The sequence below is a fragment of the Phyllostomus hastatus genome, unplaced genomic scaffold (assembly GCF_019186645.2).
Source record: "Phyllostomus hastatus isolate PE091 unplaced genomic scaffold, TTU_PhHast_1.1 phas_scaffold_93, whole genome shotgun sequence".
NCBI lineage: Eukaryota > Metazoa > Chordata > Mammalia > Chiroptera > Phyllostomidae > Phyllostomus > Phyllostomus hastatus.
This window is the reverse complement of record NW_025334042.1, coordinates 22633483-22738364: the sequence shown is the minus strand read 5'-3', so window position 1 is coordinate 22738364 and position 104882 is coordinate 22633483. Positions and strand designations below refer to the sequence as shown.

General features: G+C 50.0%; 6 protein-coding genes, 1 long non-coding RNA gene and 1 pseudogene across 7 annotated transcripts; 3 read left to right on the top strand and 5 right to left on the bottom strand.

Annotated features, from left to right (window-relative positions):
* Nucleotides 1-16335: 16335 nt before the first annotated feature.
* Nucleotides 16336-19476, bottom strand: LOC123812367. Its single transcript, XR_006784590.1, has 4 exons — nucleotides 19352-19476; nucleotides 19100-19212; nucleotides 17580-17602; nucleotides 16336-16461 (listed from the first exon to the last, which is right to left on the bottom strand). It is a non-coding gene; the product is annotated as an uncharacterized LOC123812367 (long non-coding RNA).
* A 2629-nt stretch (nucleotides 19477-22105) lies between these two features.
* On the top strand, nucleotides 22106-34484 carry CCDC65 (coiled-coil domain containing 65). The gene is made up of 8 exons (XM_045829781.1): nucleotides 22106-22413; nucleotides 22979-23146; nucleotides 31323-31492; nucleotides 31967-32105; nucleotides 32846-33043; nucleotides 33242-33460; nucleotides 33819-33971; nucleotides 34098-34484. The coding sequence occupies exons 1-8, from the start codon at nucleotides 22282-22284 to the stop codon at nucleotides 34413-34415; spliced, it is 1497 nt and encodes a 498-aa protein (XP_045685737.1). The 5' UTR covers nucleotides 22106-22281; the 3' UTR covers nucleotides 34416-34484.
* A 612-nt stretch (nucleotides 34485-35096) lies between these two features.
* FKBP11 (FKBP prolyl isomerase 11) lies at nucleotides 35097-38568 on the bottom strand. The gene is made up of 6 exons (XM_045829668.1): nucleotides 38340-38568; nucleotides 38104-38169; nucleotides 37614-37701; nucleotides 37053-37086; nucleotides 36587-36657; nucleotides 35097-35335 (listed from the first exon to the last, which is right to left on the bottom strand). The coding sequence occupies exons 1-6, from the start codon at nucleotides 38463-38465 to the stop codon at nucleotides 35118-35120; spliced, it is 603 nt and encodes a 200-aa protein (XP_045685624.1). The 5' UTR covers nucleotides 38466-38568; the 3' UTR covers nucleotides 35097-35117.
* Nucleotides 38569-42208: 3640 nt separating this feature from the next.
* Nucleotides 42209-42829, top strand: LOC123812617 (annotated as a pseudogene).
* Nucleotides 42830-49948: 7119 nt separating this feature from the next.
* ARF3 (ADP ribosylation factor 3) lies at nucleotides 49949-67957 on the bottom strand. The gene is made up of 5 exons (XM_045829140.1): nucleotides 67763-67957; nucleotides 54850-55087; nucleotides 53909-54019; nucleotides 53551-53675; nucleotides 49949-52827 (listed from the first exon to the last, which is right to left on the bottom strand). Exons 2-5 carry the CDS (start codon nucleotides 54995-54997, stop codon nucleotides 52666-52668), a joined length of 546 nt encoding a protein of 181 aa, XP_045685096.1. The 5' UTR covers nucleotides 54998-55087; nucleotides 67763-67957; the 3' UTR covers nucleotides 49949-52665.
* A 4337-nt stretch (nucleotides 67958-72294) lies between these two features.
* WNT10B (Wnt family member 10B) lies at nucleotides 72295-85988 on the bottom strand. Its single transcript, XM_045829553.1, has 7 exons — nucleotides 85833-85988; nucleotides 78103-78232; nucleotides 77624-77833; nucleotides 76590-76709; nucleotides 76200-76462; nucleotides 74090-74463; nucleotides 72295-73470 (listed from the first exon to the last, which is right to left on the bottom strand). The coding sequence occupies exons 4-7, from the start codon at nucleotides 76661-76663 to the stop codon at nucleotides 73012-73014; spliced, it is 1170 nt and encodes a 389-aa protein (XP_045685509.1). The 5' UTR covers nucleotides 76664-76709; nucleotides 77624-77833; nucleotides 78103-78232; nucleotides 85833-85988; the 3' UTR covers nucleotides 72295-73011.
* Nucleotides 84961-89019, top strand: WNT1 (Wnt family member 1). Its single transcript, XM_045829554.1, has 4 exons — nucleotides 84961-85222; nucleotides 85954-86207; nucleotides 86877-87142; nucleotides 87613-89019. The coding sequence occupies exons 1-4, from the start codon at nucleotides 85119-85121 to the stop codon at nucleotides 88099-88101; spliced, it is 1113 nt and encodes a 370-aa protein (XP_045685510.1). The 5' UTR covers nucleotides 84961-85118; the 3' UTR covers nucleotides 88102-89019.
* A 9133-nt stretch (nucleotides 89020-98152) lies between these two features.
* DDN (dendrin) lies at nucleotides 98153-102256 on the bottom strand. Its single transcript, XM_045829571.1, has 2 exons — nucleotides 102048-102256; nucleotides 98153-101650 (listed from the first exon to the last, which is right to left on the bottom strand). The coding sequence occupies exons 1-2, from the start codon at nucleotides 102254-102256 to the stop codon at nucleotides 99736-99738; spliced, it is 2124 nt and encodes a 707-aa protein (XP_045685527.1). The 3' UTR covers nucleotides 98153-99735.
* Nucleotides 102257-104882: the final 2626 nt, after the last annotated feature.

Here is a 104882-nt window from a genome sequence, read left to right as displayed (position 1 = left end):
TGTCCCGGCTGGTGTGGCTCAGTGGATTAAGTACTGGCTCGCAAACTGAAAGGTCACTGGTTTGATTCCCAGTCAGGGCACACACCTGGGTTGCAGGCCAGGTGCCCAGTTGGGGGTGTGTGAGAGGCAACGAAAAGATGGGTCTCTCATACATCGATGTTTCTCTCCCTCTCTCTCTCTTCCTTCCCCTCTTTCTAAAAATAAATAAAATTAAAAGATACATATATTGTATGATTCCATTTTTATGAAATGTCTAGAGTAGACAAATCCAAAGAAGCAGAAAGTAGGTTAGGGGCTGTCTAGGACTGCAGATATTGAGGGGAATGGAGAGTGACTGCTTTTTGGGATGATGAAAATCTTCTAAATTTGATTGTGGTGATGGTTGTAAAATCCTGTGACTTTACTAAAAACCTCTGAGTGCCCAGTTTAAATTGGTAAATTGTTTGCTATGTGAATTATATCTTGATAGAGCTGTTACTTTGAAAAATAAGGTTACAGTTCCAAATCTTCTTTATACAATCCCCTTTAACCTGTTTTTTAAAAAAGCTTTTTATTTTTGGTGGTGAAATGAGCAAACATTTTAAAGGTAGAAAGAATAATACAATGAACCCCTATGTATCTATTATTCAGCTTCAACAATGATCAACATAATTTTACTTCATCTATACCCCAGCCTACTTCTCCCCACTACACCTCCTGGACTGGATGAATTTAAAACAAATTATAGACATCATATAATTTAATCCATAGATATTTCAGTACTCATCTCTAAAAGAAAAGGGCTCTTTTTAAACATAACCACAATACCATTATTACAACTAAAAAGAAGTAACTCAATATCCCTAAATATCCAGTCAGTGTTAAACTGTCTCTAATTGTGTCATCCATTGGTTCATTCAAATCAGAATCTAAACAAGGTCCACACATTGAATTTAACTGATATGGCTCTTATGTCTTTAATTTCATAAGTTCCACCAACCCCTTCCTTTTTTTCTTGCAATTTATTTGTTAAAGAAACCAGGTTGTTTATTCTATGATGTATTCCATATTCTGGATTTTGCTGATTACATTTCCAGGATGTTGTTTACATGTAGTAAAGTCCTTGACAAATTAAATCTTATGCAGAATCTCAAAACACACCAAAAAAGATGCAAACCAAAATCACTCTGGTTGAAAAAAAAATTGCTCTGGTTGAATTAGAATGAGGGACTTGGAGAGAGGCTCACTTAACCCTCAGCTCGTGGAACAAACTCCAGGGATCACAGTTTTAAAACCACTAGCTGAGAGCCCCAGCTTGTGTAGGTCAGTGGATTGAGTGTGGGCTGTGAACCAGAGGGTTGCCAGTTCAATTCCCAGCTAGGGCCCATGCCTGGCTTGTAGGCCAGGTCCCAGTAGTGGGAGCATGAGGAGCAACCACACATTGATAGTTCTCTCCTCCTTTTACCTTCTCTTCCCCTCTCTCTAAAAATAATAAATAAAGTCTTTAAAAAAATAAAGACAGGGAGACACTGAAATAGAGGACAGACTGACAGTGACCAGAGGGGAGAGAAGAGGGAATCTCAGGGGAGAATGGGTAGGGTTTACAGGAACAAATTTAAAGGACACATGGACAAAAACTAGGGGGAGGTGGTAATGGGAGGGAAGTGGGGAGGGCTGGGTGGGTGGGCTGGATTGGGAGTAAAAGGGAGAAAACTGTACTTGAACAATGATTAAAATAAAAAGGAAAAGCTTTAAAAAGAAAGAAAGAAAGAAAGAAAGAAACAAACAAAGAAAATAAGAAAGAAAGAAAGAAAGAAAGAAAGAAAGAAAGAAAGAAAGAAAGAAAGAAAGGAAGGAAGACAAACCACTAACTGAGAGAGAAAGATAGAGAGTGAGATGGAGAGAAAGTACCACACGTTCAAAACTCGGGGCTGCCCTATCTATTTTTTACTCCGATTACTCTGATAAAGCCCTAATCTGGGACAGTGACATAGCACACAAAGGTGTTCAGGGTGATAGCAAATTCAAATTCACTCAGACTCTTACCAAAGAATACACAAGCCTGGTACTTTCTGTGCCCTAGTGATCCTTACAAAGAGCTTCCAGGCACCGTGCCACCTGTGTCTCCCAGGAGTCTGTCAGGGCAGGGCCAGGCCCATTCTCCTTTAATATGACTCAGGTGCTCCACTCCTCCCTCCCAAACCATGCTCTTCTCATATTTCAGGAATCTGTGGCTCCTGGCACTTAAGAACACCAGAGATTTTAATTGGTCATTTTTAGCTGGAACAGCTACTAGAGTATTAACCAAGTTTTTAAGGCTCAGTCTGTCTTCAGGGAATTTACAGCTATGTGGGGAGATAATGCAAAAGCCTTGAGGGTAATTACAACCAAGGGCAGTGGGAGTGCTGAGGAGGGAGGAGGTCAGATCTGGTTAGGGGATTGTGGAAGCCTTAGAGAAGAGGGTAGTTTCACCTGGGTTCCCATTGGTGACACCAGATTAGTTAGGGGAGGGTATGAATACAGGAAAGTGCTAAGCACACCCAAGGGCTAAGGGATCAATCCAATCAGCTGAAACAGACATGGGGAGGGCAATTTGCCCAAAAACATACTTAGGAAAGGAAATCTGAGGCTATAATAGCATAAAATGCAAAAAAATAGTATTAAATTCCAAAATATAGGCATTTGTAGTTTAAGAGAAAACCATTGGCACAAAATGGTGTTACTCATGCTAAAACCCCATGACACCAAACCTAGATTTAATATCAGATCTAATTACAGTTTCAGCTTCTCCCAGAAATGGTATCATAATCAACCAGGCTGGGCTTTTCTGGTCAACACCAATGAAGCAATCTGTCCTGTGGGCCCTCTCCATCCTCTCCCCCATAGAAAAGAGAGGGAATCTGCATGCTACAGGCCCTCCCCATTCTCTCCACCACTGCCCCCCACAAGAAAAAGCTGTCTCAGCCCAAAATAATCCTGTCTTTTCTTTTGTTAATAGCTGCTTTCCACAACCCTTCTTCCTATAAAAACCTTCTATTTTATACAACCTTTCTTAGCGCCTTCTAGTTGCTAGACAGGGTTTAGTCTGATTCATGAACTGCTTAATAAAGCCAATTAGATCTCCTGAAATTACTGGTACTCAGCTGAATTTTGTTTTTTATCAAGTTTTAAAAATACATACAAGTATACCTATATGTTGTTTATTTTATTATTTTTAAAATTCTAGTTTTTAATTATTTTATTGTTGTTCAATACAGTTGTCTGCATCCCCCCCACCATTCCCACCCCCCCCCAGCCAAACCCACCTCCCTCCTTTGCTTCCACCCTCCCCCTTGGTTTTGTCCATGTGTCCTTTATAGCAGTTCCTGAAAACCCCTCCCCCCATTGTCCCCTCCCACCTCCCCTCTAGTTAATGTCAGATTGTTCTTAATTTTAATGTCTCTGGTTATACTTTGGTTTTTTTCTTTTGTTAATTATGTTATGGTTAAAGGTGAGATCATATGGTATTTTTCCCTCACCACCTGACTTATTTCACTTAGCATAATGCTCTCCAGTTCCATCCATGCTGTCACAAAGGGTAGGACCTCCTTCTTTCTCTCTGCTGCATAGTACTCTGTTGTGTAAATGTACCATAATTTTTTGATCCACTCATTTACTGATGGGCACTTAGGCTGCTTCCAGCTCTTGGCTATTGTAAATTATGCTGCTATGAACATTGGGGTGCAGAGGTTCTTTTAGTATTTATTTATTTATTTTTAGAGAGAGAGGAGGAGAAAGAGAGGGAGAGAAACATTTATGTGAGGTTGCCTCTCAAGTGCCTGGCCCGCTATTCAGGCATGTGCCCTGACTGTGAATGGAACCAGCAACCCTTCAGTTCACAAGCCGGTGCTCAATCCACTGAGCCACACTAGCCAGGGCTTTATATGTTGTCTATAATTGTCAATGCCCTCCAGCCAAAGACCACCAGCAGATACTAGCAGTTGGACAAAACTGGGTTTGTGTACTCATTTCAACAAGGAGAACACATGCCATGACAGAACTCTAGAATATCCAGTGGAGTGTTAGAAAGGATTTAGGATTTGGATTTACACTTGGTGGTTTGAGGAGAGGTCAAAGAAGAAGGCTTTGCTCTAGGTAGGATGCTATCAGGAAGCTAGGGAATTCTACAATTGGGTACCTTAATAAGTTTTATATAGCCTTAGCTGGTATGGCTCAGTGAATTGAGTGCCTGCCTGCAAACCAAAGGGTCACCAGTTCGATTCCCAGTCAGGGCATATGCCTGGGTTGCAGGCCAGGCCCCAGTAGGGGCAGATGAGAGGCATCCACACATTGATGTTTCTCTCCCTCACCCTCTCTCTAAAAATAAATAAATAAAATCTTTAAAATATTTTTATATTGAAGGTGAGAGGAATGAAGCAGAATGAAAGGTCTGATAGGTAAAGAGGCAGCAGCCACTCATATTAGCTAAGAGAGGGGGGTGTTTAGTCATTTTTGTGGCTTGGATAATGTTCTTATTTTTGTCTGAGTTTTGGACATGACTGCAGAGTGGTCTCATTATTGGTCTATCATTATCATGGTCACAGAGTGGCCTTGCTTGATGGCGGTGTTCTGTGAAGTTATTTATGCTCCACAGGAGAAAACCAAGGTCTAGCTATGAGAGCCAGGCCGGTTCCTGGGGCTTTTCCTTTCTTGTGCTTTTCTTCTGCTCTTCATCCTGGGAACTAGGTACTGTTACATGAGTCTGCTGAGAAATTGGAAGGGGAAAAAAAAGCAAAGAGGAGAATTTTCCAGAAAAATTTCCTGAAGGAATAGGATGCTGAGAGGTGGGCCAGGGTACAGGGAATGCTCTTGGGGAAGGGAATGGCATGGAAGCAAGAGATGGAGGCCTGGGAAGAGGACCAGTGAATGCCTCTGTGTGTGTGTGTGTGTGTGTGTGTGTGTGTGTGTGTGTCTGTGTCTGTGTGTGTGTGTGTGTCTGTGTGTGTGTGTGTAAAGGTGTTTAAAGGAAGAGAAGACACTTCTACCACTAAAAAAGCAACCTGAGCTAGACTAAGAATTAGAAAGAAAGTATGATGACCGGTGAGAGTGGACAGGAGGGGAAACAGAGGGAGGCATTAGTAAAGATGGTGGTCCAAAGAAGCCCATGTCCTGTCTGGTGCAGGCTGAGTTGGGGGGTGGGAGAGGGGAGAACAGAGATGTGGAATGTAGCCAGTGGGAACTCAACAGCAGCTGTGTGCGGAGCAGGCACTTGGAGGGCCAGGGTCCGGTGAGACCACAGCACGTAGGCCTTCCTGCCTTCTCTTGCCACCACCCAGGGTTTGGTCAAGAACAAGGTGGCCACTTGCAGGGTGAGTGGGAGGGGTCCTCATACTAAGGGGAATTCTAAGAGAGGAAAAGACCTCAGGGATTTGGAAGTCAGAGGGGAAATGATGTGGGCCTGGAGCCAGACCTACTTCCTCTCCAGTTTCCCAGCCCAGATACTTCCTTATCCTCTTGTGTAGTGACTCCTACACTCTCCTCTCCACTCTGTCCTTCTGCTCACCCTTCGTTACAGCCTCCCTGGGGCTCTTTGTGCTTCTACTCCCCTGGGCCCCTCCGGGAGGTCCTTCTTCATCTGGCAAAGATGGAGATATAAATATAACTGTCCCTGCCTGGTCCCAAACTTCTTGCCTGTGAAACTGAGGCAAACCTATTAAAGTAGAAAAATGACTGTAAGGAGATATCCAGGGTCTAGCAGAAGTAAGGCCTGTGTGAGTGTGGTTGGTAGGGTAATAATATGGGTGTGATGATATATAGTTTTAATTGGAACATTTCACCTAAAATGGCATATCGTATGCTTGAGTGTGATACTGTTATATTACAAAATTACACGCTTATGATTTTATAATAAAAGGGGGGCATTATTTGTGCTGGATCCTGTAGTTTCTCTATTTCTAAATGGCTAGATTAAAAACAAAGACAAGAGCCCTGACTGGGGTTGTGTGGTCCAGCTGGTTGGTTGGGCGTGCATTGTTCCACAAAGTGAAAAGCCTCCAGCTCAGTTCCCAATCAGCGCACACACCTGGGTTGCATTTGGGTTCCCGGTCAGGGCGCAAGGCAACCTATCATGATGTTTCTCTTGCGTCAATGTTTCTCTCCCTCTCTTTTTCCTTCCCTTTCCCTCTCTCTAAGAGTAAATACGTAAAATCTTTTTGAAAACATTAAAACAAGCACAAGAAACTATGTAGATTATGCTCATCCTCTGCTTACGTCTTCCTACATAGTCAAGTCCACTTAGGGAAAAATCTGACTGGTTATGCTGGCTCAGAGAGCCATAGCTGCCCTGCCACTGTCCCGGCCGACCCAGCTCCTACATTCTTCCTATCTCCCACTGTGCTTCAGTGACATGCCTCCAATAACGGCTTTCAAAACTTTCTGTCCCCAAGAATACATGCTATATCACCACCTCAAACACACATGCACTCACACTTTATACACACACACACATATACATATATACAGTATACATACACATATACATATATTTACACTAAAATTAAAGTTTCCCAAAACATTTGCTTTTACTACATAACAATGTCCTCTGATTATACTCAGAGCCTTTTCACTGCTTTCCCTCTGCCAGGAATGCCCTTCTCCTGGATCGTCCCATCGGGCACCTCTTCACCCCTCAGGGCTCAGGTTAAGAGTCCCCTGCCCAGAGCGTTCCCCTAGACTAATGTGATCACTCTCTCTCATGTTCTCTGCCATTTGCCACTATGATATTATTCTGGGTTGTGTTTTCTGTTTACCTATTTCTTTGTTGACTGTCCCTCTCCACTCTGATGAAGTGAACTCGGTGAGGGCAGGGCCATATTGGTGTCGTGCCCTGCCTTGCAGGTTCAGCGCCTAGAACAGTGCCCAGGGCACGGCAGCTGTGCAGTGTCTGAAGGTTAAAGGAATGGCCTTACTCAAGATTCTTCACCTCTTTGGGCCCCAGTGTTCTCATCTACAAAATGCGAGGTCAGACTTCGCTGCCTGAATGCCCTTCTAGCTCTACCTGCAGCACAATTTTCCAGAGCACTCCAGACAACCAGAGTCCAGCAGTGAGTGAAACAGAGGGTCAGACAGTCACCTGTCTACCGGTAAGGCTGCATACAATCTGAGAACAAATACTGAGAAAGAGCTTTGTTCCCAGTCTTCTGAAGGCCAAGGGTATAAACACAGGCACAGAGCAAACAATGGAAAGGCAGAACTGGAGCAGCCAGACATAATGAAAACAACCTTGGTGGTGTGCTTCCTGATCGCTGCGCTCTGTCTCACTCACTCCTCAGTGCTCTGAGGGTGGAAGAGCTGGCACAGAACACATCAGCATTCCGGCTCAGGAGTCTGCTGGACCAGACTCAAAACCCGACACTTCCAGAAGCAGCACAGGTGGAGAGTACAGGCTCGAGCCACACAGGCTGGTCTGATCTTGGCTCTATCGGTTATTAGTTGCATAACCTTGGGAAAATTGTTCAGCCTCTCACTGAGCTTTCTTACGTCCCAGACAGCATTGATTGCATCACCTCTGGTACTTGCTAGCACTTCCTGGGACTTGGGAATCTTAAGCAAATTAGGAGTGTCCCTGGGGCTGCCATCCCACCTGACCCGGTGGGGCATCCGACCACATGGAGCTCATGGTCTCCAGGTACAGCATGGCTCTGAAAGCCTTGGCTCCTCACCTTCAGCAGGCTGAGATACCGGTGCAGGGCCCGGCACTTACCGACCTGTGAGTTTAAACAAGCTGCAACCTCTGTGCGCCTCAGTTTCTTCAGTGAGAACTTGGGGTTTCCTGAGCCAAGGTTTCATTCACAGCTGGGTCTGTCTTCAGATGGCCAGCCTCAGGCTCTCCAACCCCACACTTCCTCTTTCCTGAGGCAGAGGAAAGAGAGTGTCCAGAGGGAGTCCTGAGCTCTGGGATTACTGAGCCTTTCCTTCCCCCTTCCCATTTTCTCCGGATTAAATAACCCAAATCCCTTTCTTTGCCCTCACAAAATAATTCTCAGCCCTCCGCCCAGTGTCCCCTTTACCACCTGTGTCTTCTCACACTGAGGGCACCGAGTACAGCTCCTGACTCTGGCTGGGGCGTGAACAGAGTTGTGCTAAAAAGGGCTGAGAAATCACCCTGTGTCCTCAGGACCCTCTGGCCCAGAGAGCATCACCTCAGTTCCTGACGCCACCACCTGCAGGGCGCTGTGCTGGGCACTCTCCTCTCCTCGAACTGTTTCCCTGGCACCTCTGATACCGCTGACACCTCTGTGAGCTAAGTACTGTCTTACTGATGATAAAACCTGAACATAGTCGGTGGGCTTCATCTGGCTCCTCAGCTCCTCCTTGGAGTTCGGGGGCTATCACAGTGGGGCAGGCCAACACCTGCAAATTAGAGTTGCCTCTTCTGAAGGGAGGGAAAAAACGCCACAGTGGGGGACATTTCCGGGAGGGAAACAAGATAAAAATATAAAGAGAATAAAAGGCCCAGAGACACATCCAATTCAGAATCGTGTTACAATCTTCATTTATCAGTGCAGAGGGGGTGGGAGAGGCAGAGTGATGAGAGATGGGTGGGATGAGTCTGGGAATTTTCAGCAGAAGTTAGGATGTGGGGGACAGTCCAGGGAAAGAAATGAGCCCCTCCCCGCCCCCCCCCCCACCATCCTGTGAAAAACTGAAAGATCAGGAAGGTGCTAGTGTGTGAACTGTGTTTATTTTTTCCAAAGTCTAAAAATACCATAAAAAGGAAACACACACATACACACACACAAACTAACATAACCAGAAATGGGGAAAAGTGCTCATAGCAACATGATGAGAAATCAGAGACAGGAATTTCAGGAACTGGGAAAACTCTGTGACCGGAGCTTGGAAATTCCACACCCCGTGACGAGGTTCTTGAAAGGTGCCAGCTTCCGATCAAAGTCTGGAGCACTTTCCAGAAGCCTGGGGTGGGGCGGAGAGGCGGGAGGAAGGAAAGGCCTCCCACTGTGAAGCAGACCTGGGCGGGGCCCGGGCAGCTGTGAGGAATGGGTGAGCTGTGGGTCCCCCATTTAGCCCTCTCTCACAGCGATAATAACTGTAGCAACGACAATCCCTTACTGAGATACCCGCAATCTCATGCAGTATCACCATCCACAGTTTATAGCTGAGGACTCAGAGGCACAGAGAGACTAAAGAATTTGCCTTAAGTCTTCCAACTGGCAGAGGCAGAAATTAGGACCTTTTTGAGATCACTCATCCCTTTAGTGGATCTGATGAAAGTTACCTACCTTGTATCCAAGAAAAACTTATAATGAATTTATAGAAAACATTTGACATTCAACTTCAGGGGGTTCAAAAAGCTCCCTCAACCCCATTCCATGGTAAAGCAATTGGGAGGCCAGTGCTGAATAATCTGTCACCCCACCTCCAACCTGATAGATAATCCAGTAAACAAATCAACCATGTCTATGAGAGGGGTTTACAGTAATTGCCTATCACCCCTCGAAACCCCTGCTGTCCTAGGACCCTGAATTTGCCCTAGCTGATTTGAGAGGTCTTCCCAGCCTGCTCTGATGTGAGTTTGGGATAGGGGTGGCAGGTGGGAGGGGGCTGGGCTGGGCAAACTATATAATGGGCTCTGTGGAGAAGCCAGAATTAGAGGACAATGCTCTTCCCTCACCCCCTCAGGGTATCCTTTTGGGTAGAGATTTGGAACTGCTGGGACCAGAAGAGATGAAGGCCTCCTCCCTTAATTAAATGCCCAGGGGTTGCTATGGAAACCAGAGCTTCCAAATCCTGGCCAGACAATGGGGAGAGGAGCTGCCTCCAGCCTAGACAAGTGAGGCTTCAGGGGCCTCACTGGGGACAGGAGTGGGAGCCGGAGGGTGAGAAAAAAAGGGGTGTCAATCGAGGATCTCAGCCTCCCCTCTCCCTGGAAGTGTGGGAAGGGGCCTCTTGGAACCAAGGGGGTCTGCCTGAGACAGGACGGGGGTGACACTCCTGGGAAGGGAAAGGGAGTGGGGGTGGGGCAGCTGGAGCCAGGCACTGCCCAGAACTGAACACCTCCTTTGTTCCCAGAGGAGAAAGCCAGCCAAGTTGGTAAACAAAGGGAAGAGGCCAGAGGGCAGACAGCTAAGCGATAAGGCCTGAGACCGCAAAGAGCTGAGTAATGAAGCCCAGAGAGGGAGGGGAATCTCCTGAATCCCAGTGACAGGCAGAACATTTCCATATACTGACACATTAATACACACAGTTGCCAGAGCCACACCGGAGCCACACAGACCCACGCCCCTACAGAAACGCTGTGTGCTGAAGCACCTGCCTTTGGGGACCCTCCGGGTCCCTCTTCATCCCCATCCTTTGGAACGTCTCTGTAGGGAAGGCAGAGGACAGTGTAATCAGCTCAGCCATGTGGCACTTCAGCAGGTCACGAATCCTGTTACCTCACGTCAAGGACAAAGACCCGATTTTGAAGGCCTGATGATACATAACACCCAGCAACACTCATGTGCCAGGCCCTGCACTCAAGACATCACAAACACTCTCTGTTTAGCAGCCCCTCCGACTCTGCAAGTAAAAATGATTGTCTACTAGAGAGAGGAATCTGAGGGGAAGTAGGTAAAGCCAGCAAGCCTCAGAGCCAGTAGTAGCAGACCTGGACACTGAACCCGGGTGGGTCCGCCCAGTGCCCGTGTGTCTTCCCACTTTCCCTGCCTTTGCTACAAAGACTTCCTGGAAACTTTTCCCAGCAAGCCCACTCTGTTCTCATCCCTTCGCTCTCCCACTCGGTGTTACCTAAATACTTCTGTAGAAGCAGCTCCCGATTTGTAAGCTGGTTATCTAAAGGGTTTATATATAACTTGGCTGTTTGGAACCCAAACACATTTTTTTCCAGAGAAAAGGTATGGGCCCGAAAAGCCACTTGACCCAGAATACAGCTGACAATGGCACATCTGGTTCAGGACTCTCCTGGGGCCCAGCCGTCATTAGTAGTATTATTTCCCGGAGAAATACACTCCCCAGTTGCTTTCAGGAAGAAGAAACAGCTTTCTTTCCTCCCTCTCCTCCCAGACCTGTACTGCAGTTTCTGGAGTGGCTCGGAGGGGTGGTACTAAGTCATAATTCAGGCTACATTCCGGGTGCTGACAAAAGCCACGTGATTCTTGCGGGTGGAGAACCGTTAAGGAAGCCAGCCTTCCAGAGCTGGAAGAGTGTTTCAGGTGGCCGAGAAGAGGCCTGAGGGCAGAGGGGCGGCAGCTGTCCGCCACTGTGTGTGGGCTGCCTGGACTTCATACAGCTTCAGAGGGCCACACTAGGACCAAGAAGTACCAGCATGTCCGAGTTTCGTTTGGGGAGAAATAACTTTCTAATTATTAAAACTCTTTAAAAGTGGAACGGGACTCTTAATAAGGTAGTGAGTTCTCTGCCATTGGGTATTCAAGGACAAGGTACGTGACCTCCTATTGAGCATACAGAAGAGGGAAAGAAGCACTGGACAAGTGGACCTCTGAGATCCCTCTACATTCATATACTCACTTAGCAAAATACTATGGAGCATCTGTACGTGCCCAGCCCTGTGCCAGGAGCAAGGCTGACAGTGGAGAATAAGATGGGGCCCTTGCCCTCAGGAGCATATATTCTAGTGGGAGAGTCAGGCCTTAAGTAAATAAATACGATTGAATATATAATTTCAAATGATGAGCTAGGTGATTAAGGAAAATAATAGGGTACTTCTGTGAGAATAAGAGGAATCTAATTCAGAGATTGGATTCAAATGGGTCTCTCTTAAGAACCCACAGTAAGGCTGAGATTTAAAGGCTGAGGGGGAGTCCTGGCTGGGTAGCTTGGTTGGTTATAGTGCCATCCCGACATGCCAAGGTTATAGGTTTGATCCCAGGTCAGGGCACATACAAGAATCAACCAATGAATGTATCAATAAGTAAAACAGCAAATTGATGTTCCTTAGGAGAGGGGAGCTGGGTGGAGAAGGGCAAAGGGGGGGATTGGGACAACTATAACAGCATAAATAGTAAAATATTTTATTTTATTTTTTAAAATATTTTATTTATTTATTTTTAAAGAGAGGGTAAGGGAGTGAGAAAGAGAGGAAGAGAAACATCAGTGTGTAGTTGCCTCTTGTACACCCCCAACTAGGAACATGGCCTACAACCCAGTCATGTGCTCTGACTAGGAATCGAACTGGCAACCCTTTGGTTTGCAGGTCAGCACTCAATCCACTGAGCAACCCCAGTCACATCATAAACAATAAAATATTTTAAAACACCCACAAAAATTGATGCTTCTCTCTTTCTCTCTGTCTAAAATCGATGAATAAAAAATTTGTTAAAAGCACCCCTGGCTGGCATAGCTCAGTGGATTGAGTGCGGGCTGCGAAACAAAGCATCGCAGGTTCAATTCCCAGTCAGGGCACATGCCTGGGTTGCAGGCCACATCCCCAGTGGGAGCCACGTGAGAGGCAACCACACATTGTTTCTCTCTCTCTTTCTCCCTCCCTTCCCCTCTCTGAAAATAAATAAATAAATAAAATCTTTTTAAAAATTTTTGTTAAAAGCTGCTACTGGATAGCATGTGTAAATGAATAAATAAGTAAATGAAGGCTGAGTGGGGGCCAGCCTGGGGAAAGGAGAGGTGTATGTGGACTCACAAGGGTATTCAGGGCAGAGACAACAGCAAGTAAAAAGTCCCTGGGAGAAGAAAAAGGAGTGTGACTAGAAAATTGTGAAGAGAGAATGGCAAGAGATGTCACTGACCAGAGAGGCAGGGGCTCGGTATCATGGGCCCCTGGCAATATATTTTTTCTTTTTTTTAAATATATTTTATTGATTATGCTATTACAGTTGTCCCATTTCCACCCCCTTCATTCCCCTCCACTCTGCACACCCTCTCCCACCCACATTCTCCCTCTTTAGTTCATGTCCATGTGTCATAAGTTCTTTAGCTTCTACATTTCCCATACTGTTCTTGCCCTCCCCCTGTCTATTTTCTACCTACAATCTATGCTACTTATTCTCTGTATCTTTTCCCTCTCTCTCTCCTCCCACTCCCCTGTTGCTAACCCTCCATGTGATCTCCATTTTCATGGTTCTGTTCCTGTACTAGCTGTTTGCTTAGTTTGTTTTTGTTTTAGTTTTAGGGGTGGTTGTTAATAATTGTGAGTTTGCTGTCATTTTACTATACATATTTTTTATCTTCTTTTTCTTAGATAAGTCCCTTTAACATTTCATATGATGAGGGCTTGGTGATGATGAACTCCTTTAATTTGGCCTTATCTGAGAAGCACTTTATCTGCCCTTCCATTCTAAATGAAAGCTTTGCTGGATAGAGCAATCTTGGATGTAGGTCCTTGCCTTTCATGACTTGGAATACTTCTTTCCAGCCCCTTCTTGCCTGCAAGGTCTCTTTTGAGAAATCAGCTGACAGTCTGATGGGAACTCCTTTGTTGGTGACTGTCTCCTTATCTCTTGCTGCTTCTAGGATTCTCTCCTTCATTTTAATCTTGGGTAATGCAATTATGATGTGCCTTGGTGTGTTCCTCCTTGGGTCCAACTTCTTTGGGACTCCTTGAGCTTCCTGGACTTCCCAAGAAATCTGTTTTCTTTGCCAGATTGGGGAAGTTCTCCTTCATTATTTGTTCAAATCACTTTTCCACTTGTTGCTCTTCCTCTTCCCCTTCTGGTACCCCTATAATTCAGATGTTGGAACATTTAAAGTTGTCCTGGAGATTCCTAAGCCTCTCCTCATTGTTTTGAATTCTTGTTTCTTCATTCTTTTCTGTTTGGTTGTTTCTTTCTTCCTTCTGGTTTACTCCATTGATTTGAGTCCCACTTTCCTTCCCATCACTATTGGTTTCCTGTACATTTTCCTTTATTTTACTTAGTGTAGCTTTCATTTTTTTTCATCTAATTTGTGACCAAATTCAACCAATTCTGTGAACATCCTGATCACCAGTGCTTTGAACTGTGCATCTGATAGGTTGGCTAGCTCTTCATCGCTTAGTTGTATTTGTTCTGAGCTTTGATCTGTTTTCATTTGGACCTTTTTTTTTTTTTTGTCTTGTCGCACTTGTTATACATGAGGGGCGGAGCCTTAGGTGTTCACCAGGGCGGGTTAACCCAGTCACTGGGTTGTGACGCTGTATGTGGGGCAGGGGTCAGAGAGAGAATAATGGTGTTTGCTCTGCTCTTTGTTGGATTTCAGTCCCTTCCACCACTTCCCCCAAGCAAACTGGGCCCTTCTGGTGCTGATTTCTGGGTGGGTGGGCTTGTGTACATTCTAGGACCCTGTGGGTCTCTCCAACAAGCTCTCCTGTGAGGCTGGGAGTATCTCCCTGTGCCTCAACCCCCACAGGTGTTTTCAGTGGGTGTTTTGAGGCTTTATTTCCTCAAGCTGGAGCCCTGGGTTTCGTGGTCTGTCTTGCTCCCCAGTTTCGCCTTGTTTATCTGTGCGTGAATGTGGGACCGCCAGGTCAGCCAGCCACCTTGTGTGCCTCACTGGGGTCTGCCCGCTTCCACCCCACACTCGGGGTCTGCCAGCCACCATCTTGCACACCCAGGGTCCACAAGCCATTGCTTTTTTTTTGCCACAACCCCTCTACACCCAGCCGCCTGGCTCCTCCCCTCCTACTAGTCTGGATGAATGTGTCTATTTTAACTTCTTGGTTGTCGGACTTCCATACAGTTCAATTTTCTGTCAGTTCTGGGGTTTTTTTGTTTCTAAATCTTTGTTGTCTTTATTTTGGTTGTGTGAGAAAGCAGTGTGTCTATCTACACCTCCATCTTGGCCAGAAGTTCCCCCCTGACCTTATTTTTAACTTGTTTCCCCTCTCTAGTCCTGGATCCCTAGGCCTTGGTCTCTGGCAGCTCCCTCAGGTACAAGGCCTCACCATTCCCTAAGGCTCCTCCCACTGACCTGGGACCTCCCACTTAGTGGTGCTCCTCCTACTTTATCAGTGTCCCAAGAGGTGCATGGTAGAATTCCACATCTGTCTTGTGTGGAAGGCCTGGGTTCAATTCTTAACGCTTGCCTTTGGTCTCAAGAGGTAGCCGAGTTTAGTGGTGAAGAGCCCCACCTCTGGAACCAGATTGCCTGGGCTCAAATGGTGGCTCTGTCACTTGCTGTTTGATCTTGCTAAGTTACTTCACTGCCCCATGCTGAATTCACCCCATGTGTAAAACGAGGAGGATAATCACACGTCACTCCTAGGAGTGTTATGGATTAGTATTTGTTAAGTGTCTAGGCCAGTGTCTGGCATATGTAAGTGCTATATGAGTGCTGTTAAATAAGGTAAATCACTGGCAATCGATCACTGCAACATCTACTCCCCTTTCTCATCCCATGTTCCCCCAGTTCCACCTCTAGGCCCACAGCGAAGAGCCAGGGGCCAAGCCTACTGGTCTCCCTCCTCCGCCACTTTTCTAGCCAAGGCTGCCTTTGGCCACAATTCTTAAAAAGTACACAGAGCTGAGCTCACCGCAGCATAGCCCTCCTCACCTCCAGAGTAAAAGATGTTCCTAATGGGAGGGGCAGTCAAATCAAGTCGTACTGCTGGTTCCTCCTTCCCCTTCCAAATGGTTTCAGAGGCTCAGGGTATTCTGGATACCCTGAATGTATCCATGAGACTCATTTCCTGGGTCCTGGGCCTGATCCCCAAAACTGAGTTTAAAGCTCCTCCCCTATGCTCCCATACCACCCATATTCATTTCCAATGTCTAACCCACACTTCCACAGCATAACCACTCACTCTCTTGTCTGTGTCCTTGAGGACAGCAGCTGCCTTCTTGTTCTCATTGCCTCCCAGGGCCAACATATGGCACTCAGCTCTCTTGACTCTCCTCTCACCGGTCCTCCTTGTATCTCTGAGCCAGCCACCCTGGGATGCTGTCAGCGTCTCAGGTTTGCTGTTCTCTCTCCTCAGGGCCTTTACTTGGGCTTTCCTCACTGCTCAAAGTGTTCTTCCTCAGGTCTTTGTGTGGCTAGCTCCTACTCTTTCTTCATCACTTCCTTACCCATCACTTCCTCTGGGAAGCCTTCTGTGAGGCCCCAGATCTAGGCAGGTGGATCTAGGTAGGTGGATCTCCCAGCACCTGGATATCCCACTGTATTTTAGGCATCTCTGTACTTATCTGTGTCTCCCATTAGCCTGTCACAAGCTCAGGCAGGGAAGGGGGATGTTGATCTGCCTTATTATTGCATCTTCAGTGCTCAGCATGGAGCCCATATTAGGCCAGGAGTTTATGCCCTGGGGCCCATGGATAACCTATGCCCAGGCATTCATGAGACTCCCAGAATCATACAAAAATTTTTGTAGATTTGTAGTGCATACTTTCTTGGAAGACAGTCTGTATTTTTTATCAGAATCCCATAGGATGTGTAACATCCCTTCTCCCAAGAAAAGACCATGATGGTCAAGAACCATTAAGAAATGTGTAGGCACTTTATAAACACTGGTTCTTGATTGGATGCATCCACCTGTAAATATAAGCATTGATATTCAATAGACAGTTATTGAATGGATGACTTAGCGTCTGCTTTGGGGATGGGGGGTTTTAAATGTTCTCAACAGATCCAGAAAAACCTCAGAAGAAACCTTTGCCAGTAAAAGCTAAAGTGCCCCCTACTTCAGCCCCTGACTCTTTGGCCCTAAATACCCCTCTCCCCAGTGGGGCCCGCGGCTTAAGACCAAAGCTTCAGAGGCTCACAGCCCCGGCCGCCAGAAGCCAGCTCCTTTTCCTGAAATCCACCTACTGCACCTTTGCAGCTTGTAAACTGAAAATAATCCTGGTGAGAGCAGGGGTGGAGAGAGCTGAGGAAGGAATCTTGCAGCTTTGAATGAGGGAGATTCTGCCCCCTGCCGGCTTCCCCGCTCCCTTTCAGCGCCTCGGCCGCGAGCCAGGCGGGCACAAAATGAGGTCAGAGAAGAGAAGAGCTGAGGCAAGGCAGGGGGGCCAGGGAAGGGGGCGGCCCCCTACTGGGCAGGCTTTCCCATCAAGATTAGGCTTTGTCTTTAAACAAGTCAGGGGCGGTAGGTTATGCTTCGGAGCTCATACCGTTTCCCCTCCCAGGGCTCCCAGCTTCTACTCCAAATTAGGAGTTTGGGGAGGGCAGGGGGCGTGTTGGAGGTGGAGGTTCTGGAGCTTGAAGGAGGTCCAGTCACTCAGACTTGGCTTTCTCATCGATCTCTTTTCCCTGAGCCTGGCTACTACCGACACCTTTGGATCCTGAGCCAATTCTTTGCATCGCCTACACTTGGCTGTGGTATACCAGCCTTCCCACATCACCATGGAAACAGGAGCCTCTGCATCCATCCCAGAACTGATTTGTGAAGCTATGAGAAGAATCGGAATTTCAGGGTGTGGTGCATAAGAGGGGCAAAGAAGAAAACCTTTACAGAAAGTATGGAAAAGGGCGGGGAGAACAAGCACAGCAGGGTGGGGGAAGCGCTATTGGAATAACTTGCACCCTGTGAAGACGGGAAGCTTCCCCAGCAGGCCAAAAATGCGGTCCCTCCATGGGACACTGGTCAGTCCAAACTAACCACCCCTCCCCACCAGCTGTCCCTCAGGAGCTGTATAACTTGAGTTACTTACCTCCTATAGGCATCACTTCCCATCTGTAAAATAAAAATAATAGCAGTGCTTACTTCACAGTGCTATTATAAGAATCCAGTGAGGTAATGCATATATAGTATGGTGCTTAGCACATAGGGAGTTCTCAGAAATGTAGTTGTTGTACTTGCTTATGGATCTGTATTTATTATTTATGTCTCCTTAAACTAAATTGCCAGCCCTTCAATAACAATACCTTGGTAATACTTGACAATTTTCAAAGTTCTTTCACACACATTCTCTTATTTGTCTCACCCCAGTCCTAAACAATAGACACTTGACAGACAAACATGCAGATTCAGAGCTTAGCTCTGACCGGGTGCCAAAACTGTAGAGGGTTCTGTCGAGTTTGGGCTCGCTGCTGGATTCACCCATCTCCTTTCTGCACCCCCATGCCCAGCATGGTACCACAAACAGTCAGCACCTCGTGTTTGCTGACATTGATCCCGGAGCTGGAGTTTCAAGGAAGAGCTAATCCTGAAGGGTGGGCCCTGGGTTTGACCATGAAGGAAGCAGAAAACTCTGAAATGAATCTATAATTAAAACAGTCCTACAAAAGGGGCGTGGCCACTTCTGGTTTGGGGTTTCTTTTGGGGATGGCGAACTGTTCTAAAATGGATCGTGGTGATGGTGGCACAACCCTGCGAATGTACTGCACTAAAAACCATTGAGTCCACTTACATTTTAAGTGGATGAGTTGTATGGTATGTGAGTAAAATCTCAATAAACCCTTTATTTTTAAAATTCCCGCAACTCAAATAGCAAGCCCAGGGGTGGCACCATTGAATTTGACCACACATTTAAGAAAGAAATAGTGCAGATTGGACATAGATTCTTCCAAATAGTAGAAAGAAAGGCTATATTCTCCCCCGCTCACTTTAGTAGGCAAGCATAGCCTTTACACCAAACCCGATGACAACACGGTAAGGAAAGAGAGTTACACTCATGACCGCAGGCGCAGAGTCCTGTGTTCGCTTACACTGTAAGCAAGTGGTGCCCAGCGGTACCTACTTAGTCAAAAATGCAAAGTTACTTTAACATTTGAAAATCAATGTAATTCACTATACGAGCCAAACAAATATGCAACAAGAAAATCAAATGGTTTTTGTCCTCATATATGGACACTTGATTTGTGACAAAAGGGGCCGTGAAGAGCAGCAGATGCAGAAAGGCTAACCCCCTGAGCCAGTCTCCATGGCCCCTGCCCCCTGAATCTGCAGCGAGCAAACAGCAGCCCTGCCTTGGCTCACTTCTTTCCTATAACATTTCTAGGAAGCCAAAGCAGCCTGCCTAGGCTCTCCTGTTACTTCTTCCACCCTAAACCCTTCCTTGTTCCACTGTCCCCAGCCTTGTTCCACTGTCCCCAGCCTACTCTCAAAATCACCTGAACTTGTGCTGTGAAATCTTTCCTACATGAAGTCGAGAACCCACACACTACAGGTCAGCCCAAGGTAGACCCACTCTGGGCTGGGTCCCTTTCCAATGACACCTATTTAACTTACCTGTTTGGCCTGTGCTGAAGGGAGATGGATCTTGGAGAATGACAATGGATTATTTTCAGCTTAACCAGGAGGTAACTCCAACTGCAACCACTTTGCCAGATGTGGTTCCATTACTTGAGCAAATGAACAAGTCCTTTAGTGCCTGGTATGCAGTTATTGATCTGGCAACTGCCTTTCCCCCTCCCCGTCAGTGAGGACCACCACAAGCAGTTTGCTTTCAGCTGGCTCAGCCAGCAACTCTCACTGGCCTACCTTAGGCATGCATCAGCTCTGCAGCCCTATGTTATAATTTAGTTCATAGGAATCTTGACCTCCTGTTGGAAAACTTGTGTTGGAACAGGTCATCTCATGCCCACAGTCTTTCCACCCCTGCTCCGCCACGTAAGGATGGACCTTGGACTTGGAAAACTTTCTTACCAAGCGATAAAGAGCCCACACAGTCTGTGCTGGGCTTATCACCTCGTGTGGGAAAGCCTTTCCCTGGCTCACAATCAATGTGTACTCATTTGTTCTACTTGAGTGTGTACTCAGCAGCTCTCAGGCATACCCTCAACTATTCCATATTCCATGGGGGCGAGAGGAGAGGGGGCCCTTCTATTAGGGCACCAGAGAGGTACACGTAGGCCAATTGCCATGCATCGGATTCCAGCAGGGCTCCTGGCCACTGGGGAACCAATGCCCATTATTGGCCTGATCTAGCCATAGTTGAGGAGCTTTCCAGCTCAGTGAAATTTTATGGAACCAGTGGTGTGAGGCATGTTAAGATATTCCTTCTAACGTGAAAGACATATTGTTGCATCTCGCCCCTCCTACAAGCAAAAAAGAGACATATCACCTTACTGGGCCTTTTTGAATTTTGCAGCATATTCCTCATTTGGGTGTGCTACTCTGGCCCCTTCACCAAGTGACCTAAAAAGCTGCTAGTTTGGGGTGGGGCCCAGACCAAGAGAAGGCTCTGCAACAGGCCAGGCTGCTGTGCAAGTTGCTCTGCTGCCTGGGCCACATGACCCAGCAGATTCAATGGTGCTTGAAGCGGCAGAGGCAGATTGATATGCCGTTTGGAGCCTTTGGCGGGCCTGTATCAATGAATCACAGTCCAGGCCCTTAGAATTTTGGAGCCAAGTCCTGCTGTCCTCTGCAGATAACTACAATACTCCTTTTTAAAGAAACAGCCATTGGCCTACTACTGGATCTCAGTAGAGATTGAATGCTTAACCATGGGCCACCATGAAGAGCTCAGGTCAGCATGTTTCTCTGTGACCTGAGCTCTCCGTCATAAATGGGCTGTCACCTGGCCCATCAAACCACACATGTGGGCAGGCACCACAGCACTCTATCACCAAATGTATGTGGTATAAACAAGATGGGGCCAAGCAGGTCCTGAAAGCACAAGAAAGTTACATGGAGAAGTAGCCCAAATGATCATATCTTCTCTCTTTCAATCTACACCAATGGCCTTAGGGGGACTCCCTACAATCAGTTGACAGAGGAAGAGGAGAAGCAGGTTTACAAATGGTTCTTCATGATATGCAGACATCACCCAAAAGTGAACAGCCCTTTTCTGGGACATCTCTGAAGGTCATTGGTGAAGGGGAATTTTCCCAGTGGGCAGAACTCTCAGCAGTGCACCTGACTGTTCACTTTGCATGAAAGGAGAAATGGCCAGATGTGTGACTACATATTAACTCACGGCTGTGGCCAGCGGGTCAACTGAACGGTCATGGACTTGGAAGGAGCATGATTAAAAAAATTGGCGACAAGGAAATTTGGAGAAGAGGTATGTGGATGGACCTCTCTGAATAGGCAAAAAAAAAAAATGTGAAGATGTTTGCGTCCCATGCAAATGCACATAAAGGGAGACCTCAGCAGGCAAGAACTTTAATAATCAAGTGGGTAGCATGAGCCATTCTCTGGATATCAGTCAGCCTCTTTTCCAAGCCACCCCTGTCATTGCCCTATGGACTCATCAACAAAGCAGCCATTGTGGCGGGGATGGAGGTTACACATGGACTTAGCAGCATGAACTGTCACTCACCAAAGCCCAGCCGGCTATGGGAATCACTGAGCACCCAGCCTGCCAACTGCAGAAACCAACACCGCTTCCCCCCACCCAACACAGTACCATTCCCCTGGGGGAACAGGTTGATTACGTTGGACCACTTCTGTCACAGAAGGGCAGTGTTTTGTTCTCACTGAACTAGACATTTACTCTGGATACACATTTGTCTTCTCTGAAACAATGCTTCTGACTTTTCTGGATATTCCATACAAAGGACACTTCCCACATGTGGTGTTTTGTGCCTGACTTTTTTCACTGAGCATGTTTTGGAGACTTGTTCATGTTGTAGCATGCATCCATAGTAGACATCTTAGACTGATATCTAAGAGTAAACTGGCTACAATGCATAATAAATGTATGTTTAAAATTTTAATGAGCTGTTAGAGCAACTCTGTTTACTAGATGGGATGCCGCCTGATTTATTAATTGTTCAACAAAGCCAACCAGATGGGTGAAAATGAGGAGGGAAAATGAAGAAAGGCAGAAAAAGGAGGGAAAGAAGGAGAAGGAAGGTAGGAAGGGAGGGATAAAGGAAAAGAAAGAAGGAAGGAAGATAGGGATAAAGGAAGGAAGAAAAAAAGAAAGAGAGAAAAGAAGAGCGAGCGAAACTGCCAAACTGTCTTCCAAAGTGGCTGCACCATTTTACATGACTACCAGCAAAGCGTGATTGTTCCCATTTCCCCATGTTCTCTTCAAAATTTGTTATTATCTGTATTTTAAAATATGGTAATTCTATTAAAACAAACAAAAAATATTTTTAAGTTTCAGTTAGGAGGCCAGAGATTTTGGTAGGTAAAACAACCCTCTCAAAACAAAACAAACAACAAAAAAAACTCACTGCGGTCCTCCAGGCGGCAGAGGGCGCGCCAAGCCAGGGTCTTCCTTTGCAGCTTCACAGCGCCTTCTCAGCGAGATCCTGTTGCTAGGAGACGTAGACGCATCTTTCAGCCGTTCCTCCCCGCTATCTCAGGCTGTCTTGCCCTGGGACTGAGATCTAAGGTCCCACTACCGTCCAGGGGCAGTTTCAGAAGCCCTCTTTACGGAGGCGTTTTCTTTCTAGTTCCCCTAGTGCTGGCCGTTGCAGGCCCAGGGTCCTGGCCCAGATCCAGTTCTCTAGCCAGCTATGTCTAAGAAAGGGAAAAAGGCCAAGACGCCCCTGTCGGAGGAGGAGCAGATGCTTCTGTATCAGCAGAAGTTGCTGGCAGAGGAGGAGACGGCCAAGAAGAAGGAAAGGCTCCTGAGCCAGTTCTTGAAGGTGATGGCTTTCTGCATTATTCCCTGCCCAAACCCACCTAACTCCCCGCATTGACCCTGCTGTCTTAACACTGTCATTGTAGCAGCCTCATTTTCATGCTTGCCTCCTGAAATCTTGAGACCCAAATATTCTTAGATTTCAGACAGCCGTGTTTGGGAGGAGAGGCAGTTCTCTGTGAAGCATGTGGGAGGGGCGGTGGCATAGAGCTAGGCCATCTCAGCTGAGCCCCAGAACCGGAAGAGCAGGTGCTATCGGTCGTCCAAGCATTTTGAAATTCTGATAGTCTCCCTGCAGATGGGTCATTACAAACAGCATCCTGCTGTGATGCCTCCACCCTAAAGGAAATTCATCCTTCCCTTCCTTAAAATGCTATCAGGCAGTTCCTGTTTTGCTTGAGACCCTCCCAAAGCAAGAACAGGAACTCCCTGAGTGTTAGCCATCAGAGATGTGGTCCCTCAGAAAAGGCAAAGGGTAAAGATGTCAGCTGGTGAACTAAGTGTGATCTTGGACTGGGCGAGGGCTTTTGGCTCTGACCCCCTGGAGGGGTGTCTACTCCTTCACACAGGACAAGCTGGCCAAGGAGGAGCACAACAGTGCTCTGAACCTTAATAAGATCAATACACAGTGGAGAACTGTTCTTCGAGAAGTTAAGACCAGAGAGCTCCTTAAGGACATTGAGATCCTCAGCCAAACATTTGAACGAGTGGTGGACTGCAAGGACAATGTCATCAAGGTGGGTGTTCATCCCAAGGAAACACTTGAATGTGGCTGCCTTGATCTCTTCTCTTCATAGAACGGGCCTAGAAAATCACTCCATCTTAAAGCAGCAGGCTGTGATGAAGCCAGCCTATTTCGAATAACAGTTTTCACTGAAGTGAAAAATAGAATATTGGGTAGTCATCCCTCTCTCTCAACTTAGAGGAGCCATTCTTTTTAGTCATCTACTGCCCCAACCAGTACTGTCTGTTATCAGAGTTATGAGGCCCTGTAGACACAGTCCTACATCTTCATTTCAGCGTGAGACTACTCGGTTTCAGAGGGAGAAAATGGCTCACTCGGGGTCACACAGCTAGTCAGTGAGAGAGCTGGGACTAGTGCACGGGTTTCTTGACTCGCAGTCCAGTGCTGTGTCCAACCAAGTTCTGTTTGGCCTCTTTGATTCCACTCCAGTGGCCCTGGATAAGGTTGAGAAGCTCTCCGTGGGTTCTGGATCTCTAAACAATTCAGTCAGCCATCCTTATGCTCTTGGAAGGTTCTGGTGTCCACACCACCTTTTTTGCTAAGGAATTCTGCTGTATCCCTTCTTTCATTCAACTTTTAACCTGTTTACTGACTCCATGTCCTTAGGCTTTTCTACCTTAAAACAAAGCAAAAAACTCCACAATAATAGCAGAATATCCATAGACAACCTGGCATTCCCCTTCTATAAAACACATCTCTTTCCTTCACAGCTTAGCCCCTGGGGGGAAAAATTCAGTAGACCTTGGGCAGCTTCAAGTGATAAATATTAAAAATTCCAAATCTGCAAAACCGTTGTACCTTAGAATTCCTCAGCCCACCAGTTATACTGTATGGTTTTTTAAGTGACATCTTCAGATCCTTATTGGGGAATTACCAAATACTTGCTGAGAAGAGAACCAGCGGTGTTCACTTAGGGATGCTGAGCAGCAGCCAGGCTCACCCTTGAGTGAATTAGCTTCTTCATACACAACAGTCTTGCAGCTAATGATTAGAGTCCCTGCCATAGGTAAATCACATATTGCTAATATTAAGCACATTGGGGTCATTCCTGAGTAACTGAAACTACACATTAAATGTGGAAATATTAGTTGTCCTCACCTGCTACCTCCACTTCTCCACTTCCCATTTACCTTGAATCTCGCAACATCTGATTTCTACCCTTCTCCAGGAAACTGCTTTTGTAAAGACCACTAGGCCCAAATCAAAGATGCTTTTCATCGCTTAGTCTTCACCTAAACTAATTTCTGTATAACACTGACACTCTCGGTCATGCCCTCCTTTTTGAAACTCCCCTTTGGTTTCCATGACACCCTTCTTTCCTGGCTTTTCTCCTGCCTCTGGGATATGTACATCCAGTCCCCTTTGTGAGTTCACCTTCCTCTCTCCATCCTCTGAATTTTAGCATTTCCCTGGGTCTGACCTTCTTACTCTTGAATCAGGTGTCTGGAGGCTAGACCATCTTACTCATTACCCTGGCTTTAAATACCACTTATAGATTATGACTTCCAGGTCTGTAACACCAGCTTGGATTTTCTCTTGGGTTTCAAATCCTTACATTCAAGATTCCTAGATATCTGTTCCTGGATGCTGCTGCACTTTCCTCACAAGTGAACTCATGGGCTTCCCCTTCCCCAGCCAGCCCCACTCCCCATACTCCACTCTCTGGTCTTCCTTATACTCTCTATTCAGGTGGCTGCTGCCATTCACCAAATCACCCAACCCAGAATCCTGGCAGTCATCCTAGATTTTGCCTCCATTCCTGAATTCTGTTACTAAGTCTTGTATAAATCTTCTGCTTAAGTATTTTTCAAAGCCATGCTCTGTTCTCTTTCCCCACTGTCCTGTTGTAACTGAGGCCTGAGCATTATCTCTCATGTGAACTATTGCAGTAGTTTTCGGTATTCCAGCCTTCACACCCAGCGGCCTCCAGATAGATAATCCTCTACACAACTACCAGATTATCTTTCTTATGTTTTAGATCACATAATTTTATTTTTTAATTTCATTTATTTTTTTAATCCTCCCTGAGGATATGTTTATTGATTTAAGAGAGAGAGGAAGTGGAGAGAGAAACATTGATGTGAGAGAGAAACATCAGTCGATTGCCTCCCACATGTACCCCAACCAGGGATTGAATCCGCATCCTAGGTATGTACCCTGACTGGGAATTGAACCTGCAACGTTTTGGTATATGGGATGATGTTCCAACCAACAGAGCCACCCAGCTAGGGCCTTAACTTTAAATAATTTTTAATTTTTTAATTACAGTTGACATACAATATTATATTAGGGTTTTTTAAAGATTTTATTTATTTATTTTTAGAGAGAGGGAAAGGGAAGGAGAAATAAAGGGAGAGAAATATCAGTGTGTGGTTGCCTCTTGCACACCTCTTACTGGGGACCTGGCCTGCAACTCAGGCATGCACCCTGACTGGGAATCCAACCAGCGACCCTTTGGTTCACAGCCCATCCTCATTCCACTGAGCTACCCCAGCCAGGGCCAATATTATATTTGTTTTGAGGTGTACAACCCAGTGATTAGACTTTATATAACTTACTAAATGATCACCCTGATAAATCTTGTACCCATCTGATACCATACATGGTTATTACAATATTATTGATTATATTCCCTATGCTGTACTTTACATTCCTGTGACTATTCAGTAAATACCAGTTTATACTTCCTAATCCCTTCACCTTTTTCACCCACACCTACCCTCCCTCCCATCTGGCAACTGGCAAAATGTTCTCCGTCCTTACAAGTCTATTTCTGTTCTGCTTGTTCATTTATTTTGTTTTTTAGATTCCAAATATAAGTGAAAAAATATATCATTTGAATTCCTGTCTGACATATTTCACTTAGCATATTACCCTCTGGGTCTATCCATGTTGTTGCAGATGGCAAAATTTCACTCTTTTTTATCATATTCATTGGGCATATGCACTGCTTCTTTATCCATTCATCTATTGATGAATACTTAAGTTGCTTCCATATCTTGGTTACTGTCAATAATGCTGCAATGAACATATGGATGTATATACCTTTTTGATGTAGTGTTCTGGGCTTCTTCAGATAACTACCCAGAAGTGGAATTGCTGGGTCTTTGTCTCTTGTCATATAGCCTTTGTTTTAAAGTCTATTTTGTTGGGTTTAAGTATTGCTACCCCAGCTTTTGTTTGTCTGTTTGTTCCCATTTTCATGGGATTTTTTTCCCATCCCTTTACTTTCAGTCTGTGTGTGTCTTTAGATCTGAAGTGAGTGTTTTGGGGTTTTTTTTTAAGATTTTATTTCTTCATTTTTAGAGAGGGAAGGGAGGGAGAAAGAGAGAGAGAGAGAAACATCAATGTGCAGTTTCTGGGGGGTGTGGCCTGCAGCCCAGGCATGTGCCCCAAATGGGAGTCGAACCTGTGATGCTTTTGTTCGCAGCCCGCGCTCAATCCACTGAGCTATGCCAGCCAGGGCCGAAGTGAGTGTTTTGTAGACAGAATATGTAAGGGTCTTATTTTGTTATTCTTTTAGCCTCCATATGTCTTTTGATGGAGAATTTGATCCACTTAGATTTAAAGTAATTGCTGATAGGTATGTTTATTACCATTTTATTATTCATATTTTTTATCTTTGTTCTTTTTCCTCTTCAAGAGCCTTTAACATTTCTTGTAATATTGGTCTGGTGGTGATGAACTCCTTTAGGTTTTTCTTGTCTGGGAAGCTCTTTATCTGTCCTTCAGTTCTAAATGATAGCTTTGCTGGGTAGAGGAATCTTGGTTGTAGGTCCCTGCTTTTCAACAATTTGGATATTTTGTTCCAATCCCTTCTGTCCTGTAAAGTGTCTGTTGTGAAATCAACTGACAGTTTTATGGGAACTCCCTTGTAGGTAACTAACTGATTTTCTCTTGTTGATTTTAAGATTCTGTCTTTAACCTTTGGCATTTAAATTATGATGTGTCTTGGTGTGGGGCTTTTTGGGTTCATTTTATTTGGGACTCTCTGCACTTCCTGGATGTGCATGTCCATTTCTTTCACCAGGTTAGGGAAGTTTTCTGTCATTATCTTTTCACATAGGTTCTCAATTCCTTACTCTCTCTCTCCTTCTGACACCCCCATGATGTGAATGTTGGTATGCTTAAAGTTGCCCCAGAGGATCCTTATACTATTCCTCATTTTTTAAATTCTTTTTTCTTTTTGCTGTTCTGATTGGATGTTTTATGCTTTCTTATCTTCCAAATCTCTGATTCGATTCTCTGCTTTACCTACTCTACTGTTGATTCCCTGTAAATTAATCTTCACTTCAGTTAGTATATCCTTCATTTCTGACTGGTTCTTTTTCATATTTTCTATCTCTGTTTTTATGTTTCCTATGTCTTTGTTGACATTTTCGCTAAGTTCATTTATTCTTCCCCTAAGTTCACTGAGTATCTTTATAACCAATATAATCTAGTAGATTGCTTATCTCCATTTTATTTAGTTCTTTTTATGGACTTTTGTTCTGTTCTTTAATTTGGGCCATGTTTCTTTGTCTCCTCATTTTGGCTGCCTTCCTGTGTTTGTTTCTCTGTATTAGGTGGAGCTGCTATGTCTCCTGGTCTTGGCAGAGTGACTTCATGTACTAGGTTTTCTGTAGGGTCCAGTAGCACAGCCTCCCTGAACACCCAAGCTGGGTACTCCAGGTATGCCCCTGGTGTGGGCTGTGTACACCCTCCTGCTATAGTTGAGCCTTGATTGTTGTTGGCACCTCAGTCAGAGGGATTTACCCCCAGGCTGATCAGCTGTGAGGACTGGTTGTAACCACTGTGGAGGTTCAGCTGTGCAGAGTCTGACCCCACTGAGCACAGCTTATTTCAGTGAGCTCTGGTGCTGCATGCTGAATATGCCCCTAGAGTATATCCCTTGTAGAAGAGGTTGGGTGGTTCCTCCACCTGGTCTGAAGCTGTCCACTGGTTGCACTGGCTCTGTAGCCTCCTGGGAGGTACAGGTCAAGGTCACCGCCACCTGTGCCCTGCCTGAGGCCACTCTACACGAGCTACAAAGTAATCTGCAGGTGGCTGCTATTTGTGCTGGGCTTGGAGGTGCCCAGGAGAGGCCAAGCTGTGAACCAAGGCCAGCTGCTGGTAGTGCCGGGCCTGGAGCTACTTAGCAAGAGATATGCAGCATGCCGCTTGTTAGATTTTAGGAAAGTCCAAGACAGGTCATTTGTATGGAAAAGCCACTGGAAATGGTTTGGGTTGGGTGGGTCAGGGCCTCAGGGAACTGGCAGGGAAGAAACAAACAGTGTTAGCCAAGTCTATGGGGACTCAGATATGGTGCCCATGCTCTGTGGGAGAAGGGCCCGGAAAATGAACAATGGCCCCTGCCAGCACTTCTGTCTGGGAGAAAGCTGCCCCTCCAACTCTTGCCCCAATGCCAGACAACTCAGTTACTTGCCAGACAACTCAGTCCCACCCCTTGCCCCCATAAGTTCCTGGTGCCTTTTGATCTACAGTCCCAGTGTTGGAGCTCAGAACAATTGAGTCCAAGTAAGTCTGTGGGCTGGCCCTTTAACAGGAACGTCTGAGACGCCAGTAGCCCTCTGTGTCACTCGGCCACAGTCTTCGCTGGTTTTCATAGCCAGAAATTATGGGGACTTCTCTTCCTGGCACTGGAACCCTAGGCTGGGGAACCTAGCGTGGGGCAGGGACCCCTTACGCCTCAGGGGGGACCTCTATGTCCAATCCCTCAGTAAGTTCCGATCCCTCAATAAGTGGGTATGGGACCAGCCTGTTCAGTGTCTTTGCCTCTCCCACCAGTCTCTGTGTGGCTTCCTCTGTATATCCTTATTAGTTGTAGGACTTCTGTTCAGCTAAATTTCAGGCCATTATTTTTTAAAGATTTTATTCATTTCTTGTTAGAGGGGAAGGGAGAGAGAAAGACAGGGAGAGAAACATCAATGTGTGGTTGCCTCTTGCCTGTCCCCTACTGGGGACCTGGCCTGCATCCCAGGCATGTGCCCTGACTGGGAACTGAACAGGGACCCCTTGTTTCACAGGCCCGCACTCAATCTACTGAACCACATCAGCCAGGGCAAATTTCAGGCAGTTCTTAATGATGGTTGTTCTGTAGTTGAGTTGTAGTTTTGATGTGGTTGTGGGAGGAATCAGGTACCACTTTTATCTATGTCACCATCTTGCCCTGAACCTCCAGATTATTTCTCTGAAACAAAAATCTGATCCTGTTATTCCACTGCTTAAATCTCCTTAGCGACTCCCCTCTTCTACAGGAAAAAATTGAACTCCACAGAAAGAATGTCAAAGCCCTTCATGATCTTTCCTCTACTCACACCTTGCATACAGCCAGCCTTGTTTCTTACCTGTGCCTTTGCACATGCTGTTTTCTCTGTTTAGAACTGCCGTTGTCCCATCTCCCCAGTCTCCCTGGCAAACTCTTACTCCTCCTTAAAGAGTGATACAAATGACACATTTCTGTGAAGCCTATCCTAGTGCTCTTAGTTAGATGTAGGCACTCAGTCCTTTACATCCCCTTGTTACTGGTAAATCATTAACCTCAAAGCAATTTCCATGTTAAACTGTAATGTTCCGTTTATATAACTCTTTTCTTACTGCAAAACTGCAAACTCCCTAGAGGGCAGTGAGCATGCCTTTTAATCTTTGAATCCTCAGCATTCAGCACAGTGCTGGTACAATAGCAGGTTTGGTAAACATTTGTCAAATGACTGAATAGTCATCCATTATCAGAACCTATTGCATAAAATCCTTTTTCATGTAAACATATAAGGTAAAAGCTTGTTTATGTAGAGATTGTGGTAGTTCAGAATGAGTGGACTTAAGGTGTCTGGATCCTATGGGAACTCAGTTAAATGCTGTTTTGTTTTATTTTACCTTTTTGAACAGGTAATCAATTTCTATTGTCCAAAATTCAAAATATAAAAGGTTATATAGTGAAGTTACACCCTGGCTGGTGTGACTCAATGGATTGAGTGCTGGCCTATGAACCAAAGGGTCACAGGTTCAGTTCCCAGTCAGACCACATGCCTGGGTTGCAGACCAGGTCTCCAGCAGGGGGCACGCAAGAGGCAACCACACATTGATGTTTCTCTTACTCTCTTTCTCCCTTCTTTTCCCTCTCTCTAAAAATAAATAAATAAAATATTTTGCCCTGGCTGGTGTGGCTCAGTGTATTGAGAGCTGGCCTGCGAACTGGAAGGTTGCTGGTTTGAGTCCCAGTCAGGGCACGTGCCTGAGTTGTGGGCCAGGTCCCCAGTTGGGGGTGTACAAGAGGTAGCCAATTGACATATCTCACACATCGATGTTTCTCTCCTTCTCTTTCTCCCTTCCCTCTCTCTAAAAATAAGTAAATAAAACCTTTAAAAAAAGAAAAAAGAAAAGTTCCTTTCCACCAGTGCCTTCCAGCCACGCAGTGCCCCTCTCAATAATTTTAGTTTCATGAGTAAACCTCTTTTTACACCAATGGTAGTATTACATACTGTTCTGCCTCTTGCCTTTTTCACTTAACAGTATGTCCTGGGGACATACCTTATTCCACATTAGCCCATAAAGAGCTTCTCATTTTGTTTTTACAACTGCACAGTATTCTGCATTGTATTTTAACATGTTACTTTGTCCCTCCTCTATCCTGATCACTGGATCTAGAATCTTGGAGGTGTGTATTCTTCCATCAGGAGGCACATAAATGTCTCATTATCTCTCTTTTTCTAATGGTATCATTCCTCTTTAATATATTAGCTTAAATACTTCTATAAAGAGATATTTCCCATCATTTACCCAAAAACATAGTTTATGTAAGAAAGGCAGGACCAATGCTTGATTCCTTCTCTTTCCTGACAAGATACCCTAGATTCAACTTGTTTATTTTTGCCTCAGATCTCAAAACAGCCATTTCTCCAAGAATCCCTAGTTCCCTTTAGTTTTAGCCCCATCAGTGTAAACATTTGTTTCCCCTGGGACGCTGGCCGGCTGGATGGGGCTCTCTGACGTCACTCTGACTTTACATTCAAGAGTGAGAGAACCAGCACTCTTAGAGCCGGAGAACCGGCATTAGGAACTAGGGGAAATGCCACTTGTGCCATCCAGCTACCCAGCTGAATACACTTTTTTATTTTCTCACACAGAAGCCACCTAGCCACAACGGTAACTCTCTGTTTCCTGCCTAGTCTCTAGCTAAGGACCTGTCAGAGGCCGAGGAGCAGTACGCCCACGCCCTGCGCAACCACTTGCACAACATTGACCAGCTGCTGGCGCTGCAGAGATACCGACTCAGTGTCTTGGAGGAAAATTACAACATGGAACTGGAGACCCTGACCAAGGAGTTTGAAACTGAAAGGTGTGGGGTTTTTGGTCCAGGGGAGCATATAGACCCCGTGTCAAAGAGCTGCCTGTTGGCAGGTGGCCAGAACCCTGGGGCTCCCCACCTTGCCTATGATGTCACCCCCAGCAGAAAAGATCCCAACTTCCTTCTAAACTAACTTGGGTTTAAGCGAGTGGCTTCAGTCTTCTTTTGCCCATGCCAGGTCCCTATTTGTAATGTCCTCACCCTCCTCTTTCAACTATCCAAATCCTACCCATTTGGCAGTGTAACCTTTTGTACTTTCTGATTTTTATATCATATGAATATATTAACCTATTCAAAAATCAAACTAAAATAATCTTATTCATTCTTTTGAGCCTAAAAAGAGTAAAGTCCTCCCTCCCTCCCTCCCTCTGTTCTCCTTCGGTACCTAAGAGTTGGTACCGCTCATGCAGTTCTATTACATACTGCTTTGAGTTCCAAGCAGGGACAGTGTCTTATCTCCCACAGGAAGACAATTATTGACCAACATGAAAACGAGATTCACTACCTACAAGAAGTCTTCATGGCCATGGAGCAGAACTATGTAGATGCCGAGTACGAAAGCAAGCTGGAGTTCCAGAGCATGTGGGATGATCTCAAAAACAAGGTACAGAGGGAAAGTAATGGGCAAGGGCTGGGAGAGAAGTGAGAGAAAAATGCTCAGGGCTAGTAGAGCTGGAAGAGATCCCTTTAACCAAAGTAATCAATAAAACCCATTGCCATTATAGGTGCCCCTCCTGCCTTTTGTGTCTCTGTGAAAATTGGTTAGGAGGGAAGATCATTCTGAAATATCAAGACAATGCATTTTAGAGCTAAAAAGCAATGAGATCATCTGGCCTCACCCCTGTGATTTGCAGATGAAGAAACTAAGGCCCCCCAAAATAAAATGACCTGCCAAAGTCATACTGCTCATTGGTGGCAGAGCCAGAAAGGAACCCAGTCTCTGGCCCCTTGGCCCAAAGTGCTTCCCACCATCTAAAGGCTGCAAACTTTAGCTAGCCTGCAGACCTGGTCTTGGGCATGGGGCTCTTTGTTTATAGTCTGCCCTGTAGTGTTTTGCAAGATCTGGTATCACTGGACCAGTATTTCCAAATGGAGACATTCGTGTGGAGCTGAGCAGCCGGGTCCCCGCCCATCAAAGAGCAGTTCCTCTCTAGTTCACCACAGGCCCCATCTAGCCCACAGTACTTACTTATATCACCTGCCCAGTCTCTGTAGGCATTTTCATTGATGGTCCCTGCACTATACCATGCTATACGCAGTGTAAGAGTGTGAGGTTGCTGGTGGAAGTGAAATAGCATCAACAGGGTAGGTCCAAGCATTGGCTATTTTGGGGCCGCTCCCTAGAATTTAGAAGAGAAGCACTTTCTAAGACTGCAGCTAGAGAATGTAGTAGAAGATCTGTGGAGAAGGTTCCAGAGTGCACTCAAGAATTACACTGATGCCACAGAGGATCAAAAGATTGCCTTCGAGACCCTGAAGATGAAGGACGAGAAGAGCTCCAAAGAGATTGAAGTGCAGATGAAAAAAATACAGAAACTACAGGTTAGTGAAGCCAACCAGAAATACTCACTGCTTCACCTGCTCCATCATCCCCTGCTCATCTTCCCCCAGTTTCCCCTGGGCCTCGTCCCTGGTGGGGGAAGATGATGTGCTTTGACTTCAGTCCTCAGTCCTTTTATCTGCCTCACTGAAGACCTTCAGCTAGTCAAGTACTTCCTCTAATCTACTCTGTTCTCCTAGGATTCTGTAATTGTTTTAAAAGGCAAGATCATGGCACACAGCCGTGAGAGTGACGAACAGAACCAGTGCGTTCGTGATGACAAGGAGTTGGTCCTTGTACAACTGCGAAAACTTAAGGCCCAAAGGACCCAGGGCCGGGAAATAGCACAGGAGAACTTAGTCAATCTCACTTTGGAGAGTAATGCCACCCTCAAAGCCCTGAGGAAGATTGTCAGTAAGGTAACAAGGGGGGAAGGCGGTCCAAACAAACCAAGGAACCTGCTCCATGCAAAGCGAAAGGGGTTTGAGAGTGGTGGAGGAAACTTCCTCCTGTCTACTGCCTGAGTGGACACTTGGAATATCTTTTTTATTTTCATATTCCCTCCTCGCTCACATTAATGAATAAATAATGAATTTTATAAGCACATAAAATACTTGAGGAAAAAGAACGTAAAATACTTGGGACAGTGCTTGGCACAAGGTAGACACTTTTCTCTCCTACTTGGATGAGTAGCTTTCCTGGTTCAAGCAGGGAACAGACTCCACTATTCCCCCTCCCATCACTTTCCTGATAAAATGTGTCTTCCTCTTTCAACAGGGTGAAAAGATCCTTAAACTTGCTGAAATATGTAGGAAATTTGAAACAGAAGAAGAAAAAGTGCTGCCTTTCTATTCATCAACATTGACTCCTGAGGAGCAGAAGGAGATAGAGGAGACTGGCCCGGAGGAGGTCACCGAGGAGCTGGCAAAGGTAAAGTTCCTAGTGCTCAGGGGCCTTGGCTCAAGGTTGGGGATGATAGGGCCCCGGGCCGCATTCGCTAATGGGCCCCGCCATCACCTTCTCCCTTCCCCCTTTCATCCTTAAATCAATTCCCAGGTGATAGCAGACTACAGAGGGTTGGAGAATTTCTGGAAAAGGTACAACAAAGTGAAACTGGAGCAACTGAGCCTCCAACACAGACACGCCCAACTGTCAGACATCAATGGGAAGCTGCGGGAAATGCTCAAGCAGTACTTGGATGGCATCTCAGTGAGTGATGAAGTGCTGAGCCAGCTCAACCCACTCTTCATCGTCAACCACCGAAGCAACTTGCCCCAGCCCTTGTCCACACCTACAGGCCAGACAGGTGACAAAAAACCTGCAACCACTTACAACATCATTGAAGCAGCCCATGTGGTCTCCCACATCTTGTGATACAAGGAGAAAAATCTCTTTTCAATCTCCAGAGAATTTTTTGAGATATCTGAGGACTTTGCTATTAAAAAATTCCCATAGCTCTGGCTGATGTGGCTCAGTTGGTGTGGACTGAAGGGTCATGGATTCGGTTGCTGGTCACATACCCAGGCTGCAGGGTCGATTCTTGGTCGGGGCACATATGAGGGACAACCAAGTCTGTGTCTGTCTCTCTCTCCCCCTCTCCCTCACTCTCTAAAAACAAGGGAAAAAGTCTCCTCAGGTGAGGATTTAAAAAAAATTCCCAAGAGTCCACGAGCTCCCTGTATCTTTTCTGTATTGGACAGAGTGGCCTATCTACTTCGAGGGCACCGGGACTACAGTGGCCACAGGGAGTGGAGAGAATAGCTAGGTGATACCAGGAGGCTTACCTCTCAGGGAAGCATTGCTCCTGGAGTCAGAGCACCATGGGGCCCAAAGCCCCAACCCTCAGAACCTAGAGACCCTATGGGAAGATTCTAGAGCAGCCCCTGAGGTCAGTTAGGACAGGAATAAGAGGCCGTGGGAAGAGGTGATCCAACATCTCCAACCGCCCGCACGCCAGACAAGATCCAACTCAGAATGCCTTCTCCCCAGCACCTGCACCTCAGTCCCGCTTACAAAAGTAGCCTCAGAAAGTACCAGGTAAAGAATGCAAAGAAGTTTTTTTTAAATTAGTATTTATTATTTCTTTTTGCTCTTGTTTCGTTTCTCTTCCTTGAGCTTCTTTTTGGAGACTTTAGGTCTGTTGGCCTTTTTGTATAGGTGATACCCAATGAGGCTCAGGAGGGCGGGCACCATGGCCATGCCCACCAGAGGCAAAAGGCCCTTCACCAGCTTTTGCCAGTAGTTGGCTCGGATCAGTGCAATCAGCTCCACGTCAAACTGCAGCACTGCATCCGCTGGAGGCAGAGGAGGGGTGAGGGTTAGAATCTCTGTCCAGTTTATCCAGGACTCTAAGTCTGTATGAGAACAGAGGAGACAGGCCACACCAGAGCAACAGCTATGAAGCTGGCAAGACTTGAATGTGGGGCTGAGGTCCCTGAGACAAAGGCAGAGACAGGTTCTGAGCAGAGCCTGTGATAGTTGTGTTTACCCCAAATATGCATGTGTGGCTTGGTTTGCATGACAGGTCTTTGACAGCCCAGAAAAACTTTCTGTGGATCTGGAATGTACATCTTGTTTTCCACTTATAAGTGAGAGAGACCTCCATACTAACTATACTCCATTTCCAAACAGCCACGTGGATACAATCTTTGCAGAGTGAAATTAATTGAATTTAAACTAGACTTTTAAAAATTCCACCAACCAATGGTCATAGTCAATGTGATTGGTAGAGAAGATAGGTGTTTTAGCATAAGAGTTGGAGAGGAAGAAGGATGTTTCTTAAGAAATAAGAGGTGGGGGAATGAGTAAGGGGTGGGGAAAGAAACGCAGATGGGAGCAGCATCAGAAAGCAGAAGGTGACACAGCTTTGGGAAGGAGCTTGTTTCTCTTTAGTCCCCCATCCTCCTTCCAGGTCTCCCTCTAGGCTGGAACCGGGATAAGCACTTTTACCCCAGTCCTCTGAAGCACAGCACATTTTAGCTAACAGAATCCAAAGCGAGAAATACAGATCTTGGGAAATCTGTCCAATCTCAGGCCTTCAAGAGATGTCAGCAGTGACCTGTGAGGGCTTTTAAAGTTATGGGGTGAGCCTGGCTTTCAGAAGTTGTTTTCAATTTTGTTTTGAATTTCTTGACTGTGATCATTTTTACTACCTCTTCCTGGTGAAAAGGAAGGGTGGAGTGTGAGAAGGGTGAGAAGCCGTGCCAACTGTACAAACGACAGGGTTCAGAATTATAGGAAAATGGCAGGAAAGAGTTCCCCGGTTCTGGGAAAGGTGGCATGGGCAGCAGACCCCTGCGGCACAATGAGGCATCGCTTCCCTCAAAAGCTGCTGGCTGCCAGGGAGCACACCAGGTGACCTTAACACGCTCTCTAGTCCCTGTGATGACCTAAGCAGGAAAAATGTGGCCGTGCAGGAGGAGGCCCCAGCCACTCCTGTCCCTTTTAGCAAGCTGGGTTCAGACCTTCTCGAGCTCCAGACAAATGGTGTAGCTCTTAGGGGCTAGGTATTTTAATGATCTGAGAGACAGGTCTAGTCGGGTTACCTGGAATAGATGGTGGAAATCCCCGTTTTCCATAGGCCAAGTGAGAAGGAATGATTGCCCTTCGCTTCTCTCTACGGGAAAGAATGCAAATCACAGCCAGAGGTGGTACCAGGTGGGCCAGCAGCCTCAGTCCACCTGAAGCTCCACCAGCAAAACCCTCTGGGTATTCACACCCGAAAGGTGAATTTTCCCACCTTGCATCAAACAGCTTGACCAGCTAAGGTGTCCACCCTCGCCCCCACCCCCCAACACACACATGCCTCATCTCCTCCAACAAAACCCACAGCCAGAGGGGCACAGAGGCCTTGGATGTCCTCAGGAGTCCCAATGACCTGGACCCAATGACCAATGCAAGGTCAGAGCCCTTTATCGCATATTCTCCTGCCTCCTCTAGGAGCAAGGATAGACGAGAAAGGCCTGCCCACACAAAGGGAGTACCCAAGCCCATCTCTGCCCAGATACTCACCCCACACACATGTCTAGAAGGCTCTGCTCCAGACCTTGAGGAAGAAGACATAGCTGAACAGGAAGCTACCTACATTCCCCAAATCCCAGGAGAGGAGATCAAAGGCTCCCCCTTAACCCTTAGTTGAGCTCCCCACTTCTCGAATCTCTGGCTTCCAGTAGGGTATGTGGCAAGAGGAGTATTAGAAATGAGCTTTGAGCCCTGACCCGTGTCACTCAGTTGGTTGGGTGTCATCTCACAAAGCAAAGGGTTGCTGGTTCGGTTCCTGGTCAGGGCACAGGCCTGGGTTGCAGATTCCATCCAGATGAGGGCTTGTATGAGAGGCAGCTGATCTGTGTTTCTGTCTCACATCAATGTTTCCTTCCTTCTCCCTCCCTCCCCCTCTTTCTAAAAATAAATAACACCTTAAAAAATAATAAGTGGGGTATGAACCTCAGGAGGTGGCTAGTAGAAATGGGTGTCATACTAATTCAAGAGGGCATTTCTAAGGTAGCTTAGGAGTTAAAGGCGTTAAGAAAACACTTCTGTTGGGAAAAGGAGTGGGAGGCACAGGTAACATACCTGGAATCACCTGCTTTTGGCCAAGTTCTATTACCAGAGGGTCTCTGGTCAGGGAAGTGTCAATTACTCGTCCATCTACCAAGCTGCCCTGGGGGGAGAGAGCATCCAGGCTGCACACTGAGTACCTCTCCCTCCCAGCAGGCACGCTACACAACGTGGGCAGCTGGGCCGGGCCACCCCTTAGCCGGGGCCGCCTAGCACTACCCTCGGGGCAGAAGGGAACAGGAAGCCCCTAAGGTCTGGCACTTCTCGGAGATCTCGCCGCCCTTCACTTCTCAGTGCCCAGGAGGAACTGGCAGAAAAGCGCGTTGGGGGTGGGGGGGGCGGAATGGGCAGGCAAGAGGAACGTCCCTCCCCACGCCACGTGCTTGAAGACCCCAGAGCCCAGTTACTCCCCGAACTGCTTGCCACGTGTCCAAGCCAAAGCTGACGTGTTTTATCAGGGCGCCGCCCCCTCCCAGGCTCCGCCTTTGTCCCCTAGACCCCTCACCGTGTAGTGTATATGAAGCGTGTCTCCAAAGGCAGCGGGCTCCGCACACGGTTCGGGGGGCTCCACCTATGATCGGACTACAGGAATCACGGAGGATCCGCCGATTCCGTTCTTGCCCCTAGACCCAGCACCCCCCAGCTCAGTCCCCGTACTTCTCTGGGCTCGCAGGTTCTTTTAGACCTGTGTGCGCGTACAAGGCCCTCCCCTCCCTCTGCAGCCCGGGACAATCTCCTCACCAGGGTCTCCACTTGGAGGGTCCGGACAGGACTTTCGGTTTCGAACCCCGTCTCAGTCTGGCATACCGCCCCACTGAGCAGCAGCAGCAGCAGACAGAGTGGGAGTGATGACGGGCGCAGGGTCATTACTGGACACTGGGTAGCGCACGGGGCACCAGGACCGGCTGCTACGGTGGCGTTGGCTAGGACAGCGCCCAGGCCAGACTGGACTGGACGGGGCGGGTCGCAACGCACCAGCTCCTCCCCCTCCTACAGCCCTCGCTCCACCTTGTCCCCACCTCCTGGAGGGAGGAGGCCCCAGGGAGCCCTCCCTACCCTCTAGGATCGGCAGGTCTCGGATTCTAACCAGTCTGTCTGTTAGCCGTTCTGTCCCATAGTGAAGGGCTGGGTCACACACTAGCACTCTTTTAGGATTACTACGATGTGGCAGGCACTAGTCGGTAATACTCAAAAACCACGCTGAAAGGTAGGCATCGTTGTTTCCATTCTACAGATGGGAAACTAGGTGCTCAGGTTAAGTAACTTGCCCTTGTTAAGTAACAAGGTCATCTAGCTAGGACCTAGCTGCTAGGTGGTGACAGAGACAGAATGCAAACCCAGGGCTGCTTGAGTCCAGCTTGTTCGCTCTCAGATCTTGCCTCACAGATAGCCTCTCCTCACAAACACCTATCCTGGCAGTGTTTGGCTGGCCCCTCTCACCCCAGCAGTTGCCAAGGCAGCATCCCTCTCCCACTTCCACCTTTTCAGCTTGAATTTTTGCAGGTCATATGTCCAAAAGGAGGCAGGAAGCTATCCCATCCTCCTGTCCTCTAGAAAGCAAGTTGAAAAGAGCAAGGGGCTATATTACCCTGTAAGGATGAGGTGATCTCTGATCTTCTCCTGATGCTACCATTCCCTTTCTCCTTTCATCAAAATGCTTCTCAAAAGGGCCTCTGCCTACTTTATGTTTGTGCACGAACTTCAGTTTTTAAAAAGGTTTTAAAATTAATTCAGGTGACTACCAGTTCCCCTTCTGCATGACTCGAACCCTCACTTCCCACTCAGCCATTGGTATCTGGATTCTGCTCCCACAAAAGTCACCAGCAAGCCCTGACTGACATGGCTCAGTTCCTTGAGCGTTGTTTGGCAGAGCAAAAGGTCGCTGGTTTGATTCCTGGTTAGGGCATGTGCCTGAGTTGCAGGCCTGGTCCTAGGCTAAGGTGCCTGTGAGAGGTAACTGATCAATGTTTCTCTCTCACCTTGATGTTTTCCTCCCTCTCTTTTCTCCCTTCCCCTCTCTCTAAAACTAAATAAATAAAATCTTTCAAAAAAACCTCACTGTCAAAAATCACCAGCGAGCTCACAGTCACCAAATTTCTGGGTCATTTCTTAGTGCCCTGTCCTCTTCAGCATCTGTGTGCTATTGAGTTCTCTACTGAGTTCTGACCGCCCTCCCAAGCTGTAGGTACAATTCCAACCCCTCAAGTGAACACACCCAAGAGGTACCCATTCCTCTTCCTCCCTCCATCTCACCAGCAACAATCTAAACTTCCCTCCCAACTTCCTGTTTCTGATAGAGGCTCTGCTGTCTACGTTCTTTTTGATTTTTCTCTCATCTTCCACATCCAGTTTCCTTTGGATTCTCCACAGCCTTTCCTTCCATTCGTGTGCTGCTACCCTAATTAAGGCCTCATTATCTCTCTTTTAGGTTGTTAAAAAAAAGTGCCCCCCCAGGAGGGACTTGCTGGGAATAATGGGATGCTTGATATCTTGAAAGGGGTGTGAGTGGCACGGGTATATGCACTTGTCAGAATATAGGGAGCTGTGTGCTTAAGATCTGTGCATTGCACTGCGAGCAGATTACACCTCAACTTTTTACAAAGGGAAAAACTTCAAAAAAATATATGCAAAGAATACTACTCTTCAAGTCTCCCTTAAAGTTGGATAAGTCCCTGGCCAGGCAGCTCAGTTGGTTACAGCATTGTCCCAATACGCCAGAGTTGCAGGTTTGAATCCCAGTCAGGGCACACAGAAGAATCGACCAATGAATGCATAAAAATAAATGGAACAACAAGCTGATGTTTCCCTCTCACCCTCTCTATCTCTGATATTTTAAAAGCTGGGTAAGGCCATGTGACTCATTTCCAGCCAGTAAGACATAAACAAAAGTGTTAGACATATTGTCCTAGACTTCTAGGAAGGCTCTTAAAGGAAGTTAATTTAGCTAGAAAAGCGTGTTGTTATGTGCTCCTCCCCTTCCCCCAACCTCCTTCCATTCCTTCTTTCTGCTACCACCAGGAATGTAGATGAGACTGATTATGCTCTAGCAGCAATGTTAGGCCACGGGGCGACCATGGTTTAAGAAGGATAGAAGCTATGTGCCAGAATGGTGAAGTGAAAAGATCAAAAGATAAGAGCCTGAGTCCCTGATAACTGTAGAGCCATACATACAAGTCCTGGATTGCCTACCACCTTTTAACTGAGGTAGAAATTAACTTCTATCTTGTTATAGAAAGGAAGGTCACAAACTCCTTACCCCCAGCTTCTCCCCACTTTAGCTCATTCTGTATGCCTCTCCATCTGCTCAACTCATCATGGCATCTGCCTACTAAAAGCATGCCCTGGCTCCACATTGCCCAATAAAAAATCAGACTCCCTGACATGCCAATTGAAAGCTTTCATTACCTGGTCCTAATCTGCCTTTCCAAACTTGGCTTTTATTCCACCAGCTGAAAGCCTTTTAAAGATAAGACCTTCATCTTTCCCATTTCTATATTCTCAGTGCCTACTATAGCATCCGACACAAAGATGCTTGACAAATGTTTACAAATTGAACCAAAGCCCCTTCCTGCTCATGGACTGTAGTCTGACATCGAATGAACCTGCATCATGTGTTTTCATCCCGTGCCCTGGCTCATGCTCTTCCTTCACCTGTCAAGCTCACCCTAGGCAAACGCCAGTATCATTGATTCTTGGAGCTAGAAGTGACTGCACTTATTTCTGAACCCCAGGAATACACTCAGGGATGTTATTTCCCTCTGTGCTGTGTTTATGTATGTTCCACCCTCCCCCCATCTCCTCTAAAGAGTCAGCTCACTGATGACAAGAACAAGGGTATGATCATGTCTGGAGCCCCCCACATACTAGCTGAACAATACCCTCCATATAACAGACTCTAGACAAGTTTTATTTTGGATAAATAGGTGTATACCATGCAATACTAAAAAACTGTTAAACACAAAGACCTAACTACACTAATATGGAAAATCTGTAAGACAAATGTATACATTCTTATGTATAAAAAAGCAAGAATAGCCCTGGCTGGGTAGCTCAGTTGGTTAGAGCATCATCCAACAAGCCAGAGTGGCGGGTTTGACCCCTGATCAGGGTGATGCAAGTGCAAATAAGTGGAACAACAAATCAATATTTATCTCAAATCAATATATATTTTTTAAAAGCAAGAATAGCCCTGACTGGTTTAGCTCAGTGGGTTGGGTGTTGTCCTGCAAACCAAAAGGTCACTGGTTTAATTCCCATTCAGGGCACATGCCTAGGTTGTTGGCCAAGTCCCTACCTTGGGGGCATGTAAGAGGCAACTGACCCATGTTTCTCTCCCTCTAAAAACAATCTCTTTTTTAAAGCAAGAATAATAAGTGTGAGGAGCCCCTTTACATTTTAACCTCTCTCCAAACATGTGTAGTATATTTAGAGAAGGAACTAGAAGGATGACACCAAATAGCTGAGGGTGGTTGCCTTTCTTTGGGGCCAGGAGAAAAGTAGAAGGGAACAGGTTTCACACATTTTGAAATATATTTATATATGGCTTGGATGTTTTATAAGAAAAATTACTTTGGTTACAAAATTTTTAAATTAGCCTGTAACCTGTGAAGATGTTGTCACTCACAATGTTCACCCAAGTCATGGACAGGCTCCCACTGGCCACCTCAATACAGGAGGACAGTCTGTTCAGGGCCTTCGCAGACACCAGAGCCAGGCTAAGCAGCTCTGCAGGAAGTTGAATGGGCAGCCCGCTAGCAGACAGAGGCACCTTGGGAGCTGGCACTGTGACTTTTCAGTGCATTATGCAACAAAGGGTGTCATTCGGTGTTGTGTGAAGCTACCTGGCCTAAGATGTTGGCTTTTGCCCATCTAGCAGATTTATACTCAGTTTGATGGACAGCATGGGAAGAAGTTGCCCACTGTATCTCCACCCTATTGCCTTATTGTGTTTGAGACCTACATTCAGCAAACCAAGAAGCTCCACATTGACAGTCACACTCTGAGAAAATTAGGCTCCATCAACACTGAATTCCAAGATGTGCAGAGGCTCATGGTGGCCAATACTGAAAAAGTGTTATGATGAGTACTTTCAGCATTGGATTCAAAGGCCAACAATTTGTCCCAGCTGTCCAAGAAATGCCACCAGGATGTCAAGTACTTAACATGCGGTCCACTTGTGCCAAACTTGCAGTAATAGCTGTGTTTTCATCATGTTACTAGTGTACGAGTGATTCTGATGGCTGTGAGGTAGTGGAGCCGGTCACTGGCAAAAGAGAACCCAGAATTCGGCAGGTGTGTGTTTTCAGGAAGCTGAGCTCACAGAGATATATGTGTATTAGAATCCAAGTGTATCTTCTGCCTCTAAGGGCCTTGCAAGAAAACACATATCCTGAAAATGAAAGATTACACCTTGCCCTGGCTGATGTGGCTCAGTGGTTGAGTACTGGCCTGTGAACCATGGGGCTGCAGGTTAGATTCCCAGTCAGAGCATATGCCTGGATTGCAGGCCAGGTCTCCAGCTGGGGTCATGTGAGAGGCATCACATATTGATGTTTCTCTCCTCTTTCTCCCTCCCTCCCCCTCTCTAAAAAATAAATAAGATCTTTTAAAAAAATTTTTTAAAAAGATTACACCTCATCTAATAAAACCTAACCCTATGTAGAAAGTCCCTTTTGGGTGCAGAGGCTTTCTCTGGGTGCTAAGCCATGTATGTTAGGGAACAGTATATATTTTTCTCTCTCTCCCAGTTGTTTTACATTTGTAAAACAGCACTGACTGGGCATTCTCATTCGCTAACAGAGCCATCAGTGAGATTTAACTTAACCATCCTGTGCTAGCAACAGTCTGAATTCCTTCAGAGAAGGCAGACCTCTGGGAAGTTTTTCAACTCTGTCAATCAACATTCCTTTTGTTGATGACATTTGTGATTTTCAGTAATCTGATCTTTTGATGGCCTTTTAAATAAGACTCCGGTATGTGAAAGTTAATTGCTATGCTGCAAAGGTCTTGCTTCTTGGCCCTTGTAGGAAGTTAACCTTTGTTATTTTCCTTTTATGTTCTGCTTTTTACACAATTGCTTTAGGGTTAAATGAATTATAATAAGATGCCTTGAAATTATATTATAGCACTCCTTGATTAAGAAGCTAAAATACTTGCTGTCATTTATTCTTTACAATACTTAAATTAATTTAGGACATTCTTAATTTTATTTTTCAGCACCTGGTTTATATTAATGAGTAAATATAGCATACACATCGGTCCTTGACTTAACAATAAGAAAGGCCCAGCTTAATCCTGCCCCTCCTTTGCACTCTCCACTGTGGTTTTCCCACTCTCTTTTCCTCCTGCCACAATTTGCTAACATTTTAAATGTGTTAGCAAATTGTGGTCCAAGAGTTTCATGTCCCACAAATATCCTCTCAGGACAGTCTCAAATTTCAAAATGGGGAATTCAGCTGTGTAAATTTTTTTGCAGAGTAACTACTCAAACTACTACATACATTTATCTGAAGTCTCTGAGAGCACCTCACACCTGCTTCAGTTTACAGAAATTCTCTGAGAATGACAGCTGCATAACTCACAGTGGCTTTTATTAACAAATAAAAGTACCTATGATTTTCCTCTTTTCTGCTCAGGGATAGTGGGGATTTCCTTTTACCTTCTGAGATAGAATTTTTTAAAAAGATTTTATTTATTTTTAGAGAGAGGGAAAAGGATGGAGAGAGGGAGAGAAACATCTGTGCAAGAGAAACAGCAAGCTGCCTCTCACATGCCCCCAACTGGGGACCTGGCCAGAAACCCAGGCGTGTGCCCTGACCTGGAATGGAACCAGAGACCCTTTGGTTTGCAGGACAACACTCAACCCACTAAGCCACAGCAGTAAGAGCTGAGACAGAATTTTTTAAATGGAAGAAGATATTAGATATGAATAATATTTATATATTAATATTATCTTTTAAATATTGTCACAAGGGTCTGCAGTATCACCTCGAACTCCTACAAATACTGCAAATATTTCTTTAAATTGTACAGGTGAACAAGCCAACTTCTTTCTTTTAATATCTTTGGAAAGAACTTTACCTAATTAAGTAATTTCATAACTATGGGGTCATCAAAGCTACTCTCCTGATTCCTGATAGAGAAAAATTCTATTCCTTATAACAAGGCAAACAAAAATGTTGGTTTTATTCCTGATAACTTACAGAACTAGAACAAAAATTTTTTCTTTCCATTTTGGACCTAAACCTACCAATTGGCATTTTGTGTATGAAATATGAAATGACTTTTGTATAGAGTATAAGTCCTTTTAAGTCCCTACAAGGCTGTCCCTAAGTAATGCCGTTGGCAGTAAAAGCCTTCGGGAGGCTGAAGCGCTGGGGTGGGCAGCGCGGCCGGCCATGGGGCTTCTGTAGGAGTGGGGCGTGGCAGCTCGGTGCTGGGAGCTGCACGCTGTAGCCAAGCAGTGAGCTGTGAGACAAGTACTTCTAGAATGTTTTTAAAAATGTAAAGTTAGCCCTGGCTGGCGTAGCTCAGTGGATTAAGCATGGGCTGTGATCCAGGCATCACAGGTTCGATTCCCAGTCAGGGCACATGCCTAGGTTGCAGGGCATGACCCCTGGCAACCGCACATTGATGTTTCTTTCTCCCTCTCTCTCCCTCCCTTCCCTCTCTAAAAATAAATAAAATCTTTTTAAAAAAAAAGTAAAGTTAAATATCAAATGAAGGAAGATGATATATAGCTCTGTGCTGTATGATGTCTCAGTCAACCATGGACCACATCTGCAATGATGGGCTCACAAAATTAATTAATGGAGTTGAAAAATCACTACAGCCTAGTGACATAGATTTGTAGCTGTTCTAATGTCATAGCCCAGTGCCCACCTCGTATTTGTGTTGATGCTGATGTAAATGAGCTGACGCACTCATCATATAAAAGCATACGTACGACTTTGTACAGTATGTAATACTTGGTAATAAATGTTACTGGTTTATGTATTTACTACACTATATTTTTTATAGTTTTTAAACTACTGATTTCAGAGAGGGAGAGAAATAGAAACATCAATTTGTTGTTCCATTTATTTATGCATTCATTGGTTGATTCTTGTATGTGCCCTGATTGGGGATTGAACCCAAAACCTTGGCAAACTGTGACAATGTTCTAACCAACTGAGCTACCCAGCCAGGGCTTTCTCACAATTTTAGTGTGCTCATTCTACTTATAGAAAGCGTTTGCTGTAAAACAGTATACTGTTACGCCCACAGCAGCCTCATACGTCTCCTGTTTACCATGTCTCTTGGTTGCATTATCCCGTCTTGTGCTTGAATCAATCTTGTGTCGTTCTGTACAGTAACATGCTGTACGGGCTTGCAGTCTAGGAGTGACAGCTTAAACCATACAGCCTATTAAGTGGCACATGACTGTAGAGCAATACAAGGGAATGTGTGGGAGGCACTGCATGAGCTGTGCTAACAGAGCTAAAGGAGCCAGACCGGGGGAACAAAAGTCCTTATAATTAGAGAGGTCATAGACTTTGTAGATTTTAAAGGAAAGTGATATTTTTAAACAATGGGAAATGAAATAAAGGCAGTGAGCCAGATATTTGGGACAATGAATGGACCAGTATGGTTAGTGTACAGGATTTAGCCATGAGAGCAGAGAGGAAGGTAGCTGGAAAGGGACCAGCTACCCCAATTGCTGCAGCTAATTGTGGGGAGCCTTCAACGTTGGACTGAAACAGTGGGAACCTACTGAAAAGTTTACGAGCAATGGGGTAGCAGTGCATACTGCACTGATATATATATACATCGGCTGACTGGGATGATGTCATGAAAGAGGAAGACTAGTGTCCAGGTCTGAGGCTTTGTTTGGGAATCTGATGGAGGCAGGGAAGTGGGGGTCAAGTGAAGAGGGTGGGAGCGGGAATGGAGAGGACAAAACTAAGACAATAATATCACCCACAGAGGGCAGCACAGGGAGCCCTTTCTCCTTGGATCAAATTAGGAGGCACCTGAAAGACAGAGAAAGATGAGCCAGTTCTGGCCCAGCCCTGACTGAATAGACAACTTAATCAGAGACCCACTACTGGAAAGGCCCCCACCCTCAAAGGTGTCTCTGTCAGCAAGTAGAGAAAACTCTACCACTGCCCCCTGCTTTCCAAAACTCACTGGGTACCCACCATACCCACCCTGATTAAGGATAGTGATGTGTATTCATTCCTCAAGATGAGTGCCATTATGTACCAAATAGTAAGCAAGGCACTGCTTTTTAAATGTTTTTAATGTTTATTTTAAACATCGTTAATAAATAAAAAGCCTGTGAGTCAGCATATGCACATCTGGGCTCAAAGTAGAATGCCATATTTTCAAGGACATGCATACCCTGGCTGACTATAGATGTTTTCTTTTCAGGTATGGCCATGCGCTCATCCACCCAAGAATGAAGTGCTTTCTCCCTCCCTGCTCTCCCCAGCGGCTGTTCGAGCCAGGGAAGAATCATCCTTTCAATGCAAGCTCTGGCACAGGCAAAAAACAAGATGCCCCATTGCTTATCTATTACCAAGCACCAAGGGAGCACTCCTCTTTCCTATATTCAGAACTTGGAAGTTAGCACTCAAATGCCTGTGGCTCAGAGATCCAAGCTAAGCCCCCAACACTTAAAAGGCCTCATACTCAATTCTGTCCTAGGACAGCTCTTAACAGTGTGTGGGATGGAACAGTGGAAGTGGGAGGTGGGTGGGAGGAGGGTGCCAGGTAGACAAGTTCATCCTGAAATCTTCCGCTGGGCCTGGACTAACTGGGCAGACCTCCTCAGAGACAGTTCTCAACACCCGGTTCGGAGGGAGGGTGGTGAGAGGAAGGCTGCATGGGTGGAACTGCTCAGTTCTGGGCACAGATGGCCCGAGTCCGGCCTTGGGTGCCCTCTCTGCTCCACCACACCCAGTTCAGCAGCCCGATTTGCTCCTAGAGCCCAGACTCCATCTCCTGCAGCCCGTGGCCGAAGTGACACACAAGTGAACACTCACTGCTTGGAGCCCTGCAGGGGAACAGTCCTGACCCGAGTCCCTCTCCTCCAGACCTCCAACCACTGCCTTCAGTGGCCCTGCTGCCCCCTTACCGTTCTCAAGGCTCGGATTTCCTCAGCCCTAACCCGTTTCCCAGGATCTCAGGGTCATCCTCACCGCCACTCCAGCAAACAGGGCCAGGAAACCCAGTAAAAATGAAAAACCTGAAGAGGAAGGAAGGCATCTGGATTCTATCACTCCCCAGGGACCAGCACAATACACCATCCATCCAATTGCCAGGTTAGAAAGCAGACGACTGGACTTTGGCCCTCCTACCTCCACATCCTTCAGAACTGGAAAAGAGGCTGCTCTCAGCATTACCACTGCCTGCCTGGAAACCCCTCCCTGCACTAAAGCAGCAGAAGCAAGGATATCCCTACACAGTCACTGCCCCACGTGGTCCACTAAGGACTCCAGAGCATCCCAGAAAGAGGTTCCCAGATTTCTCCCTCAGTACAGTGGACTGACTCTACTCTTAGCACAGGCCTGGAAAAAGAAGGTTCTAGATAAATACCTGTCAATTTTCTGGTCTGACCAATCTATGTCCTTGGACTGGAAGTGATACAGTGAATCAAACCCCAGAGCCTTCCGGCCTTACACCTCTAGTCTTAAGAAACTCAAACACACCCATACTTCTCCTCCCTATCGCTGGGCAGTTTTGTCCTTCATCCCACCTGGACCCATCCAAGGTCTTCCACTGGCTTTCTCCAGGCTCATTTTGGAAGCTCCCTTGCCCAGATGATCCTGAAATGGACCCTGGGCCCAGCTCCCCTGACAAGTCATGACTGAAGTGTTATTCATGTTCTGACAAGATGGGGTTGCTCTTTGTCCTAAGAGCTGGGTGCTAAGCATTTACCTTCCAAATTAAGTCCCCACCTCATTCCCGTGACTCCCCCAAAGAAGCTAGAAGGTTTAAGTAACTGGCACAGGAAGACTCCCTCCACCTCCTTGCTGGCACCCTAAATTGAGTGCTGAGGCAGAAGGGACTAGGTTATCTTCTTTCCCATTTGTTCAGGGGCCTGCCATCCAGCTGACGTCCTCTCCATTATCATTATCTTATGAGGGGTTGTAGCTCTAGAAGGTGTCTACTCATCATATAAATGAAACACTTGGAAAAGGAGCTCCTAGCTTATCAATAACCTCAGTCACCAAGTAGGACTTTTGAGGAGACTGGAGGGAAAAGTATCATCAGATTTTGAGTATAAGCAGGTGATGTTTAAAGTTTATGGGATTGATAAAGGAATGTCTGGTTAGAGCAGTTTAAGGGTTTTATAAGGGCAGAAGCACTAGCCCTTGAGGTGATGGCTTACTTTAATAACAGGAGAGGGGCTGAATAGGAGAACTGGAACAGGGATGGAACTGGATATAAATAGTGTACTTCACACTGGAACTCAGGGCCCCCAAACTCATCATATGCCTAAATCCTTTCCCTTCCCCACAGCACCAGGATGGGAAGACCTCCATCCTCAAAACTTAAGAAAGTGGTAACAAAGTGGAACGGCTCACCCAGACCTCACCCACCCTGAGGGCAGCACCACTCCATTCTTCGCGTGGAGCCAGACACTAGCAGCAGGAGAGGAAGTAAGTAGGGTACAAGTGGGTGGAAGGACAAAGGCTGTATGAAAAAGGTCCCCCCCCCCGCAAAAGTCTGTGGAATCTCTGGATGAGGCTGGAATCCCGATGATGGGGAACCACATGCTTGAAGTAGAGGGGATGCGGGGCCATAAGCTGTAAGGAGGATCAAGTCCATTACACAACCCAGAACTTAACTCTTCATGCTTACTCACTGCCAGAGTCCAGAACTAAATGGGTGTGGGGACTCCAATATGTGGGCGAAGGGACCCTGTTCCATCCAGAAACACCTGATGCACAGGGCTGGGGAGATCTGGGAATGCAGGTACTATGGGGCACTCAGAGCTCAGGGCCCTCTAGCCACTGATGTCCCCAAAGTCTACCAACAGGTGATGAATGTGGCTAAGCAGCTGATATACATGGCTAAGTTCAGGGTTAAACCCTTTAGAAATAGAGCAACAGAGTCACAATGCCCTTACACTCTGGTGCCCAATTCAGGCCTTCCTCTGGGGTGTGATGGGAAGAAGCAAGCAGTGTGGAAATGAGCTTATGTTCCTCCATAGGCTCACTCCCCCCACCCCACCCCCTCAAGTGCCCTGTACCCATCTGCTGAAGGGGCAGTCTGGACAGAGGCACCAGAGGCAGAACTACCCTCATTATCACACCGCTGCCCCACAGCCTCTGCACGTCAAGGATGAAGGTCTGCGCCAAAGCTGCATAAAACATGTTTAATTTCCAACCGTGGTCACAGTCATTGCGTACCCCGCATTTAGAGCAAGGAGAGAGAAGGTGAGTTATTAAATGTATACAGTCTACATTCCAGAGGAGGAAAAAAAGAAGAGAAAAACCAGTTCAGAACTGCAGTTACCACTATTAACACCACAAACAAACTTTGGGGGAGAAGTGGGAGAGTCCCCAGGGAGAAGAAAGTCTGGAACAAAGGAAGGCATAAAACTAAACCCACCAGAGGAGACGCAGGGAGGGAGTAGGCAGAGATGGAATGAAACACCCTATCCCAAAAGAACTTCTAGGTAAATGGGAATGGAGAAAGGTCCACCCCTGCCAAGGGCCTAGCAGATCACTTACTGCCAAGGATACTAGCAAGATCACTTACTGCCCCCTGCTGGACATATCTTAAGCAGCACCAAGGCAACCTCCAAGGCTGCTTCCTAACATAGACCCACTGGTCCCTGGAGCCCCCAAAAGGAGGTAGAGGTGGGCCTGAAAAGAGAAAAATCTATTTGGGACTGATATCTAACTAGGGAAGGCCAGAGAGGGAGTGAGGTGGGAGAAGAGGCAAAGTCCTCACCAACCACAAAGACAGAGAGTGGAGAATCCTAAGTAGGAAAGAAACAGGGAAGGGGAGACGAATGGGCAACAGCACTGAGTGAGTCAGAAGGCAAAGGGAAGAGTTCAGGGAGAGCAGCAGCAGGAGCAAAAAAAGTCCAAGAAAGAGAGACAGAGGCAAAAAAAGGGGGTAAGGAAGCATCTGTGGGGTCAGGGGAGTGAATACATGTTGAAATAGAAGCTCCAGCACCTCGCTTCTCCCACCACCAAACACACACAGACACACAAAGGCTTAGAGAGCAAGAGAACTGCACACACCCACTGCATCTTGGGTAAGTGAAACATCACTAAGGAACTGGCACTGAGGGAGACACCCCTGGAACCTCTCTTTCACAATTCAACCAGGATGGAGCAAAGGGTACTAATCTGCCTGTTGTAGACAAAAGTGACAGGAAGCCTGGCCCCATAGGATGGGGCTTGGGACAGCCCTTCTGGGAAGGGGTCCCTCAGCCAAGCTGTGGGGGGCCCTGGGCCCTGACCTTAGCAGAAAGGTATGGGCGACCATCTTGGAGCTCAGGGTGCAGTCAGCATACACAGGAGCCCAGAGAAAAGCCAAGGCTTCACAGATACCGTAGAAGTCAGGACCTCAGGGATGAGCGGCCCCTGTAGACAGAGAGACTCTGTAGCAGCAGCTTCTGAACAACTACATAGTACTGATAATAGGGGTAGGACCCTGAAGACCACCGCATTGCACCGCCAACAACAACCACTTCAGAGTCTTAGTACCTCCACCCCAACCCACAGATCCACTTATGTGAGTGGGTGAAGAGTGCAGGGGAAATCTGTTGGGATGAAGTTGGAAGGGATGGCAGGATGGTCTGAGGATCTGGAAACAATAGGAAATTCCCATCCCTCAGCACATCCTGAACTAGAAAAAGAAAACTGGAGAACAGGGGGATTGATATTGAGGTCTACTATGCTACCCCCAGTCCCCCACTCCCCAGTCAACCACCCGGCCAGCCTGGGACTGCTAGGATGAGGACACTTCTGACAAAGGACAGATGAACCACCCAGCCCCCAAGGTCAGAAGACTGGGGGTCGAGAAGATGGGGAAGGCAGAAATAGGACCAACCCGTGCCTCACTTTCTCCTAAAAATCAACAGGATGGAAATGGAAAACCTGAGGCCCTCCCCTGGTACCCTGGCACCCAAACACACAACGTGGTCTTGTAGCTCTACCTCCCCTCCAAGCTCCTGAGGGATGGATCTAAGGGGGCGGGGGAGGATCGGTTGAACTCTCTGAGCTGATAAGAGTGAGTGGGTTCCTCTCTCCTTCCCACTAACAAGGCAGGGCAGAATGGCATCTCCTTGGGAACAGTCATCTAGAGATAAATGCCACCCTCTGCCCTAAGCAGGGTGAAGAGAGGTAACAAGGAAGATGGTGGTGGAAAATCCATCATCTGTCCTATCATCCAGGAAAACCTACCTGCAGAAAAGAGAGGAACCAGTGTAAGACTGGGGAAGCCTTCCCTCCACCTCATTCCCTTTATCTCACCAACATGGGAGGGGCAGGTGATAGGCTAGAATGGGCAGTGTCCTGGCTCCCAGCCCTGAGCTGCACTCCACCCCCTCCACCCTTCTCCCGGCCCCTGCATACATATCTCTCTATACATGCATATACACGCGCACACACGCACGCACACAAAGAGAGGCCCGTGCAATTTCCACATAGAACAGGGAGAGGGTGGTGAAGGAAAAAAAGATGGTAGGAGAGGGGCCTGTAGGGAGAGGGAAGGGACTCAGATGCCAAGAACACAGCAATCAGAGCCAAACGAAGCAAAAAGATGGGCTGCCCGCCCCCCGCAACTTCCTGAACCTCAGAGGAGGGGGGAGGTACCCCAGGAAACCATAACAACCTTGTTTTGTTTTAAATCTGTTAAATTGGAATGATTCATCATCAGGACAGCATTGGGGACTAGTCATGGACAAGGGGAAGTGGGGAGGCAGAAGAGACAGGCTCTTGTTGGGCATGCGGACGTGATCCCCAGGGCCCTGGCCACGCTGGCAAGGAAGGGGGAGGGCTGGGCAGGGAGACAGTAGGTATGTCAGGGGTGGCTGGGGTGGCTGGATAGGACTGCCTGGCTCTCACTTCTTGTTTTTGAGCTGGTTGGCCAGCCAGTCCAGGCCTTCATATAGCCCATCCCCGCTGGTGGCACAGGTGGCCTGAATGTACCAGTTGCGATGACGCAGAGAATGCAGGCCCAACTTGTCTGTGATTTCAGCAGCATTCATAGCATTAGGCAAATCCTGGAGCACAAGGGAAACACACAAAAAGTATCCTCAGGATCTTTCAAAGGCTTCTAGAACAACCACTACCAACGAGATGTGTATCAGTACCCTCTCTTCCTCCTCCACTGTAGGGACCTACAAGATCCTAGGGAGCTGCTTTGGATTTAGACTTCCCAGGACCCCAGAGCTAAGACATTAGAAGTCATTCCAGCTCTGGATGGTATAGCTCAGTGGACTGAGTGCTGGTCTGCGAACCAAGGGGTCACCGGTTCGATTCCCAGTCAGGGCACAAGCCTGGGTTGTGGGCCAGGTCCCCAGAAGGGGGTATGCAAGAGACAACCACACACTGATGTTTTTCTCCCTCTCTTTCTTCCTCCCTTCCCGTCTCTCTAAAAATAAATAAATAAAATCTTAAAAAAAAAAGGTCATGCCATTGGGTTGGCAGGAACCAAATATAGGAATAGCAGGAGGGAGGGCAGTCCCACAGAAGTAGACAGCAGGGAAGATGAAGAAGGGATTTGAGGTGATGTCTACCATACCAATCCCTGCGGATGGAATGTTGCTAATTAAAGCTGTGGTGGGGGACAAGAAGAGGAGCATAAAAAGCCAACTAATCCCATTTCCCACACTTCCAAAATTGAGCGTATAGTCACAGGGTTTCCTGTACAATGAGCTCTAAGGACCTTCACTTCTGAGGCCAGGTTACCCTCTCTCAAATCCAGGGGTGGAGAGAAACCTCACCTGTTTGTTTGCAAAGACAAGGAGCACAGCATCCCGGAGCTCATCCTCTGCCAGCATCCTCATCAGCTCCTCTCGGGCCTCATTCACTCGCTCTCGATCATTGCTGTCGACCACAAATATCAACCCTAGGGAGGCAGAATGTGGGCTGCACAGAGACGACAGATGAACTTCCCTCCCCACCACCAAAACACAACACCCTCCTTATATCTTGTAAATGTTTGCAACATATTCTCCTCTTCTCCCACCCATAGTAGCTGCACCGGGCCCAGGGTTGGCTGCCCATAACCAAGAAAGACAGCCACACTTTGCTCACACCCAACTAACTCCTGCAAGTCCCTGGGCAATTCACATGGCATACCTTGGGTGTTCTGGAAGTAGTGTCTCCAGAGAGGTCGAATCTTGTCCTGGCCGCCCACATCCCAAACTGTGAAGCTGATGTTCTTGTACTCCACTGTCTCCACATTGAACCCTTTGGAAAAAATAAACAGGCAATGGACCGTTGGAGTCAAACATCAGGCTGGCAAATGATGCCAAAATGGGTTGATTTGTTTCCTCCAAACTGGGTCATGATTCTAGCAAGGGAAAGAAAGCTAGGGCTTCCTCAGACCTGGTATTCATTGATCTTGTATCCTAAAGGCCAAAAAGAAAAACTAAGGTAAGAAGTGAAAAAGGATGAGAGGAGCCAATCAGGAGGTTCATGATTGCATGAGTAATGCAAGCCAGCCTTCCCTACTCATTCTCAGTCTTTGGCTCTCCCTCCTACAAAGAAATGACTCAGCCCCACTCCGGTACATTGGCCACCAGAGTCTTTCTCAGCTAAGAACTGGGGCCTGCGAGGCAGAATGAAGGAAAAGAAGTGAGCTATATTCCTGGAGCCCCAAATGCAGAACCACCTACAGATGATGATCTGGATCCCCATCCACAAGCCAAATGTTCTCTCTCCCACAGGCACGTCTTAACCAGATTCAGGGCTACTGAGGATCTAACTGAAGCAAATACAGGCCTCTGGCAAGAACGTCAAAGCCCTTCACCTGCTTTCCAAATAACACAGAGAACAAACCAGCTCAGTACCTGAGGGCAACTGTTGAGTGCCAGGCTGCAGAAGTTCCCCCATCAGAGAAGGTCAGGGTAGGTGGGCAAACAGCAGCCCCAGCACCTGCTAGTAAGCTAAATAACCATCCTTTCCAGAACCCCAAATTGCATGGACTTGCCTGGTGGCCAAGTGGAGGAATCTAGGAACAGGCCCCCTGCCTGGCTCAGCTGTTGGCATGAAAACCTACATCCAAGCCATGCCCTTACCGATGGTGGGGATGGTGGTGACAATCTCTCCCAGTTTCAGCTTATACAGGATTGTGGTCTTTCCTGCGGCATCCAGGCCCACCATCAGGATGCGCATCTCCTTCTTCCCAATCAGGCTCTTGAGGAGGTTTCCAAAGATATTACCCATGATCACAGCAGCTTTCTGACGACAGCAGGGCCCAGGTGGGGGCAATGGCAATCTGGTTTTGGCCTGGTTCCTGGTACGGAGGACTTGATCCTAGGCAAAGAAATGTAAAGTCATTGCCACCATCTGCTTGTCAGGATTTCATGTATACGGGATTTGTCAAAGTCAAGGCTGGAGTCCATTCACAACAAACTTAGAGCCTGAGGGGGCTATGAAGACTAAGGCCCACTCAGACACACCCTGAGCCTTTGGGAGCAGGGACAAAGCAGTGGACACTCAGGACCCCTGCTCTGCCGGCAATCTACATTGACTTTGGACAGTTTTCTTTCACCTGTCCATATCTGTACCTGTAAACAGAGGGGTGTCAAAATAAATGATTTTTAAAGTCTCTTCCCTTCTGACAATCTACATTATACCCCAAGGTATTGCAACATCATTAATGCACCTCCCAACATTACCCTGAAACTTCTGGAAGGGGTGGGAGAGGAGGGAGTGGAATGAGGAGTGGCTCTTTGTGAACCCCAACAAAGTTCAGGCTTGCCGAGTTCCTAAGGTTTATGCTATTTTAACCAAGAGACTGCTTCAGTCTTCCTGTTTCTGCAATCCCGCCCTCCTTCTGCACGCCAAAATGGATGAGGAAGAAGGAAACAGCACGCCTCAGGTCTCATCCTTCCCACCCTGGGGGATTCTGGCCGTGACAGTGGTGCCCAGCACTGAGGAGTGGGGAGAAGGAGACCACCCCTCACTCCTCAGCCAGGTAGACCCTAGGCTTGCCACAGCCCACAAGGACAACTGCTCCTCGTGGCCACTTGCACCAAGGCTTTCTTCCCTAACCCCTTTCAGTCTATTTTAAAATCAAAATTAGGTCATGCTGCTCCTCTGTTCAAAACCGTCTTGGCTTCGTATCTTCCTTTCAGTAAAACTGAAAGCCATCCTGCAAGGCACTGCATGATCTGCATTCCCCGTTTCCCTCATCAGATCTCCTACTACTCTTCTCTTTGCTTACTCCACTTCAATTCCCCACTTTTCTGCCTCAAAGCTTTTGTAATTGCTATTCACTCTGCCTGAAATGCTTCCCCTCCCAGACAACCTTCATGCAGTACTCCCTCACTTCCTCAGGTGTCTGTTCAAATGCCACCTTATCAAAGAGGTTTTCCATAACCACCTATAAAACACACACACATGGGGGCGTAGAGGGGTATAAGGCGACTAAATGGTAATGAAAAAAATAAAATAATTTTAAATAAACACACACACACATACACACACTCTGTACCCCATTTATTCCACTTCTCTTCATAGCATTTATCACCATCCGACACATCACATACTTGTTTCTTGCTGTACTGTTTTCCTCCTCCTACTATAATGTCAGCTCTTTATCTATTTTGTTCACTGCTGTGTTCCCGGTACCTTGAATAGCACCTGGCACATAGTACTTGAATAACTAAACTAACTCCCAGGATCTCTACTGCCCTCACTAGCAGCTCACTCAGATCAGATGCTTATGCCTGGGACACAGTAGGCCCTTAACAAACACCTGCTGAAAAAATCAAGGGAGCAGTAAGAACCACTATAAAGTACAAAATGCCCACCCCAACCACTGTTCCCAACAGACAGGATCATAGTCATTCATTTATTCTCTTCTTCCCTCCCTTCTCTATGACACAGGACAGCCACAGAAATGCATCTTAAAAACAATGAAATGGGGTTCAGAATCATGCCTGCCAGCCAGTTCTCTGTGCCTGCGGGAGACATGCGTCAGTGGGCACCTTATTCAGTGATCACCATATGCCAGAGCTGGCATTCTCTACGGGGTCTGGGAACACCCCCCCCCCAACACACACACACACAAACAGGTGCAGGAACAGGTCAAGACAGAGTGCACCCAAACTCAAGACTGTGAAAAGAGGATGGGGAGGAATCCTATTTACAAGCTAAAGCATGGGGGTTTGGTGGGAGTTTAGCTGTTTTGGTTTTTTTTTTTTTTTCCAAAAACTATTTCAAGTTTATTCATTTGTTTTTTTTTTTTTCCTAGTCTCCTCAGTTTGCAGCAAATTCCAGAATAGTACAAAGGGGCCAGATCAACAGCCCCTGGAGACTAAAGTACTAGTTTGCCCAAAAAACAGAGTGAGTGCTTATGGAATGTTTCATCTTCAAAGGCTTCCCCAGACATTCACTAATGAGCCAGGCGTGGTGCTCCTGGGCAGGTTCCCCAGATGAGCCCTGCCCCTGACCCAGAGGGCTCACACCCCAGGGACAGGACCTGGCTCAACCTTAGGGCTCAGCTTCAGCCAAGTCGCCCACTAGCCCTCCTCCCTGCCCATCCTACCTCAACACACCCAGGCAGACCAGACAGATTCCCGAGGATCCCTGAGGCAGGTGGGAACTCCTGCCCAGCTTAATACAATCAGATCCCACCAACCTTGGCAATTGGTGGTAGTCATACTGCTGGTTCTACCACTATCACCTCCAGCAACTTAAACCTTCCTCAGGTCTTCCTAGTTTTCATCTTGTCTCCTGCTCAGGTAGGCTTTCCTTCTGCTCCAAATGCTACTTTGCTTTAAAGGCTAGATAACAGAATTTGGCCCAATTTCTGAACTGAATTTATACAATGCATTTATTTTCTTGTCCTTCATGACTGGAACTACTGCTGATTAAATGTTTACCAACCATGAGTACAGCAGTGGCTGAAAAGTATCAGCTGCCTTAGCCCTGGCTGGTGTGGCTCAGTGGACTAAGTGCAGACCTGCAAACCGAGGGGTCACTGATTCAATTCCCAGTCAGGGCACACACCTGGGTTGCAGTACAGATCCCCAGTTAGGGGTGTGCGAGAGGCAACCACACATTGATGTTTCTCTCCCTTTCTTTCCCATTCTCTAAAAATAAATAAAATCTTTTTAAAAATATATCTGCCACCTCAGAACATGCATACACTGTCCTTTGGCTTGCTACTTTACTAAGCTATCAGGCTAAAGTCTTGGCTCAAAAGCTGATCCCAGTGTTACTCTTAATTCTGTTTCCTGGCACACCACACGGGCCCTGGATTTCTGAACCATTTATGTGGCACTTACCACCTTATGGAGTTTTCTTCTTTTCTAAATCTGCACATGGCCTGTCTCCCCAATTTAACTGTGCATTCCACATGGGCAAAAAGTATGCCTTTTATTTCTTCTGTATCTGTCCTTATTTTCACTCCAACCCACGGTGGGAGTTCAATCAAGCACACTGGCTGGTTTCAGCTACATCTGAGGGTGCCCTTATACTACTTCTGCCCTACAGTACTTGGTATCTGTGGGTGAAGCACAGATACCAAGCACAGATAGCTGCTTAGATATCCTGTCGACGCTTGGCCATTTCCCACATGCCTGACCCAAGGACTGGTTTGAGAACACCATAAAAGGACCAGAAGACCACAATTGATAGACTTTTCTCTTGCCATCTGATATGCAATGGGGCTGATGGATAACTGACGAAAAATTCAAGCGGTTATCTACCACGTGTCCCCTGAGGCAGCCCAGGGCCTTGAAATTAATGGACAGTATGACTCCTCTTTAATATAACCAGGAACATGATTCAGCCGAGCGTTCCAAAGTGGGTGTTGGCTTTCTTGTCTCAGCTTTCTCTGTCCCTGCCTGCTACCCGAGAGCGTGCTGCGGCCACCACCATCAGGGGAGCAACTTTTAGCTGTGTGCTGCAAACACGAATCTTTGGCCATGTAGCCAATTCTCACTTTTACCATAAAGCATTTCTAGAAAAAGCTCTGGGAAGCAGAGGGGCAAAAATAAACCCCCCAAAACCTTGGAATGATTCCCTGCACACTGCATGGCCTGTAGTTACTCTCCTCTACCACAGATGGTGCCCCTGTGTGGACAGGGCAGAATGCCAGGGTTCCACGGGCTGGTGGAAACCAGGAATCAGCAGTTTAAACTGAAGGTGAGTGGCTCAAGATGAAAAATGGAATACAGTAGTATCTCTATTAACAAAGGGGCAATCTCAACATTCTATGCTATAGTCACAAACTTCGTTATCAGTGGTATAAAGCAAAAAAAAAAAAACAAAAACAATAGGAGCTATAAAAGTGTGTTTCCAGTACAATCTGTGCAGGAGTTCAATCACGTGCATTGGACAGTTTAAGCTTCACCCGAGGACGTCCTCACTGCGGACCATGCACTGTCCCCAGTCTCCCCCAGCCCCCACCACCAGGAGAGTCAGGTTGTTGCTGTAACTGGCTGCTCAGCCACCCTGGCTTATGTGTTGCAGGAACATGTCTGCCTCACTCTCCAAGTGACTTTGAGAGTCATAGCTCAGCCTGCCACGCACACTCCCCCCGCCTGACTCCAGGAACTGGCTCAGGCATGTGTTTTGAGACAGCTCTGAGGAGATTCCTGATCTAGCACCACCTCTTCCTCTCTAGGCTACATGAGTCGAGGGAAAGGAAGACCTGTCTCCCCTAAACCAACTGCTGCCAGGCAGGGTACACTGAAAAGCAGCTTTGTTCCCAGATAATTTTCAACCTGAGGTATCGCTAATAGAGATGCTATTTTTAGCACAGCCAATGGAGCAGACCAATAAAATTTAAGTAAACAAAAGCAAGATCTCCCTGTATTTAGTTTCCTTAGTGTGGCTGGCTTGTGACTGACCTCTGTAAACTTTTCCAAGTATTTGTCTCAAGAGCACTGTAATCAGCACATAGGAACTCTTACATTAGTATCTCAATGACTTCTACTGGACTCAAAGATTTCCCAAAGCCAAGACATCGCTTCTGATGTCAGCTTCCACCCATTCATTAAACATTTATTGAGTATACTGAGCTAGGGATACAGAGAGGAAGACAAGTTTCTGCCTTCAAAGAACTCAGTTGACAGAAGGAAAAAACTAGTGAACAGAGGCTTACAAAACAGTGTGAGGATAAGAGCAGGGTAAGCACATAGTATTACAGGGACAGGATGCTGGAGCAGTTAATCAAGACTGGGGGGTAAAGGATGATTTCCAGACATGATGTTCAGATCTCACCTGAGCTTACTCCCAAAGGAAAAACAGGAGTAAGACAATACAGAGGGAATGGGGCAGAAGGGAAGGCACAAAGACTTGAGTTAGAGATGGCACTCTTTATTAGGAAAAGCCAGATGCAACTGGGAGATAGTGCACTTGGATGCAGCATGGTGAATTAAAAAATGTGATGAGGCTGGAGAGGTAAGGGCCAGATCATGAAGGGCTTCAAAAGGCCACACCAAGTAACATGATCAGATATGTGCTTTAGAAACACCATTCTGGCAGTTTAGGGAATAAATTAAAAGGGGGAAACTAGAGGCAGAGAGAACACTGGGGAAACACAGTAATACAGGTGAGAAATCACAAGTTCGTAACTAGAGAAGACATATTGGAAACATCAAAACAGCAGAATCCACAGGATTTAATGACGGATTAAACATAGGAAGGAAGAGTAGAAAAGTCAAAGGTGACTCTCAGGTTTCTGTCCTGGGTGATTCAGTGGCATGTCTTTAGACAGGAAATAACAAGAGGAACAGGTCTGAGAGGGACAATGTTTGTTTTTGGATTAAACGCTGATTCTGAGGTACAAAGGCATGAAGCACAACAGAAAAGTCTGGTCTGGATACCTGGGAATCATCTGTGCTGATGATAGAAGCCACGAAGGAACCAAGACGACTGATGATCCGGGATGGCTGCCTACCCAACAGCCATTCTTCCCCTTCTTTCTTCAGACAGAACCTCTTATTCGTTCAGATGTTGGGGCAGAGGTATGAGATACCCTTCCTCAGCCCTAAGGTATTAAAACCGATCAGCCTAAGGTCTGTGGGCATTCCATTTCCCTTGCCAGTGAATGAGTCACAAATGGTCATGTCCTAGTTATAGCCAATAGGATGTGAGAAAAGTCTTCTGGAAGCATCTGGAAAAGTTTTCCACAAGCTTAAAAAAGGACATATGGTAATATTCTTTTGCTTAGCCTTTGGATGTTGATATAGAAGGATGTGATGCTGGAGCAATCTTGCAACCTTGAAGGGACAGACAAAAGAACTCAACAACATAAGAGGAGAAAAACGGAGAAAACTTGGGTCTTTGAAAACACCATCAATGCCCTGAATGGTGTGGTTCACTTGGTTGGGCGCTGTTCTGCAAAGCTACAGGTTGCAGGTTCGATTCCAGGTCAGGGCACATAAGAAGGTTTCAGGTTCAGTCTCTGGTTGGGGGTGCATATGAGAGGCAATTGATCAATGTTTCTCTCTCACATTGACGTTTCTCTCCTTCTTTTTCCCTTTCCTCCCCTATCGCTAGAAATAAAGTCTTAAAAAACAACAAAACAAAACAAACAAAAAAACACTGTCAAGCTGGTGGATTAAAAACAAACAGAAAACAAAGTGCTCTAACTCTAGATGTTTTTGTGTGTGGTAAAAAAATATACAAAAAAATCTACCATTTAACCATTTTTAAATGTACAATTCAGTGGCATTAAGTACATTCTCACTGTTGTGCATCCAGAAGCTTTATATACCTATTGAAGAATAACTCCCACTCCCTCCTCCTCCTGCCTCTGGCAACCACCACTCTACTTCTGCCTCAATAAACTTGACTCTTCTAGGTATGGCATGTAAGTGGGCCCACACAGTGTGTGCCCTTTTATGTCTGGCTTATTTCACCTAGACTTCTTGTTATATGCTGTAATAAATCCTCTTCTTGTTTGAGTCACAGGTGTGTTTCCTGCCTTTTGACAGCTGCCACATTCTAACTGGTACATCTGGAGAGACTGTGTGCACACTGAGAGAGGAGAAAAGGCACATCAACACTTAAAGCACTGGGCAGAAAAAAAGGCCAGGAAAGAGATGAAGAAGTAACTTGAGGGATAGAAAGAAAATCTAGAGAGTAAAACATCACAGATAACAAGGAGGAAAGAACATTTAAAAAGGAAGACCGAAGGGTACAGAAAGGTCAAATTAAGCCCTGGCTGGTATGGCTCAGTGGACTGAGTGTCAGCCTGCAAACCAAGGGGTCCCCAGTGGGGAATGGACAAGAGGCAGCCACACATTGATGTTTCTCTCCCTCTTTCTCCCTCCCGTCCTCTCTGTCGAAAAATAAATAAATAAAATCTTTGAAAGAAAGAAAGAAAGAAAGAAGGAAGGAAGGAAGGAAAGAAAGAGAAAGAAAGAAAGAAAGAAAGAAAGAAAGAAGGAAAGAAGGAAAGAAAGAAAGAAAGAAGGAAAGAAGGAAAGAAGGAAAGAAAGAAAGGTCAAATTAAGATAAGGCCTGAAAGATACCTATTGAATTTAGCTACCAGGCAATCAAGGATAACCCTGTTATAAATGAAAACATATCTAGCTAAAATTAGGCTCCACCCGCCCTGGCTGGTGTGGCTCAGTTGGTTGGAGCATTGTCCCATAAACTGAAAGGTTGCAGCTTCCATTCCCATTCAGGACACATGCCTAGGTTGTGGGTTCCGTTCCCTGTTGCAGTGTCATGGGAAGGCAACCCATCAACGTTTTCTCTCTCTCTCTCTCTCAATCTCCCTTCCTCTAGCTGGATATAGCCTCAGGTGATAATTTAAAAAAAAAAATCAGACTCTACTTAACTCAATTAGTGGTGTTTAGGCTCAGGTCAGTTTACCTTCTAGTCCAAGAAGATGGCTCTAGGACAGGATGAGCTGAAGGCCACACGACAAGCAGAAAGGACCCTATATCACCACGACTGGTTGAGCCCTTCAGAAGGCTTCCCACAGGCAACACTCAGCAAGGGAGTCGAAACAGAGCATCCAGTCTGTTTCAGAATACATGGACTATCCAAATCAAAGTGATTGGATATTTTTTAAAAACAACAACAACAACAACAACAAAACTAGACTCATTTGTTTCTTTGGAACATTCTGTGGTACTGCTGGTCTCTAACCAAAGCTTTTAGTTTGCCCTATTCTTAAAATCTGACCAGCTTACAGCTAGCTCTATCTCCCAATATTCTATGGCTGCTCCAATGCCCACATTTAAAGCTTGAATACTGAGAACACTATACTTTCCTAATTACAAAATCACTGAAATTCCACCAGTAGTCAGCCTAAAGCCCTAATAAACCTTTGTCTGCAATCTGCTCCCAACAGCACAGGTCAAGATGGAGCTGCCAGCAAACAGAAGAAATAGGGAACCAGGATTTGAAGAAGACCAACCATTGTAGAGCACCCTCAGGGCACAAGACCACAGGCAACTGACTACCTTGGGGAACAGGAGCTCTTTGAGATCCCTTATCACCTCAAACACACTTCTCTAGGATTTACCACAGTATGTCTTACTCACATTTGTTTCCTTCTCCAGAGCTTCAGCTTCCCAAATAGTTTGCCTTAAACACCTTACAGGCAGCTAGAGATACTCATCCCATCAGTACTATGGGGCTAGGCAGAGCTTAAAGCAGCTAGAGCCCTTGGGCTGGCCATGTCAGGTTGCAAGCAGCTGTCTGTCTCACTGTTACCATTTTCTGTGTATGCCATGGTGGGAAAAGGTTTGGGAAGCACTTCACTAGACTATGAGCCCCTTGCCAACAGGTACCATGCCTTACTCATGTTTCATGTCCCCAGCACCCAGCCATACAATCTGTAGCAAGTGATTTGATGTTTATTATTGAGAAACACAGTACTACTGATGGTGGCAACACGTTTGTGAGGTGAAGGAAGGCATTATTTCAAGGTAATCCCCAGTCCTTTTCCTGTATCTGACAAACTAAAGAAGTGGTTTCTTTCTTCTCAGAGCCCTAGGGTTCCTTGGATAGGATTCAGAGGCTGCCTGGGGGAAAGGAGAAACTATATGAGAGGCCCTAATTATGCTCCCCGACTCTCCTCCACCGCCAGAGCAGCCCCACTTTTACCCATTGTATGTATTAGACTGCAGGTAAGATTTTACATAAGGTAGCACTGGATTGCTTTAAAAAAATGTGGCAGGGGACAGGGTACAAAACAACAGAGAGCAAATGTTCTCCTGGGTCATATCTAAATCATGGTAAAGTTTAAACATTTGTGCTGGACACTCCTGTGTATAAGCTCATAAAGGAAAAGCTATACCTCACCGGTAACGGGACAGCTAAAATGTACCATGAGGTCTCTGACACCCAATCATCTCACCTTTCTTCAGGAATATGGTGATAATGGTGGATCCCTGAAATCTCAGCCAATTCCTTTCTGGTCCTTCTGGTATAGAAGATCCTTTGCAGAAGTCCATGACAAAGCTCTCACATGTTCATGGAATCCCGCCTCAGTTCTTTCCCAGACTATAATACAAAGCCTTCAAACACTTGTGGACCTCTTTCCAAATGTTCCCCATGTCGTTTCATTATTAAAAAGCTTTATGGGCACTCTACCTACATTAGTGACAGATGATGAGAAAGGTATAGTAGACAGAATAATACAGATATCATAACTGTGGACCTTAATATAGTACATTCTGAAACATACTTAAGTAGATGTTTAAAAGAGATAGGATTAAACGGAAAGTGGCCCAGAAAATGGAGGATGCTGAAATGCTCATCAAGACCTAAGTTAATGGAACCCAAGGATCTAAATCCTGACCTAAGTCAATCAGGGTGCACCTGTATGGAAGAGTCAACCATCACCGCAGTCACGCTGACTTGAACACGAACACTACTTTCCAGCCCCCACATCCTCACCCAAGCTGATGGCTCAGGGCCTCTGCCTTGCTCCAGCTTCACCTCCCACTCAGGCAGCAGGAGCTGCCTCTGTGAAGCTGATGCTGAAAAAAGATTTCACTGCTCACAAGCCCAGAGTCATGGTAACAATCATCCCTCTACACAGGCACCTCGGGCGGTAAGCTGTTCTTTTGCAAAACTTTAAGGCAGCCCGGAGTGCTCACATTATTATGACCATTGTGATGATGAGTATTAACAGCAGTTAACATTTACTCGGGGCTTACTATGTGCTTTGTACAATACTAAGTGCTTTGTGTGTATTATCTCATTTAATTCTCATGCCAACTCTAGGAAGTAGGTACTATCATTATCATACTCTTTACAGATGAGGGAAATGGAGCTCAGAGAGGACGAGGGAAATGGAGCTCAGAGAGGACAAGTAATTTCACCAAAATCATACAACTAATAATAGCAGAGGCAGGATCCGAACCCAATTTTTGTCCAATTCCAAGGTCCACACTCTTAATTACTGTACCATTTTACTTGTAAATTCACCTGCAAAAAAATGTTGAGGCATGCCACACACAGCAATATACTTTGAGTCTCAGGCCTCTTGGCATCCATTTGTAAAGGTATATGGGGAGGCAGATTCCACAATTTCCCTCAGTTATTTACTCAGCTTTAACAAACCTGGTTTTAAAGAAGTTCCTTCTTCTTACCAACAAATCCCGCCCACTGTCCTCTGAGTCCATTTCCTCTTATGACTCCAGTGGAAGAGAGTAGCAGAGATGAGCACACACAATATGACCCTTTGTGCACATAACACTTCACTTCCACCCTTTGCAGCCTGCTCTCTGCCTGCCTTTATACTTGCATTCAGTTTATAACAGCAGCTACGACTCACTGGCACCAATTCTGTGCCAGGCACCACATACATACATTGGCTCCCTCCTCCATGATCTCCAGGATTCCAATTGGCAGATGATACTTTGAAGGACTTACAGCTAATGAAGAGACCCCTTTGCCTAAAATGCAGGGGTGGGGTGGCGAAGCAGGAAATGTGGGATTTCTGATATATAATGACTGTGTTTTATTAACAGTTTTCTTCTTGGGTCTTAGTTTCCATTTTCCATGACTGTTTTGTGCCTCTTAGGAAGTTGGAGCGACCAAGACTTCTTAATTCGAAAGGCTAAAGGCCTTTGTATCTTCACTCAGCTCTCTCCAGGCACTCTCCCTGACAGCCAAGCCATCTCCTTCTCCTTAAACTGCAGTCAAAAAGTTTGTTGAGTTCTATACATTCACATCTCCTGTATTCATCACGAGAGCCTACTATGTGCAAAGGCTTGCGGGAGATGCAAGATTGGGCTCCAATTAATTCCTGCACTCAAAAAAACTTAGTCTCTCTAGAAAAACAAGACATGCACATAAAAATTTTGACTATACAAAGTAGTAATTTCTATGCTAGGAGGCAGGAGGTATGTGAGTGTGTGATACATGAAGCTCTTTCCCAGATGAATCCAAGGTCAATGATTCATTCTGTGAAAGGTGAACCCCATGGATCAGCTTCTTTCTTAAAATGAGCTTTAAGAGACATGTTATTCAAACTCAAGTCTAGCCCTGACCAATGTGGCTCAGCTGATTGTGCATTGTCCCACAAAACAAAAGGTTGCCCTTTGATTTCTAGTCAGAGCCCATGCCTGGGTTGCAGGGTCGGTCTCCTGTCTGGGGCGTGTGCAAGAAGCAAGCAATCAATATTTCTCTCCCGCTCTTTCTCCCTCCTTCCCCCTCTATCTAAAAATAAGTTTTAAAAATCTTAAAGAAAACCCCTCAAGTCTATTGTGCAAAGACCAACTTACTGCCCCACTCTGGTCATAGCAAATGGACACACCCCAACAAGCTCAAGAAAAAATGTCAACAAATTAGGGACAAGGAAGAAAGTATGCAGAGACTAGACTCTGTCCTGTTGCACTGACCCAAGCAATCAGACTCCTGTGGCAGATCTCCTACCAATAAAACTTTCATGCCATGGACCAGGGGTGACCCAATCCAACAGCAGCAGAAACAGGTTTTAAGTTTCACTTCTCCCTCAACTGGATGACCTCACTATTTCTTCTCACTCCTGACCACATACCACACTGCTCCTGGCCTGGCCAGAGGAAGACTGGCAGTAATACAACCCAGAAACAAGGGAACTCCCCAAAAAGAGGAGCTACCACTTTGCTAATCAAGAGGCCTGTTTTAACAGGGAACTCCACCTCCCTCTCCTTTCCCCAAACATTGGTGTAAGCAATGGCTCCATTTTCGGTTCCGGGAATCCTGGTACTTCCTAAAGAAAGAAAGCGGATTGGAAGACACAAACTCAGAGCCAGAGACAAGACGCTCCCTCCTCCAGTGAGACCGCCCCGCCCCCGCTTTGCCTAAGGGAGGAAGGCACCACCTCTCTTCTTGAAGCCAGATTAGACCCCCCATCCCCCTCCTGCCTCCTCTCCTCCCTCTCCCCACCTGCTGCCCTCTTCCAATGTGCTGTTTCCAAGACCCGAAAGCGCAACCTCCACTAGATAGTGCCCAAGGGGTGCTCCACTAGATTGTCCTGCCGGCTACTCCCTAAACCGCCTATGCACCCTTGTCCCATAAGGGGTGAGGGTGCCACCAGCAAGGCTTCTCTCAGCTCTTATTACTAAGGTGGAGGGGAAGAGAGGGTAGAAAAAAGCAGCATTCCCTAGCCCTTTTTCAGAAAAAGGACACAAAACATCCATCACCGCCCCCGCATCACCTCTCCCTGGACTGTTTTCCACCTCCTCAATCCCGACCCCTTCAAAGCCCACCTTCTGCAGGCGAGGGAACCTAACAGCAGCCCAGGTCGCCCCCTTGTGCGAGACGGAGGACAAATCCATATGCGCCCCCCGCCCCGCCCCGCCCCCACCCCCACCCCCGCTCCACGTCCTTCAAATGCGGGGGCCTCAAATGCGGGGGCCGGCATGAGGCTGGCCCAGCGCCCCTTCTACGACCTCTCGGGTGGGAAGGACCACAACGCCCCAAGCCGGGCAGTGCCCAGCAGGGGGCTCTAAATCCTCAGCCCCCACCCTGAGCCTCTCCTCTACCAGGAACCGCCTTCCCTCCCCGGCCCCTCACCTGTTCCTGCTCCCAAGCTTCGCCGCTGCGGCCGCCGCCTCCGCCTCCGCCCCCGCACGTTCCGCTCGGCTCCCTCCGGACCCCCCAGCCAATTTCAAGGCGGCTGCTCCCCTTGCCCCGTTCCCCGACTCCCTCCTTCCTTCCCTCTACCTAGCACCGGAAGCCGCGACAGTGACAAGAGCTGCGCGGCGAACCCCCACCCCCAGACCGGGATACTTCCCACCTCCTTGATCACGCGAGAGCTGCGCGGTAGCGAGCGGCAGTTCTCGCGAGAGCTATCACCATGGCAGCGGCTGCAGCAGAGGCATCCGGGTGCTAAAGCTGAAGCCGGTTGCTGTGGTAGGGGCTAAAAGCTGTGAGCGGTGGAGGCTGAATCTGCGAGCCAGGAAATAAGAATAAAGCAGTGGGTACTGAGGTGACAATACGAAGCTCCGGAGCCATACCTGGAATTTAAGGATCGGGGCCGCCTGCTGGCCACAGTGGAGAGCCCCGGGGGCTCCTTGGGCAAAGCCAGGAGGAAGGATGAGTGAAGAGGCCTCGCTCTAGCCCACCTAACTCGTCCAGACCTCATCTTTCTTTTTTAACCATGGCTAACAGCATCCCCCTGAGAGCTCTGCTACACCAGTGTTGCTGCACAACTCCTAACCTAAGACTAGGTTAGTCAGGGGTCTGAATCAACATATCGTTTCCTATAGGGAAGAGAAGGGAGAGTGATGAATTTAAGAAACTGAAGGCAACAACTCTGGGCCAGTTAGGAAGTTGGAACGTTGAAGGTTAAAACCTAATATCCAGAGGTGTGGCTTGAGGAAGTGTTCCTAAATGATTATGAATTTTAGTGCCCCAAGGAAAGAGAGACTTTGCATTCAAGTTTCTCTATTCCTGCCCACCCCCACTTTCCTCACACTCACTTCTGCACCTGGTCTAGACCTGCAAAGCTGCATTGGAATACGCTAGGCTGTCACAGATGAAAGGCACTAGAAACGCTAAGAACAGAATAAGGTTCTCTAAGTGCCCTCCCTCTGCGTTCACAGTAGCATAAGGGAACACATGGCTGTTCCTTAAGCCCTGGGCCAAAATTACTGCTTTTCTGGGTTTGGTTTTTGTTTTTTGTTTTTTGCCTTATTTCTTGTCTCCTTGCAAGAAGTAGGCTGGTAGATAGCCACACTATGTCTACCTCTTATCCCCATCAATCTCTGGTGCATGCATTCACCAGTCTCTTCCTCTTATTCCTATCTGTTTTCTTTTGTATTGTCACCTAGAGAATAACATGACCCTAGAATCTGAAGCCAAAGAGACCCTAATTTAAGATGGTGAGGGAAAAGATGAATACAAAGAACGTGTTTATAACAGAGTTGTATCTGTCCTGGGCTGTTGCCATTAAGGGCCTTCACCCGCTAAGTTTTTCTTTTCTTTTTTTATCCTCAACTGAGCACATGCTTATTGATTTTAGAGAGCGGGGAAGGGAGGGAGAGAGAGGGAGAAAAACATCTGTGTGAGACAGAAACACTGATTGATCAATTGCCTCTTGCAAGCTCCCTGACCAGTGACCGACCCTCGCAAACTAGACCCTGACCAGGAATTGAACCCTTGAACTTTCAATTTACAGGATGACACTCCAAACACCTGAACCATACCTGCCAGGGCTAAGCTTTGTGTTTTAAATGGCAGAAGACTCCTTCAGTGTTATTACAGACTCCTAGAGTGGACCCTGTGATACCACCACATGATTACTTCAGTCTTTACATTTCTTTTCCTAGAATTTTCTAGGAACACTACACCAGGTTATGTCCCACACTGGTCATGAAAATTAGGCTTTATACCACTGCTTCCCTAGTACCCAACCATACCAACATGACTTGTGGTATTCTTACAGGAACTGGAACCTATCGGTGTTACTGCCCAAGACTTCAGATACTCTCAAGGTTGGGTCCCAGGCGTGACAGAAGGATGAAGAGGGTGTCAGCCTAACATGGTAAGCGGCAAGTACCATGGTATTTGAGTGAGAGCTAATGAATGGGACTGGAGAATCTCCCAGCCCTTCCGTCCTTCACCCGTTTGGAGTCTTGAGAGGAAAGTGTCTGTTGCAGCATCACTGGGTGCTTCCCATGGAGCAAAGAAAAGCAAAGATAGGAGGGGTGCTGCCCAGCTGGCAATTAGCCAACCACTGCCACTCCCCAGCTTCCCAACCACTTGAAAGGCTAAGGAAGAAGAGCTCATCCACAGCTGAGGGAGGCAAAGAGGCCTGACTTACAGTTCATTGGTTGTGCTCCCTCCCTCTGGCTTCCACTGGAGCTAAGTAAAAGCTGACATTGTAGTCACCCGCTCTGTGGGTTGCACACTCCCACCCCTGCCACTGACCCCAGGCCTGGGCCTGAGCCCAGCTCACGTGTGCCTAGAGGAGCAGGGGTGGGGAGGCGGGGGGTGTTGGCCTTGCTGACAAAATCCATTTGGAATTTCTCAAGGTTGTGGTTTGGGGCTTAAGTTTGCCACAGAGTGTGTCTGACGAAAGAGGAGAGCTAGAAAGAGAGAAGGAGCCAAAGGGAGTACAGAGGAAGGAAACCAGAAAGAGCTGAAATATTCTTACTGTGACTACTCCATTGGAGATTCTCCTCACTCTTTGAGTGTGCAAAATTCCCATTCTGGATATTCCTTGTCACTATTCTCTCTCTTATCCTGTGTCCCCTCTCTCCGCACTCCCCTCATATACTCACTGGACTCAAGTCAGTGCCTGAATGAGGATGAGATCGCTTCCTGCCTCCATCAGACTTCCAAGCCCAGAATTCTCAATGCTCGAGTGGAAATTTGTGACATAAAATTTTGCCATAGAGTACTACCCTAACTCAACATTCCTCAAATGTTCTTACTGCCCTGGTGCTACCATAGTTCACCTGACTCTGAGGGTAACTTGGGTTACAGGTCTGTCTATTGCCTAGAGCAGCGGTCTCCAGCCTCTTCATCTCATGGCACACGGGAACTAATTACTAAAGTTCTGCAGCATACCAAAAAATAGATTTTTTGCCAATCTGCAAATAATAGGTATAATTTTGATCTGGTTAACACTGGATGGTTATTGTTGTGTTGGCTGTTGTCATTTTTTAATTCAGCAATCTAAGGGAAAAGAAGTCAGTGCCTCTGACTAAATAGTTGAGATTACTGTTGAGATTTTGGGTCTGAGTGAAAAAAAAAAATTCTTGCCCTGGCTGGTGTAGCTTAGTGGATTGGGCACAGTCCTGCGAACCAAATGGTTGCTGGTTCGATTCTCAGTCAGGGCACATGCCTGGGTTGTGGGCCAGGTTCCCAGTGGGGGATGCATGAGGCAACCATACATGGATGTTTCTCTTCCTCCCTTCCCTTCTTTCTAAAAATAAATAAATAAAATCTTAAAAAAAAATTCTTGTGGCACAGCAGTGCACCTCTTGCTGTGCATTGGTTGAAAATCACTGGCCTAGAAGAGTAGAAAGAACTACTGCTCTGTATTCTACATTCTAGATGTACATTCCTTGGCCAAGGAAAAGACCTATTAAGAGTTAGTATCTTGTTGCCTGTAAAGTTCTAAATGTGTGGTGCATGTCCTTTTTTCCAAATTAAAGATGATGGTTTGTTTTACAAGATAATGGAACTAGGAATAAAAAGAATGGAATAGAAGTTATTCTGTTCTCTCTAGTTATGGTTATCTTCTATAAGATAAAGGAATTATTTCACTAAGATTAAAGGCAGAAGAGTTCTGAATAAGAAAGGATAAAATACACATGCAAATGTTCAGTGGAAGAGCATGCTGGTTTTACTGGTTTCCAGAGCAAAAAAACTCCCCTTTTGAGCACAGGAATCCTTTTTATATGTTTCCAGTTAGTCTTGTATCTACCTCCTGAGTTCTCGCATCTGGAGCCAGAGAGGAACTCAGCTGCTCTTTTGGTTCCAGGTTCAATGTTGAGATACCTTCAGGATTTGAAAACCCCAGAACAGAGATGACCTCATGGTATGGGGCAAGGGTCAACAAACTACAGCCAGATGATCAAATCTGGTCATGCCGTCATTGCTGTGAATTAAATTTTATTGGACATCCTTTTGTCCAATAAAATTTGTTTATGTATAGTCTGTGGTTGCTTTTGATCTACTCCAGCAGAGTGGAGCAATTATTGCAGGGTGAGCAGTTGTGACAAAACCCATAAGCCTAATATATTTTCTATCAAGATCTTTACTTGAGGTCGGGGAGCCAACCCTTGTTCTAGGGCAGTGGCCAAGGCAAAACCTAGAGCTGAGGCACATAGAGAGTAAATAGAGACTATATTTAGATCTCTAGCCCCTCATACCTAGAAGTCCCCACTGGTTTTTCACACTACAAGTTGCCAGCTAAGTCACTGAGGACATTTCAAATCCTTTGCGGAACCAAGCAGGATACACATAAATAAAGTCACTGAGTGTAGGAGGGTAGGAGAATTCACTTGGAAAAGAAGCCATGGACTGGGATCCCACATGGGCAAAAATATCACCATCTGTATCCACCGGTCCAGTAATTTAATTTATTTTAGTTACAAACAGGAACCAAGAACAAGTCTCAGTACAATAAATTATCCACTCCCACCCCTCCTGCTGAAGAGAGAAAGAGAGAGTCTCAGAGAGTTGTAGGTAAAACTCTTCTTTTGGAGGGTCCCCTTTAACATCTGAATGGAGGGCAGACAGCTTCCTTATGGACCTGGACAGATGGCTCTGAGGACTCAGCCAAGAGCACCCCCTAGCACTCTGTCCAGTCCCCAGAAAAACCTCTCTACTGCTGTCTTCCATTACCCCACAGGAGAGGGCTCAGGCTGCAGTAGAGTTCTGGAACAGCAAGTGGAGCAAGTGGTTTCTTTCTTTTGGGATACAGGTCTTGTGGCTCCACACAATGCCTGGGGCTGACCCTCAAAGGAGAAGAGTGGTCAAACTATAGGGACTCCCCAGCCAAAAGGAGTATGAGAAAGGAGAGTTAAAGGGACCCCAGGGTTGGGAATAGGAGAGCAATACAGTGCATTTCATCCTAGTCCATCCAGGTGATAAGGAAAAGAAGAGGGATGCCATCTTCCCCCCAAGACCTTTCAACTGTGGGGGAGAGGGCCATACCTCATAGACTCCTCCTGACCCCCACCATCTCCAAAGCTGTCTCCAGGTGGATACTCTGAGTTTTTCAGGGACCAAAATTGACCTCAGACAAATTAGAGCAAAAGGCTGAAAAGGCACCCCTCCCTTTCCGCAGCCTGCTGGGAGGCCGACCCTCACTTGCACACATTGACCCACTCTGTGACCTTGCACTCCTCACACAGCACGTAGCAGCACCAGTGGAAGCGACAATGACAGCGCTCAACTCTCGTCTGCCGGAGCACGTTGTGCCCACGGCCGCAACACAAGCTGCCGCAGCCATCCAGCAGGCGACTGGTCTTGTTGCAGGCCCGGCCCCGTGTGCCCGGGGAGCCCACAGTGGGGTCTCGCTCGCAGAAATCAGGAGACTTCTCGAAGTAAACCAGCTCTCCTGAGAGGCGCCGGGGACGCAGGCGGGGCTGGAAGGCTCCGGAGTTGCGGTTGTGGGTATCGATGAAGATGGCCCTACCGAGTCGCTCCCTCAGTGCTGCCCCCACTGCCCGGAACTCTGGGGCCGCCCTCCAGCAGGTCTTGAACTGGCAGCTGCCTGACGTGCCATGGCACTTGCATTTCCGCTTTAGGTTTTCAGTTACCACCTGGAGCATTAGAGGGGGAAGAGGTGAAGGAAAGGGCAGCAAGTGGATGGAGCACAGAGGCACAGAAGAGGGGAGGGGACAGGGAGGCACAAGGAGGGACAAACGGGGCAAGAATGACTAAATGACTGGAATATCAGAAGAAAAGCAAGCTGGCTGATAGCCAAACTCCCTCATTTTATTGTTGGAGAACTGAATCCAGAGCAGAGGGATTTGCTTGTCTTCAGTCACCAGCTGGTAACAGGACTCAAATCCAGTTGTCCTGACTCCCAGCCCAGTGCTCTTCCCAGAGTGAGCACTGCTAAAATGGGGGATCTGGGCCCAGAGCACTCCTAAATTCCACAGGGAAGCAGCTGTAATAACAGCTGCCACATGCTGAGCACCTGTCAAGAACAAGGGACTCTGCTGGGGGCTCTGTTTGCTAGCTCACTCTTAATGACATTGCAAGGTAGGTATCCTTAGACTCTTTACAGATGCAAAACTGAGGTTAAATACGTTGCTCAAGACCACCCAGATGCTGCCCATCACCTCCCATATCCCATCCCCTCACTCTGCTGTGCCTCTCAGACTCTAAGCAGGCCCAGAAAGCTAGGGGGACCCAGGACAAGTGGCACATACATACCTGTCGCCCCACCCTGTTGTTGTGGATTCGCATCCGTGCCTGGATGTCCCGGGGAGCTTCCCTGGAATCCAAGAAATCCCGAGAGAACTTCTCTCCAAAGTCCATGTCATGGTTACAGCCACCCCATTCCCACGTGTCCTGGGGGCTAGGGCTGGGGCTCACGCTGGGGCCCGGGCTGGGCAAGGAGTGGGGGAAACTCTTGCCCCGGGACAGTGCCTGCAGCTGCAGCAGTTTGGCCCTCAGCCGATCCTGCTCACCACTGCCCTTCAGGCCGCAGCCACAGCTCACCAGCTTGCCCAGGCTGCAGGCTGTGGCCACCGCGTGCATGACCCCAGCAGCCAGCATGGAGAAGGAAAAAGCACTCTCACGGAAACCTGAGGGTGAAAGGGTGTGATGATGGTGAGGGTCAGCCTGATAGGCAGTTGAGAGTAGGGAGGCAGAGGGAAATAAACAGCCACCCTCTGATTCCAGGAATTCCAAGCTGAATCCTGACCCTGCCATTACTAACTGAGCAATCTGGGGGAAAGTAGGAGAAGAAGAAAGGAAACTGAACGCGCAGAGCCTCAGTTTCCTCATCTATAAATCGAGAGGATGGGTGGAGATGATCCCTGCAGCCACTCTTGCTCTGCAAGTCTGGGATTTTCAGGTGTGGATGAAAGAGCCAGCCTGGAGGGAAAGACCCCCGGGGTTGGGCGATGACTGAAAGGGAGTCCCTACAGTCTTTGAAGATGTGTTCGCTGAGCTCTGCATCTGAAAGCCTTAGAAATTCCCCAGCCCTTCAGGGAGCTTGGATTGGTTGAAGCAGAGCCATTGGGGTTTGTTTTTTCCCTTCTTCTTCAGGGTTATTTTAATCAGCCTTTTCACAACCTACCACCACCCCCAAGCCCCCAAAGCACTGAAGCTGTGGAGCTGTCCTTTACCTTTCCAGTTTCTAGTTTTATATTTGTCCTTAAGAGTGCCCTTTATGTTTATCCTAACCTGCTGTTACTCCACAAAATGCTGGGAAGGGGAGAGAGGTGGGGGTGATTTTCCCTAAGGCACTCTTAAAATGTTGGCTCCTTGTTTTGTTTTGGGGGTTACAGAGGCTCAGGATGACAAGCCTTTCCTAGCCTCAGACAGATGTGCTTCTCATTTGGGCATCAAAGCTTTCCCCTATAGTAGTTCTGTGGAGAAAAGGGGGATCCCTCACTTCCTTTTAGGCAGGGGCTCCCTGGAGCACTGAGAGGATGAGGAACCGCAGCTCCTTAGGGGCCAGGTCTTTCCCACCCCAGGATGCAGGGCTCCTGGCCCAACCTCCTGATACCACCCCCCCAACCCCAACCCTCCAGGGGTGAAGCTGTTTGCACACGTCTTGGGAATTCCCCCACAGGTGGCAGCTGCTTATTAACCCTGTAGTCCCCGAAGTGCTGCCCCCACCCTGAGCTGAGCCCGGGATGGATCATTACTCCTCCAAGGAGTATACTCAAGAATGGCCTGGCAAGAGGCAGAGATGCTTCCCAGACCAGGCCAGCAGTGACCTGCTCTCCACCCTTCCAGCCATTCCTCACCTGCTCAGGTGAGAGCCACCTGGGGCCCCCACAGCACAGAGGAGGGGGCTGCTCCCCTGCTTCAAAGCCACCAGGGTCTTTGTTCCCAGCCTCAGCTCCTGGGAACCCCAGCAATTAGGAGAGTAGGTTTAACCCTTAAACGGTTAGGGGCGGCACCCCACCTCCACTGAGGTTCTGGGGACACCAGCCTGGGCTTGTCCCTCTGAAAGAGAGGGGGGTGAAAATTGGGGGAGTGACTGGGGGGTGTTTGAAGCTCCCAGGGCATCTCTTGCTCAAGGCGCAACCCAGATCCAGCTGGGTGGAAGCAGGAAGGGGGGCGGGGGCTTAGGGTAGTGGAGCAGAGACCCAGCTGCCTTGCCGGCAGCGAGCAGGTGGAAGTCAGAGCGCAGGGCCCAGACGGGTGACCACCCCAGCTCCTAGAGGCTGGGGGTATGGGGCTGGGGGGAATTCCCGGAGAGGCGCCTCCGGGAGCCGTGAACCCGTCCCCTCTTTGCCTCCGCTCGCCTTGGCCTGCCCCCCACCCCCACCGCCTGGGCGGCCCAAATCCACCCCGCCAGGCTCACCGCGCTTGAGGATGGCGCTGTGGTGCGGCAGGCGGCCGCCGCCCTCGAGCGCCGAGCAGTTCCAGCGCTGGTCTCGCAACTGGTGCTGACACTCGTGGACCGCGATGTGCAGGCCCTGAAGCGCCGACGCCGTCACGTCGGGGCTGCGCAGGCACAGGCCCAGCTGCCGCTTGCTCAGGCCCGACAGCGTCAAGCACACGGTGTTGGCGGTCAGCGGCGGCTCGCCCGGCAGCTTCAGGCCCAGAATCTCATTGCTTAGGGCCCTGGGAACCGAGAACGTGTTTCTGGGTCTGTGGTCCAGGCCTGCGCCCCCTCCGACTCCTCCCGCCCAGGGGCGGTGCTTCTAGCCCGGGGGGGGGGGGGAGGCCGGCGACAGGGGGAACTGCTCACCGACTGCACACCGCCAGGAACAGAAGACCCGCGAGGCCCCAGGGCGGAGGCCGCGGCCGGGGCTCCTCAGACATGTCGAAGCCCGGGCCCGAAGGCCCCGGTGGGCAGATCGATCGGGGCCTGCGGGACAGGGAGGATTCAGGAGGGTTCCGGAGTAGGGCGGCTCGCCTGGCCAGCCGAGGGATGCCCAACCTCCGGCTCCTAACTCCCCGGGGTCACCCCACTGACCGTCTCATCTCTCCCTAAACGACAGTAAGAATCACCCCCCTCGATGCCTAGAGTCCCTGGGCCCTGGAAGAGGAGTCGGGGCCTCGCAGCTGGAACTTACTGGATCGCCCCTGGAGCCGACCCAGCCAGACATAATGCCAGGCACACAGACACACTCGCGGTCAAAGTCAGACACACGTACTCACAAACACCGCTCCACCACCTCACCCACTGCTCCCTCTTCAAGGGCCCCACGACTCACTTCCCCCGCCCAGCACAGGCTTCACGCCCTCACAGGGCTAAGGGGTGGGATTGGGAGGGGGTTCCCCACCACCTACGGCTGGCGGGGTGGGGGTGGGGAGAGCGTCGCCTCCAGGTGCCGTCGAGGGCAGGCAGCCTCCTCCGGAAGGGTGGGAGAATGGGCTCCCCACCGGCTCCACCCGCCCTTCCTCTGCAGTAGGGGAAGAGGGGAGGCTCCAGGTGCGGCGAAGACGGGGAGGGGACCTGGTTCGCGCCTGAAAGGGGACGCGCCGCGCAGGCTGAGTCTTCTTCCTCGTCCGCCACCGTTCCTAACCACACGTTCCCCGCCTCCGCGCGGCGCCCACCTGGCCCTCATGGGTCCTAACCTCAGTCCCCACCCCTTTGCTCTCGTGTTAAAATCCGGGGACACTCCTTTATCTGCCGGGTCTTTATCACCGGCAATATCTCTGGCTCTCTCTGCATCTCCGTGTCCCTGTAGGCGGATGCGCGTCTGTCTGACTACCCATGTGCCTGTTTCGGCCCCGTGCGCGCGTCCCTGCCCTCCCCGCTTTCCCGGTTCCGATTACCTCCAGCTGCTCTGGTGCGGGGTTGGCCGCGGGCGGGGTCGGATGGCCTCGGCTCCGGCTGCTCAAACCGTGGGGAGAATGCGTCGGGTTCTGCCCCCTCGGCAGAGCCGCATTCTTCCAGGGCAGGGCCACTCCTCTTCGCCGCTTTCCCAGCGCCGCCGCGGCCGCCGGGAAGAAGGGAGGGAGGAAGGGAGGGAGCGCTCGAGAAAGCTAGGAAGAGGGCCAGCGAAGAACTGGGGGCTCTGGCTGTGCTCGCGCGGAGCGCACGGGCGGCTCCTCCGCGGCCGACAGAGCTGCAGCCCCTCCCCGAGCCCGGGGCATCCCCACCCCGCTCCTCGTCGCACCCCCCCCTTGACCCGGGGAGCGCAGTCGCTCCCCCTCCTCCCAGCGTGCACACACACACACACACACCCTCTCCCCCGACGCCCGCGTTCATTCTTGGCCCCACTGAAGGGGGAGGTAGCCAGAGTTCCTCTCACCTGCTCTGGAGTCGCCAAGGCTGCAAGGAGGGTGCACTGACCCAGACTAGGGAACCAGGACCCTGGTCCCAAGTGGTCATGTCTCTTTGCCTCAGTTTCCCCACGGAGCACTGGATGGCCCTGGAGGATGCTTTTGACAAGACAAAGAGAGAGCTGAGAACTGATTTCCCTGGTAGGGCAGTTTCCTGTAGAGCCCTCAGCAAGAACGCACCACAGGGCACTGGGAGCCAGCGGGAGTTCCCTTCTGGGTGGCTTGGCTTCCGCCCACCTCCCAGCCCTGAGCCTGCCCCTTGGGAGGGGTCAGCTTTGGCCTCAGAATTTGGCCCTAGCAGAGGCTCCAGGATCCCCAAAGATCTTCTGCTGCCCCATCTTTCCCTTGGCTTGCAGGCATCCTTGGCCGAAGAGGTCTCCTTCCCCTTCCCAATTCCAGGTCTGCTCTTTGGGTGGCCCATATTCCCGCTCGGCTCACAGACTTGCTTCACGTGAGGTGAGGAGGACTGCGGGATCCCCAGCTGAGCTCAGCCCTAGGACAGCCAGGAAAAGAGCCTGATCTGGGGGGGGGGCACAGCTGAGGCAAACCACCTTAGGGAGTTCCAGTGGCAGTGAAGGGGTTAGGTGCCACTGCACTATTGCCTGACTCACCCTCCCAGCTCTAACCACTGCGGGCTATTTTTGCCAGAGAGGGGCCCCAGGCTTCCCAGCCGCCCCCCCTGCCCCTGCCAGACCGCAGCCCAAGGCACGGCTGGCCCTGAGAGACCAAGGCTGGCAAGCTGACTCAGAGAGAGGCCCCCCAAGGAAGCAGAGCCACGGGGCTGAAACCCACAGCCACAGTCATCTCTTCCTCGGTGGTGTCCATGCAGCTCGGCTGGGCAGCTAACCTCTCAGCCGTGCTGCTGGAGCCCTGCACCACGCAGCAGTGGACACTGCTGTCCAGGGGCAGAGCAGTCTGCAGAGATGAGTGATGTTCATCTGTGGGGATATTCATTGACCGCCGTTATGTGCTGGGCCCTGAGCAAGCTGGGGAGGTGCGAGTGCTGTGGGTCCCGACAACGCACAGCGCGGCCACGGAGGGCTGCTTTCGTCTGCTTCCCCACCCAGGGGAGGAGGGGGAGCACCCTAAAGCTCTTGCTGCTCCTTCCTATTTAGAGGCCAAGAACCAAACCACGTGCGGCTTTTGAGGCCACCAGAATCCGCAAGACCTGTCTCATTAGCTCTCATCCTTACACCTGGACTTGGTGACCCTTGCCAGTGTCCTTCTCTTTCTTCCTGCGTGTCAGCCTGGGACTACACTCGGGCCCCTAGAGGAGGGGGACCAGGCTTCCTATGCCCCTCCTCACCCATGTGGACCACCTGGACATTTGTATGTGTCCGTGTGTCTCTGAGTCTTTCTCAGGTTTTGGATTGTTTCTCCTGATTCTTTCTTTGTCAGGCTGCGATACAGTCAGGTGCCAAGGAAGAGCCATAGATTCCCACGTCTCACTGACCCCGGTGTTCCCTAAGTTAGCCTGTCCCAAGTCCAAAGACTCATATAACTGGTCCCTCTTCCTGCAGAAGCCCAGCTCTGGGACAGGAGGCCACAGGCAGGCAGACTGGGTGGCCTGAGCTGGCCCCCAGTGCCCTTGGCCCCACCGGCTAGCCTGAGCGCTGACCCGCAGGCAGGCGGCTGGAGGATGGTGGGGCAGGCGGGGCCTGGAGAGGGCTGCGGGTACACACCCATTGCCTAATACCCCAAGCACGCGGCCAGCTCCAGCAAAGGGGAGGGGCGGGAACCAGAGAGACCTTGACAAGGGTTGGGGCCATGACTACAGGGGAAAGTGGGGGGCTGTCATTACTTCAGAGCAGGAGTGTGGACTAGCTGGTCCCCCTTCCTTTCGCTGAGAAGAGTGGAGGGCTGCCTTCCCACCATAGGGATGGCGGATGTAGCAGGAATAATCTGGGAAGAACACTGTGGGGCCATAGAGGGCGGGGGTCAAAAAAGAGTGGGGCCCCTGGAGATTGGGGGATCGAGCAACTGAGGCGGTGGCTCTAAAGCGGAGAGCAGCCTCGGAAAACTCCTTCTCCTCCTCCCGCTGTGTTTGCCTTGGCCCTGGGTCCCGAGTGAGTCATCTATTGCTGAGCCGCTGATAGGGGCGGCCAGGCCCGGGGAACCCAAATTATAGGCCCGGGAGGGATGGATGCGCCCGCGGCGGTGAGCTCAGCGGCGCTGCCCACCCTCCGCCGCTCACGCCTTCTGCTGCAGCACCGGAGGCCGCCACCTGGAGGCACCAAAAGGTCCAGAGCCCAGCTGTGCTAGACCCTCAGAAAGCCCCTCACATTCAGCAATTAGCCCCAACAAGTCTGTGGGATTGTCCTAGACAGAGCTTTGCCCACTTCTCTGCCAGAGTCCGATGCCTTTTCAGACTAAGGAGGCAGGGCTTCCTGCTGGTGCTTCGAAGGAAGGCGGGCTCCTCTGCCCACAGACGCAGCCTTGGTTCCCTGCTTCCTCCCCAGACCCTAAGATCAAAGTAAAACCCCTCCCCCCTCTGACATCTCTCTTCCCCGTTCCTATTCCAGAGGGATGATTTGCTACAGATTTTATGCTTCAGACCTTTGAAGTTCTCCACGACCAGGAGTGATATAAAGAAAAATAAAGCAGGTTGAAGGAGGCAGGTAGTGGGATTCCATGTTACATAGGGGAAGGGAAAAGGAAGCGAGGCGGCAAGCCTGCGGAGAAAGCTGAAGAAGGGCATTTGGAAGACAGAAAAGCAAGTGCAAAGATCCTGAGGCAGAAGCTTGTTTGGTGTGTTCAAGGAATTAGCAATTCTTTGGAGGGAGGGAGGCACCCACCAGGGAGAGAGTGGTAGGCAATGAAACTGGAGCACAAGGAAGGAGCCAGGTTCGATCTGCTCCTTCCCAACGCAAAGACTTTGCCCTTTCCTTTGAGTGAGATGGGAATCACTGGAAAATCCTAAGCAGGGAATGAAAGAATCTGACTTTTGTTTTGGAAAGAATGGCTCTGGCTGCTGCGTGGAGAATAGACTGTGCCTTTGAGGTGAGGGCAGGGGTAGAAGGAGGAGAGCTGTCTGGAGGCTACTGCAGCGGTGTAGGAGAGAAGTGATGGTGGCTGTGACTAGTGTTGTAGCAGTCAAGTGGCAAGAATGGGTCAGGTTCTGTGTATACTTTAATTTGATGAATTTATTTTTAGGGGAAGGGAAGGAGAAAGAGGGAGAGAAACATCAATGTGTGGTTGCTTCCCATGTGCCCCCAACTGGGAACCTGGCCTGCAACCCAGACACATGCCCTGACTGGGAATCGAACTAGTGACCCTTTGGTTTGCAGACTGGCACTCAATCCACTGAGCTACACCAGCCAGGGCAGGTTCTGCATATATTTTGAAGACAGAAGGACAGGATTTGTTGATCGATTTGAGGTGCAGTATAAGAAAACAGATGACTCAAGGATGACTTTTAAATTCTTTTCCTGAGCAACTAAAGGATGGAGTTGCCATTTACTGAGACAGGATGACTAATGACAGAGCAGGTTGGGGTGAGGGAAGAACCGGGAATTCACAGTTTGCACATGTGCATTCTGAGATGCTTATTCAAGTGTCAGATGTGCAAGTTCAGAGTTCAGTGGCCAGAGATATGAATTAGGGAGCATGAGACTGGACAGACTAAGAAGCAGCTCCAGATTGAAGTGGGGTGCAGTCCTTATTTAGTTTAGAAACTGGGTACAAAAGGTGGAACCAGATAGGAGACTGAGAAGGTGAGCAGCCTGGGAGGTAGGAACGGTGTCCCAGAAAACAAGTGAGAAAATTTCAAGCAGGAGGAAGCATTCCACTCTGCGTGCTCTTCCTCGAAGATTGGTAGGGAGGAGCCCTGCAAGTGGACTGACGGTAGAGCAACACGGAGGTCAGGGATGACTCTGAAGGAGGACTAATGGGTTCAAAGGTGTGGCTAGGGTGGAGAGAGAGAATAAAGAGAAGGAATTGATACTAGTGATTAAAGCAACCTTCTTGAGTTTTGCAGTAAAAGAAAGCAGACAAATGGGGCAATCTTGGGTGGTAGTGTGGTGTCAAGTGAAGTTGTGGGGTTTTTTAGATGAAAAATATTACAGCACATTTATACCCTGGGTGAATATGATCCTAGTACAGAGAGAAGATGATAATGCAGGAAAGAAGCAGAGAACAATGGACAGAGTGATGATTTGGTCTAAATAGAAATTTGGGCCAGGTCATGCATAATGTGTCCCAGACCTAGAGCCCTCCTACTCTTCCCTGCTACTCCTATCCTCTCTTCCCACTTCTGCTTGTTAGAGACAGGACTTCCCTTTCTTTTGGTCCACCTCCCACCTTCGTGAGACTTCAACCCACCAGGCCAAAAGACTTGACCCAGGCCCCACCCAGTGTGGAGAAACTTCTAAGAGATAAAGGACAAGCTGCCCATGGTACATTGCCTATTCAGTGGTCCCCAACCTTTTTCCAGAAGGGACAGGAGGCGGAGCTCCGTTGGTAATGCCAGCAAAGCCCATGGCTCACCTCCTGCTGTGCAACCTGACAGGCCAAAGTACCCATCTGTGTCCCAGGCATGCTGGGGACCCCTGGTCTGCTTACTTGAGCCATCTGTGTGGAGTGCCCTCTGCAGAGACTACTGGCTTTCAGACCTGTGGAAGATGATGGGCCAGTACACATTGTCCCTCAGGGATGAATCCTTAGAGGGACCAGGTACACTGGACTGGGCAAAGGGCCTGGGGAGGACATTCCCTTCAAAAGTAACCTCCAACAGGCTTCATTTGGGTTCATACACATCTCATTTAAAATACAAGTCCTCCAGGAAGACTAATTAAATGTATCAAGCATTTATTCCTTACAGTGATTTCCCTGCTTTGGAGGGGAGACCTGGTCATTTCTGGGACTTGGAATTCTTTAGGATCAGGCCTGGATGCATTACTCGGTGAGAAATCATCCTAGAGGCAAGGGGCACAAAAAGAGGGGATCCCAAAGGAAGGCAGGGAGCTCCTGATGATCGTTTTTCGTAACCTGCCAATTTTGAGGAGGGCCCCCATCCCACTGCTGCTGCGCCATCACAAGCAGCTGCTCAGGTGAAAAGGGCACAGGCTTTGAGTTTGGCCAGTTTGAGCCTGGCTTTATCATTTATTCATTTATCCGCTGTGTGACCCCTGGGCAACTACCCACTCTAATTTTTTCCTCTACAAAATGGGGAGAGAGATGTAAAGGAGGAGATCCTCCCTCCTTCCAGGGGCCGCCTGTGTGTGCGGGTGGGGCAGGATAACCAGGCTGGCAGTGCCCCCCCCCACCATGTCCTATACAGGCAACAGCAACCACTTCAGTAGGAGGCCAAGGTGGCCTTGAAGCTGAGTTAGAGCCCCCGGGAGGCAGAAAAACATGTACAATAGAGGAGGTGGTTGTAGGCGCTCTGGGTCTCCCAGTGTGGTAAGAGTGGAGAGACCCAGAGTTTGGGGGTAAGACAGAAACTTGGCAGAGAAATCCAAAAAGAATCAAACACATGGAGGCACAGGTTCCCTATTCCACGTTCAGGTTAGCCAGAGGCCCCCTTTTCCCGGTCCCCCCCCACACACACACACACCATACACAAATCTGAATCTATCCCATTGCCCTTCCGTCCAGAGCCCCTCCTCAGACACTCAGACACTCCAGGCCTTGCTCATCTCGACACCACTGTGGTTGCCGGCTCAGCCTTCTCCCCCAGTGACATGCACAGGTTGGCACACACCACAGAGTGACACACCAACAGGCGACACATGGTACACAGGGCAAGAGTGACACATATGTGCATATGTAATCTCCCCCACACTCACTCATCCACCCACCCAGCCACCTCCTCACAATCCCAGACACCGTCTACCCCTCAGCCAGCTGGGCCTCCCTGACCGCGACTTCCACCTCCGTGTCAGCGCACAGAAAATGATGCGCTGTCTCAGGTGGTGGCTGTGAGCTGATGACTTGACCTGAGCCAAATTGCAAGATTGTTTAGAACGGTTTCTAACATCCCACCTCAAAACATGGAGTTCCTGGACAGGAGGACACACACGAGTGTGTACACTCAGAACACATTTGCGTGCATTCTCACATGCACTCACATTTGCATTGCCGCACATACACACTCCACACAGACACGGCGACTAGTGTGCACGATCTGGCCATAAGCACGAACTGCCGTTTCCTCAGATTTCTCTTCATGGCTGGGCTCTGTTTGGTCAGCTCGCCCCCGCCCCCCCGACCCACCGCCGGGATTTCCCTGACCACAGCCCCAGCTCCAGCCCCAGGATCCCCCTTTCCTTCCCTATCCAGCCATCGGGGTTCCTGGGAGGAAAGGCATCTCCTCAGTGTCGCTGCCCAGAACCACAGCCTTCCGTCATCCGCTCTGGCAGGGGGAGAGACTGGACGCCGGCGGGGCCTGGGGTGACGTCGAGGGGGCAGCCCCAGGGCAGGAGGCGAAGCGACTGGGCTCCCGAGTGTTCTCACGGAAAATCCAGGGAGCACGTTATCGCTGCGCCCCCTGGCGGACGCCGGCCCCCGACGGGCTCCCGACGCCAACCGGAGTTAGGATACGGGCGCGCGTGGGAGGGCGCCCTTAGGGGAGGGGTCGGCGGCCAGTGCAGGCCCGGAGGCGGGAGCCACCAGGCAGGGGGCGGGGGTGAGCCCCGACGGCCAGCCCGTCAGCGTTCGGCTCAGACGGGCGGGAGCCACGGCCCCGCTCGCTGCCCATTGTCTGCGCCCCTGACCGGTGCGCCCTAGTGCCACAGTGCGGCCCGGCGGGGCAGCCTATCACCACTCCAGCCAGCGCCACAAGTATAAGAGGCGGTGCCGCCCGCCGTGGCTGCCTCAGCCCACCAGCTGGGACCGCGAGCCATGCTGCCCATCGCCCGCCCCCAGGGCTGCTAGAGCCAGACTGCGGACTCTCACCACTGCCGCCACCGCCGCATCCCGTCCCACCGTCGCGGGCAGCAGCCAAAGCCGCCCAACTGCAACACAAGCGGGCAAGGCCGGGCAGGCCATGGGGCACTGGGCGCTGCTGCCTGGTTGGGTTTCCGCTACGGTGTTGCTGGCGCTGGCCGCTCTGCCTGCAGCTCTGGCCGCCAACAGCAGTGGCCGATGGTGGTAAGTGAGCTGGTGCGGGGTCGCCACTTGTCCCGGGGCGCAGAGCCAGGGGCCAGCCCTATCCAGCTCCCACGCTCTGGGATCCGTCCGCAGACAGGCTCCCTCCAGCGCTCGGACTTCCTTCCGAGACACCGAGGGAAGCTCTGGATCCGAATGGCTCCTGAGAATCCAGCTTTGCTGAAGTGGGTGAATGGTCCGGCCGCCGCAGCCCACAATACTCCAGGCAGGGATCCTACTCCCATCTAGCACCACCCTTTTTCCTAGAGCCCCAAATCCAGCCTCACGGTGGTAGCGTAGCCACACCACAGGTTTCCTTGCTTCTGGAAGCGAAGGGCCAGGCGTGCAATTAGAAAGGAGGTGAGAAGAGGGTGGGACTCCTAAGCATTTCGTGCCTTAGGTGGGCATGGACTGCAGACCAGGAGTTCTTCCCCAGGCTGCCCAGAAGCGAGCTCTGAGACCGAAGGTGGGCATCTCTCCTCCCAGTTCCCCACGTTTCCCCTGGCCGGCGCCGGATCCCAGAGCCCAGAGCACCCCTAGGATTCCTGGTCACACCGAAGTCCGTATGACCGGTCCTTTCAATCTAGTTAACCTAGGAGAGCGGAGTCATTACCTTATTATTGATCTCCCGCCGCTCTTTCCAGGCAAATAAACCCAGAAAGACCAGGGTGAGCACGACCTTTTTGGTCAGGGTGAAGGTCCCCTTCCAGAGCCTGAGTTTTGCGTCTCTCCAGGGGCATCGTGAACGTAGCCTCCTCCACGAACCTACTGACCGACTCCAAGAGTCTGCAACTGGTGCTGGAGCCCAGTCTGCAGCTGCTGAGCCGCAAACAGCGGCGGCTGATCCGCCAGAACCCTGGGATCCTGCACAGCGTGAGCGGGGGGCTGCAGAGCGCAGTGCGAGAGTGCAAGTGGCAGTTCCGGAACCGCCGCTGGAACTGCCCCACGGCTTCGGGGCCCCACCTCTTCGGCAAGATCGTCAACCGAGGTGGGTACCCAGGAAGGCGACACTTCCGGGACCAGGGGAACGCGGGGTCACCCCCAGGGCATGGGTGGGCGAATGCAGGGAAGATGTCCCGGATTCCTGCAGCGTCACACGATCTGGACAAAACTCGGTCTACCAGATGCTTTCAAACCGCGTACCCCGGGCACAAAGCTTAACTTTTCTGAGCCACTGCCTAAGAGAAAAGGGGGTTCTGAGTTGTGGGCGCTGGCCGGCCACCCCTTTCCCCCAGGCCTTCTCCAAGGAGCCTGCCTGGAAAGCTGCGTCCGCAGGCATGCGCCTTGCCGCCAGCCCAGCAAGTGTGTCTTAGTGACACCGGCCGAGTTTGGGCTGCGCTGAGGCCTTGGCTGTGCAGAGTTCTTCCGCCCCACTCTCTTCAGTTCTTCTTTCTGGGGTTGCCCCACTTCCACTGAGGAGCCAAAATGCACGCTGAGTCTCAGTAACGCGTGGTTACAAGCGTGGACGTGGTTGCGTGCCCACGCACGTGCTTTTCCTGAGACCAGCTTCCCAGCACAGCCCGGCGCCTGGCTCTCAGGACTCTGCGGGCGGGGGCGGCGCGTGGGACTCATGGGTCCCAAGCCGTCCACTGAGGGTGCTGGCCTCACACCACGTGGCCCCTCGCTGATTCCTGATCCCCGATCCCTTCCCCCATAGGCTGTCGGGAAACGGCGTTTATCTTCGCCATCACCTCCGCCGGGGTTACCCATTCGGTGGCGCGCTCCTGCTCCGAGGGCTCCATCGAGTCCTGCACGTGCGACTATCGGCGGCGCGGCCCTGGGGGCCCCGATTGGCACTGGGGGGGCTGCAGCGACAACATCGACTTTGGCCGCCTCTTTGGCCGAGAGTTTGTGGATTCCGGGGAGAAGGGGCGGGACCTGCGCTTCCTCATGAACCTTCACAACAACGAGGCGGGCCGAACGGTGAGCAGCAGGCTTGAGGAGCTCTGCACCCCAAGCGGAGCGCCAGGGGTCTGCGCCGGGGTCAACCTCGGGTTCGGGGAGTAACGCTCGGTGATAAGGCCAGGGCTTAGGTTAGGGAACCAGGAGAGGGCGTCCTACAGGAGTGGGGGTCTTGGGAGGAAGCCAGAACGTGGAATGGGCAAAGGGATGCCTGGGGCTGAGGACAGGTAGAACCAAAGACCTTAGAAGTCTTGCAACGCTTAGAAGTTAATGCCTACAGCCCCTCCACTGTACAGATTCAAAAAGAAATAAGGCTGAGAGATCAAGTCAGACTGGCTTGATGTCCAAATCTCTAGTGGACATTTTCTGCCTCCCCTCCCCGGGGCCCGGCGCTGAGATGCCGGCGGCGCCCGGGAGGGGGCGGTATCTGGAAGGCTGGCTCTGGTTCCGGCAGTAACCTGGGACCGCGTTTCTTTCTCCCTGTCCCGCAGACTGTGTTCTCTGAGATGCGTCAGGAGTGCAAGTGCCACGGGATGTCGGGCTCGTGCACGGTGCGCACGTGCTGGATGCGGCTGCCCACGCTGCGCGCCGTGGGCGACGTGCTGCGCGACCGTTTCGACGGCGCCTCGCGCGTCCTCTACGGCAACCGAGGCAGCAACCGAGCCTCGAGGGCGGAGCTGCTCCGCCTCGAGCCTGAAGACCCCGCGCACAAGCCGCCTTCACCCCATGACCTTGTGTACTTCGAGAAATCGCCCAACTTCTGCACGTACAGCGGACGCCTCGGCACAGCGGGCACGGCGGGGCGTGCCTGCAACAGCTCGTCGCCCGCGCTGGACGGCTGTGAGCTGCTCTGCTGCGGCCGCGGCCACCGCACACGCACGCAGCGCGTCACCGAGCGCTGCAACTGCACCTTCCACTGGTGCTGCCACGTCAGCTGCCGCAACTGCACGCACACGCGCGTCCTGCACGAGTGTCTCTGAGGCGCTGCGCGGACTCGTCCCCTGGAGCGTTCTCCTCAAGCCCACCCCCAGGCAGATTTGCTGGCACCTAAGGCGCAGCCCACCCAGTCCATCCAGCCTCGTGCCCGCGATTCATATCGATCGTTTCTCCCACCTCCTCCTACCTGGGGACTCCTGAAACCACTTGCCTGGGGCGGCAGGAACCCTCTTGCCATCCTGAAGGACCTGCCCCGACCTACCTCCCTCCGTCTCCGCGGGAGACTCCATTGCACTGCCCCCTGCTTGGCTAGGAGGTGAGAGAAGGATTCGTCCCCTCCCCCATGGCGAGTCAGCTCCAGGCGCTGTTGCTCTGACTATGCCACCGCGCCAGCGACCTACCCTGCCTCTCTCCCTCCCTCTTCAACTCCGTTTTCTCCAGGTCTCCACATGCCCCTGCCAAGGGTGCGGACCCTGAACACACACCGGGGCATCCGAGCCTTTCTCCTCCCCACCTGCAGCTGAAGCAGGAGGTGCCAGGGTCAGATGGCAGCTGCAGCTGTGGTGATGTGGAAAATGAGGTTGGGGGACCCAGCAGAAATAACCCCATTCTCCCAGCCTCTGTCGTGGAGCCATTGAACAGCTGCGAGCCATGCCTCCCTAGGCCACCTCCCACCCTTTCCTGTCCTGCCTCCTCATCAGTGTGTAAATAATTTGCACTGAAACGTGGATGTCAAGCCACGAGTTTGGTTGTTGTAAATAAAACTATTTATTGTGCTGGGTTCCAGCCTGGTTTGCAGAGACCACTTCCGCACCTACCCAATCCCTCTCCATTCTTCTCTTCTTTTGCCATCCAGCCTTTTCTGATCCCTCTTTTCCTCTCCTCAGTTTTTCGAAGATGCCTTTGCCTACCGGAATCAGTATTTCCTTCCACTGTAGCTATTAGTGGCCCCTCGCCCCCGCCAATGTAGTGTCTTCCTCTGCAGAATAAAAATATCTATTTTTACCAATCACTTGGTGGATTTTCCTTGAACCCAGAGCACACTGTTGTTTCCCTCCTTCCAACAAATGGGATACATTGTTGGGGTGTGGTTTATTGACCCTGCAAGAGGGCCCCGAGATTCTGACGCTGGGTTGACTTTAACAAGGCCACCGGGGGTCCAGGTCTCCAGAAGAACCAGGTCAGAAACCCAAAGACCCTGTAAGTTTCTGTTTCCTATTCAAACTCCCACTGGCTGTGTGATACTGGGCAAGTGCATGGCTGCCTCAGTTTCTTCCCTTGCTGAATGGGAATTAAACAAACGCTGAGCCTGCCTTTCCTAGGTGGAAGAGTCAGTGCGAGAGTCGTTACAACTGAGTGATACCTTGACTGCGTCCTGAAAAGAAACCAAAGAGAGAGAAATCCAAGAAAGGGTGCTGCTGCCCCTGGTGGGAAGCTGCTGGTCCCTGAAGCCTGCCTACCTGCTGTAGCTGTGGTCAGGCCAGTGGGCAGTGGGGACACGAACCAGCACAACCAAAAGGAAACCCAAGTGTGGCTCATAACCAAACCATGAAGCCAGACATTCCCATAAAGTGCCCCTTAAGGAATCTTACTAACAGCACCACGGACACCTCTGTGTGCGATTTCACCAGAGTTGGGATACTAGTCCTGCCCACAGCCCTAAACCTACCTCTCTCTAATCCACTCCCTGACCCCAGGTCTAAGTGTAACCTTAGCCTTAACCCTAACTTCAAACACCAGCCCCTCCCTAAACTCTAATGCCTATCCCTAATCCTAACACTTCCCCCCAAGGGAGGACCTGAAAGGCAGGGGGAGCTACGAAGCCCTCTACCCCCCAAGGGCAACAAGTGATCCCAGCCGACTGGAGAATTTCCCCCTCTCCCCAGGACTCCTTTGCTGTTGTTGCTGCCTCCCACCTCTCCCTGGCTGTGTGAACTCTGACCCTGTTGGCCTTTGGGATGTGTGGGGGTAGAGAAGTGGAGCCAGGAGCTGCTCAACCCTGCAATGCCATCCCTTCACCTTTCTCTCCATCTGCCAAGCTAGCACCAGCTCAGCTCTGATGAGCAGCCAGGAGGAGGAATAGAAACCTTATTGAGCCAGGGTAGGAGGTACCTGACATACGTTGGATTTCCAGAAAAAGGAAATAAAAAAAGCCTGCAGAGAATGCCCAGTCTATAATTCAATGAGCTTTTAGACCCCCACCCACCCACCCCTGACAAAGCAAGCAGTTAATGGACTACTAGAGGTAGGAGACGGGCTTATGCCCTTGCTGAACAATGCCCAGATTTAGGGAGAGGCAGCAAGGTTGGCAGCTGGCCCCACCATTCTCACCTACCTCCTGACTCGGAGAGCTAGACGAGTGTATCTGCTTTAGGCCCAGAAGCGGGAGGCTCTGGGCTGAGCTGACACATAGGAGCGGGAAGAAGAGCAAAAGAAAGCAATGAATCCTGTTCTGGCTCGAACTAGCTTTTCAACAAATCTCTTGTTTTCCTAGCCTCGGTTGCCTTGTCTATTAAGCAGGGGAGGTGACGGGTACTTAGTCTCCTCCAGGAAGATGAGGAGGTTCAGAGGAGATCACGTATGCGAACACTAGGGTCATGGGAACACTCACTGGCACCTCCTCTGTGCCAGGCATATGCCCAATGCTGGGGACACGGTGAAGTACCAGCCACAGTGCCTGCCAGGAGGAATTTACAGTCGTGCTGGGGCGTCAGGCAGACCCACACATTGGCAGTACTGGGGGGAGTGTGCTACGATGAAGCTCAGGGAAATGCAGCGCCCTGTGCACACACGTCGTGAGGTTGAAGGACCGATTCCCACACTCAAGTCCTCAGCAGGAGGCCCTTCGCTTCCTGGCCCTGGGACTTTGAAGGGGAGGTAGGGAAGTGCAGAATGAGGACTGGCCCTCGAGGGGACGTGCATTAATAAAAGGGAAAAAGCAAGCCAAGGGCTGTAGGACACTACTTAGGAGCTCATTATTTTGTGGTTAGGATCTTGTGCTCCAGCCTCACGCAGAGCCTGCCCCAGCAGGTAAATCCTGCGGAGAAAAGCCACCGCGCCTGGAGAGAGGCCTCACCGAGGTCTCTGGGCCCAGAGCAGCTGGGGGAGGGGGAGGGGTGCCACAGGAGAGCACTATCAGGAAAGGGCCTGATGCCTTAGCCCTGCCTATCCACCCAGGCTATCCTTCCACCCACTTTTGATCTTCAGGAGCCAGAAGCCACACACCCAGGGCAGTCTAAGGCTGCCAGGGACCCCGACACACGGTTGACCTCAGCAAGTGAGGGAAGTTCTGGGCTTGAAATATCCAGGAGGAGGGGGAGCGGAAAACCTGAGAGAACTGAGATGGCAGGCCTGTGCGGTCCCCAGGGGGTCAGCGAGACGGCACCGCACACACCCTGCCACACGCACCCTGGAAAAACCCTGTCAGTGGGGCTGCAAATACCCCAGGGTCGAGCACATCCCCCCCACCCCCCACCTCAGGCTGGTTCAGTCCTCCTTTCCAGGCCAAAGGGAGAAAAATAACAAAATGAGGAGAAAATAAGCTGTTTGGCTGTGGTGTGAGCAGGAATATCCATGCAGAGCTGCCCACCACTCACCCTTACTCACTCTTTCCACACCCAGCCAGGGCGCCCAGCATGAGACAGACCACCCCTCTGCCCCCTCCCCCGTCTGGGCTAAAAGCAGACGCTGGTGAGCGAGCAGCAGGTTATAAATATGCCCAGGGAACTGCCGCCAACTCGCTCCCTTGTCATCCCCTGGGAGGGGGTAGGGTGGGGTGGCTCCCAGGGAGGAGACAGGGCTGCCCTGCTCCCTGGGGCCCGGGAGGAAGTGGGGCTTCCAGGAGGCTACTGCTTTTTGTCCTTTTAACAGGGAAGGAACCACGGCCACTTCATTTTGTCTGGACATTTGCTCATCTGCTCAGAGGTGGGGTACCTGGGCCGTGGCCGGGAGCCCAGCATGAAAGAGCCCAAGACCACTCACTTTGAATCATGGTGCAGCCCAGTGCCACTTCTCTTCCTCACACCCATCTATGCTCAGCAAAGCCAGACTGCGTTCATTCATTCATTCATTCATTCAACCGCTCATCCAGTATTTACTGAGGACCGGCTGAAGTCCAGGCCCCGTGCATAAGCACACCTGCAAGCACAAGTGTGCACACTCACACTCGAGTGCACACACAGCAGCCTCCACTCCCTTGTGTCCGGGCCAGCTCCAGCCCCCAGTACGGACTTCTTGGCTCTAACCTGGTAGCCTCACAGGAAGGGTAAAAGTTCTGGCTCCTGGTCCTGCCTCAGAGTGAGGGGTGGGGATGGAGGGCGTTTAGATCAGGGCCCCTAAACATTCCTGCATCCACTATGTCCATGAAAAATGAGAGGGTCTTTTCTCTCCTCCCTGCCTGATCTTCTTCCCAACATAAGCACCATTCGAGGAAGAGCGAGCCACTCTGTGGGATGCTGGGGGGCACCTGCACAGGTTGCCCGAGCCTCCTGCCTCCCAGCCACTTGCCAAGGAGATGTCAGGCTGGGCAAAAAGGGGTAGTGCCACCCTGGGAAGCTTCCAGCTCTCCTCCCCCAGGGCTGAAACCCCCCCTCCCTCTCTTCCCTATTAATCCTCGGAAGTGAGGCCCCTATTGTGGCCCCTCGCCCTCCTCGGCTGGCGTCTAATTAACTCCTCCTGCCCCTGGTTTTGTGTGCCCCCCTTACCCCACCTTGTCGGCCCCGCCCCTCCGCTCCGCCTGCTCCCCCCCACGGACATTCCAGCCCGGCCGGGCTGCTGTGCCAGGGCAACCAGGGCCGGACCAAGACCTAATCCCCCTGCCGCCTGGCCGGGCTGGGGGAGCCCCACTCACCTCCCGGCTCTCTGGGGGCTGCCCGGCTCTGCTGTGGCGGAGACACACAATCAAGACAAAGGCGCAGCCCCCAGGGGGCTAACTCAGCCTTCACGCCCAGGTTGTGCGGCATTTGGGGAGTTTAATGAATTGTCCATCACGCCTTTCAGGGCCCGCCCGTCAGCCTGGATTAATCTTCGGAGCCCTGGTGGGGTAGGAGACACTAAGCCTGTATTTATTACTCTCCCATTGTCACTAATTGAGGTAATTATCTGTGACTCTGGCCTGGCCAACAATGCGGCATTCACTCCCGGGACCTCGATGGGCCTGGCTCCCACTCTCAGCACCAACCCTCCCTCCTCTCTCAAACCCACCAAGGGCTAAGTTGGGCCCTGAAGCATGTTGGGAAAGTGGACAATGTCCCACAACGCTTCACCTCCCAACCAGTTCTCCCATAGCCACTACTGTGGACTGCCATCAGGGAGAGGCCTGGCTCCCCCAAAGTCAAAGTCGGTGAGAAAAGAAGGCAGCCTGCCAGGGGACAGGTTTGGCTGGCAGAGCCCTCAGGCCCCAGAGGGGCATGTTTCTGAGGTCTTTGGTTTTCTGGACTCTCCAACTTTTCATCTCTGGGCAGGTAGTGCCAGGGTCTCTGGGTCAGGGTAGTGCCCTTCTCTGGGTCAGCCCTCATATCGTTCTAGCCTCCAGAGTTCTAGGGCATTGAGAGATCCCAACCCAGACCAGGTGTACTTGGGGAGGTCCCTAAAGCTCCCAGACCTGGCAGAGTAGCTGTGAGTATGACAGGGAGGTTGGAAGAAAGAATAGGAAAGAGCTCAGAAGGGAGCTTAGAGGAAGGGCAAGACGAGCCATTCAAGGAAGGAGCAACCAGCGGTCACACTAATGTGACCATGCAGCCATCTTAGGGGGGAACATGGATTTGGAGGGGCGAGCAATAACGAAGAGTAAAATTCTCATGGAGATGGCTTCCCAGGTCAAGGGGAATGGCCCTTGAGAGCAGGTGTGTGTGGGAGGCAGTTAGCAAAGGAAGATTTGGTCAGGGCCACATGGTGAGCTCCTCCATGGCAGGGACTGTGTCTTAGTCCCTCACATTGTACCTGGCACATGCTCGGTACTGCCAAATGAATGGATGGGTACACGAGGCCTATGGTACTTGCATTGGCATTGGAGGTCTGTCAGCTCTTCTTTTCCATGGACGCACACAGGCTCTTCACTCTGTCTCAGGACTTGCTGGAAGGAAACATCTAGGCCATCCATCGCCGGACAGTTCGTGGAGCGCACTTCACCAAGCTGAAACGGTCAAGACCTTGGCGAAACTCAGAGTTACAGTTGGAACAGCGCCACCTTGTGGTGTCTTTCGGGAGAGCTCCTAGAGAGACCCCAGCCAAGAAAGCAGGGTCATCTCTCCTAAAGGGGTGGGGAAGGGGAGGTCACACGAGGTAGTGGCTATCCTTCCTGGTACATATCTGATGCTGAGTTGCTGTGCTAGTGTTCCTGTGGCACAGTTTTATCATCTGTTCCTTCCTCTGCCAGCTAAGAGCCTGCTCCAGGCCCAGCGTGTAGGGGATTCTGAACGAAATCAAAGACACTACCCTTAAGTGGCTCATTGGTCCCCTGGAGAATTCCACAAGGAAACAAGACCAACAAAGGCCATAATCAAGCAGCAGAGAAACCATGTTATAGCCATTGAGGAGGACATTTGCAGCTCAAACATTCTCTGCCCCTCACCTCTCCCTCAGCTCCTTTCACTCAAGATAAAATGCTGTATCCTTGTTCTCCAGAGGCACTTCATAATTTGGGTCCCACAAGTCACTCCAGGGCCCCATTCCTCTGCACCTCTGCATTCCCCAGTGCCTCTGTTCCCCTTGAAAGTTGTCTGCTTTCCCACCTGTCCACCTTTGCCCACACCCTGGAACCCATCTTGACTGTTCCTCCCTCCATGAAGCTCTTTTAATTTTCATCAGCAAAGTTGCCTTGCCTCCTGCAGTACCTTCTTGGCAGGGCTTTCATTAACAGCACATACTGGCTGTCCCGTGGGTGGGTATCTGCGTATGTTACTCCTCCTACTGGGCTTCTAGCTTCCTGAAGACATGGCCTCTGGGTTTTGCTCATCTTAGCATCCCTTGCAGAACTGAGCTAGGCATAACATATGCCCTTGTTAACGGAATAAATGGATGGGTGGGTGAATGGAGAGATGGATAAATCAGTGGATGAATGACAGATGGGTCGGTGATTGAATGAATAAATGAATGGGTGGGATGGATGGATGCATGCATGCATGCGTGCATCGATGGATGAACAAAAGGCTGGATGGATGAAAAGGCTCACAAAAGGCTATGTAGTACCACGGGCTTCCAGGGAGAGACGCCCCCCACCCACCATGCCAGGACGTGCAGAGGAGGGGACAGTATCCAGGCTGAGCTTTCCTTTACTAACATACTCACCTTGAGCAATTTGTCACCCAGAGTTCTGGGTCTATCACCATTCTCCAGAAGTCACAGTCTGGGAGCTGCTCCTTCCTCCTTTCTCCTCAGAACCCTCTGGAATGCCTTCATTAATGCGTTATTTTGTGCTTCCCGCACTGTGATGACTCTCTGGGTTTCTTTTTCTATACCCCTCCTCCTGTCTCACACACACCCTAGATGTTGAGCTCCCTGAAGATAGGAGCCATGTTTGAATCTCCTGTGTGTACCCAGGGCCTGGTGTACATGTTTAATGGGCAAGTGAACAAATGAGTAACTGAGTAAATTCGGACTCATTCCTCACAGACACACTTTGCACACTTCCCGTGTATTCATATTCAGCCATCTCTCCTGGTCCTCTCCTCCTCACACACGTACAAACACTCCTGGCCTCAAATCCCCTAAAGTCCCAAAGTTATTGCCTGACTGTTTTCTTTACTAATTTGTGGTGACCTAGGGAAATCCCAGGGCTCTCCTGACAGTCTGAAAGGGGAGGAGGTGCTTAGCTCCTCGAAAGCCATATTAACTGGGCCCCAATTGGAACCAGATAGGGCTTTCCTGGGAAGAATCTGTCTGTGCGGAGGGTAGAAGGGTCCTGTGGTAACCCGAGGGCAGCTGCCCCAACCTGACCACGCCCTCCCACGGCTGCTGTCCCTACTCCTGACCTGTGACGCTGTCCCAAGGTGGGGGGTGGTTGTGGCCTTGAGGCTGGCTGGCTGGCAGACACAGCCAGATTTAGAAGTCATTTTCGCAGCAGGGAGCCTCCAGCCTGCCACCCACAGGGCCCTGCAGAGCCTGTCTAAGATATGGCTCATCAAGGGCTGGCCCCCAGACCTGCAGTCACTCTCCCCGTCTCCCCAGTTCCTGAGCAGCTGGTGCTGATTCCACTCTTAGGCAAAGATGGAGGAAGTCCTGGGAGGTGGGAGTGGGTTACACTGACACCCTGACTGTCCAAGTGCTCATGGTATGTTATTCACCCATTCAAGTGGCTTGTCTCCACCCCAGGTATTCCCTCTCCTCTGGATCTGGCCTCTGCTCCCTCTCCCTCCTCTTCTCCTACCTCTTCTCCTACTTCTCTCTTCCCTAGCCTCCTGTTCCCATACCCCCAACACTGGGAGCCCTAGAGATAATAATCAGGACCTAACAGTTATATAGGACTGCCTAGATACCAGATGTTGTTCTCAGTGTTTTACACATTGAATCATTTACTCCACCCAACAAGCTTATGAAAGAACACTATTAATAACCCAGTTTTATAACTGAGATCAAGACACAGAGAGGTTGAGTAACTTGGCAAAGTCACACAGCTGGTATGAGGTAGAGGCAAGATTTAAACCCATGACCCAGATCTGGGTTCCTTCTAAACACAAGAACACCCTAGTTCTCTGACAATGGTAGCAGTGTGGGTAAGCTCTTAGAAACTGATATCCTGGGTGTTCAGCCTCAAAGAGGCTCAGGCAGCGTAATGGGGCCTGCCTCCACAGCACCAGCCCCTCCACTCTCGCATGCAGCTCACCTCTTCTGCCAGCAAGCTTCAGAGCCCTGGAGGCCATGGGCTGTAGCACAATCCAGACAGATGCTCACACCACCGCCCCGGCCTTCCTCTGTCTTCCTCTAGCCTGAAGACCCTCCTCTTCTCAGGCCCAGAGGTCCAAGGCACACATTCCTCAGCTGGACCAGGCTCACACCGATCTGGCCTCAGTTTTTGATCACACCTGTATTTCCCACATCTGCCCTGGGTGTACCCGCAGCTCCAGTCAAACTAGACCATTTCCCTCACATCCACGCCTCTTAGTTTTACTGTTGCCTCTGCTTGGAACCCCTCCCCTCAAATTCAGTCTCCCTTGTTTGACTCCTTAAAGTACTTAAGACTCACTGTTCAATGCCACCGTTATATGTGTGTGTTTAACCCATTGTCAGACAGACCTTACTGTGTCTTTTTCCTGGAGCTCAGATCAGCTCCTGCTCCTCTCAGGTGCTCAGTAAATAAAATGCTCGGTGGTTAGAACCTGAGGTGGGTAGAATTGCAGGTGAGGGAGACAGACCTCAGGAACCTTTGATTTCTGCCCAAGGTGACCCCCACTTTCCTCCACCAGGAGCTAACTGGAAACCTGGCAGTGTGGGTGGGTGACTCTGACCCTCTCCCCTCAGGTTTAGAAGCCCGGAGAGGAACTCCCTCCAACCCCCCTACCCCCCTCCCGTGAGCCAAGGCCAGGTCAGGCCAGGCAAGGCAGTGGGCTTCGCATCCAGTCCCAGGGCCTCGCAGGCCACCCAGCCCCCTTCTCGTCCTGCTCGGTCTCTCCGGGGCTGGTGGAGAGTGACCTCGAGATAATTGGAGACCAAAACTATAAGTGGTTTGAGAGCAGGACTGGAGATCTGAACGCTGAGCAGGAGTTGGAGCTGGCGGGACTCGGTGGGGGTGGGAATAGGGGCAGAGCCCGAGCGGCGGAGGGCCCGGCCAGGACACTGAGACTGAGTCTGGGCGAAGCCCCCGCGCCAGCCGAGTTGGCGGCTAAATTTACCCAGGCTGACTCAGCCCTTGCCCGGAATGGGGGGTGGGGGGAGTGCACCGGGGCAGTGGGAAGAGCCAACGGGGGTGGAGTGGGGGGCAAGGAAGGGAGAGTCCGGGCTGGGGGAGACAGGAGTGGGCAGGGAGTTTCCATCTAAGAAAGGAGTCCCCGCCCCCCACGCCCCGCCCGCACAACCACCCACCGAGCAGGAAGGAGCCGAGGAGCCCTGGGGGAGGAACGCTGGTCGGTAAAAGGAAGAAGATGCCCAGGTTGGACAAAGGGAAGCTTAGATTTATTGAGAGCCTACTGTGTGCCAGGCACTGTGCAAGGCGCTTTACATACATCATCACATTAAATCCTCACAACAACCCTGCGAGGTAGGTGTTTATATACCCCCATTTGACAGATGAGGAAACTGAGGCTCAGGGAAGTGAAGTGATTTGGCCAAGTTCACATGGCTAGTAAATAGAGAGGAGGTGTCCGAGATCAGAGAGAAAAAAAGGACGTCAGTGTCCGCGTCCCACGCTGTTTGGCGGGGATAAGTACGAAGAGGGGCTCGGCGCGCTCCAGGTCTAGATGGCCAGAAGCCTGCTCCTGACCTCGCACGCCTGGAGGTGGCAAGGCGGGGGCCTCCCGCGCGGTAACCAGAGCTTAATCGATTAACTGGCAGTACCCGGGTAGGAGCGACTCGCGGACTAGCTACTGGGGAAATCCGCGACCTGCGCGCGCCCCATAGTGGCTACAGCGAGTATCACACCCCACACCTACAGGCTTTTTGGGACCAGCCTCCCTCTTTCTTCCCTGGCCGGTTCCTGGAAGAGGCAGAGATGCAAGAAATTCTCCGAGTTCTTTCAGATGGATGATACCACCTGAGTGGCACCTCATGGCAATGATTCAAATCATCGCTAAGAAACATTGGGGAGGAGCAAAGGGGAAGGTCTGAAGAGGCCTCAAGCTGACTTATTGTCAGCCTTCCCTCTCCTGCTTGGACCACCAAGGACCAGGGACAGTGACCAGGCCGCCATCCTGCCCTGCCTTGGGGAGCCCTCACCTAAACCTGAGAGACTGAGATAGGAGCCCTTGTCCGTTTACTCAGCTCTTCTGTGAACCCTGGACAGTCTCTCGTCTCTTGAATTGAGAATGAGTGTAGGTGACAACAAAGCCACCCAGGGGCCCTCCCACTCTGTTCACCTGCCCCTGACTCTTTCTTGGCTTGTGAAGGAGGGGATGAGAAAAAAGCTTCCGCAAAGGTTTTAAAACGTCAGGGATGGACCTTAGAATTCCCTCCTTTTACATATTAGGAGGATTGCAGAGGGGAAGTGACTTGCCTAAGGTGCCCCAGTGAGCATGGCAGAGTTGGGATTGGACCCCAAGACTCGTGACATCAAAGTGAGCCCTCTCTCTGCTTTGCTGGCTGCTTCTGGGCCCCTTCCTCTTCTGCCAAGGGCTTCTCTGTCACCTGTTCACCTCAGCCCAAAGCCTCTCCGACGCTTTCTCCCTCCTGCCCAGAGGCCCTACCTGAAGTTGCCCTCCCGTGGCTGTACCCCCCCTGCCCTCCTGCCTGCTCTTGGCCAGGCGTCTCTTCCTAACTCTATGCTCCGTGCAGCCAGGCCGGCTGAAGCCCTTACTGGAGTGACCTGAAAGGAGCAGGCATTAAAGTCTGCTGTGCACCCTCACCTTTCCTAATTAAAAAAAGAAAATCATGAATCAGCATATGCTCCCTTTCCTTTCATTTGGGAGATTTCTATTTGGGGTTGGGAACCTGAATAGGAAAGGAGTACAAGGAAGTCTGTGAGGAAGAAAGGGGACCATTGGGCCCCGGGGATGTACGGGTTGGGGAACACAAATACAGCAGAGGGCCTCTCACTGCCGCTCCCTATTTCCCTGTGGGGTCCTCTTAGTGTCCCTCTCCCCAAAGAGGACCTCCTCGGTCCGGTTGATGACACCTAGAATCTCTCGGATACCGTCGCTCAGCTGTGCTGTCTTCCTGCCTTCCCGGGGCCCCGCTCGCTCATTCCGCCAGGAGGCGCCGGAGGCTTCTGCGTCGCTTCCATCGGAAGAGCTGCTGTGAACGCTGAGCTCCGCAGCTTCGTCTGAGTCTGAGTCTGGGGCGGTGTGGCGGCGGATGCGGGACACGGCCTCCCGCAGGGCCCCGGCGTAGGGCCCCGGGGTCCGCGCCCAGCCCCGGCCCGCAGGCCGCAGGACCGCCGCCACTTCCCCCGAGCCCTCGGCACTGGTGGCGCCTCCCGAAGTCGCTGGGCCTGAGGCTGAGTGCCGTGGGCTGCCTGGCTGCGTGGGGGCGTCCTGAAGGTTTACTTCGCCCACCGGGAGCCCCAAGATGCGGGAGGCGCGCTCCTCCAACGAGGAGTCCACAGGCTTCCCGCCCTCAGCTTCAAACCCGAGCCCCCCGTATGGCTGGTGTGAAAGGCGACTGCTCAACAGCAGCTTTTGGCAAGGGGAAGGAGAGGCCGCGGCGCCCTCTCCCTCCTTCCTGTTGGACTTCGGCTGGCTGGAGGCGGGCCCCCCAAGGCGCGGCACCCCGGCGGGCAGAAGCTGCACACGCTGGGTTCGAGGGGTCGGAACGTACTGAGACCGTATTACCACGCACGTGGCGTCAATGACAAAGACGCCTTCTCCAGCAGCCGGGCCGCGGGAGCTCCGCGGCAGGGTGTGGGCGCGGCGGGTCGCCTTCCATCCCTCCGAGGTTTCGTGTCCGGCCTCCTCTGTAAGACCCAGGGAATTTCTCCATCCCGTGCCTCCTGGAGCCCAGGGTCTGGGGAGGGTCTGGCTATGTCGGAGCGGCTGCTTTTTAGGGGAGGGAATCCAGCATCTGGGGAGCCAGCTCTGCTCTCTACCTTCTTTTCCTTGCCCGGAGCCCTTGCGATGGGGCCTGGACCTGGGAGCGGGACGCGGGGGACTCGGAGTCGCATTTGCAGACCCCGTGGGGGCCGTGGGAGCCTGGCCTGGGCTCCCAGCAGCGCCGGCTTGGGGGTGGCCGTCGCTCCCACTGTTCGGGCCAGAAGCAGCCCACCCCGGGCTCTTCGCTGCGGCGGCGTTGCAGGGCTCCAGCCTTGACCTGGCTATTCCACAGCCTGGGGATCCCCCCAAGAGACCCCGCCCCTGCCGGAGACCCCAAGCCCCGAGGACGTCCCGGTAGATCCGAGGATCCAGCCTCTTCTTTGCGCACCCTCCCTCTGTCCTGGCCGGCGTCGGAGCAGGGACCGACGAGACCGGCGCCTGCACGGGCTCGGGGCCTCTCTTAGTCCCCAAAGTCCTGTGGGGGCCTTCATAAGACGGCGGGGCCACATAGGGGGGCGGCCGGTCCCAGCGGCGCCGAGGGGCGGCCCCGGCAGCGCCTCTCAGCAGCAGGTGAGCCTCGTAGCTGGGGGGCCCGGGCCTGCGGCCTCCCCAGGGCCCCGCCCACGCCACCCTGGGGTCGCTCTGCGGCTGCGCGGACAGACGGGGCGGTCGCCCCAACGGCCCCAGGTGCTCAGGCCTCGACGGAGCTGCGAGCCCTGCAAGCTGTGCCACTCTGGGGGCATTCCGGGGCTCCGGGCGGGGCCGACCCGGGGGGCTCCTTCGGGCCCCACCAGCCTTGCGCCTTTTTCTCTCGGTCTCCTTGGCCTCCCGCTCCTGCGATGCCGCTTTCCTTTTCTCTTGCTCCCGGGCTCGGGCCTCGGCTGGGGGCCCCGCCCGCCAGTTAGTCGCCTCCTGCAGCACCCTGGAGGCCCAGGGACGGCGGGGAGGTGGCTCAGGGGATCCCGGGCGCGGCCCACACCTGGGACAATGAGCAGGAACCCTGGTGAGCAGTTTGTGGGGGAAGGGAGCGGAGGCCCGGGGAGCTGGGCGCACTGCAGACCACTTTGGGCAGCCGCGTGAAGATGTGTGTGTCAGCGCGCGCACACGTGCACATATGCTGGGGCTGGAGTCGAAGCGGGATTCCTCGCCATCTCTCCATGCACACCTAAGCAGCGTCTGCCCCATCTCACCCCCTGCCCTGTCTCACAGCTCCTCCTGTTTTCCCGAAACAACGCGGGAAAGGTCAGGCCCTAGCTTTCGGGACCGTGGGGGTGGGGCGCGTGGGAAAGGGAAGGGGGCCAGCGGCGCTGGCTGGTGCCCGGGGGGAAGTCCGCACCCGCCCCTCCAGTCTGTCCCCTCACCCCTCCCTCACTCACGTGCGACTCTGCGGCCCGCGGACCCAGTGGCTGGCCTGGAAGTCCATGGGCTGTCGAGGAGGGGCGCCGCGACTATAATGACAGGAAATAGTCTTCACTTGGATCACCAGCAGCTTGGATTTCTGCACCCAGAGGCAGCTTCCAGACTCCTCATCCCGGAGCTCCCGGGGGCTGTCGGGCCCCTCGGAGAACAGATGGCCATCCAGCATCCTGCCCCACCCCACCCCCGCCCCCCACCCTCCCACCCGCCCCGATAGCCCCCTCCCAGCCCAGGAAACCGGCGCCCACTGCAGAGCGGCGGGCCTGGCGACTGGGGACTATATATACCCGGGCACACGTGTATGCCTGTGTGTGTGTGTGTGTGAGCGCATGTGACAGGCGCGGACGGCTCCGCGCTGCTGCCTCCCCCCGTGCGGGGCCGCCCCCTGGGGCTGGGGATTGGGCGCCCCGTCCCACTGCTCGTGTCCCCCAAGCCTGATGGGACTTGCACGAGTGGGCAGGCAACTTCTTTTTCTTGCCAAGCTGACAATACCCCTCCCCCATTCCCGTTCCTTCAACCTTCCCGCCATTTTAACCCTTCGTTCCCCTCTGTTAGGGTGCTCGACCGCCAGGGTTATGCCCTTGACTTCCTGCCTCCGACTTCAGTTTCTCAGACAGGGAGGTGATGCAAATGGAACTCAAGGTCTCTGCCTGCCACTCTTACTGGTTACCATGGGGGTGCAGGAGGGGCTGGACCATGGATGGGGGCCTATTTTTAGCGGCAGTGGCGTTGGGGTGCAGAGAGGAGATGAGTAACCAGCTTCCATGTGTGGTGGAGGGAGGAGGTGGTGGCTTTCATGAAGCTTTTGTGAGACTCTGGGTGTCGGGAGTCTCCCCAACCTCAGAAAGGGTGACCCCCATACCCTTAACTGCAGCCCAGAGCTTCGGGTACAGCAGGACACAGGAGTCTGTTTCAGTCATGAAAGCTGCCCCCCACTCCCATTCTAGATGTTTGTCCTTGGGCACCCACAGAGCCCTCTCCCCACAGTCCAGAAGCCAGGACTTGGGGGGTCATACCATTCTGTGCCCACACGGACCTGCTTAGCCCCATGGAGGACAGACTAGGTGCTTTCGCATCTGCACCCTTTCAGAAGGGATGAAGGAGGAACAGTGTGCTCCCTTGGCAAAACCAGTCCCCTAGCAACTGAGATGATTGAAGTGGCCCCTGTTTTCTGGCACAGAGCCCCCATCACTGCCACCACAATGCCCAGCTCGCTCAGCCCCCACCTGGAGTGGTGCTCAAGGTGCTCGCCCTTTCGGCTCACTCTGGCCTGGGGAGTTGTTGCCTGCATCCACATGACCCTCCCCCGCCCCTCAAGCCTATACCAGGTGTCCCCTGATTCACCATGGTAATGTTAGTGGCAACACAGCCCACGCGAACCCTCCCATGCAGAGACTTAGCAACCATGCCTGGCAACCATGGCAGCAGCTCCAGTGGAGGGGAGGGGTGTGGGGAGGTGGGGGAAGAAAGTGTGTGAGGCAATGGTTCCTGAAGAAGAAGGGATAATTTGCCTCTTCTGAGTGGAATAGGTATGAATAGAAAGCTATGAGGCTCCCAAATTTTGTTCCTTGTCTTTCCTTCTGTTCCATCCTCAAACCCTGAGACTGGTTGGGTTTTAGTGAGGAGTGGGAGAAGCAGGAAGCCCCAGTGTGTTTTCCACTAACATACCTGCAGCCCTCTGGGTACAGACCCTTGCCCAGGAGGGTCATGGTGGGGCACAGAGCGCAACTGAGCACCAGAGCAACCAAACTCAGGCCTCCTGCCCCCTTCCATGGACTTTTATGTAAGAGAACCCACACATCCCCTATCCCATCCCTGGAGCCCCCTTTACACGTACCAGCTGCACTGAAGGCTCTTTGCTTGAAGGTGCTTCCTTCCACCCAGGTCCCACTAGAATCCTAAGGCTTTTTAAAGTCCTTGCCTCCTCCCTACACAAACCCCACTTCACGAAGTAATGTGACACAAGGAGACATCTGTCCTTTCCTCCATGCACTCACCCCCACGCATATAAACATAGCCTAATTCTAAAAACTTAGCATGCCTCCCTCCTTCAAGTCTGGGAATGTGCTGAGTTGTGAAGAGGTGAACACAGAAGCAGAGGCTCCTTCAAAGCCATGACATAGCACTGAAAACTGCCTCGAGGCGTTCCCCATATTCCACCAGGAAGCCTGGTTTGGAGGAGCGAGTATGGTAGGGCTAGGTTAATCAGGGTTCTTAGGCACAGTGCAGGTGGGGGCAACGTGTTACTCTGAAACTGCTTCTGGTCTTGGTACCCAAGATGGAAATGGTATCAGACCTGCAAGGCAGTGGTGAGCTGGTACCCAGAATTTGACCCATATGGTTTTAGCACAAGGGAAGGTCTGATAGGGTGACCAGTCCTGCTGCTCCCCCTCCACCTACCCACTCGAGTCTAGGTCATTCTCACTTTGGGAGAATCACAAGGGATTTGTCTGTTCAAAGACAGTGCCAATCCAGCAAAATCCAAACACAGAGTCCAACCTTCCGCTGGTGGCAAGTCTACCTAAAGGAGGCACTCAGTCACTACTCTCTGGAGACCTAACACTATTATGGAATTTTCCTGGGGTCCCGGCTATGGTCCAGGCAGAGGGGAAAGTGAGGTAATGAGGACTGCAGGGAATAGGGAGGGGGACAGCTATGGACGGGGACTTAGAAAGGTGGTCTAATACAGTGATAAAGAGCATGTGCTCTGGAGCCAGGCTGGGTTCAAATCCTAGCTCTATTTTTTACTAGCTGTGTGGCCTTAGGCTAGTTACTTAGCCTCTCTGTACCTTAGT

Excerpts from the sequence above, each read along its gene's own strand:
- DDN (XM_045829571.1), bottom strand. The coding sequence starts at position 102,256 with ATGCTGGATGGCCATCTGTTCTCCGAGGGGCCCGACAGCCCCCGGGAG. Across the intron at positions 101,651-102,047 it reads CGCGGGCCGCAGAGTCGCAC|GTGTGGGCCGCGCCCGGGAT; the intron begins GTGAGTGAGGGA and ends TCATTGTCCCAG.
- FKBP11 (XM_045829668.1), bottom strand. The coding sequence starts at position 38,465 with ATGACCCTGCGCCCGTCATCACTCCCACTCTGTCTGCTGCTGCTGCTG. Across the intron at positions 36,658-37,052 it reads CTTCTAGACATGTGTGTGGG|AGAGAAGCGAAGGGCAATCA; the intron begins GTGAGTATCTGG and ends TCTTTCCCGTAG. Across the intron at positions 35,336-36,586 it reads ATTTCCACCATCTATTCCAG|CGGATGCAGTGCTGCAGTTT; the intron begins GTAACCCGACTA and ends CTCTGCCTCCAG.
- ARF3 (XM_045829140.1), bottom strand. The coding sequence starts at position 54,997 with ATGGGTAATATCTTTGGAAACCTCCTCAAGAGCCTGATTGGGAAGAAG. Across the intron at positions 54,020-54,849 it reads CACCACCATCCCCACCATCG|GGTTCAATGTGGAGACAGTG; the intron begins GTAAGGGCATGG and ends TTTTTTCCAAAG. Across the intron at positions 52,828-53,550 it reads TTGTCTTTGCAAACAAACAG|GATTTGCCTAATGCTATGAA; the intron begins GTGAGGTTTCTC and ends CTTGTGCTCCAG.
- WNT10B (XM_045829553.1), bottom strand. The coding sequence starts at position 76,663 with ATGTCTGAGGAGCCCCGGCCGCGGCCTCCGCCCTGGGGCCTCGCGGGT. Across the intron at positions 76,463-76,589 it reads TTCCTGGCGGTGTGCAGTCG|GGCCCTAAGCAATGAGATTC; the intron begins GTGAGCAGTTCC and ends CTCGGTTCCCAG. Across the intron at positions 74,464-76,199 it reads CAGCGCCATCCTCAAGCGCG|GTTTCCGTGAGAGTGCTTTT; the intron begins GTGAGCCTGGCG and ends TTTCACCCTCAG.
- CCDC65 (XM_045829781.1), top strand. The coding sequence starts at position 22,282 with ATGTCTAAGAAAGGGAAAAAGGCCAAGACGCCCCTGTCGGAGGAGGAG. Across the intron at positions 22,414-22,978 it reads TCCTGAGCCAGTTCTTGAAG|GACAAGCTGGCCAAGGAGGA; the intron begins GTGATGGCTTTC and ends TCCTTCACACAG. Across the intron at positions 23,147-31,322 it reads GCAAGGACAATGTCATCAAG|TCTCTAGCTAAGGACCTGTC; the intron begins GTGGGTGTTCAT and ends TTTCCTGCCTAG.
- WNT1 (XM_045829554.1), top strand. The coding sequence starts at position 85,119 with ATGGGGCACTGGGCGCTGCTGCCTGGTTGGGTTTCCGCTACGGTGTTG. Across the intron at positions 86,208-86,876 it reads CGGCAAGATCGTCAACCGAG|GCTGTCGGGAAACGGCGTTT; the intron begins GTGGGTACCCAG and ends CTTCCCCCATAG. Across the intron at positions 87,143-87,612 it reads ACAACGAGGCGGGCCGAACG|ACTGTGTTCTCTGAGATGCG; the intron begins GTGAGCAGCAGG and ends CCTGTCCCGCAG.